This window comes from Camellia sinensis, chromosome 2 (genome assembly GCF_055761805.1).
Source record: "Camellia sinensis isolate YWXY chromosome 2, ASM5576180v1, whole genome shotgun sequence".
NCBI lineage: Eukaryota > Viridiplantae > Streptophyta > Magnoliopsida > Ericales > Theaceae > Camellia > Camellia sinensis.
The window spans coordinates 216,459,688-216,603,866 of record NC_138962.1 but is presented as its reverse complement, the minus strand read 5'-3'; the positions used below and the strand labels follow the sequence as shown (position 1 = coordinate 216,603,866).

The 144,179-nt window shown below is 36.1% G+C and overlaps 3 protein-coding genes and 2 pseudogenes across 8 annotated transcripts; 3 read left to right on the top strand and 2 right to left on the bottom strand.

Annotated features, from left to right (window-relative positions):
* The first annotated feature begins 11,123 nt into the window (after positions 1-11,123).
* LOC145819430 (uncharacterized) lies at positions 11,124-13,688 on the top strand. The gene is made up of 6 exons (XM_082913422.1): positions 11,124-11,194; positions 11,287-11,368; positions 11,458-11,547; positions 11,616-11,622; positions 12,532-12,903; positions 12,985-13,688. Exons 1-6 carry the CDS (start codon positions 11,124-11,126, stop codon positions 13,686-13,688), a joined length of 1,326 nt encoding a protein of 441 aa, XP_082769548.1.
* A 21,446-nt stretch (positions 13,689-35,134) lies between these two features.
* Positions 35,135-83,464, bottom strand: LOC114281018 (disease resistance protein SUMM2). Of its 6 annotated transcripts, XM_082916975.1 has the most exons (7): positions 83,063-83,463; positions 82,817-82,858; positions 60,163-60,219; positions 39,280-42,289; positions 37,087-37,206; positions 36,495-36,536; positions 35,135-35,402 (listed from the first exon to the last, which is right to left on the bottom strand). In XM_082916975.1, exons 3-5 carry the CDS (start codon positions 60,200-60,202, stop codon positions 37,161-37,163), a joined length of 3,096 nt encoding a protein of 1,031 aa, XP_082773101.1. In that variant the 5' UTR covers positions 60,203-60,219; positions 82,817-82,858; positions 83,063-83,463; the 3' UTR covers positions 35,135-35,402; positions 36,495-36,536; positions 37,087-37,160. The 6 variants fall into 6 exon arrangements, with proteins under 6 accessions (XP_082773101.1, XP_082773100.1, XP_028079246.1 ...); XM_082916974.1 differs by having other exon boundaries at positions 82,817-83,463; XM_028223445.2 differs by lacking the exon at positions 60,163-60,219.
* LOC114280993 (leucine-rich repeat extensin-like protein 4 pseudogene) lies at positions 66,043-74,095 on the top strand (annotated as a pseudogene).
* An 11,239-nt stretch (positions 83,465-94,703) lies between the features above and the next one.
* On the bottom strand, positions 94,704-100,108 carry LOC114281005 (disease resistance protein SUMM2-like). Its single transcript, XM_082913663.1, has 3 exons — positions 98,101-100,108; positions 96,928-96,993; positions 94,704-95,096 (listed from the first exon to the last, which is right to left on the bottom strand). The coding sequence occupies exon 1, from the start codon at positions 99,800-99,802 to the stop codon at positions 99,095-99,097; it is 708 nt and encodes a 235-aa protein (XP_082769789.1). The 5' UTR covers positions 99,803-100,108; the 3' UTR covers positions 94,704-95,096; positions 96,928-96,993; positions 98,101-99,094.
* A 28,365-nt stretch (positions 100,109-128,473) lies between these two features.
* On the top strand, positions 128,474-133,978 carry LOC114280994 (receptor-like protein kinase 7; annotated as a pseudogene).
* Positions 133,979-144,179: the final 10,201 nt, after the last annotated feature.

Sequence of the window (144,179 nt, the reverse complement as noted above, 5' to 3'; positions counted from 1 at the left end):
GGCACAACTGCATGAACTATGCATGGATAGAGCTCAAGTTGGTCAAAATAAGGACCTAAACATGCTGAGATAAGGGCTCAAATACCTAGGCATGCAAGCATACAAGCTAAGCCACAAACTAAGCAACAACGCATAACACTCAAAGGCACTTAAAGCATGATTGAGGTAGGAACATGGCAATGCTAAATGCTCTGAAATGTCACGGTAAGTGATGCCAAATCATGTACACAACACAAATGAAGCATGCAATGATGCTCAAAGCTTGAGGCAAGCAAGAGCATTTATACTACAAGTATACAAAACATGAAGCATGTGACCAAGGTGACCCAAAACAGTCCTAGAACATGTCAAAATGAGTCTAAAACATGCATGGAAAGAAGCCAAAATAGGCTAGCATGAAGGGCATAAGACATGATGCATACAAGGCAAATAAGGCGGATTACACTACACCTATTAAGACCAAGCATGGGATGACTTAATCAATAAAAATTAGAGTTATATCATGGCATAATAACCCCAAATAAGCACTGAAATGATGGCTCGCAAGTTAAGGCATGAAGGCATACACAATGGTTCATGTTAAGGCATAAAGGGGCAAACCCTCCAACGCATTGAAAGAGTGACAAATGTGAATGCATGGCCATGAAACATGGACTGAAATCACATAATAAATGATGTCAAATCATTCAAATAGTCCAAGTAATGCATGCTAGTGGACTCAATACACAAGGCTAACAAGCTAGATTGAACCATAGCTATACAAAGCAAGTCATGTATGACTAAAACAACCAAAATCAGACCTTAGAAATGGTAAAACATGAACAAAATCTTCTCGGAGCTAAGCCAAAAGCATGCTAAAATGACATGTCAAAGCATGATGCATGTTAGGCTATTTCATGGAATTACACTACAAGTGTATGGAGCGTGCAAGGGGCCAACAAACCCACCCAAAACAGAGTCATGGCATGCTAAAAAATCACCAAAAACATGTTGAAATAGAAAGAAAACAAGCTAGAATGACATGCTACTTCATGAAGAATACAAGCTAGTTTGTGTGATTTACACTACAAGTGTATTAACCATGCATGGAGTGACCAAACCAAGCAAAAACAGTGGTATGCCTCAGCAAAATAACCACAAATACAAGCTAAGATATGGCCAACAAAAGGTTAACAAAGATGCTCAAACATGAGGCATATGAAGCTAGTAAACACAATACATGGAGAGGGGATGACCCTCTCCTATTTAGGACACCAAAACCACCTTTCCACCACTGAAAATCCTCTGGATTTCAGTGGTATGGCTCGAAACAAGGCCTAACAAGGCCAAAGGGGGGGGGGGGTAAATCACCCTAAATGAAAAAGTGACCTTAAACAACTATTTTAAGCATGCAAAAACAAAACTTTTTCTAGTTAAGAGTTAATCTTAAAAAAGCATTCAAGAAGGGCTAAAAGCTTCAGCAAGAATGGGGGATTTAAGGGCTAAAGACTCACCCTTGAAGACCTCCTTTATAACTGCAACTCCAGCAAGTTTTTCAAGCTCAAGCCAACCCAAGAACACCAAAAACAACTTCAAGAAGCCTCAGCAACACAAGCAAGGTGTTTGAGTGTGTGTTTGTGTACAAAAGTGAGACAAATCTACACTTTAAGGCACGAAACAAGAGAGAAATGAAGATGTATAGATATAGATTATATGTATGGCTCAAGGAAGGTTTTCTGAACCTAGGGGAGGGAGGAGGAACCTCCTTTTATAGAAACTAAAAGGCAAAGCTTCTTGGAGAAGCTAAGCTTCAAACAAATCCCTCCATACACGTGTATGGGGGATAGCCCAAAAGCCCTCCAATTGTGCCAGCTGGAGGAAAATATCTCCAAAAAGGTGCCAAAAAGCAGCCGACCACTTGAAGTGGTCAGCTTGCTACTTAAAGTGGTTGGCCGACCACTTTAAGTGGTCTTCTAGAGCAACAACTGGTCGGCCATGGTGGGAGAGAGTCCAGGGCATGAAAGAAGACTAGTGGTGTGGTGGCCGACCAGAAAATGTGGCCCAAGGACCAAGCATGCCAGTTATCCGACCAGAAAGCTGGCTGGCAGAAGGAAAAGTGGTCTCCAAGGAGAAAAAGTGGTCTCCCACCCTTGCACCACATTCCAAACAAGGAAAACAAGGTTTGTACCAAAAACAAACCAAAATGGCTACAAGACGAGAGATCGGGAGGCAAAGCACGCGGCTGAAAGCCTCGAAAACTAGCTGACGAGCCCCAAAAGTGATATGCAACTACAAAAGTGGTCTCCTGGACCATAGTGTTCCTCTAGGCAGAGGCAACAGGGTGTGGTTCAAAAACCACGCCAAACGGAGAACGTTAAGCGGTCCCGAGACAACGCGCGCAGCCGAAGGCTCCAAAAATCAAAAACTTTTCTCAAAACAGGAAAAGTGGCCTATGACCACAAAAGTGGTCCACAACCACAAAGAGATGGTCTACAAGACCTCTCCTTCCCTCCAGGGAAGAGAAACAAAGTTCGGTCCACAAACCGAGCCGAAGCACAAAAGAGTTCAAAGGCCCGGAGGCAAGGCTCTCAGCCAAAACTCTGAAACCTCTAAACGAGCACAACATGCACTATCACCGAGTGCTCAATCGATGACGTTTGAGTCTTAAGGTTGGTCAAAAATGGGGTGTCTACAGCTGGTCAAAAACAAAAACTCAAATTTGGGGCTTTTGATCTAATCCTGCCTAAACACTTTGTTAAGGCTTCAATCAAGGTTCCAAACATCACCCAAGGGTCCTCAATTATAATATTTATTGTTCATTTGCCAACCCATCGATACCAAGAGTCCGACAACCACACAAGTTTTAAGGTGACGAGCACCACTTTACACCAATCTAATAAGTATTAAAATTCGGGTCACTACAGATCTTGTAGCTGCTTGAGTTTGGATGGTGAATAATGGAATAATTATAAGTATTAAAGATAATGAAATCAGTGCACCACTCTCTGAGTCTTTTATTCTGATCTTTGTTCACAAGAAAAAAAAAAAAAAAAAAACTGTGACAATCTAAGTGAATGTTTCTATAAATTTCAATGCTCTGAATTTTCGCTGAATTTTCTTAAAAGAAGTTGAATATTTCTATACTATCCAGATAAATTACATTTTAAAAAATTCACTCCCTACTCTTTGAAAAGAATATATATATATATATATATATTCTTCGACCATAATGCATGTTTGTTCAAAGGCAGTTCATAATTTTCTGAATTTTCTATAAATTGGTGTATTCACTGCCTACTCTTTGAAAAGAAAGAAAAAAAAATGGCTTCTTCGACCATGATGCATGTTTGTTCAAGGACTGTTTTGTATGAACTGCAAGGCCCCTTGGCACAGTAACGTAAGTTGCAGTGATTTCAAAATTTTAAATCCTCATCCATGTGCAGAAGATAAGAAGTTGAAAACTCTTGCAAAGAGGAATTTGTGGCGTTAGTGTGTGGTTGAACTTGTAGCAGCTTGCAACCACATTTATTGTAGGTACTGTATTGCTTCATTTTGAATTGCCATAATGCTTTAATTATTTTCATGATCTGAAGGAATTTAATTGGTTGCATGAATATTATATACATATGGTTTGCATAAACTCCTCATTATGGTCTTGCTTTGTAAGTTATTCATGTATAGGTATGGTTTGGCTGATGGTTGTTCATTATATATATATGTAACAACCCTCATTTCGATTTAGTCCCACCTGCATACATTTATGTATGATCTTGTTTTGATATGTGCATTTGCAAATCTTGTCTTGTTTTGCTCGAATGTTGCTTGCATGCTTTGTTCTTGCCTGGTGTGTTACCGAGGTTTTCTTGAGCCTAGACACCTTCGAAACCTTTTCCACCTAGAACTATCTTGGAACCCCATCGGTTGACCTCATCTCTACCCTGGCATGTTGGCTGAGATGTCACCATCTAGGCCGAGGTGCGCATCGCCTAGGCCGAGATGTGCATCATCTAGGCCAAGATGTTAATATCTAGGCGTGCTAGATCCTTGATCCTTGCACTAGCGATTTTGTTCCTGGAATGGAATGACCTAGACCGAGGTGTGGCATATCTAGGCCAAGGTGTGGCACAGCTTAGTCAAGTGTTGTCCTTCCAAGCCAATGTCCTTGCCACTTGCTTGCCGGAGTCTTGTTGTTAGCCGATGTCGTTACTTGTCGAAGTGCTCTTACTGTTTAGCTTGTTGAATACACCTTGTCATGGTCTTGTCTAATCAGTCAGTCACCTTTTCGAGTAGAGCCAACCAGCCGATGCCACGTGTCCCAGCAGAGGGATTAAGTCAGTGACTGTCGGGAGAAACATATCATTTTGTATCAAATCTTGCCTTTTAGAGAGAAAGACTCTAGGAAGGAGGAGGAGAAGTTTGAGCAAGAGAGAGTGAACTTCCAAGCTTGATCGTGGGAGCTTGAACCGTTAGATTCGAGTTTTGAGGTAAGAATCTTAACCTACTCTTGTTGTTCTTATTGATCATCTAGCTGCATTGCACGATCAAACCTGTTCGGCACGTCATGCATTGATTTAAAGTTGGTTTTAGAAAGAGAAAATGGGTTTCATGTGTTCTTGAAGAAAAGCCTCTTTTGATCCGAAAGTTTGCATTAAGGCTCATGTTTTTGTGTTTGTTTTGATAAGATCCTTGAGTATGGGTACCTAGGTCCATGTTTTTGAATTCATAGCATGAAATCTCAGCTTTCGTAATAGCAAGTTTTGATCTTTGCATTCATCTTCCTCATGTTCATGTTCTTCATGCTCATGTTCTTCATGTTGTCAAGAGGGAAACCCAGATTTTCCTGACTTCGCTTTTAAATGTGGCCGTCGGGGCCACACCTCGGCAAGGAGGTGTGGGACCTCGGCCTAGACCTGGTAGTTGCCCAGCGTGTTTTCCAGAAATAAGAAACAGTGTTTTGATTTGATTTGACTTAGTTTTTGAAGAATGCCGAGGTCATTTGCATGCATGCAAGACTTGTTTTGAGAAGTGCATTCAATAAACTTTTCCATGTGTTTGTAGGACTTGGACTTGCCTTGACCCCGACATTTGATGAACTATGTAAGTGGTATTTTTAATAAAGCTATATTATATGTTTTGATAAAGACTTTGCTTTGCTTTGTTTTGAAAGTATTTGTTAAGCATGAATAATTGTCCCTATTTTGTATATCAAGCATGATCTTGTTTTGATGATCTTCTCGGAAAGTCCCTTGTGCTGGAGGACTCTAAACTTTCGCAGCACATCTCGTTTGAAAGTCCCTGGTGCTGGAGGACTCTAAACTTTCGCAGCACATGTTGTCTTGAAAGTCCCTTGTGCTGGAGGACTCTAAACTTTCGCAGCACATCTTGTCTTGAAAGTTTCTTGTGCTGGAGGACTCTAAACTTGCGCAGCACTCTCGTGTTAAAAGGCTACGGGCCTTTGTAACATAGGTCCCTTGTGCTAGAGGACTCTAAACTTTTGTAACACCCTTATTTAAGATGTCTCCCTTGTTTTGTCTTGTTTTGCCACTGACGGTTTACCACGTGGATATGTTTGCCGGAATGTTATCATTTGTAATATGTTGATGCTAATAAGTATCCCTTGAAGCTTTGAAGATTTGTTAGATGGACGAGGTCCATCCCTTGTTATCTAAAGTTTTGACTTGTATTGTTTTGAAAGGACTTCGGCTATTATTCATGCGAACCCCTTTATTATTTATACCATTCACTGAGTATCCAAGCTCACCCTCTCTATATATATGTAGGTGATGAGCAAGAATGCAGTGACGCCTAGATGTGATTATGGAGCCTATTTTGGATTTTTGATTAAGTCGGCTTGACTTGTATTTACGTCGGCAGTCTTGAAAATTATGCTTCTCGACTTGTAATATTTGTATTTCGTACACGTCGGCTTGAGAAGCCTTATGATCAAGATGTGTGTTTTGTATGTATGTTATGTCGACATCGAGGATGTCGGCTATAGCGACCCCGGTTTTTTCCCATTTGATTATTGTATCCGGACTCAGGTTCCGTAGACTCTGTCATTGTATAATTGTTGTTGTTGTCCTTTATTTTCTCATTTGGAATTATAGGATGTGTTGGGCAGGTTTGTTTCAGGTTGGTTGGGTTTAGAAACCAAGTGTTGCTGTCCAGGATTTTGGTTCTTCGCTCGAGCGAGGAGTTGGTCGCTCGAGCGAGAGATGGCGTCCAGTATTGACCTGTAGCTCTGCATTCTTGGCTCGAGCGAGATTTTCTTCGCTCGAGCGAGTTAGTTTGTTCTTCGCTCGAGCAATGGTTCCTTCGCTCGAGCGTGAGTATGATTACAGACCTGAGGATTTGAGTTCTTTGCTCGATCGAGTTTTCTTTCGCTCGAGCAAGCTTTTGGGTTGTTGGCTCGAGCGTAGATTTTCTGTGTCTGGTCGCTCGAGCGACAAAGGCTTCGCTCGAGCGAGCCTGTCCAGTTTATATACACAGCAGCGGGATTTGATCAGTCCTTTTCATCTTCTTTTTTATTCCAAACCCTAGGTCCGACTTCTCTCTCTCCCTACTCACCTTCTCTCTTAGATTTGATCCACTTAGGGAGTGTTTCTACCCTAGATCCTTCATTAAAAAGATAGAGTGAGTCGAGGGCTTCCATTTAATCTGAACATTTGGCGATTTGGAGCACTTTGGTATTTGGGCACTCATCTCTGTCTTCACCATTTGGGTTGTTTTCTTTGAGGTAGGGATTTCCTACTCCATTTTATAGGTTTTGTTCTAAGTTTTGGTATTTTGATATGTTGGGGATACTATGGTAAATTCTGGGAAAAACCCTAGTTGTATTATTAAATTAATTTGTATAACTAATTCATGGAGTTGGGAAAAGATGGTTTAATTCATGGAATTGGGGAATTCATTGATTAAATGGCGTAGTTGGATAATTTGAATTATTTGTCTAATGAATTGTTGACATAGTTATTTTCAGTTTAGAAATAACTGTTTTGGGCTATCGGTGGAGGATAGTCGTGATTGTTGTAGACATTGCATGTGGATTAGGAATAACTGAAACTAATCACATTGGTTAAGTCATTAATTTTGACTATTGCATTGATGCAGAAAATACGTGTATTGATTGAGCATTGCATTTGCATACATTGTTTTGTGTGGGAGGAGATAGGGGATGTACTCCACGGTTTAGGGGAAGATAGGGGATGGACCTCTAAACCGGATTTTTGTTTGGGAGGAGATAGGGGATGGACTCCATTAGCATCACTTTTACGTGTGCTTATTTATATAGAAGTGTTTTATTGATACAGCACTAAAATGTGTATCAATCTGGAAGTATGAAGTGTTTTGAATTGAGCTTGAGTCTCATTTGTTTGTTGATATTGGAAGAATGTGAATATGATATATATAATTCACTGTTGTAAGTTCGGCCAGGTTCTGAGCCATATTGATTAAGTTGGAAAGTAAAATGTATCTTAGACAATAGTGTCATGAGGCTGTAAAATGAAGTAATTGATTATCTTGGTTAACCATCTGTTGAATGCTATTGCTTTATTCATTGCTTATATGTGGTTTAGAATATTTCTACTGGGCTGTGGCTCACCCTTTATGGGAACATCATTTTCAGGTTCAGGTGATAAACTACCTCCAAGGACTTAGCTTGGGAGGGTTTGGCTTCTGGTTTGAAGAAGACTACCTTTAGTTAATTGTCTTTATTTATTAGTACATATAAACATTCAAGCCTCGGGCTTTTCTTGTATTGAGTTAGAACTCATATTTTTGTATCCAAGTGTTGGCTTGGAAAGATGTAAGCCTGTAAGGAATTTTATTCAATGTTACATGTAATGCTTTATTTAGTAATACTCTGATGAATGAATTAATAAATTGTCTTCTTTAAATAATGCATGTCAATGATATATATAATGGGTTAATTTTGAGGGCGTTACATCGGCAATCGGGCAGACTATGTTCCTTGACCTGTAGTTCGTACATTTTGTTTGTGTCGGCTTGTGAAGCCCTTTGTTAAAATGTAAGATGTAATTTGTACTTTGCTTCATTTGTAATTAAGTTGTAACCCATATGCAGATGATTGCTATTTCATTTGACTTATGTACAGCTCTTATGGACTAATCTGTTTTGTATGAATCGCTTCCGTACTTGTTAGCCCCATGTATTTATACTCTGATTGTGTGTGAATTTTGAAAGTTGGCCTTCGGTAATCCCGGATTACTGGCCATCACGGCACCAAACTACTAGGGGCGGTTTGGAGTCGTGACAATATAGGTATGCTTTGTCTATGACATTTTCCTGTTTCTTTCCTTTTTTTCATTACCAAGTGTCTCATTTGTCTATAACATATAACAAGTTTTTCTGTATCTTCATATAGTCACTTATTAATGCTTCATAATTAATTATTGAAGCGATTAACAGTTTCAATTGTGTTTTTAATTGAATTATAAGATAGGTGATACATTTATTTTATTCCCTTCCTACAATTAAAAATAGTAGGTATGGTTTAACCAATGTGTTTTTTTAGTTTTTTTTTAGTATGTATAGTTTGTTCCATTGTTTGTTTGTTCGATTGTATTTTTTTCATTTTTTATTATGAATTTGGGATTGTTTGTTCCATTTTTTTTTTTTTGGAATGTTCCATTGTATTTTTCAATGTGTTAGGTTAGTTTTACTTGATAGTTAGTATAAATTGCTAATTAAACATATATTTTGTTTTTTGGTGGCGTACATTTATGTTTGGGCTTTCTAAATGATAATAATAAATTTAATTTCAACACTATAAAATTGAAGTCAGTTGGGGAAGAGAACAGTTCAAATTTGGACAATTGTTGTGTTCCCATTTTAATACTCTTCATGTTGCTAGGACTGATTTTAATTTTATCATTTTAATGTGATTGTTAAAATACATCATTGAACAGCCATAATTATATAACCAAACATTTTCAGCTTGAAATACAACAGTTATGGACAATATCACTATTTTCGGTCAAGTAAGTTTTTTTGTTTTTCCCTCCATATAAATTCCAATACCTCTCTTATAATGTAAGGCCTATTTATTTATTTATTTTTAATTTATCATATCTAATTTTCTTCTAATAAATGCTTTTTTTCTCATACTTTATAGGTGGATGAAGACTTACACCGAACGGTAATATCAAGAAAGAAATGATTTTTTTTCTTATTTATGTGTACAAATTTTTATTTATCACTCTAAAGTTTTTGTATATATAGATTCAATTTCTTCAAGAAAGAAATGTTAATGTTGTTGTCCGCGATGAGTGTGACCTTAATACTATCCGCATTCGTAAGGTAAGCCTATAAGTAACTTATATTCGCATGCATTTTCTTATTATTTTTAAAAAATATTTATAAATATATTCTATGTATTTTTCATGGGCAAAGGCAAAGGAAAAACACAAAGCAATATCAAAGGAGATAGAAAAGGCTATCCCTTGTGCCAAAGGAGAGGAACATGCAAATCCCGTGGTATGGTTTCTCAACATTTTTAAAAAGTTTGTTTTTCGAATATTTATTAAATTTTTTTTATATAGATTTTTTTAAGAATTGCATGGTGTCATATACTATTTTTTATGTATATTTTTATGAGTTATTGTTTTTTAAATATTTATTCAATTGTTTTGACTGATTGTGAAATATTTTTCTAAACCATGTCAAAGTAAGCATTTGTACAACATGTTAATGCATTTGTTTGAACATTAATTTGAACACATGTTGCATTTACAACATATCATAATAAATATATAATAGAAGAAAATGAAAAATGAAATGAAGTTTTTAATTATAGAATATAGATTTTTTTTTTAATTTTTATTTTAATATAACCGAAAGAACAAGAAGAAGGAAGAGGGAAGCGGAAAGTAGAAAATATTACACGCTAATATTCACATTATACGTACCCAATGATCTAATATATATCTTTTCAATGTAGGACAAAAAAGATGAGTGTAATTAGCAACAAGAGTGTGGTCTCTAAAAAAAATAATAAAGCCACGCAAAATTATATGAGGTGTATGGGAGGTTGGTTAATTTAGTAAGTTATTTTAATTTCTGGTTAGTTTAGTAGGTTAAAATAATTATGTTTAGCAAGATTGTTGAATTTTTTTATAATTAGATATGATGTATATGAGAAAAAAAATGTAAAATGATTATGAATTTGATAACTTATTTTGACTATTAATATTATTTTAATCAAAAAAAATATTTAAATACATACGACTCAAAAAAATGTTTGACGTGACATTGTTTAAATACATTATATATATATATATATATACATTGATAAATATACTAAAGTTTATATATGGCTCAACTTAACCACGTTTTAAAATTTTAAAAATGTGTTAACATACAGCGATTTTAAATTCTATACTTTTTTTAGATGGTGAAATTCTATAAAAAGTTCAAATACGAATTAATATTTTAACTTAAACTTTTAGCAATGAATTTGATAAATTACATTTTAACTTGAACGAACCTCCATCGTACGATACCTGCTGAAGTCACGGCCGGTAGTGGTGTTGCCGTAGATGGTGGTGGAAGTCTTATGTGTGGCGTTTCATATTGCAGTGAAATTATTGTCATCTTGAATTGATTTATTATAATTGATTTCTGCAGTAGTGAAATTATTATCATTTTGAATTGATTTTTTTGTAAAGGATATGATACCAATATTAATAATTTATGTTAATTGATTTTTGTAAAATAGGTGCACCAATATTATTTACACCGTGCCTTTAGGCACACGTATACACTAGATGGGTAGGGTCTTTTGGCTCAAAATGCATAGTGAGTTTGCAGTTTTGTGGGCTTAATGTGTTTTCAAATTATTTTTTTTCCTCCCTTTTTGAATTTTATCAATACACGCATTGGTTCTTATGTGACTAACAACTCAATTGAGCGAAGAATAAAAGTTAGTTAAACTTTTGAGAACAAATACATGATAAAAGGGAAGCAAAAGAGGGAATAATCTTCACATTTTGTGTACCTAATTATATAATATTCTCATTTTAGGTACACAATGATAATGTGTTTTCAAAAGCTACATTGGCTCAACGTGCACGACGAGAACGTGAAAAAAATCAAAACTCATGTTCTGCATACCAATTAGGACAATGCCTACGAAAAAACGAGAGAGATCAAATGAATGTATTGACCCAAGACAACCTTCTGTAACACCCAATTGGTAAACAACTCTGTTTAATTCTTGAAATGTATACTCTTACTATTACCACTTTATTGTACAAATTTTAATTTATTTACAATCCATTTCTGTAGGCATGCTCCTACAACCTCATGTAGAAATGTTGGTGTGGTCATCCGTGATGAGCACGACCTTAATGTTATTCGTGTTCGAGCAGTAAGTATAAAATCAAGTCAAACATTGTATGTATGTTATTTATATAAGATTTTTTAAAATCTTTTGAATATTTTATTTAAATTTGTTAGGCAAAAGAAAAAGAAATGGTCAACCCAATGTCTAAGGGAAAAGAAAAGGTGGCTCCTTCTGACAAGAGAATGACAAATGCATGTCAAGTGGTATTTATTCCTTTTAAAAAATATGAAGCAAAACTATTTGAATTTGCTGCTTTATGTTGTTTTTGTAGAATGATTGTAATATATTTTCCTGTAATTTGCCATTATTTATATGTGTTTTTCAAATTTATTTATTTTTATTTGGCATAGATACATGTGCATTTATAACGTACCATATGAAAAGAATAGGAAAAAATAAACGAAGGAATAAAGACAAACTATCTAATGAAAGAATAAACGAAGGAATAAAGACAAACGAAGGAATAAGATAGATTTTTATTTCTTCTTTATTTTTTTTTTTAATAAAAAAAAATGCATAAAGAGCAAAATAAATACAGATAACACTATTAAAGGTATAAAACAAAATTAAGAGAAACAAAATAAACAGTAAGATATTTCATGCTAAGTACAAAACATTCACATATTTTGTACCAATGACAAAATATTTTCATTTTAGGCACAAAATGATAATGTCATATCAAAATCTACATTGGCCTAACGTGCACGACGAGAGCGTGCAAAAAATGAAAAGTCATACTTTCAATGCTTGCAACGAGAACAAGAGGGATTAGAAGAATGTATTCAACCAATACAACCTTTTTTAGCACCAATTCATCGCAATCGCGCTTGTCTAGAATGGGAAACAATAACTGAAGATTCTCATTTGGCACAAAAACGAACAATGGTTGCCCATCATTCTACATGTTCGTTTTCTATGCCAAGCACATCTTTACCTCCACAAAGGAATCGGTAAACTACTATGTCTAATCTTCAAATACATACTCTTACCATTTTGTTTTATAGAATTTTATTTATACACAAATATTCGTAGGTCTACTCGTATAAATCAATTTCTTCAAGAAGATCTATGTACTGATGATGATTTAGAAGATATGCCTATGAGTACATCAATTGATGCTCGAGCACACAACGATTCTTGCCGCCATTATCTTGGCAAGATGGACATATTATGTCCTTATTGTTCAGCCTTACATTGGATAGATGAAAAATTGACCAAATCATCTATAAAGCGTCCCTTATTCGAAACTTGCTGTTTGGAAGGGAAAATTAGGCTACATTTTCTTATTACTCTCCCTTTATCACTTCAAGCATTGTATGATAGGAATAATGATCAATCAAAATCCTTTCAAAGTTATACTCGATTGTACAATGTAGCCAATGCTTTTACAAGTCTCGGTGCTACATTGGATCCTAGAGTACTCAGTGGAAGGGGTCCTACATCATTCACAATTCATGGGGAATTACGACATCGAACAGGATCACTACAACCACAACCAGGGCAAGATGCGAGTTATGCTCAACTGTATATCTATGACCCTTATTCAGCTTTAGAAATTCGTAATCGTAGAAATCCTAACTTGAGACGGGATGTGCTCAAAGCTATTTAGGATAGTTTGTTGTAAGTCAATGCATTTGTAGCTACATTTTGCCAAGCTCATGCCATTTTACATCAATTAGACGCAGCAGCACACAATCTACTTACTCATCTTCATTACAATTCAACAACTGATCGGCATCGGTATAACTTACCAACTGCAGATGAGATTGCAATTGTAATACTAGGTGATGGAACAGAGGTAAGTGGAATGAGAGATATTATCTTACATTTCCAAGGAAATAATGAGTTGATGCAAATTAATGAATGTCACCCAGCATACTTGCCGTTACATTGTGTTCTATTATTTTCATATGTTGAGCTTGGATGGGAACATGAGTTGAAATTGTGGAACGTTCAATATGACCAACCTTTAACTGATCGACTTACTCAAATGGATTTTTATAGTTATCATTTGTTTGAAGGATCCACAGAGTATTCAACTATTTCGAGAGGTGGGAATCTATTTCAAGAGTTTTTGGTAGATGCTTGGGCCACAACTGAGCAAAATCGATTGACATACTACAAGCTTAATCAAGGGAAACTTCGAGTTGAGCTTTACCAAGATTTGTCAGATATTGATCTAGATTATATGCGACCTAGTCAAATTGGTCAAAGGTTTATTTTGCTATCTTCATTTACTGATAGTCCTAGACATATGTTTGAAATCTTTCAAGATTCAATGGCTATCACACGATACAACCAACACCCATATATTTTTCTTACCATGACTTCAAATCCTAATTAGCTAGAAATTACATCAGCATTATTATCACATCAAAAACCTATTGATCGTCCTGATTTAATTGCCCGTGTTTTTTAGTTGAAGAGAAAATGTTTGATGAAGGAGATAGAAACAAATAAAGTGTTTGGAAATAAAGTTGCCCATGTTTTTATAATTGAATTTCAAAAATGAGGCCTCCCCCATATGCATGCACATTTATTTATTAAGGGTTCAGACAAAATTCGGACATGTGCTTAAGTAGACAAATTGGTCTGTGTAGAATTTCCAGACCCAAAAGATGATCCTATGCTTTTTGAAACTGTCAAATGTTGTATGGTACATGGACCGTGTGGTGCTCGAAATCCGCATGCACCATGTATGGAAAATGGTAGATGCAGTAAGAGATATCCTCGAGCTTTCATAGAAACAACAACTATGGATCAGAATGGATACCCTATCTATCGTCGTCGCAATAATGGTCAAGTACATACTATGAGGGGGCAAGAAGTTGATAACAGGGATGTCATACCATACAATGCATATCTTTCTAAACTTTTCAACTGTCATATAAATGTGGACGTTTGTGCAGGAATGAGATGTGTCAAGTATATACATAAGTACATTCATTTACAAGGGTTATGATCGTACAACGATGGTGTTGGGATCGATAAATGAGATTCAACAATATCTCGATGCAAGGTATATTGGACCTCCAGAAGTTGCTTAGCGAATATTTAGTCATCCTTTGCATGCAGAGATACCAACTATAGCGATCCCGGTTTTTCCTTCCTTATTTACTGTATTCTGGACTCGTTTCCATTGAGGATTGTTGTCATCTGTATTTCATTTCCGTCCTTTAATGCTTTGGATTGGAGTTTAGAAATGTCTTGGGCGTGTTTCGAACAGGTTGGTTGAGCTTTAGTCCCATTTCTTGTTGCCCAGATTTTTGGTGGTCCGCTCGAGCGGATCCCTTCTCGCTCGAGCGGAGTTTGCACACCTTCTGTAATACCCCTGTTCCGTAATATGCTAATTGGTCCTTAACATGATGTGATTATGTATTTTGATATGATTTTGTGTTCCACTATGTGAAAATATGTGGTTTGAAATTTTATCTGTTCATCGTAGGAATATCTGTTTGAGTAGTCTGCTTTGGAAATTTAATTGAGGGCCTTATCGGCCACGGAACCCGAAATTGATTACGCCATTGTGGTTGGCATAATTTTTAGAGCCTACGGTGAAATTTAATTGAAATTTGATTCTGGTCAATTTAAACTGATTAAATTGATAAATTAAGTACCCTATTATTTTATATTAAAATAATTGTTAGTGGGGCTTGTTGTATATTTGTATTGCACTCTCCTTTAGCTCTCTTAAAAACTCAAAATCTGAGTTAGACAATTGAGAGTGAGAGAGAGGCCGGCCATGGAGAGAAAAAGGGAGAGATTTGTGTAAGTTGGGCTCAAGACTTGGGAATTTGAAGATCTAGCTCAAGATTTGGCTAGAGCTTGAGTGTTGAAGCTCTTAGGTAAGTGAATTCATGGACTCTTACTTGTAATTTGTAAGTTCAAGGGTTGTTTGTGATCAAGAACATGTAATGAGTTGATTTTTGTTGAGTTTGAAGTCTTAGAACTCATGCATGTAAGAAATTACTTTGAATTTGCATGTTTGAGCTTGAAACACATGATTCATGTAGAGTTTTGGTTAAAGCTCATGTTGTAATCACCATTTGTACCATCTAAGTTGAGAATGATGAGCATCTCCCACATGCATGTACAAATCATGGGAGTATAAGTCTTGAATGTTTGAATTTGAGCATGTTGATGATGGGTTTGAGATATTTTGGGACATGCATGTAGATAATTCATGTAATTGAGCTTTCCTAATGTTGTAATCTTGCATTGGTAGCATGTTAGCATGTGTAAATGTGTAATTTGAACCATTGCATGCAAGAAATGTAGATGGAAAACCGATTTGGAGCTCAAGAACACGATCTGGGAAACCCAGATTTTTGAGGTCCGCTCGAGCGGGGTAATGGCCGCTCGAGCGGGAAAATCGTGCTCCCGGCATTTTTGCAGAGTTGGATATCCGCTCGAGCGGGACACTCCACGCTCGAGCGTGGATTTTTGTAGACAGGCCTTCAGCTCGAGCGCTCTATTCCACGCTCGAGCGCATCCTTCGTGCAACCAGTACTTCTGCAGGCCTTAAGGGTCCGCTTGAGCGGAGAAGTTTACGCTCGAGCGGGGACCCTGTTTCCTGGAATTTTGTTCATGCATTCTGTGATTCGTTTTCCGTTCCCTTTCACTTGTAAGCACTCTTAGGCATATGTTAAGCATTGTAAATAAGTTAATGAGATAAGAACAAAGCCTAAAGAGGAATATGTGAATTAAAGAACGGATTGAACTGTTAGTGACCCTTTTGTATTCATGAAATGTGTAGGGTCAAGTTCCAGGGCGCATCCACAAGCCGATCACTGTGAGTAATATCAATATTTGAAAACTTGTCAATGTCCAATTGTTATTCCCCTATAAATATTATGAGTTGTTAATTGGGATTGTGGACAAAAGTTTTGACATGAATGAATGGGCCAAAGGCCGTTTTGACATGAATGAATGGGCCAAAGGCCGTTTTGACATGAATGAATGGGCCAAAGGCCGTTTTGACATGAATGAATGGGCCAAAGGCCGTTTTGACATGAATGAATGGGCCGAAGGCCGTTTTGCCATGAATGGAAACCCGGATGGGCCAAAGGCCAGAATGTTTGGAACTACAGTTACTTGACTTGCATTTCGTATAGTTATATATATTTGGTTGTTAAACAAAAGTATGAATTGGGCCCAAGGCCGTTTGGAGCATGTTGTTCTACATATTGTTATGTAACTGTTGTATTTGATATTATTCACTGGGCTATCGCTCACGCTCATTCATGTATTTGTAGGTGAGCCAAGGGAAGCCCAAACCCAGCCCCAGTGAAGTCTGCTAGAAACAACAGGAGTTTTGGGAGAGTCAGCCTTGTGCCTTGCGCATGAGACCATCCTTGCCCTTTTACTATGTACCTATGTTTTGTCTTGTTGGCAAGGACCTAGTGCATGTCTGTACATAGTTTGTTATAGGTTGACCCGTTTTGGACGATCCTGTCTGTAATGAATTTTGTGAAACCGTACTTTTGATGTGAGTTATTAACGTATCTGAGTATGGTTTGTTTGATGTGCATATAAGCACGGCTCTATGGACAAAGTTTTTAATTTTGCTTCCGTCTAGCCCCCATTAACTCTGTTAAAATACGTTTCCGACAGTTTGAGGCCGTAGGTAATCTCATGATTACTGGCCGGTTACGTCCTTAACCCACGGGGGCGGGTTCGGGTCGTGACAGAGTGGTATCAGAGCACGAGTTAATAACTCACACACTTGTCCAAAAAGAGCAATAAGCGTCTAGATGAGATCTAGGATGCATTCATGTGATAAGTACGAGGTTGGAAGCATTGATTATATGCTTAAATGTTTTGTTATGAATAATTATATGTGTAAGTTGTGAACTACTTGCATTACAAATTATCTGGAAATGTGTGCTCCTTAGTGTATGTGTACTTGTGTACCTTTGGTATGGAATATAATGCAAGTTTAATCAGATGGTGAGAACCAGAAGTGATGAGTTAGAGGAATCCTCTACTGCCAGACTGGACAGAATGGAAAGACTGATTCAGGAAATGGCAGAAGCTTTGAGACAGCAACAGGAGTGGCAACAACAGTGGCAGCAACCACACCCGCCACCTCCACCTCCGGCACCACCCGTGCCAGAAAATCAAAATGATGATCGGATAATCGCTCTCACCAAGGAGTTCAAGAAAATGAAACCACCACAGTTTCATGGTGGACTGGATCCTTTGAAAGCGGAAGCTTGGGTTCTTGGGATCGAAAAACTGTTTGAAGTATTTCCGTGCTCGGATACACAGAAAGTACTTCTAGCCACTTTTATGCTAGAAGACGAAGCGAGAAGATGGTGGATGTTGATGCGAGAAAACCACAGGGATGTTGACTGGGTGAAATTTTTGGAAATCTTCTATGACAAGTACTTCCCGCAATGTGTCCGGGACAGGAAAGTGGCAGAGTTCATGGAACTCAAGTAAGACAGCATGACTGTAGCTGAGTATGAGGCCAAATTTACTGAATTGGCCAGGTTTGCACCACACGTAATTGACACTGATTATAAGAAGGCAAGGCATTTTGAAGGTGGGCTCCGAAGTGACATCCTAGAGCGAGTGAATGTCCTGAAGTTGGAGACCTACATCGGGGTGCTTGACCGGGCCATCATATCAGAGGCTAACATAGCTAGGCAAGCTAAGCCAACAATCGAATGGAAAAGCAACAAAAGACAAGGCTTCTTTTCGAAGAAGAAATTCTTGAAAAAGCAAAACACGGGCTCCTCAACTACTTCCAGTTCTTCCCGAGACGCAGCTCCCATGTGCAACACTTGTGGCAAAAAGCACCGTGGAGTCTGTTACCGTACATCAGGAGCCTGTTTTAAGTGTGGGAAACAAGGGCATATAGCCCGAGATTGTAATCAGAATAGTGGGAAGATAGCTGCTAGCTCCACTGCATCGATCCCGAAGCCGGGAAACACTTTGAGATCTGCTACTACTGGGAATACAGTGAGACAAGGGAGAGTCTTTGCACTCGTTCCGGGTGATACACGGAATGCCAATGCCGTTGTCTCAGGTACTATCTCGATATGTAATCAGGATGCTTTTGTGTTAATTGATTCTGGATCAACGCATTCATTTGTGACTTATGCATTTGCATCTAGACTGAAAAGACCCCTAGAATTGTTGCCATATTTGTTATGTGTGTCTGCTCCATCGGGGGAATCTGTGTTATGTGACTATATATATCGGTTTTGTGACATGCATATTGAGGATGCTACCCTATACGTAGATTTGTTGCCCTTAAACTTTAGACACTTCGATGTAATTTTGGGCATGGATTGGTTGACCAAATATTGTGCTACTATAGATTGTGTGACAAAGAGGGTTGTGTTTAAACCACCAGAACAGGAAGAAATTGTGTTTGTGGGAAATGGGGTAGTACCTCCACCATATTTGATATCTGCAATGAAAGCATGTAAATTGATCAGGAAGGGATGCCAGGGTTATTTGTGTTATGTATTGACTGAACAATCCGTGAATGTTGAATTGAATGATATTCCCATTGTTAGATAATTCCCAGATGTGTTTCCAAATGAATTACCAGGGGAATTGGTAGACAGGGAGATAGAGTTTACTATTGAAACTGTGCCAGGCACCCAGCCTATTTCTAAAACTCCCTACAGGATGGCTACAGCCGAAATGAAAGAATTAAAAGAACAGTTGCAAGACCTTCTTGATAAAGGGTTTATCCGGCCCAGTACTTCGCCTTGGGGCGCACCAGTGTTATTTGTAAAGAAAAAGGATGGTACCTTACACCTGTGCATTGATTACCGGGAATTGAACATGGTAACGATAAAGAACAAATATCCCTTACCCCGTATTGATGACTTATTTGATCAGTTGCAGGGATCACGGGTGTTTTCTAAGATTGATTTGAGATCTGGGTATCATCAGCTGAAGGTTAAAGCAGAGGATGTTGAGAAAACCGCATTCAGAACGAGGTATGGTCATTTTGAATTTCTTGTTATGCCATTTGGAGTGACTAATGCTCCGGCAGCGTTTATGGACCTAATGAATAGAATTTTTAAAACCTACCTTGATGAGTTTGTTGTAGTCTTCATCGATGATATTTTGATTTACTCTAAAGATAAACTTGAACATGAACATCATTTGAGGATTGTTTTACAAATACTTCGGGAAAGAAAACTATTTGCTAAGTTAAAGAAATGTGAGTTTTGGTTGGATGAGGTTATTTTCTTAGGGCACGTGGTCAACAAGGAAGGAATTTCAGTGGACCCGCAGAAAATAGAAGCAATTGTGAATTGGCCTACACCAACTAATGTGACAGAAGTTCGCAGTTTCATGGGCTTAGCTGGGTACTACAGAAGGTTTGTAAAGGACTTTTCGAAATTAGCTGTGCCTCTTACCCAATTGACACGTAAAGGACAACCATTTGAGTGGAATAGTGAAAGAGAATCAGCCTTTCATGAATTGAAGACAAGATTGACCATTGCACCAATTTTGACACTACCTTCAGGTACGGAAAATTTTGTGATTTTCAGTGACGCATCTTATAAGGGTTTGGGTTGTGTGTTAATGCAGAACGGAAAGGTTATTGCTTACGCCTCCCGACAGTTGAGGCCACATGAGAAGAATTATCCAACACATGACCTAGAATTGGCCGCAGTTGTTTTTGCTTTGAAAATCTGGCGGCATTATTTGTATGGGGCAAAGTGTGAAGTCTACACAGATCATAAAAGCCTAAAATACTTCTTCACGCAGAAAGAGTTGAATATGCGTCAGAGAAGATGGCTGGAATTGATAAAAGATTACGACCTAGAAATTCAGTATCACCCCGGAAAAGCTAATACAGTGGCTGATGCCTTGAGCAGGAAATCAACAGGGAGTATGGCTTGTTTGCTTACTGAACAAAGGGAGATTTTGCAAGACTTTGAAAAGTCTGAAATTGAAGTGGTAGTGTGTGAACAGGGCGGATTGATAGCCGCTATTACAGCCGAGCCGGCAATTGTTGATGAAATCAAGCAAAAACAGAAAGAGGATGAGTTCCTCAGAAAGGTAATTGATGAATTTGAAGTAAGCCCAAAAGCGGAGTTCGGTGTCGAGAATGGAATGTTGAAATTTCGAAACCGAATATGTGTCCCAGATATCACGGAACTAAAGAAGAGGGTCTTAGATGAAGCCCACAGATCCGTACTTGCTATGCATCCGGGTAACAATAAAATGTATCGGGATTTGAAACAAACCTATTGGTGGCCTAAAATGAAGAAAGAGATTGCAGAATATGTGTCCAAGTGCCTTCAGTGTCAGCAGGTTAAGGCTGAACATCAGAAACCAGGCGGTCTACTTCAACCTCTCCCTATTCCTGAGTGGAAGTGGGAACATGTGACTATGGATTTCGTTGTTGGCCTACCTCGGACTTCCCGAGGTATGGATTCTGTTTGGGTTGTAGTTGATAGACTGACTAAATCTGCACATTTTCTGCCTGTCAAAACTACGTTTACCGTTTATAGGTTGGCTACTATTTATGTTGATGAAATTGTCCGTTTACACGGAGTTCCAGTATCCATTGTGTCGGATAGAGATCCGAAGTTTGTATCTAGATTGTGGAAGAGTTTGCAGGAAGCTATGGGAACAGAACTAAGGTTCAGCACTGCATTCCACCCACAGACAGATGGGTAGTCAGAACGAACAATACAGACTTTGGAAGATATGCTTCGCATGTGTGCTTTGGATTTTCAGGGGAGTTGGGAAGATTACTTGCCACTTGCAGAATTTGCCTATAATAATAGCTTCCACTCCAGCATCGGTATGGCACCATACGAGGCTTTGTATGGTAGGAGGTGTAGATCACCTATTTGTTGGACAGAGGTCGGAGACAGAGCTTTGCTTGGGCCCGAAATTGTACAAGACACCTCTGAAAAGATCAAAACTATTCGGCAAAGGCTCAAAACAGCTCAAGACCGACAGAAGAATTATGCAGACGTTTGGAGAAGACCTCTTGAGTATGAGGTCGGTGACCATGTGTTCGTCCGAGTTTCTCCGATGAAAGGCCAAGTCAGGTTTGGGAAAAAGGGCAAGTTGTCGCCCCGTTACATTGGGTCGTTTCAGATTTTGGAGAGGCTTGGCCCAGTTGCTTATAGAGTTGCTTTGCCACCGGGATTCGAGCAAATCCATAACGTATTCCATGTGTCGATGTTGAGGGGTTACCTCCGAGACCCGTTGCATGTGATTGATTATCATCGGGTTGCTATTGATGAAAATATGGAATATGCTGAATGGCCGGAAAGAATTGTTGACCGACAAGTGAAAGAATTGAGAAACAGATCCATTCCAATGGTGAAAGTGGAATGGAAGGAACACTATGGGACAGATGCTACATGGGAAAAAGAGGAGGAAATGCGTCTACGCTATCCACATTTGTTTCCCGACGAAGGTAAATTAAGTTTGGAGGACCAAACTTCCTAAAGGGGGGAAGACTGTAATACCCCTGTTCTGTAATATGCTAATTGGTCCTTAACATGATGTGATTATGTATTTTGATATGATTTTGTGTTCCACTATGTGAAAATATGTGGTTTGAAATTTTATCTGTTCATCGTAGGAATATCTGTTTGAGTAGTCTGCTTTGGAAATTTAATTGAGGGCCTTATCGGCCACGGAACCCGAAATTGATTACGCCATTGTGGTTGGCATAATTTTTAGAGCCTACGGTGAAATTTAATTGAAATTTGATTCTGGTCAATTTAAACTGATTAAATTGATAAATTAAGTACCCCATTATTTTATATTAAAATAATTGTTAGTGGGGCTTGTTGTATATTTGTATTGCACTCTCCTTTAGCTCTCTTAAAAACTCAAAATCTGAGTTAGACAATTGAGAGTGAGAGAGAGGCCGGCCATGGAGAGAAAAAGGGAGAGATTTGTGTAAGTTGGGCTCAAGACTTGGGAATTTGAAGATCTAGCTCAAGATTTGGCTAGAGCTTGAGTGTTGAAGCTCTTAGGTAAGTGAATTCATGGACTCTTACTTGTAATTTGTAAGTTCAAGGGTTGTTTGTGATCAAGAACATGTAATGAGTTGATTTTTGTTGAGTTTGAAGTCTTAGAACTCATGCATGTAAGAAATTACTTTGAATTTGCATGTTTGAGCTTGAAACACATGATTCATGTAGAGTTTTGGTTAAAGCTCATGTTGTAATCACCATTTGTACCATCTAAGTTGAGAATGATGAGCATCTCCCACATGCATGTACAAATCATGGGAGTATAAGTCTTGAATGTTTGAATTTGAGCATGTTGATGATGGGTTTGAGATATTTTGGGACATGCATGTAGATAATTCATGTAATTGAGCTTTCCTAATGTTGTAATATTGCATTGGTAGCATGTTAGCATGTGTAAATGTGTAATTTGAACCATTGCATGCAAGAAATGTAGATGGAAAACCGATTTGGAGCTCAAGAACACGATCTGGGAAACCCAGATTTTTGAGGTCCGCTCGAGCAGGGTAATGGCCGCTCGAGCGGGAAAATCGTGCTCTCGGCATTTTTGCAGAGTTGGATATCCGCTCGAGCGGGACACTCCACGCTCAAGCGTGGATTTTTGTAGACAGGCCTTTAGCTCGAGCGCTCTATTCCACGCTCGAGCGCATCCTTCGTGCAACCAGTACTTCTGCAGGCCTTAAGGGTCCGCACGAGCGGAGAAGTTTACGCTCGAGCGGGGACCCTGTTTCCTGGAATTTTGTTCATGCATTCTGTGATTCGTTTTCCGTTCCCTTTCACTTGTAAGCACTCTTAGGCATATGTTAAGCATTGTAAATGAGTTAATGAGATAAGAACAAAGCCTAAAGAGGAATATGTGAATTAAAGAACGGATTGAACTGTTAGTGACCCTTTTGTATTCATGAAATGTGTAGGGTCAAGTTCCAGGGCGCATCCACAAGCCGATCACTGTGAGTAATATCAATATTTGAAAACTTGTCAATGTCCAATTGTTATTCCCCTATAAATATTATGAGTTGTTAATTGGGATTGTGGACAAAAGTTTTGACATGAATGAATGGGCCAAAGGCCGTTTTGACATGAATGAATGGGCCAAAGGCCGTTTTGACATGAATGAATGGGCCAAAGGCCGTTTTGACATGAATGAATGGGCCGAAGGCCGTTTTGCCATGAATGGAAACCCGGATGGGCCAAAGGCCAGAATGTTTGGAACTACAGTTACTTGACTTGCATTTCGTATAGTTATATATATTTGGTTGTTAAACAGAAGTATGAATTGGGCCCAAGGCCGTTTGGAGCATGTTGTTCTACATATTGTTATGTAACTGTTGTATTTGATATTATTCACTGGGCTATCGCTCACGCTCATTCATGTATTTGTAGGTGAGCCAAGGGAAGCCCAAACCCAGCCCCAGTGAAGTCTGCTAGAAACAACAGGAGTTTTGGGAGAGTCAGCCTTGTGCCTTGCGCATGAGACCATCCTTGCCCTTTTACTATGTACCTATGTTTTGTCTTGTTGGCAAGGACCTAGTGCATGTCTGTACATAGTCTATTATAGGTTGACCCGTTTTGGACGATCCTGTCTGTAATGAATTTTGTGAAACCGTACTTTTGATGTGAGTTATTAACGTATCTGAGTATGGTTTGTTTGATGTGCATATAAGCACGGCTCTATGGACAAAGTTTTTAATTTTGCTTCCGTCTGGCCCCCATTAACTCTGTTAAAATACGTTTCCGACAGTTTGAGGCCGTAGGTAATCTCATGATTACTGGCCGGTTACGTCCTTAACCCACGGGGGCGGGTTCGGGTCGTGACACCTTCAGTAGTTTGTCCGTCTGCAAAAATACTGCAGATGTGTTTTTCACGCTCGAGCGGATTTCATTATGCTCGAGCGGGTCGCACTCGAGCGGGTATCCTTGCGCTCGAGCGGGTGTTCGATGTCTATAAAAGCACGGGAAAAGTGTAATCTACGCTCGAGCGAGTAGTGTCTTGCTTTGTACCTTGGCGCTCGAGCGTCCTATTCTCCGCTCGAGCGGGTCATACGTATATTAGTTGGTAGTTGGCTCATTTTAGATCACTTTTTCAACTCTCACTCTCTCTCTTACTTTTCAAAATCTATTTTGAGAGCTTCTCTCACTACATTTCACCTTCTCTCTAGGGTTTGATCTAGTTTGAATGATCTTCTACCTTAGTGTCTTTGTAAAAAGTGTAGAGCTTGGTTTGGGTTACATTTCCATCCGAAAATCTCTTGGATTAGAGCACTTCGAGTTTTCTTCAACTTCTCTATTTGGTCTCATCTTTTGAGATAGGGATAATTACTCATATTTATGGTCTTTGACAAAAACTTGTTGTCATTTTGATGTAATGTTGAAGTTGGGTAATTGTGGGTGTTAGGGTTTGAAATATGAAAAGAGGGGTTTTGTTCTTTTGGCCAATACATGTGTATTTGGGTCCTAAAATGAGATTGTGGTTGTTTAATGATAATATTTGGACCTTTGGGTCAATATTGGAAAAATGGGAAAAATGCCATATTTGGGTTTTTATTGGGTCATTAGTGTAATTAATGACTTTCATTGTGAAATAGTGGAATTGGGAAGTTATGAGAAAGAATGGTGGAGTTGGATTGATTAATCACTCACTTTTGAAAATATTGATAATTTATCTATTGATGCATTTATTATCTGTCTAGAAATAATTGCTTTGGACTATCGGTGGAGGATAGTCGTGATTGTTGTAGACACTGTATGTTGATTAGGGAAAACTGAAACTAATCACGTTGAATATGTCATTGAATATGACGGTTAGAATAATACATTGAATCTGTGTATTGATTGATCGTGTATATGATAATTGTTTATATACATTGTTTTGTGTAGGAGGAGATAGGGGATGTACTCCACGGTTTAGGGGAAGATAGGGGATGGACTCCTAAACCGGATGTTATTTGGGAGGAGATAGGGGATAGACTCCATTGATACAGCGAATCTGTGTATCATTTATGAAGTATGGAAGTGTTTTAATATGACATTGATATAACAAATATGTGTATCTATTGTGAAGTATGGAAGTGTTTTGATATGAGTGTTATCTCATTTGAAAATGAATTGTGGGTAAAGGAAATGTCTTAATAAGAGATGTAATCTCATTTAAATTGTTTGGCCAGGTTCTGAGCCATGTTTATAAATCAAAATTGTTAAGTAAAATGACCATGGACATATTTGTCATGGGATTGAATGGTGTTGTAAGTTGTTTGACTAGTGTTAACATTTATCGAATGCTCATGTTTTAGTCATTGTTCATATTATGTTTAGCATATCTCTACTGGGCGTTGGCTCATCCTATATGGGACATCATTTTCAGGTGCAGGTAATATGCTGCCTCCAAGGACTTAGCTTGGGAGGTTTTAGAAGCTAAAGGCTTACTTTTGTAATTATTTTGTGTGTTACATGTAATTCAAGCCAAGGGCGTATTTTGTGTTTTGAGTTAGTACTCTCCTTTTTGTACCCAAGTGTTAACTTGGAAAGTTGTAAGCCCGTAGGGCATTTACTTTTGTTGTCAACATGTAATACTTTTGGATTAAATACTCTGATGAATGGAAATATGATCATTTCTTTTATGTTTATGGATGTCACGAATGTATGATTTTTGGGTTTATTTTTGAGGGCGTTACACCAATAGTTGTATGATTGGCACTTCATTTACTTGGAATGCTTCGCGTTGTTTTTAACCTAGAAGAGTCATTAGAAATGATTCAATCTAAAGCTGGTCAACAAATGTCAACTCTTACTGGCTTTTTTGTATATTGTGCTGCCAGTGAAGATGAATGTCCATTCACTTATCAAGAATTTCCACAACATTTTGTTTGGCTCAAATCGGAAAAGAGATGGAAATCAAGAGAAAGGGGATATGCAATTGGTAGAATGCACTTTGCTAGCCCTAATTGTGGTGAAAGATTTCATTTGCGTTTGTTATTAACTATTGTCAAAGGACCAAAGTCGTTTCGGTCTTTACGCACGATCAATAATGTTGTGCATGATACATTTAAATTAGCATGTGTTGAAAAGGGGCTTTCAGAAGATGATGAAGAATGGATACAATGCTTGAAAGAGGCCGCAGTTATGAAAATTGGATACCAATTAAGGAGATTGTTTAGTATTATTCTCACCCAGTGCTCTCCACTAAATCCATGTGCATTATGGAATCAATTCTCAACGCATATACGTGATGATCTTGCACATAAGATTCGTACATTGTTTGCCATTTCTAACCCAACTAAGGCTTAAATTGAAGATTATGGTCTCCACCTTTTGAATCAAATGCTTCATGAATCAAGCAAATGTTTAATTGACACTTCCCACCCATGCCACAACCTACTGAAAATTAGAGTGCAGTAATTGGTAATCGATTGATATTCAAACATCAACAACTGTAGAATGAGGCACAACAGGCAGATCCACAAATTACTATTGGTTGTCTCAACAATGGATAGCGGAATGCTTATAACACAATCACTTCTTCAATTTTTCAAAATAAAGGAACTGTTTTCTTTCTTAATAGGGTGCTGGAACAGGAAAAACATTTATGTACAATACGATTGCATTAAAATGCCGCAGCCTGGGCATATCGTTGTTATTGTGGCTTCATCTGGAATTGCATCATTGTTATTGGTAGGAGGTTGCACTGCACATTCAACATTTTTCATTCCGTTAGATGTCTTGGAAAATTTACTTTGTGGGTTTACCAAACAATCATTACAAGCCGAGTTGTTTAGAGAAACAAAACTCATAATTTGGGATGAAGTTCCTATGCAACATAGACATTGTGTTGAGACGGTTGATCATACATTGAGGGATATTCGTGATAGTGAAAAGCTATTTGGGGTTATTACTGTTGTTCTTGGTGGAGACTTTCGACAAATCTTACCAATTATACCCAAAGGAGTTCGTGAGCAAATTGTGAATGCATCATTAAGACACTATGTTATATGGAAGCATATAAATATCTTAACTTTGGATTTGAATATGCGCTTGAATCATGGAGACCATGAAAATGCTATTTTTGCAAATTTCTTGATGGATGTATCACTACTTTAACCTTTTTCTTTATTATATAGATTATTTTAAATTAATAAATTGTGTTTACACTCATATTTTTTTAATTGATTTCACTTTTTTTAGATTGGGACTAATCCTCAAGAAATCATCAACCTTCCATCAACAATACACAAATGTCAAGATTTTAATGAATTACTCTCTACAGTTTACCCACAGTTGAATATGATAGAGACGTCGACCCCAACATTTTTAACTGAACGCACCATTCTATCTGCGCGTAACGATGATGTCAGTGACATTAATACTATTGCATTGAATATCTTTCTAGGGAGATTATATACTTATTTTACAGCAGATAAAATGTCTGAAGATAATGAAATTGATCCTACCATTACAAATAGATATCCTAATGAATATTTAAATTCAATGAATCCTCCTGGGCTACCAACTTTTAAGTTAGAGTTGAAAGTGGGTTGTCCTATAATATTGTTAAGAAATATTGCACCGAAAGATGGACTATGTAATAGTACAAGATTGATGGTTACTAGGTGCGACACTTGCATAATTAAAGCTTAAATTTTAACTGGAGAAAAGTTTGGCAATTTGGCATTCATACCAAGGATATCTTTGACACCATCATCTTCAGAAATGCCTTTCCAAATGACAAGACGTCAATTTCCGGTCCGATTAGCATATGCCTTGACCATTAAGAAATCTCAAGGACAATCTGTTAAATTTGTTGGGGTTGATTTGCGCATACCAGTGTTTAGCCATGGCCAATTATATGTGGTATTGTCTAGATGTACATCCTTTGATCTAAGGATAGTTTGGATTCTACTACAAATATTGTTTATCCTGAAGTGTTGTTGTACTGTTCCATGTTCATTAAATCACGTTTTATCAAAAGGTAACCATGTAGATTTATTTCTATTGATTATATATCTTTTTTTATAAAATTTCAATTAAATAATAATTGGAAATATGGATTTTTTTAGGATTGGATCGAAAAATTATGGAGCTTAAAAGGAGAAATACAACTAGCTTGCTTTGATGGGGATGTAATAAGGTAATTTCAATCTTAAAATATTTTGATATGTACATTTCCAACAAATATACCAATCTATATTTTTTTATTTTTTTGTTTCCACAAATTACTAGATTGTTGTGCATATTCCTCATTGGGGATACATACAAGTTGATACAAAGACTTTTTCGAAAGTAATGAGGAGGAAGTTTGGGCAAACATATGTTTGAAGACATATTATTGACACATCTTCTGTAAAGCATACATATTTTGGAAAACTTTAACCCACTTTTTTTTTTATTTTTTTATTTTTTTTTTAAAGTTTTAACTCACTCTTTTGGTGTATGACAATTTAATGTTTGTTTTTCTTATGTAGTTATAATTTGATTGGCAGCAGTAGCAGTAACTGGTGTACATTTTAATTTTAACTTCTTTTAAATTACAGAGCACCAGTTGGTGTGTATTATTTGATATTTAATTTTTTTTTTATATTTGATTTGTTTGGAATTGTAGAGTACAGTTTATTAAATATATTTTTATAACTGCATTTTAATCTTAATATTATTTACACTGTGCCTTTAGGCACGGACATGCGCTAGTATATCAAAATTAAATAGTGGTGTGTAGTTAATACATTTTTTTGGAGTGAAGATATGGGGAATAGAAATGGTCATGGGAACTACCAAAACATAATGACAATCGACATTAAATATCAACATTAATGGGGGTAGAAGAGATTGAGGGTGCTTTGGTCTTTTTACCTCAAATAGGACCTAATGGAATAGTAAAAAAGAATATGGGTTGGATAGAATAAAACTCTTAGAAAGGGGATTTATCAAAAAACCTCCTAAGTTAAAACTACAAAAGATATTTGTAAAACCTTTTGTGATTCTAGATTGTAAAGAAAAAGTCATACTTATACAATTCAGTTATCATTAGAGATAAAATAATTCCAATAAGGTGAATTCACTAATCATACAACTTAGATACTCATAGAATTCATGATTCGATATCTGAACAAATTTGATAATTCAACACACAATCAAAAATTCAATGGTTTGATAAACACAAACTCAAGTTTTTGCAACTGCAGCCACAGTAACTGGTGACAAAAATCCAAAATCAAGTTTAGCTCTATGGTCAAAGAAAAAAAGAAAGTAGAGTTTGTGTGTCCATACTTAACCTTCATATCCTTAGGTCCAAATCGGAGTAAACTGGATTCATACTCTTGACAAAACACATAAATGAGCTTATAAAACATTTCGATACCAATAAAACAACCATGACAAATAGTTTTGATAATCAAAATGTTAAATGGAAATTCTCTTACTTGATCCTCATTTGCCATAAATAGAAGAAAATTATGCTCCATTTGGTTGATTGAAATGAGATGGAATGGAATGGAATGGTGATTACTATTCCTTTAAAATGGTGAAAGATGATTCTATCTTAAATGCATTTGTAATTATTTTTTTAATCTAACTAAATACGGGAATGAATATTTTGATAGAATGATCATTCGATTCCACTTCATTCTAATGAACCAAATGCAACCTAATGGCCTTAACAATCAAAATAGACTTTACAATTAGCTGAACCATCAGTGGCAAATTTTGCACCAAATCAATCAATGACGAAACAAATCCTTCACCAAATTTCAAACAGTGGTATTTTTATTCAAATTTGATAAAATTCTAAAAATAATATCAGGGATGATTTTCTTTTCTAGAAAATGGTTAAAACAAGTTTTTGGGTAAGTTTAGAATTTTTCAAAAATATTTTATCCAATAAAAAAGAGTACAAATTGGAGTGTTCTATACAAGATCAAGCTTTGAATCAAATTTTCACTCAAATTTGATGAAAAAATGAGTACAAATACCTGGGTAGCTATTGGAGAAGAAAGGCTGAAGAGAGGTTTTGGTATGGAGATCATCCCATTCCAGAGATTTCCACCATTTTCCCTCTCCATATTGCTCACCTTCCTCATTCATGTACAAAGAAATAGGCAATCTACTTAAGGGCAAGCAACTAAGTCACTACTGATATTGACAAGTATTTTGATGCAAACACATAAGAGAGGCCATTTTTAGAGCAGCTTTGAGACTAATAGTCATCAACTCTTGTCTTGTGCTTCTTCTTCTTCAAACAAACCAATCTTAATGGTCTGAATTAGAGATTGATGTTTGCAAGCTCTTTCACATAATTAATGATAACGATTCCTTGCCGTTGCCTTTTTTTGCATCAAGTCAGAAAAATAACGATACAACATTGAAATACAAAGAAAGAATGTCACGGCTCAAAGCCAACCAAGCAAGGCATGTGACACTACTATAAAAATGCTTAAAAATCACACTTAAAGAAATTAAAACATGACACTTTTAATGAAAGTGTGATTAAAAAAATCAAATTAATATTTTAATCACACTTAATTTAATTCAGTGTGATAGTATATATCTTTTATGTCACTTTTCAATTAAATGTGATTATATTTTTTTCTTCTTTTCTAGCGGCAGTAATGGCAGTGATCGGCGAGTGGTGGCGACAACTGAGGTATATTTTTCTCTCCTCTTTTCTTCTTCTCTTCTTATTCTTCATAGAAACACTGTTGTGCTTTTGATTATTGGACTGAGTTGCTTATGGTCATTGAGATTTTCCGACTCAAAGTTGCCACAAGATGAAGGTAAGAAGATTTCCTCATTTTATATTGACAGTTATTTCTGTTTAGGTGCCAAGAAAATGCTGGAAAAGTCAATCAAACTATAGAAATTTTGAGTATTTCTATGGGTTCAGTTAAAATGAGCCTGCCTTTGGTTTTTTGGGTTAGTTTTGTTTGATTTGGGGGAAAAATCAAAGAAATAGCAAACAAAGACATTTCCCCTAACTGTTCTTCTTTTTGGCCATTGGATTGCAGAACTGACTATTTATTTTTCCCATTATAGAATCCATTGAATTAAAATAGAGGGTTAGCATTGGTGTAATCACCATACAATGCTCAGGTTATTGCAATTCAAGAGAAACTTGGAACAACATAGTGACTTCTTTGTGAGTGTTCACTTAGTTGATGGGTTTCAAGGCGGTAAGGAGGATGTGATAATTATTTCAACTGTCAGAAATAATGGGAATGGGGCTATAGGTCAAAGAGTCAATGTGGCTCCCACCAGAGCAAGGTATTCTTGTGTGTGCCAAAAAATACCATTGTTCATGGTGTTGCAAGTAAAAGGCATTATTGCTTCCCTTTTATAGGTATTTCCTTTGGATAGTGGGCAATGGATCAACTTTAAGAAACAGTGGGTCAGTTTGGAAGAAACTGATCATTGATGCCAAGAACACACACAGATACACAGTAAGAAAACTAAAAAATGAGAGAAAATACACACTAATTGTAACTCGATCGTATAAGGTTTTTTTAATTTATTTTTCTTTTATCAACTACCTCCATTGCACAAGAATTTCACCAAAAACACAATTTGAAGTCTTTCTTTCCCATCTATTTCAATCAACTAGAACATTGTTGAAGATGCATGAAAATTCTAATGATTTGACAATGTAGTGGCTTTTAAAGTCTAAAATAAAATGCGTACAAAGGTCTACAACTTGATGAAAAACATCCCTATGTTATAAAACAATTTCCCCAACCTAAGACACGTTATTCCACTACTTTTGTTTCCTTTTTCCATTCTTCTGCAAACCTTAAGTTGATAAACTTTTAAACTTGGAACAAATAGTCTCTCACTAGGATATATAGTAAACTTCTAGTTCAGGTCTGAGATCTGATTTTTACATTGAAATTATGTTATTTTAACACAGTTTCTATCCCTTTTTTTTCAGTTTCTCATTTTCTTTTCTTTCTTCGCCTTTATATTTTTTTATTGATGAATTGCAAAAGATAAGAATACAACTTGCAGCTCATTCAGGTCTACGGTAGTGTCGATTCCAGTTTGAGAGCATTTTTGCAAGGAGCATCAATGGTCACAAGAAATGGATTGGAACTAATTACAAGACTGCTTCCCCATCTAATATTCCCTCTTTGTTGGAACTTTGGATTTTGTAATGGAACTAGCGAAGGAATTCTTTCATAAGGAACTGTGGGATAGTAGAAAAATAGCTTCTTAAAGCTAAAGCATTTATGCGTTTTGGGGTAGAAAAGAGTGATGTTTGTAAAGGATTTGATGCCAACTTGTAGGAGAGTAGGCTAGTCATCTTTTTACATGCATTTAGGGTGGAAGGAACCCTCTGAGGTTCACATTTTCAAACTCCTCTGAGGTTCAGTATCCGAAACGTCAAACAATCCCATATTTCTTTATAATGATATAACAACTATTTTACCCCATCAGATGGTTAGTTGTATTGAAAAACCCCAGACTAAAAATCCTTACTGGTAGGTAAGTTTTGTCACAAAATTCCTTCAATATCTTAAATTTCATAGAGACCAAATGATGGTTTGGAGTGAAGTGATGGACAATAGCAGGCTTCAACATAAGTATTTATATTTATGCCAATAACCAAAACAGGGAAACAAAAATAATTAAAGAACTAGTTACAAAAAAAATCATAAAATCTCATTAATCTACCACTCGAGGCCTACTATAGACTGGAAACCCATATTTCACCCACTTTATTGAGTGAAAACATATATCCCTTAAATGAACCAACTGAGAGTGGATAAGTTGGATGAATCAATTTATCAAAATCCACTTATGGCCCAAAGCTTAGCTATTATGAACCAACCCAACTTATTTTATGATTTTTATAAAATCAAAAAATCATGTGACATTAGACTCATATTTTTTGGATAACTTTATACAACTTGTTAGGTTTTTATTCTTGGCAACCCCGTTTGAAAAAACTCCTTTCAGTTGTATTTGTTTTCGCACTTTTATTTCAGTGAGGCTATGAGTTTATTAGATGCGAATCCAACCCGAATCGAGCCTTGCAGAGAAGTTTGTGATGTTAATGCTTTCAAGATTGCCACTTCGCTGATTATGACGGGGGTCGAGCTGCCCGGTTAGCTCGCGGGGTCGAGGGGCAGCGCCCGCGAAGCAAAATGCAAAAATGCATTCAAAGTTGCCTGTCTGCTTGAGCGGACATTCCCCCGCTCGAGCGGAGAATGCTGAGTTCCAGAAGTTTGGTGAGTCTGCAAATATACTGTGATCCATGTTTTCACGCTCGAGCGTCCATTTCCCCGCTCGAGTGTACACTCTAGTACGGAACACGTCATATAGAGTCCCCGCTTGAGCGCCAATTCCCACGCTCGAGCGGACCTCGCGATTTTAGATTGTATAAATTCGCAAGTTGCTCCAAATCTAGGATTACTCCTCCAGATCTTCTTGTTGGATATTAAGGTTTATATCTGGGGATATTTTGCTAGTTTTTTTTTCTTTGATGTTTTGATTGAGTATTCAACTCATGGTTTAAAGAAGTATACATCAAAGGATTATTTGTTTGTTCTATACAAAAGAGAGAGTTGTTCTTCGGTGGATTCTGAAGAATTCGAGCCTGAAGCTTTGGTGGATTCTGGAGTGGCTCATCATCAAGACAATTCCGAGGTGAAGACGGGGCTGAAAGAGGCACATAGAGGTTGGTTCAATTCGGGCGTAGATTCGCTAGGTAATTGAGAGTATACCTGTGTAATTCCTTTATATCTTCTTAGTGGATTGTTTTGTGGCTGGTGCCTGTGGTTTTTTATCACAATTGGAGGTGCTCCAATTGTGATTTTTTCATGTAAAATCGTTGTGTCGATTTGTCTTGATTGTTTGATTGGGATTGTTATTTACTGCTTAAAATTGATACATAATCACAAATCAACATCTAGGGGATTTCTAGATTTTTCACAACTTTTAAACTAACCCAAAAAAAAAAAAAAAAACTGTTTATAACAGAAAAAATAGGAAAAAAATTATTGTAAATATCAAAGCCCAAGCCTAGTATGTATGCATATATATATATATATATATATATTTCCACAATAAAAACGGATATTGACTTGTAATAGGTTACTCCATAAATACTGTGATATTGTGAGTTCTATTCCTATGTGAATGAGAGTAGTATATTTATGGAGTAAATTATTGAAGTATTCTATGATTTCCATCGAATTTTATTTAGAATTTTTTATTAGTTAGTGACATGAAAATTGATGAGTCCCTTTTGTGTATTATTTTATCTATGATTAGTCTTAAATTGTGATTTGTTTTGGTCAGATAAAGTTAATTGCATTTTTTTGGTGCTATGTATAGGTACACAACTGTTGGGAGAGAAATTCTACCTTAGAGAGAAGGCAGTTGAAAAGGTTCTGTTCTATATATCTTCTCTCTTCTATGGAATTGCCATTATATATTTTTAACATAAATAAATGCTAGTCTCAATTCAAATTTGTGTGATAGAGGCCTGAGTGATGGAGGCCTGATAGATTAGAAGGAGAGAGTGCCCACACTTCTGATCTCAACTCTGATTTCATTTTCTATATATATATATATAATATATATACATGTATGTATCTCAACTTTGTTTGCCCTACTGCTTTTGTTTAATTTTGGAGGAATGATTGAAATTGATTTTGGTGAGAATAAGCTGGTTGTTTTGTGTGTTAATGCTATGATTGGGTTAAATAACATAGATCACACAAAAAAAGTGATCTTTATCTGTTTTTGTAGTAGTGTGAGCATGCAGAAAAGAGATGGTGAGAAACTCAATTCACTTTCATTCCACAAAATAATCATGGCAATCAAGAGATGAAATCACAATCAGTAATCTTTAATTCCCAATACCAAAAGTTTCCACAGCAATCCACAAATTCAGTTTAGCTAGTTTAATGTTTAGAGCATGCCAAATCTAGAGTTCCATAATCTGAATATTTCAAAGATTAATTGCCTCTATCAAAGCAAATAAGAGTTCTATAATTTAATTAATGTCGCAATAAAACAATTCAAAATAACTTCTACTTTTAGCACTCTATCCCAATAATAACTTTCACCGCTTTCACCACACTATTCTTCTGAATCTGTAATCAAGAGGGAGACGATCAGTTTGATAGCTCAATAATTAACTACTGCAACAACAAACTGAATCAATTATACACAAAAAGAATAATTTCAATTAATAAAGTTAAACAACATAATTTTTTGTGATTCAGGAGTGTAAAGAAAATGTTATGTACTTCAGTTAATAGTTACATAAAATCATTTCAATAAGGTGAGTTCCATAATCATAGAATTTTACAACTCATAGGATTTATAGTTCGTTTGGATCATATAGTTTTGGTGAGAAAAGAAAATATTTGTTCATATGATTAAGTAGGTGAGAAATGGAAACAAAGTGTGAGAAATAGTGAGAAAAAGAAGTCTCTATTTTGACTATTTGATTTCTTACCAAAAGTTGTGAGATTTGGTGAGAAACTAGTGATTGGTTGTAAAATATTTACAATTACCCCTTAAAATAAAAAAGAATAAAAAGAAATCTCACTCAAATTTCTCTCACATGATTTGCTTTCTTACCAATCTATACGATAGTTAGAAAACACAACTTTTTCCTTTACTCAACTAGATGGGAGAGATCACAATAAATTTTTTTTTTCTTACCCCACAATCCAAACATGATGTTACTATTAGATATATCAACAAATTCAATAATTCAATTCAATCAATCCAAAACTCCAAGGGTTTGATAAACACAAACTCAAGTGACAAAAAAAAAAACCTCAAGTTTTAGCAAATGCAACCACAATAACGAGTGACAAAAGCCAAAATCACATTTAGCTCCATGGTAAAAAATCAAAAGAAAGTAGCTTATGTGTCAATATTTAACTTCCATTTGCTTTGGGTTCACATTGTTGTCAAACAAAATTCATATCCTTCATAAAGTACATGAATCCACAATGATCTTATAAAATATTTCTGTAGAAATAAAAAAAATAAAAACAAAAACAACTCGGGACACAAGACTCCGACTAAAATAAAATCTAAAGAGAACAATATGTATGCAACCTTAACCCCCCATCTTTGGAGAGATTGTATTTCATTACTCAATGTTTAAACATTTTCAAACCAAAATATGCACTTAAAAGAAATTCTAGATGTGGTATGAGATGACTTACCTCTAGTGAAACGAATCCACACTCGAGTTCAGGAATCGAAAGCTATAAACAAGGAATTCAATGACATTATAAAAATAATAGTGGTTCTATGTATGTAAAAATCATCATAAATAAATTACACAAAATAATTACATGTGCAGGGCCCATAAATTATTGAATCTACACTAATGTGAATGTTTTGTGTATTTTATGTGGTTGGTATCTGTGTACCTAAATTTGTTATAATAAAGTTAAGTACTCCCATACCTTATTCAAAACTGACTAGTTTTGGGGAAAATAAGTATAACGAGGGAAGAACATTGTTTCAACCTTCATATGATTGTCAAAATAAAGTATAGATCATGTTGTTCTTGGGGTATTTTGCTCTTTTTTTTTTTTGTATAAAATCAATTAATCAAAAGCCTAATAAGTGAGTGTCATCTATAACCCTAACCAAATTGGTCTAATACCAAACAACCACACTAATCCCAACAGACTCTCAAATAATTCTGTGAAATCATGAGTTCTCTTTCTCATCATTTTTTATCTTTTCTCACTAAATCACCCAATCCAAATGGAGTGGAAATGTAAAATAAGAAGGGATTTGAATTACCTTAATGATGATTTCAATATTATTCAATTTCATTTCCTTCAAGAGATTTAGTCTCTTCTTCTTCTTCAAGAGGTTTAGTCTTCTTCTTCTTCTTCTTCTTCTTCTTCTTCAGAAAAGTCCCTAAAATCGACTTATTTGATCAAAGAACATATTTATTTATTTCATTTTTGGATAAAATACAAAGAAGCATACCTTTCATCACTTTAGTCCTTTAAATTTTAATTTTGTTAATTTCTCTCTTCAAATTATCAAATTAGTCTAATTTTAAACTACTGTTTAAATCATTAACGAAATGATTATACATTTTAAATATGATATGTAAAGTATATATGTCATGTGTCAATTTGGTCCTTAAAGTTCCAATTTTGCTAATTTTGTCTCTCAATATTACAAGTTATTTTTATTTTCTCATAAATGTTTTGAGAACAAACTAACAAAATTTAAAAACTTTAAGAACCAAAGTCGTGTATATTTTATTATTATTCCATTAACTATTTAAGCTATGAGTTTAAACAAGACCAAATTAATATAAATTAAAATTTTAATAACGAAATTGAGAAAATTAAAACTTGACACAGTGACACAAAATGCATACTTAAAAGACCATAAATATAATTTATCATTTATTTTTATATTCTTGTTTGAGTATTACTATTTTGAACGCCCTTTATATAATATTTCTATTCAACTCTAAAAAAGAATGATTGAGGCTTTTTTAATTGGTTTTAGAAATTTTGAAGCGTATTTAAAATGCTTTTTCAACTTCTAGTCTTTTTGTTAAAATGTCTCTTATTGTATTTCTCTGTTCAGTGATGGTATGTGATTGCTTGTATTACTGGCACATTAATATTGATAATCCTTTTATATAAGCAAAAAGAAATTTACTTGTCACAAAAAATTATTTTTATAGATTTAGTATCCAGCAAATTGAGTTTATTATTATTTTTGTATTTAACTGTATTTTCTCACATTTCATTATAAGATTATTGAAAATTATTCCTACAAGAATCTACACAACTTTAAGTGTGTTTAATTAGAAAATCCACAAAATCTAATCTTACATAACAATGTCAGACCAGGATTCCGTCCAGTTCATAATATGGACTAGATGTGGTCACCACCATAGTTTTATTTTGATAATTCAAATTATTTATTTTGTAGGGTTCTTCGTATATACCATCTACATAAAAGAATTAGATGAATCTGATATTCATAGTCTATTTAATTTATCGGGTTTATAACTAAAAAAATGAATGATTTGTGTTTAAAAATATACTCTTTTTTTTTGGGGGGGGGGGGGAAACAAATGCTTAAATTGAATAGTCTACAATTATTGAATTAACATAATTTTTTGTGTGAATGATACGAAAAGTCTGACAAAATAAATTATTTGGATTATAAAAATGAGACCTGTAGTTAATCTCATGAGCCCAAACAATATCTTCTAATCTAAATCATGTATTGGAGGGAATCCATATCTATATGTCTGCATGTGTACACTTGAACTTTTGTGTGATGAGTGTGTCATTACATTTTCAGAAATAATATAATGGTAGATCTTTCACAAATGCAATATGATTTAATCTAACAGTGAGAAAATAATTAATGATTTATTATATATATATTTATTTATTGATAATATAATTCGGGTTGATTGGGTTGTGAAACTTAAGCCTTATTCAAATTTAATTAGGGCGTAAAATTTAGCTCAAACCTTGACCAAATTTAAAATCATAGTCTAAATTCTAAAAAATTTCAAATTAGACTAGGGTTGCTCATATTAGGCCAACTCTCGTTTTAAAAAAAGGGCAAATACATTTTGCTGTTTATATCATTTTGGTCTCTATATTTTCAATTAATTCCATTTTGACGTTTAATTTAATATTTTGTATCAATTTGGTTCAATTGATAATCTCGTTAGTGTTTTTAAAGAAAAATAATTACTGAATTGAGTAAGTTTATAATTTTGTTGTAAAAAATATGACACATGCCATTTATATGCGTATTTTTCATAAAAAAATGTTAAGAATTATAATCAATTGAAGTAAATTGAAACAAAGTCATAAATTCAAAATTAAAATCAAATCAATTGAAATTATAAAAACCAAAATAATAAAAAAAAAACTAAAATATAAGATGCATCGTAATTTTCACCCTTGAAAAAATCCAACATGAAGTTACAAACAAAATTACCTGGGAAAGAAAGGTTGAAGAGTGGTTTTCGTGAGGGGATTATCCCATTCTAGAGATTCCCACCATTCTTCTTCTCCAAAAATGCTTTGAAGAACAGGTGGTGCAGAAGCTTGCTTACCATCCTCATTCATGTGCAAAGAAATAGGCAATCTCCTTAACATGGGACAGTCCCATATATGAATTTGTTGCAGAGATTCACAGGCCATTACGCCCTTGTATATGCTCTTCAGTCTTGGTAGACTTTCTAAATGTAATATCTTTAAATTTGGGAGTGTGATTGTGTTGCCATCATCTTCACGATGCCCCCATCGATCACTCATCTCTACTTCTACTGTTATCTCCTCCACATTCTCGCATCTCATCACTTCAAGTTCCTCAAGATTTGGGAAGTTGTGCAACAACAGGGCAGAGAAAATATTCTCCATTTTCGGACATTCACAGAACTCCAATCTCTTAAGGTTAAATGAAATGTTGTGTGGTGGAACAACTCTGTCAAAGAGTATCCTAAAATTGGGTAAATTAGAAAACTTTAATTTCTCAATCATTGTTAGCGGGATATGGTAGTCTTCCGAAAAGCATGATAATGATGATGATGAAAAGATGGATTCAAGCCCATCACACTCTTCGATTGAAATTTTTTTTAAACCTCTTGCATCCCTTAATGACTGAATATCTGATAAGCTAATGTGATTGTCCCATCTTCTAATTCTCAATTCCTCTATGTCGCTGCGAAGCACTACGGCATCTACTCCATTACTAAACAAATATTTAGAGTTGTAAACACAAGTGAGTTTCTCTTTATCAACAATTCCTACCTCAAGGCTGTACCTTTCCAAACTTTTGCATTGCACAGATTTCACATACTTGGTAAGCTCTTGCGCATTGTGAAACTGAGCTTCGACAACTTTTAATTGCTTCAAGCACAACAGCTCTTCTGCCAACACATTTACTTTTGTTTCATTAATTTCAAGGTGATGGAGTTGTGTGAGTCTGCAAAAATTCCGGCAAGGAGACATACCTAGGTTGTAATTCCCCCAGAGTTTAAGCTCTCTGAGATTAACCAATTCTTCTATACCTTGGGGTACTTCTTCAATGTGACTATTAGTCAGTTTAAAATGTTCCAACGCCTTCAGTTTCTCCAATGACGGCACATATTTTATGTTGCGATCAAACCAGAGAACAAGCTTTCTGAGATTAACCAACTCTCCTATACCTTGCGGTACTTCTTTAATCTGACTATGAGTCAGTTCGAAATGTTCCAATGCCTTTAGTTTCTCCAGTGACGGCACATATTTTAGTTTATAACAATGACGTAGTAACAGTTGATGCAAATTCTCCAACATGGAGATGGAATTTGGCAGAGACTCTATGGTAGTGTAGGACAAATCCAACACCTTGAGACAAGGCATATGCAAAAAGAAAGAATCTGGAATCTGAAGTACTTTTGGCCAATTACCTTGCAATAGGAAGGTGGTGAGACGAGGGCAAATGGGTAGTTCAGAAGGAAGTTCTTCAATATCGTTCTGCATTAAGGAAACCCTCTGAAGATCCTTAGACCAATCTTTATGTGGAACTCTTTTTAATCCCTCACCAGCTCGGACCATGAATCGAGGACTAGTTGATGTAATTTTGAGAGACATGTCTCTTATCAAATCATGCATCTTCACGAATTCTCCATTTATGTTATCAGCTTTTACCAACAAGCAAGTTTTAATGAGTTTATTCAATATAGTGTGACCTTCGTCGAACATTGCTTCTCTATTGTCCATCTTACATATTAGGCCCTCAGCAATCCAATGCTCTATCAGTTCTTCCCTATGGATGTCATCGTCTTCTGGATACAATGCACAATACAAGAAACAATGTCGTTCCTGTTCATCTTTTAGCCGACTATAACTAAATTTTAGTTGCTCAAATAACCGTTCTTCTTTGTCCATGAGCTGTTGTGCATTTCTCGCATTTCTCCACTCGCGAATGTCATTCACTCCTCTCATACATCCAGCCATAATAACAATTGCAAGGGGCAGACAGGCACATTTTTTGGCAACTTCTTTTGCAATTTCTTCCACCTCGTGTGTAAGCACTGTCTGATGTTCTTTAACATTACTCATAAATAGATTCAATGCTTCCCCTTCTGTGAGAAGCTCCATTTCAACAGTTTTGCAATTCATCTTTGTACAGACTTCTAACAATCGTGTAGTCACCACTAGCTTACATCCGTTATCTTTGGTTGGTTGCGGAATACCCACCTCCGCCAGAGGAAATGCTTTCCAAAGATCGTCTAAGATGAGCAAATACCTCTTCTTTTGGAAAAGCATGTTATGTATTTCTGACGCTGTACCTAATTCATCCTCATAATCGGAAAGATCAAGATTCAGTTTCTTAGCTATCTGCCTTTGTAGATTTTTGATCTCGAATGCTTTAGATACTGTGACCCAAATAACATCATCAAAGTAATGAATTTCATCCAAAAGTTGATTATGGATGTATTTCATGATGGTTGTTTTGCCGATTCCCCCCATTCCGTGAACACCGATTTTTCTAACCGCATCATCCATCAAGAAATTCCAAACTTTCTCCTTGTTCCTTGCACTTGTGGGTTCAGCCAAAGATTCTGCATTGGGTATGGCATGTCCACAAGTTGGATCATCAATCAGCAAACCATTAGAAAATCCACCATTTTCATGCAGTTTTTCCACCTCTTGAATAGTCTCCACCACACGCTTTCCCAACTTTGCGCGTTTGAAGACATTCATCCAACTTACTTCTTGCACTTGTCTTTCCAAAGTTTGGACATCATTTGCTATCCTTCGCACATCTTCTTGCCAAAGTTCAACCTCTACCCTTCGTCTTTTCCTTGACCGCTGCACTTCATAATTCATGTCTTCATTTATGTCCTTCTCTCGGCCGTTCAATTGCTCTGTATTTCTTTTGAGTTTTTTCATGTTAGTATGAAGGTAATAGTAATATCCAAATGTTAAACCAATCTCTTCCATGGCCCAGTCTACTCCTAAAAATACATAAGAGGATTGTAGTTAACAGAAAAAATTCTAAAGAAAACTTCAATATTGATTCTAATGGCTGTTACAAAGCAATTTCAAATTTGATTTACAAAAGCAAGAGAAAGAAAACATGCTAATTTATGCAAACTGACTTCATATTCACCTCCAAATAATAGAAAGTCAGCCTTTGAATTACTGACAAACTAGTGATCGTGCTAAATAGATAGCTAGTAACAATGAACCAACATTTATGGTGTTCAAGAATTTCAGTTATGACATTGATTGTAAATTTCAAGTAAGTGGATGATTTGAAACACAAACAAGAATAAGATCCATGCCAGAGTTTATCTGCCCAAGCTTGACCCAAGTTAGGTGCGAATTGACCGAGTTGCCCAAGTTGCACATAAATTTATTAAAGTGCAGTTAATTAATTTATAAAAATTCAACTTTGTTCATATTTTTTTATTAAGGGATATTTACTAATAAATCCCATCTCACAAACAAGTACTCCAATTAGTTCCAAGTTTTTTCTATTGATCTGCTAAGTCCTATTAGTGGAGAGTTTCGTTCCGTGTGGTCCTATTGTCGATTTTGGTAGTGTTTTGGTGGATAGCTATACCTTTTTTTTATTAATGTGATAGATTTGATGCGACACTCCAATGTGTTAGGTATTAATGCGACACTCTAATGTGGCAGATATAATGTGACACTTCAAAAAAATTAAAAACTCCTCAGTGTACTTTTTCTAAATGTGACAACATGGCAAATATAACGTGACACTCTAAAAAAACTAAAAACTCATTAATGTATTTTTCTCAAATGTAACATGAGACACTCCAACGTGGTGGGTATGATATGACACCCCAAAAAAACTAAAAACTTCTTAATGTACTTTTCCTAAATGTGACGATGTAACGGATATGATGTGACGACGTAACGGATATGATGTAACAAGTATGGTATAAAAACTCTTTAGCGTACTTTTTTATAAATGTGATGGCGTGGCAAGTATGATGTGACACTCCAAAAACCTACATGTAATACTCCAAAAAACCTACAAGTGATATTCCAAAAAAACTAAAAACTCCTTAGTGTACTTTTTCCAAATGTGATAACATGGCGAGTATGATGTGACACTCTAAAAAAATTAAAAACTCATTTAGTGTACTTTTCCAAATGTGACACTTCACTGTGACGGGTATGATGTGACACTAAAAAATTTCTTAGTATATTTTTTGCAAATGTGACACTCCATTGTGGTGAGCAAATGAGTCGTTACACACCCAAAAAGACTAAATGGATCACAAGAAAAAAATATAGGACTATATGGATCACAAATTTAAAATATGGGACTTATTGGTCAATTTTCCTTTTATTAAATCATAAATAACATCAAAATAAATAATCTACATAATGCGAGAGATAAAAAAAAAATTGAAGAACCGATGTGATGTGTTTACAATTTCTTAGCCAAATTCTAACACTCTTTTAACGTCTTTTCCAAAAACAAATTGATGACCAAACTTCAAATAATAGAAAAAGAAGAGCAAGAACTATTCCATTAACAGATTAACATTTAATACTTTGTCTCTTAAAATTTTAACACAAAAGTAGTGGATCCTATAATTTGGACTAATAACTACTCATTTGGAGCACCACCTAGACATGCTTCAGGAGGATTAAATAATTTCTGAAGCTGACTATGCTGCTTCAGAAACATACGCTGAATGCTGTGGAAAACAAGGTAGAGTCAACAAATATGCAGTCCGCACATGCGATGCATATGCAACTCGAAAAAAAACTATTATTAGAATAATAACAAAGAAAAATATACATAAAACATGCGTATGCAGCTCGAAAAAAATAATATTATAAGAATAATAACAAATATATATATATATATATATATACACATACAGTATGGGTTGCTCAAGTGATAAAAGGATTTTATTAAACCTATAGTTATGGGTTCGTGACCCTTTCTCCTCTATACCTAATTTTCACAAAAAAAATATTAGACATAAACCCAAAATATGACAATAGGAGACACAAATGTGTCAACACAATACCACCAACAAACAGCATTTACTTTATAATATTGAGACAACGCAAATATTGGGGTATTTTGGAAAAATCCAAAATATGAGACACAAATGTGTCAACACCACCAGCAAACTTCACTTTACATACGTATTTTGGAAAAATTCAAAATATGAGACATAAATGTGTCAACACCAACAACAACCTTTACTTTATAATAGTACTTGCGGTCCATAAAAGTAACTCAAAAAAAAAATTAGGAATAATGATAAAGAAAAATATACATATAATATGTATTGTTCAAATAGTAGAAGCCTTCATTAAACCTATGGTCATGGGCTTGAGGCCATTCCTCATCTTTACATAATTTGTACAAAATTCACCAAATATAAGGATATTTTGGATGTCAATAACACCATTACAAAATTCACCAAATATAAGAGTATTTTGAAAACATTCGGAAAAATCCAAAATATGAGACACAAATATATCAACACCACCAACCTTCACTTTCTAAAAGTATAGGGTATTTTGGATGTCAACAACACCATTACAAAATTCACCAAATATAAGAGTATTTTGGAAAAATCCGGAAAAACCTAAAATATGAGACACAAATATGTCAACAACACCAACCTTCACTTTATAATAGTATAGAAGATAGACAGATAGGTATAGAATTATATGACTTTTCTTAGCCATCCAAAATAAATAAATAAATAAAATTCTACACACAATAATTTGATAGATAAATTTGTATGAATTAATTTTAAATTAAAAAATCAACTAAAGTGATTTACTTTGGTCACTCTAGCGAGAGAGGTCTATTTCTGAAACTGTTTATTGGCTAAAGCTTTAATCTTTTTGGGTCAAAATGACATTATTTATCCAAAGGAACAACTAGCTGTTCAAAAGCTTAATTATTTGTCTATCTGTTCAAATGCTACATATCTATTTGGGTTTGGTTTTCAAAATTTTAAATTTTTTTAGAACTAAAAATTAATTTAGTGATGAAAGGAAAAAATAAAAAGATCCAAATAGAAAGTAATATTGGGTGATAGGTCAAGGGGATAAAGTGATATTGGGTGATAATTCATAGGGGTAAAAGTGTAGTTTATCCTATTGATGAAAGGGTATTTTTAAAGGTCCAAACTTAAAAAAAAGAAAAAGAAAAAAAGAAGTAGATGAGGGAGGTTAGTTTTTAAAATTTTTAGTTGAGGGGAGTAAAGTGATAATGACAATAGTTAAACGAGATCGAGTGTAATTTACTCTAAATATTAAGGAAGACTCCGACTGATGATTGGTCATCTTATTTAGGCTAAGGGTAAGTTTGGGAAGATCCAAAAAAGTCAAAAAGTCAAAAAGTTACTCAAAAAGTTAAAAAGTTAACACTATTCACCAAAAGTCAACAATTACGGCTGCACAACTCCCAATTCAAATTTTTCCCTACAAATCAATTTTTACAATTTTTTATTACACATTTTTCAATAAAAAGTCAAAAAGTTAACCCAAACATCCATATTTTCAACCTCAATTTTTTAGTCCAAAAAGACAAAAAGTGCACTTTTTTAGTCTTCCCAAACTTGGCCTAAGTTTGGGTACTCTCAAAAAAGCCAAAAAGTCAAAAAGTTACTCAAAAAGTTAAAAAGTTAACACTATTCACCAAAAGTCAACAATTACGGCTGCACAACTCCCAATTCAAAATTTTCCCTACAAATCAATTTTTACAATTTTTTATTACACATTTTTCAATAAAAAGTCAAAAAGTTAACCCAAACATCCATATTTTCAACCTCAATTTTTTAGTCTAAAAAGACAAAAAGTGCACTTATTTAGTCTTCCCAAACTTGGCCTTAGATATCATTAGGTCTAAAAATTGAGTCTACCAAATAGACTTGTATATCATTTTTTTTTTTGAGAAATTAAATAATTATTAAAACATTACTCAATATAGGTCAATTAGCTTAATAAAAAAATTATAGAAGACTAGTTTTATTTAAACATATTATTCACTTTTCATGAACCATGTAATAATTTAAAATATTACTAATGTTCTTATACTCATAAAGTTTCACAAGAAATTCAATCAAAAATAAAAGATAATTGGCTATCTCACACGGGAAGGCCTAGAGTGTGCATCTTTTAAGGGTGCATACCATATATACCTTACTACAAATTGGAGTAATTTTATCGTAAAATTTTGTAGCATCAACAATAAAATACGTGATCTCGTCACAAATTAATTTAACAAAATGTCGTAATTCATATAACAAAAGTTTGTGATTTAGTTACGATATTTTTTATCACGCCAGTTTGTAACAAAGTTACGCATTTTATAGTTGATCTTACAAAATTTTGTGGTAAAATTACACCAATTTGTGGTGGGTGCATATGGCTACTTTTAACTAGTTTTCTACCTATGCAATGCACAGGTTTAATTAAATTTAAATTTTATGTAAATGTAATTTTGTAATATTTATACAATCATTTTTAAGTTTCAGAATGCATGCATGTTGAAAATTAAAACAATCTTATCATATAAGTTCATATCAACTTTAATCAAAATTACAAACAAATAGTAACATGTTTATATAAGAACACATCCATTTTTTTATTAATGTTATTTTATTGTTAACAATAAGTATTCAATCTTGGCATGAACTACTATAATTGATATGTGTTTCTTTTCCAAGAAGAAGAATCCAATGTGTTTACATGTCTTAGTAACTCACAATTAAATATAAACAAACTAGTGTTTCACTTGTGTTATATACAGGTTGTATTTACAATTATGTATATATGTGTGAATTGTGATTTTTAATTTTTTTTTTTTTTTGGCACACAGAAAAAAGAACATAACAAATGTAGTATATTTTTAATCAATTATTTTATGTTTTCTTTTATTTAAAATTTGAAAATAATGTATGGAAAAATTTATAACTAAATTAAGGAAAAATTTATTCCTAGTGATATTTTTTTTACTTCTATATAACTACTTAAAAAAATAAACCTCAAAAAAGTAGTCAAAATAATATCATACATTAAGTAAAAAAAAATGTGGTTAGCATTTATGCTTGCATAAATTTACTATAGTTTTAATTTCAAATTTAAAAAAAAAAAAAACTATTTTAAAAGCATTTTATTTAGCTAATACCAAATAGAATTTTTTTAGCAAAAAAGAAAGTTATAAAATTTTATTGCAAATTTTCAAATGTCTATTGTTAAATATTAAATTCTACTTGCTTTGGGAGTTTTAATTTTTGATCTTTGCTCCACATTCATCGTATTGTTTTATTTATTTTTCTTCTTCTTGCTTGATTTTCGCATGATACTTATTTCATAGTGCATCTCCGAGTGTATTAGTAGAAACATCATACACTTAAAATGCACAAAATTACAATATATAAGAAAAAAAATAATTAATTGCCCAAAACTAAAACTACTTTAAGAAAAAATAAAAAATAAAAGCAAAATTGAAATTATTTGAAATAGAAAATGATTTATTTATTTATTAATTTTTAAAAATAAACTTTTAAAGAAAACAAGGAAAACTATATCTAAAAAAAAGTATTGTGATGCCCGGGTATATAACCCACCTCATTTTCCTTTACTTGTAATTATCTTGCTTGTGTTGGGAGTGTCGGGATTCAATCTGAGGTCTTGTCGACCATTTGAGCTCACCGTTCTTGAAACTTCCCTTGGTTCCTCATCTTTATTTCACTCCAGATTTGAGTTCCACTTGTTTCGGAAAGCATGTAATCGGATCAAGGATGGCTCAGTTTAGCTAGTGCAATTTCTAAGTGGAAGGCAGGACTGCACATACGGGAGGTGAGGCCGTCGATGGTTCAACACTGCTTTAAACGCACGAGTGGAGGGTAGGTGCGGAAAGTGGGCCACACATACGGGGGAGAGTGGCGCACGTGCGGAAGGTACGTGCCGCATGTGCGGGAACGCGCAGTGTCCGAAAATTTTCTCTTTTTCATTTCTTGGGCTGAGCACCCACCTCACTTTCCTCTCATCCTTCTCTCTCCAAAACACATTTCTCCTCCTTCTCTCTACATTACTCTCACCAAATCACTTTAATCCTTCGATTTCTCCAAATCCATTAAAGCTTTGACCCTAGTTCCTTTATTAAAGTTGGAGAACTCCTCGAAGGCCACACTTTGTGCAGTGGAGATCGGATTTCAACATCGTCAAATTTGGGGGATTTCTTCTCTTTTCTTCTCCAAACCGTGAGGTAGGGATTTCTTAGAGTTACATATAAAAAATTTTGCAAGTCTGCTTATTCGGAGCTTTTTCTTGTATTTGAACTTATGATTTTGGGTTTATGTACTCCAAATGATTTTTAAAGTGGGTTTTTCTCTATATTTTCCAAATCCTTAAGAGTATGAGCAATGCGATCATGTGTGTGTGTTGCTTGGGCAAGACCCTTTCAAAAATCGAGAAAAATCAAGATTTGGTGAAACCCTAGAAATTTGGGATTTTGGAAAATGTTGAGATATTATGAACTTCATGATTTATAAAATATTATGGTGTATAAGTTGTAGAGGATTACCATGTTTGTATTTAAATGAGGGAATTCTTGGAAAGATAAGAAATGTTTGATTTTAGAAGTTTGATATATAGTATATCATTGAATTGTCTTGAAGTGACCAAATTGAAATGGTTGATTAACATGTAGAGGATGCATGTAAATGGTATTGTTATTTACCTCTTGATGGATTTATTATGAAATTTCCTTGTGATGAGGTATGGAAATTTTGATCACAATGGAAGATTGTGTGGTGAAAATTGAGATTGGAATTATTCAAGTACATTGTTACCATCCCATTTCATATAGCATTTCTGGTTTAGACCCGACCCATTTTGTATTTTGGACTCAGGTTTCATAGCCTCGTATGGTTGTTCATGTCTTTTCCCTCTCATTATTCCTTAAATTTGGTTATGGAATGGTATTGGCCTTGTTTGGAACAGGTTGGTTGCTTGATTTTCAAACCTTTGTTGCCTAGATTTTTGCTCCTTCGCTTGAGTGACACTTCTTGAGCTCAAGCCGGCTTTGCAAACTCTCGGTATTTTTGCAGACCTGCAAAATACTGGAAGAGTGTATTCTACGCTCGAGTGGGTGGGCGCTCGAGCGGCCAATCTTGAGCTCGAGCAATGTCCTTCATCTACAAAACTTCTGAAAGTGTGTATTCTGTGCTCAAGCGTCACTTCTTGCGCTCAAGTGGAACAATGTGTCTGGCGCTCGAGCATCACTTCTTGCACTCGAGCGGATTACGTGTATATCAATTCGTGAAGACAACTTTTTACTTCACTTTTTCATTCCTCTCTCTTTCTAAAACTTTCCAAAACCTAGATCTTGAGTCTCTCTCTCTCTCGAAAAGACTCTTTCTCTCTCTTTACATTTTCACCTAGTTCTAGTGATATCTCTACCCACCTACCTTTGTTAAAAAGTTAGAGCATCTCAAGGGCTACATTTTGATCCAATTAAAGCTTAGTTTCGGCATCCTTGAAGTTTCTCCATATCTCCCTTTGGTCTTCTAAGCTTGAGGTAGGGATTTTCTACACCTTCTTGTGGGTTTTAACTTAGTTATTGATTGTTGTGTAACAATGGTGAGTTTTGGGAGTATTTTGGACAAACCTAGGGTTTGGGATGAAAAATCAAAAGAAGGGTTTCTAGTGAATGTGATATAAATAGTATGGAGTTTGAAAATGAGGTTATATTGTGTCACAATTGTTGATTTTGGCATTTGGGTTGACATTTAGGAAAGAGGGAAGTTAACCTAAAATGGTTCAAGTATTTATTTTGTATAAATAAATGAAATTGGTATTATAAATATGAAATTGGATGAATGTTGATGTAAATGGTGGAGTTTGATATGCATTGTCTCACACCTTTTTGGAAATTTGAATAAACTATTTGTCTTGAGATTGAATATTTATTTAGAAATATCTGTATTGCGCTATCGGTAGAGGATAGTTATGATTGTTATAGAAAGTGCATGAGGATTATGTGAATTAAAACTAATCTCCTGTGGCTTGTCATTGAATGTGGCTATGTTTTAAATACATTGTATATATGTATGATTGATTGGGAGGAGAAATGGGATGTACTCCATGTTTGGGAGGAGATAGAAGATGGACTCCATTGAATTAAGTTGGCCCGTGTGTCCTGGGTGAAAGTCCCGAAACCGCGCGTATACATGGATGCCGATCTCGCAGATGAAATTTCCGTAAAATGACAAATTGGAGTGTTTGTGTGACAATTGTGTTAATTTGGGAGCCACTGAGTTGTAGTCGCAGATGGGTCGTCTGAAAGATAATGAAACTGGCTCATGAATTGAGATGAAAAGAATTAACTTGAATTGACGAGAAGGAAAAAGGGATTGAGATGTGAATTTTGGCACTTTATGATTATATAGAAAATGAGTGTTTTATCACTGGCCTTGTAAATGCACATTTTACTTATACCTTCATTAAAACTCATATATTGTGTTAAATTGTTCCTACTGGACTTTGGCTCACCCTATTTGGGAAAAATCATTTTCAGGTGTTGATGATATGCCTCTGCCAAGGCAATAGCTCGGAAGGAGTTTGGAGCACGAGCTTCACTTTTTGTACTTATTTGTATAGCTAAGGGCTTAATTGTATAGAGTTAGACTCTCTGTTGGTGTAACCAAGTAATGACCTGGAAAGTTGTAAGCCTTCAGGACATATAATTATCTGTTTAACTTTTATTCCTCTTTACTACTTGTAACACATGCTGCAGATTCAAGATGAACTATTTATGAATGTTTATCACATGTGTCACTTTTGTATAACGATTCAGGTTAATGGAAGTTTATTGTTTTGGCTAAGTTGTCTTATGGATATGGTGTTGGGTGAAATTATTGTAATTATTTTCGGGGCTTTACATTTCATTTATTATCATTGATTTTGAATTGCAATTGAAAACTATTGTTTTGAGAATGGAATTGTTTTGTGAAACAAAATCATTTTGATTTGTTTTGGGTAAATACGTTGGTAAGTCCGGATTAAGGTGTAGTTTGGTATCGATTAAGTTGGCCTAAGTGTCCATGGTGAAAAACCGAAAACACGCGCGAGTGAGGTACCATGTACCTTCCAGTGAGAGACTGGTAAAGTGGATATTTGTAGTGCTTGTTATGCCTACTTGCAAACACCAACCTAGGGATTACCTAAATTGTATTTACCACCCCTATGAAAATTACATTGAATATGTTAGATCATTCTGTTATCAAATTGGCATTATGCACAAGATTTTCCAAAAGGCAAAAGTATGTATTTTGAGCATGACATGGCATCTGCATTCATCTCATGAAATTACATAAAAATGTATATACTTTGTTAAGAATTTCCTACTGGACTTAGTGCTTGCCCTAGTGGATTTTGTGTAGGGAAAGATGTGGTGTTTCTGCCAAGTTGAAGGCGTGGAAATGTTTTGAGGGCATATGGCTCTTTTCTTTTGTTGTTAAGCCAAGGGCCTTACATGTATGGGTTCCGACAATCATTTTTGTGTAACCAAGCATAAGCCTTGGAATTTGTAGCCCATGACGGCATTACTTGTATTTAAGCTGTGGTGCCACATCCTATAGATTCATGTTTTAGAAATGTTGAATGTATAATTGCATGTGGAAATGCTTTTATAAATCTCCAGTATGTAATGAACATGAGGCTTAGAGATTTAATGATGATGAGACTACATATGCACTTCATGAGCATATTTTGAAGTGGGAATTATTGAGTTGGAAGACGATCTTGAGGGTAGGTAATTTAACTTCTTCTTGTGCTAAATATTTGGGGGCGTTACAACTTGGTATCAGAGCTACCAGATTTGAATACTTGGGGCTCGCGAGAAGTGGTTGTTTTTCCACAATGGGTTCATTTCGCTAAACTAGAAGATGTTCCATGCTTTAAGTGTTATGTGATAATATGTTTATATCACTAAATGGGTATGAGATTGAGCCTTTAGGATGTTGTTTGCACCTATTAAATTCCTTGAAATCTTATTAGAAGGGCACTTAATCAACGTTCATTTTGATAAGAACTCTCGGTGTTTTGCGGGACAAATTTCATCGTAAGGGAGTAATCCGTATGTGTTTATGTGACTAATGTGTTTACGTGGAGTGAAACTAAGTGTTTATATGAAGTGAAAACTTACGAAATTATTGTGATGTGACGTGTGAGATGAAGTTGCGAGCATATACGTGTTATTGTGGTAAGTTATTTATTGTTGCCCTTATTTAGGATGTCAGAAGAAGGTCGTGCATGTAGTGGTAGAGACGGGAGGCGTGGTAGGCCTCGCTAAGTTGTTCATGAGGTTCCGGTGCAAGAGGAAGGGTTCGGCCAAGCTAATGTGGCCGAGCAAGCAGGCCAAGCAAAGGGGGTAAGCAAGAGTCCCCGAGCAAGCGAGTCAAGCCGCCATGGGTGCCTTAGCCAGAGAGATGGCAGAGGCCTTGAGGGGATCGATGAACATGTTGAGGGCAGAGAATCAAGCCTGAGAAAATACCGTAAAGACTAGAGCGGCTTTCCTTACTCTGAAATTTTTGCGGGCTAAACTGGATGAGTTTCATGGGGGTCCAGAGCCCAAGAAAGCAGATGAGTGGCTCCAGCAAACAGTGAAGACATTTGAGATACTTCACATTGATGATAGTGAACTGATGGTGGCTCTAGCGAGTTACTATCTTAAAGGGAATGTGGGCCAATGGTTGAAATAAACCAAATATAGAGTGGGACCGACATGGGAAGCTTTTGTTACCGTTTTCCAAGACAAATACCTACCTCCCACTGCTAGGGAGAGACTGAGGAAAGAATTTAAAAACCTCAAACAACTAAACCTATCCGTGGCCGAGTTTGAAGCGACCTTTACTAGTTTATCCCGGTTTGTACTGGAGTTGGTGGCAACGGAGGAACGTCGTTGCAGAGAATTTGAGAAGAGGTTGAGAATGAAGATTTTATTTAAAATTTTCAAAACATGATCCGGAACTATGACCGTCTTGTGGAGGCGACGGCACATGTAGAGATTATAGTGTAGGCCGAGGAGAAGAGGCTTCAGGCTTTGAGGCCAAGAGTCGCAGGGGGACTCTAGATTTAGCAAGAAAGACAGGGGCTCTGCTTTATCCTAGTCCCAACCATAGCAGACTAGGTCTACTTTTCCATTGCCTAGTGCTGGCCTGGGAAAGAATGCTCCACGTAGTTTCTCATTTTTCAAGTGTAGCTAGTATCACAAAGCCAACGCATGCCTAGAGAAAAGGGGAGGACAGCAGATGTTACCACCACCACCACCTAACCGATCTCAGAGTCAGTCCCAAAGTAGGGGACAAGGGCCTACATGTTTTCAGTGCGGTCAATCGAGGCACATGAGGAGAGCTTGCCTGCAGTTGAGAGACGCATCTGGCGCATCAGGGTCGAGGCAAACTCAGAGCCACCAGCATGCTCATTCATTTCAGCCCACTCGAGCTAATCAGGTGGCCACCTTGGCTCAATCAGTACAGCAGGCCTGTGCTCAGAGAGATGAGCAGGTTGATTAGAGGCTACAGGGCGCGTGTATGCTGTTACAGCGTTGGAGCAGTTGCCAGGGTCCTCTGTTGTGAGAGGTAATTTTGCTGTGTTCAATTCGTTGGCTTGATTGATGCAGGTGCGTCACATTCATTTATATCTATTGCTTTTACTTCTGCATTGGGGTTAAAGGTTAATCAGTTGGAGTCTTCGTTGTAGGTTAAGTCACCAATTGAGGGTAGAGTAGCATTGAGGAAAATGTGCCGCTTTTGCGAGATTGAGGTCGCAAATCGTTGACTCTCTTTTGACTTTATCATCTTAAACATGCATACTTTTGATATTATTTTGGGCATGGATTGGTTGGCACACTTCCAGACTACTATAGATTGTCAGTGCCACCCCGTGTTCGTATGTACACCTACCGGGGATTGTTTCCATTTTCTGTGTGATTGGGGTGATGGTTCGATTCCTTTGTTGTTTGACCTTAAGGGTCAAGGAGGACTTAGTTTCTTTTTTGCCTTTTCCTTAGCCAGTGAGGGTAGCATGTTTCGGAATGATTTGCCAAGGGTAGTTTGTGAATACTCTGATGTTTTCCCTGAAGATCTTACCGGGTTACCATCTCATCGGGAGATTGAATTCTCCATTGACTTAGTGCATGGCACAACACCAATTTCCATGGCACCTTAGAGATTTGCATCCGTCGAGTTGCATGAGCTAAAGATCCAACTCCAAGAACTTTTAGACAACGGCTTCATTCGCCCTATTACATCACATTGGGAAGCACCAGCTCCATTTGCAAAGAAAAAGAATGGGTCCTTGTGGTTATGTATTGATTACCGCAAACTAAATAGAGTTACTATCAAGAACAAGTACCCTTTTACCCAGAATAGATGACCTATTTGACCAACTTAAGGGGTCTCGTTGTTTTTCAAAGATAGATTTGAGGTCAGGGTACCATCAGTTGAGGGTTAGAGAGGAGGACATCCAGAAAATGACATTTCGCACACGTTATGGCCACTATGAATTTTTAGTAATGCCTTTCGGTTTAACCAATGCATCAGCTTCCTTTATGGACTTGATGAATCGAGTCTTTTGAGAATTTCTAGACTGTTTTGTAGTCGTCTTTGTGGACAACATCTTGATTTATTCATCCTCTAAGGAGGAACATGAGGAACACTTGTGGATAGTCCTTGATTTGCTTAGAATGCACCAATTGTATGCTAAATTTGAGAAATATGAATTTTGGTTGACGGAGGTAAAATTTTTGGGGCATGTTGTGTCGGGAGAAGGGATAACGGTGGATTCTTCTAAAATAGAGGCTGTACAAGATTGGGAACAACCTAAGAATGCATTTGAAATCCGGAGTTTCCTAGGGTTAGCCGAGTATTATCGTCGTTTTGTAAGAGACTTCTCTAGACTAGCCGCACCTTTGACTTGATTGACGAAGAAGGGTAAAATTTGTGTGGAATGAGACTTATGAGAAGTCATCCCAAGAACTAAAAACTAGGTTGACTACCGCACCAGTTTTAATAATTCTCGAAAGGGGTTTAGGCTATACCGTTTATTATGATGCATCCCGAGATAGACTTGGTTGTGTGTTGATGCAAGAAAAGAAGGTTATGGCTTATGGTTCACAACAATTGAAAACTCATGAATAAAACTACCCCACCCATGACTTAGAACTAACGGTGGTAATTTTTGCATTGAATATTTGGAGACATTATTTGTATGGTAAGAAGTTTGATGTTTTCTCCGATCATAAGAGCCTAAAATATTTGTTTTCCCAAAAAGATTTGAATTCACACTAATAGAGGTGTATGGAATTTATGGAGGATTATGACTTTGAATTGCACTATCATCCAGGAAAGGCCAATGTTGTGGTCGACGCCTTGAGCCAAAAATCTGTGAGCAGTGTGGCAAGTATGGCCATTCGAGAATGGGATATGTTGGGGCGATATTGGTGAGTTTGATTTACATTTTGACGAGTCTAGTGAGGGTGCTACCTTATGTACTTTAATTGCACAACCCACCTTGATTAGTAAAGTCATAGAGGCACAATAGGGTGACCTTAAAGTAGAGGCAATCTGTGAGAGAATCTCCAACAAGAAAGAAGAAAAGGGTTTGAACATCCACACGGACTTGAGTGTGAGGTACTTAGATCATTTGTTTGTGTCGGAATCTTATAGAGAGGAGATACTCGGAGAATTTCATCACTCGCGCCTTGCAGTACATCTAGGAGGCACAAAAATGTATCATGATCTTAGCCGTCAGTTTTGGTAGAGGAGTAAGAAGCATGATGTCACTTTATTTGTTTCAAAATGCCTTACTTGTCAACAATTGAAAGTTGAGCACCAAAAGCTAGCGGGTTTGCTACAACCCTTACCGGTAGTCAAGTGGAAATGGGAGCATGTTACCATGGATTTTATAGTTGGGCTTCCTAGAACACAACGGGACAATGATGCTTTGGGTGGTTATTGACAGATTGACTAAGTCTACACACTTTATTCCTATGCGCACTGGCGACTCAGTTGATTATTTTGGCAAAGTTGTACATTAGAGATAGAGTCCGACTTCATGGGGTTCCGATCACCATAGTCTCGGATAGAGACCATCGTTTCACCGCCCGGTTGTGGCAAAGCCTTCAAGAGGCACTGGGAGCTAAGTTGACCTTTAACACAGCTTACCATCCTCAAATCGACGGCAGTCGGAGCGCACTATCCAGATTTTTGAGAACATGCTTAGAGCTTGTGTCCTTGATTTTAAGGGGTCATGGGAGAGGCACCTACCATTGATTGAGTTCGCCTATAACAATAGTTATCATGCAAGTATTGGGATGGCACCGTTTGAGGCCTTGTATAGCTAGCCTTGTAGATCACTAGTTTATTGGACCGAAGTAGGTGATGCACCATTGTTGGGTCCGGAGTTAGTTCAAGAGACAACCGAGAAAGTTGCTCTAATTCGAAAGAGGTTAGTTACGGCTCAAAGCCAACAGAAGAGTTATGCTGATAAAAGAAGGCGACCTCTATCCTTCGAAGTTGGTGACCATGTATTTCTTAAGATTTCGCTGAAACAGGGTTTGATGAGCTTTGGGAATAGTGGAAAATTGTCTCCAAGGTTTATTGGACCTTTTGAGATTTTAGAGCGAAATAGGGAAGTGGCATACCATTTGGCTTTACCACCATAACTTTCGGGAGTTCATGACGTGTTCCATATATCTATGCTTAGGAAGTATGAACCCGACCCTTCTCATGTACTTGATTGGGTTGACTTGGAGGTAGATGATAATGCCTCATACGAAGAATGACCGGTCCAAATATTAGATACCCGAGAACAAGTGTTAAGGGGTAAGACTATACCATTAGTGAAGGTGTTGTGGAGACACCATCGGGTTAAGGAAGCAACGTGGGAATGGGAGGAAGAATTCCGCTCCAAGTATTCGGATTTATTTGAGAACGCTTAATTTGTTGTAAATTATAAAATTCTCTTGGTATTTGGAATGAAGTATTTAAATTGCTAACTACTTGTCATTGTGATTGTTGTTGTTTTTAAGCATGAGAATTGTTGTAAAATTTTCACAATTGTTGTTAACCTCATGCTTGTGATTATCGTATTAGTTGTGGTTGGCATTGTGTCTATGGCCCCGAGAAACTATGATTTTAGTAATGGAATGTTAAGATTGAAACCTCCATACGATTGTTGAATCGTTATTGTAAGAGTTGGCCATGGTGTTGCTGACTACCCATGGTTAGAATTGTTGTGATTTTAGAATATGGAGTTTGCTATTTAAATTCCATGTTATTGGTTATAATAGTGATTGTTGAGTAAATTCTAGGATGAATATTGTCATTTGTTATACCATCGGGTTCCTTTGCCGTTGTTTGGGTTATTGAGGCTTTGGAGTTTCTTTTTGAGTGGTCTCTAAATTTCGGGGATGAAATTTCCTAAGGTGGGGAGGTTGTGATTATCTTGCTTTCCTTTAATTGTGATTACCCGGGCTATAACCCACCCCGTTTTCCTTTAATTGTGATTGTATTGCTTGTGTTTGGGGTGTTGAGATTCAATCTGAAGTCTTGTTGACCGTTTGAGTTCATCATTTTTGAAACTTCCCTTGGATCCTCATCTTTATTTCACTCCGGAGTTGAGTTCCGCTTGTTGTGGAAAGCATGTGATTGGATCAAGGGTGTCTCGGTTCAGCTAGTGCAATTTCTGGGTAGAAGGCAGGACCGCACATGCAGGGGCTTGGGTCGCATGTGCGGAAGTGAGGCCGCACGTGTGGTGAGGTGAGGCCGTCGATGGTTCAACACTGCTTTAAATGCACGAGCGCTGGGCAGGTGCGGAAAGTGGGCCGCAAGTGCAGGGATAGTAGCGCACGTGCGGAATGTACGTGCCCAAAAATTTTCTCTTTTTCTTTTCTTGGGCTGAGCGCCCACCTCACTTTTCTCTCATCCCTCTCTCTCTAAAACACATTTCTCCTCCTTCTCTCTACATTACTCACACCAAATCACGTTAATCCTTTGATATCTCCAAATCCATTAGAGCTTTGACCCTAGTTCCTTCATTAAAGTTGGAGAACTCCTCGAGAGCCACGTTTTGTGCAGTGGAGATTGGATTTCAACATTGTCAAATTTGGGGGTTTTCTTCTCTTTTCTTCTCCAAACCTTGAGGTAGGGATTTCTTAGAGTTATATATATATATATATATATATTTGCAAGTTTATACTTATGTGGAGCCTTTCCTTGTATTTGAACTTATGATTTTGGGTTTATGTACTCCAAATGATTTTTAAAGTGGGTTTTTCTCTATATTTTCCAAATCTTTAAGAGTATAAGCAATGGGGTCATGTATGTGTGTTGCTTGGGCAAGACCCTTTCAAAAATGGGGAAAAATCAAGTTTCGGTGAAACCTAGAAATTGGGGATTTTGGAAAATGTTGAGATATTATGAAATTCATGATTTATAAAGTATTACGATGTATAAATTGTTGAGGATTACCGTGTTTGTATTTAAATAAGGGAAATCTTGGAAAGATAAGAAATGTTTGATTTTGAAAGTCTGATACCATGTATATAATTGAATTGTCTTGAAGTGAAGTGAATAATTTGAAATGGTTGATTAACATGTGGAGGATGCATGTAAATGGTATTGTTATTTACCTCTTGATGGATTTAATATGAAATTACCTTGTGAAGAGGTATGGAAATTTTGATCACAATGGAAGATTGTGTGGTGGAAATTAAGATGGAATTATTCAAGTACATTGTTACATATTGCATTACCATCCCATTTCATTTATTATCATTGATTTCAAATTGCAATTGAAAACTATTGTTTTGAGAAAGGAATTATTTTGTGAAACAAGATCATTTTGATTTGTTTTGGGTAAACACGTTGGTAAGTTCGGATAGATGGTGTAGTTCGGTATTGGTTAAGTTGGCCTGAGTGTCCATGGTGAAAGATTTTCCAAAAGGCAAAAGTATGTATTTTGAGCATGACATGGCATTTGCATTTGCATTTGCATTTATCTCATAAGATTATGTAAAAATGTATATACTTTGTTAAGAATTTGCTACTGAGCTTAGTGTTCACCCTAGTGGATTTTGTGCAGGGAAAGATGTGGTGTTTCCGCTGAGTTAAAGGCGTGGAAATGTTTTGAGGGCATATGGCTCTTTTCTTTTATTGTTATTTTGACAAGCCAGGGCTTTACATGTATGGGTTCCGATAACCATTTTTGTGTAACCGGGCATAAGTCTTGCAATTTGTAGCCCATTAGGGCATTACTTGTATTTAAGTTGTGGTGCCACATGCTATAGATTCATGTTTTAGAAATGTTGAATGTATAATTGCATATGGAATCGCTTTTATAAATCTATGGTATGTAATGAACACGGGGCTTAGAGATTTAATGATGACGTTCGTGATGAGACTACATATGTACTTCATGAGCATATTTTCAAGTGGGGGTTATTGAGTTGGAAGACGATTTTTAGGGTAGGTAATTTAATTTATTGTGCTAAATATTTGTGAGCGTTACAAGTACAGAAATCAAACATAAAATATAATATAAAAAAAATAATTATAGGGTTTTGAAGAGACTCGCGAACAAATTTTGTAAAATCTTGTCTATTCATATACTTTTTATGTATGTTTTTTGTACTTCTAATCTCAAGAATGACATTGAAATAGTTTGTACTTCTTGCATTAGGTTCATCTAATAGCTTTAGCAGACACAGATGTAATAAATTTCATAACACAAAACACAAATAATTGTGAGACAAAGTATCTAAAAAAAAATGAAAGTAACGTTCAATGATAATATAGAAGCACACCTGAGGTTTTAATTGGAGGTATAACTAGATAAATCGCCATAGAAGGAGAAGACGAACCTTTATTTTACATCACAACAATTACATAACTCAATATATAATTTTAATATCTCTCATTCTTCCACACATCCAATTCTTTATCAATATTAGAATGAATGCATGAACCAAAAAAAGGGAACATTTGAGAAGACAAAGAGATGAGATTTGAAACCTTTCAATTGCTGAATTCTATTAATTAATAGTTATTAAGCTTCAATGGTTGGGTTTCTAATATTTGTTAACCATTAAAGCTTAGTTCTTTGGTTTCATCTTTATTCACTTGATAATTTGAGAGTGGATACATGTCAAGTCATTATACAAACACTTGGCACATTTTTTTAGCATTATTAATGAAATGCACAATATAATTTTTTTTTCTATTTTTTTCGCAATTGCAACTTATTATTTTTTAATAAGATTTTATATTTGATATACAAATTAAATAATATACAAATATATCTATATATTATATAAGGAAAAGGGGTTTTTAGGGAGAAGTCTTTTAGGAGTTCCAAACCCTCATTCTAAAATTATTGAATTTTCTTAATTTTAAACAATTAAGAAAATTTCCAATAGCTTGCTTCCATTTACCTTTTATTTTACAATCCCATATCAGGAAAAAAAAAGAAAAAGTGACATGTTTCACTTACATAAAGTGAATCTTATACTCCCATTTATATAAGAAAAATTAGATTTTTAGTGAGAAGCCTCATGATGAATATCTCATACTAATTTTTTTGATTTTCTTAATTTTAAATAATTAAGAAATCTTAATTGGCTTGTTTCAATTTAACTTTTATTTTACAATCCCACATAGAGGTTTTGATTTTAAAAATAATTTTGTATGAGGTTTTGAAATTCACATAATATCTCTCCTTAAAAGTATTCTTTTGTAAAATATATAGATATATTGATAATCTCAACGTCACTCTTCCTGCTCCTTAATACAAAAATTATGAGATAATTATGATAATTTTAAATTTGTATTTAAAACTTATAAATCATGGGATAGATTATCATAATTTTAAATTTATATTGTGTCAATTTTAAATTTAAATTAATAGATTGCTTTCTATATTTAGTGACAGTTTAAATTTTAATAAAATAAAATTTAAAAGTTTTAATTAATTAATTTTTGTGTAAGCTGGTTGGTCTTTTGACCTAACTGGCTAAGCTAATTTGTTTTTGGTTTGAATGATTTGCTAATTTAATCGTGATTTTAGCGGTTTTACCAAAATATATTGGTTAGATTTGTTTGATTCGAAATAAACTGAACAACTGAGATTGCTTGATTAGAAATAAATTTCTCGTCCAAACAATTGTTAATTTTTATTTTACAATCCTACATCGGGAAAAGAAAGAAAAAGTGAGTTATTTCATTTATATAAAGTAAATCTTATGAAGGGGGTTTTGAGGGAGAAGCCTTCTAGAAGCTCCGAACTCTCATTTTAAAATTATTGAATTTTCTTAATTTTAAACAATTAAGAAAATTCTCATTGGCTACCTTCCATTTACCTTTTATTTTATAATCTCACATCGAAAAAAAAAAAGTGAATTGTTTCACTTACATAAAGTGAATCTTATGCTCCCATTTATATAAATTATTGAATTTTCTTAATTTTAAACAATTAAGAAAATCTCCATTGGCTAACTTCTATTTAACATTTATTTTACAATTTTACACCAGGAAAAGAAGGAAAAAGTGAATTTTTCACTTACATAAAGTGAATCTTATGCTCCCATTTATATAAGCAAAAGGAGATTCTTAGTGAGAAACCCTATGATCAATATCTCATACCATTTTTTTTTTTTTTTGATATTTTTAATTTTAAACAATTAAGAAAATCGTCATTGGTTAGCTTCCATTTAACTTTTATTTTACAATCCCACATAGAGGTTTTGATTTTAAAAATAATTTTTTTTGAGATTTTGAAAATCTTATAATATTTAATTTTAAAATAACTAGAATCTCACATCGAAAAAAGAAAGAAAAAGTGAGTTGTTTTACTTATATAAAGTGAATCTTATACTCCCATTTAATATTGTAGTATTATGCATATTTCAGTTCAAGATGGTTTAAATTTTAAAATAAAATTAAAAAGTTTTAGTTAATTAATTTTGTTGTAAATTGATTGGTCTTTTGACTTAGCCGATTAGACTTAATCGTTTCGATTTGACTGATTCACTGGTTTTATCGCGATTTTAGCTGTTTTATCAAAATATATTGCCTAGATTTGTTTAATTTGAAATAAACTAAGATTGACCTTATTAAAAATTGAACAACTAAGATTGGTTGATTAGAAATGAACTTCCCATCCAAACAATTGTTAACTTTTATTTTACAATCCCACATCAGGAAAAGTAAGAAAAAATGAGTTGTTTCACTATATAAATCTTATGCTCCCATTTAATATTGTAGTGTAGTGTATGTTTCAGTTCGAGGCAGTTTAAATTTTAAAATTAAAATAAAATTTAAAAGTTTTAATTAATTAATTTTTGTATAAGTTGATTGGTCCTTTGACCTAGCCGATAGGGTGAATCGTTTTCAGTTTGACTGATTCGCTAGTTTAACAGCGATTTTAGCGGTTTTATCAAAATATATTGATTAGATTTGTTTGATTCGAAATAAATTAAAGATTGACCTAATTAAAGATTAACCGGCTAAGATTGCTTGATTCGAAATAAACTTCTCGCCCAAACAATCGTTAACTTTTATTTTACACAATTCTACGTTGACAAAAGAAGGAAAACGTGAGTTATTTAACTTATCTACATATTATATAAGGAAAATGGGGTTTTTAGAGAGAAGATTCCTAGGAGCTTCCTCATTAAAAAAATTCTCATTGGCTAGTTTTCATTTAACTTTTATTTTACAATTTACATTGGAAAATTTAGCGATCCCAGTTTTCCCTGTTGTTGTTTAACTATAATCCGGACTTGGTTTCGTAGATTTGTTGTTGTCCTATTCTCATTGCAGGCCTTTACTCTTTGTATTTGAGTCTTGGGTTGTGTTAGGCAGGTTTGAAACAGGTTGGTTGAACTTAGAAACCTAGAGTTGATGCCCAGAATTTGGCCTTCACGCTCGAGCGGGGATTTTGACGCTCAAGCGGGCCCTTCGTCGTTGCTTCTCCGCTCGAGCTGGCGTTTTGACACTCGAGCGTGGATTCCCATCTCCCAGTATTTTCCTCTGCAGGTCTTCGTGCGCTCGAACGGGAGTTTTGACGCTCGAGCGTAAAACTTTGATTTTTGTTCGTCCGCTCGAGCGGGGAGTTTGACGCTCGAGCGGGGACCTAGTCTGCAAAACTCCTGGAAGTGTGCAATCTACGCCCGAGCGGCTCTTTCTGCGCTCGAGCGTGAGTCTGTGTCTGACGCTCGAGCGGGGGTTTCCACGCTCGAGCGGGGAGTTGATTATATCAGTCCGTGAAATCACTTTTTGAATCACTTTTTCACACCCGTTTCTCTCTTACTTTTCCAAAAAAAGCCATTTGAGAGCTCCTCTCTCTAAAACCATAACTTCTCTCTAAGTATTGATCTAGCTAGGGTGTTTTCCTCACCTTTGGTCTTTACAAAAGTTGGGTTGATCGTCGAGGGCTTTCCTTTGATCCGAAAATTTCAAGTTTTGGAGCACGTTGAGTTCCGTCATCTTCTTCCCTTTAGCCCCGAATTTGAGGTAGGGATTCCTACTCACTATTATGGCCTTCAACATAGATTATTGGTAGTTTGATAAAGTGTTGAAGTTGGTTGATTTTGGGACTTAGGGTTTCATAATAGTATAAACAAGGGTTTGTTATTTTGATTCTTAAACATGTATTTTGGGTCTCAAAATGATGATTTGAGTGTTGGTTGTTGATATTTGAACCTATGGTTAATATTGAGAGTTGGGGGAGAAAGCCCTAATTTGTGTATTGATTAATTGATATAATTAAATTTGGGAAAGTTATGGATTTGTGAAATTGAAGTGAATATAATGAAATTGGCTCATTATTAGATGGACTAGTGGAGTTGGATTTATTCATCGCTCATTTGTGAAAATGTTGATAATTTTATCTGTTGGAGCTTTTATTATCTGTTTAGAAATAATTGTTTGGGCTACCGGTGGAGGGTAGTTTCGATTGTTGTAGACAATGCATGAGGATTAGGCAAACTAAAACTAATCGAATGGACGTGTCATAGAGTGTGACTGTTGAATGAATACATTAACTTTATGTATTGATTGATTATGTATACTACCAATGTGTATATATATATATATATATATATATGTTGTTTTGTGTGAACGGTTTATTGGAAGAAAGGGGCTGGACCTCTAAACCAAACGGTTTATTGGAAGAAAGGGGCTGGACCTCTAAACCGGAATTTGATACAGCTCATATGCTTATCTATTGAAGTGTTGATACAGCTCATATGCTTATCTATTGAAGTGTTGATATAGCTCATATGCTTATCTGTTGAATTGTTGATATAGCTCATATGCTTATCTGTTGAATTGTTGATATAGCTCATATGCTTATCTGTTGAATTGTTGATATAGCTCATATGCTTATCTGTTGATTTGTTTGTATTGCTCATATGCATATCTAATGGGAAATGGGAAATATTTGACATGAGTTACTGTCTCATCTAGACTGTTGGCTAGGTTCTGAGCCGTAGTTGAATTGTAAATTGGATAAGAAATGGATAATGAAATGAGACATGAATGCAGTGGTCTTGTAACGAAAGTGGAGTGTGAATTGATTGGTGTGAGTTAAACGTTTATCAATTGCTAAAGTCTTAGTTATTGCTCATACTGTGTTTAGCATATCTCTACTGGGCGTTGGCTCACCCTATATGGGATATCATTTTCAGGTACAAGTAGCATGCCACCTCCAAGGCCATAGCTTGGATGGAGATGAGAGTTGAAGACTCCTTTTTTTATTCTTTTGTTTGTATTAAACACGTGTACCAAGCCTTGGGCTTTCCTTGTATAGAGTTAGTACTTGTTTTGTAATCAAGTGTTGACTTGGAAAGCTATAAGCCCTTAGGGCATTTACTTTTGTTGTTAACATGCAATATTGTTGTAAGAACTACTCTGATGAATGGAAATGTGTTGATTTCTCTTATCTCATTGCATGTCTAGAGTGTTGGGTTTTGTGTACTATTATGAGGCCGTTACAACTTGGTATCAGAGCTTACCGGGTTCGAATACTTTGGGTACGTGGGAAGTGATTAGTATCACAATGGGTTTGTCTTGCTTGGTTAGAGACTTAGATGTAGTGTTATGTGATTATGTGATAACATGTTTATGTGACTACTTGGGTATGGGATTTAATTTCTAGGATGTTGATTGAATCATTGGGTTTCTAGGAGTCTTGTTGGAAGAGCACTTGATCAATGCTGTTTCTAACCGAAACTCTAGTAACGCCTTGGGACTATCATCATCCAGAAATGAAATTCGTAAGTGCTTATGTGTTTATGTGCTTACGTGGAATGAATTACAGCTGTCCATCGTGTTAGGACGCTAGTGAAATAGTTTTGGCACCTTTGTTGTTGTGCTAATATCTTTGTTGCTTTTACTAGGATGCCTAGACGAGGGAGTTTTGATTTCCCTCCTTCCACACGGGAAGAATTGCGGAAACATTTTGTGGAGTTACGCCAAGGTACCACACCTTTGGTGCAATTTGAAGCATGGTTTGCCAATCTGTCAAGGTTTGCCCCGGAATTGGTGAAGACGGAGGAATTACGTTGTTCAGAGTTTGAGAGTAGGCTGTGCGATAGCATCCGGGAAAAGATCGCGGGGTCTTGGCATAGGAGTTACAGTGTGCTTGTTAGGGCTGCGACTCATGTTGAGGTAGCGGTGCTAGGGAGATGGGTGTTGGCCGGGCTAGGGAGGAAGTCATTGCAGAGACTCCTGCGGTTTATAGGTACTCCAGGCCTGGTAAGACGTGGAGGCGAAAGTATGCTCAGTCCCGGGTTAAGTCCTTCTCTTCGTCAGGGATTTCAGACTCTTTTGTTGAGAGGTCCAGAGAGGTTCAGGCATCAAACCAGCCTCAAAATAGGGAGTTTGTTAGTTGTTTCAAATGTGGTCAGTTGGGCCACAAGTATTCGGTTTGCCCACAGAGGAAGAGGGCAGGGCTGGCAGTCCGACCAGTAGTTGCACCGCCTGAATCTTTTAGCCAGCCAAATTTTAGGCCGATCGAATGCCCAGTGGGGAAGCAGCTATTGGGCCCTCCATCAGCTCAGGCTTTGAACCAGCCTCGTGCTAGTGAGCCGCCTACTTGTTGGATGTGTAATCAGCCAGGTCATTTCAGCCGTTTCTGTACTCAGCCAGGGGCTACTTTGGGGGTTTTACAACCTAGTCGGGTCCAGCCTTATTTGACTGGACAGGGGCAATACCGTTTTGGAGAACAAACAGGCCAGATTTCGAGGGCCTCGGGAGAGTCGAGTTCCCATGCCCCAGTTGGGGAAGTCCGCAGTTGTTCCAGGTGTGGCCGGCTGGGGCACACCAGTAGTTCTTGTCCGTGGTTCGTAAGCTCGTAGGTCATCTTGGGGTGGAAATGACCAATTTTTGCGGTCCAGCGAGGGACGGTAGTGGTGGTAATACCGATAGGGTGGTTTTGTTTTGACTAATCCACTTTGTAATCGGTGAATTATCGTTTTGTAATCATTGGATTCTGTTGTGTAACCAATGTGTTTTGGAAATGTTGGAACATCAAGGCTGTTTGTTTCTATATATATATGTTTATATAGCTATGTGTATCAGTACTCATCTATTTTCCTGAAATGGGCAGATTAGAGCATGTAGTGACTCTAAAAGTTTTATTGACGTAATGGGTTGTTGTGAGACCATAAAATTCTCGGTAATAATGCATTCATATGCATGTGATATAGTTTGGGAAAAATGAGGGCTGATGAGCCATGTTTTCAAATTTGAAAGGATTACGGAGAGATGCGTATCCCAATCAGGATTACTAGGAGGCGAGAACAGTATACTTGTCGGGTGTTCAAAATTTCATTAGTGTTATCTAATCGATCTTATGTGCGTGAAAATGATGTTGATCCACTGTCGCGGGAATTCCTCGAGGGGATGGGAAGTGTGTGATTAATACTAGGTGTAGCATGTATTTAACATGGGGTCTTACGAGGGCATAGTGCATAATCTTGTTAGGATTAGACTTGTACCTTCGTGGTAGGTAATGTTGCCGAATTGGCATATGTATTGGTTGGTTGTTTCGATTAAAGGAGTGTTGGCCCCTATAGGAGGGTATGGTTATTAGCATCGTGGAGTGATGTGTTGTAAGCAGCTGGTGCTATATCTCGGGTCATAGTATGTAGGTGTTTCCTAAGTTTTTCGAGCTCCTTTATTAGGATAAAATGTGATAGGTTTGTACCTTAACACTGGTTAGGTCGAAGATGCTATCGTAAGGGTTGATCGGGTGTAAAGCCTGTGGTTAGGGTGTGACCCATGAATAGAGTCACAATGGTATGGTGTCTGCAAATGGAGATGTGGGTTAATAGCAAGGAGGGTGAGGACCTTTACTCTGCTGGATAGTCAGGATGGTGAGTTTTTGAAAGCCTTGTCGGCGTCATGTTTTGGTGTCGGGGTTTGATGCAAGACAGTTGTTCAGTTATAGTAATGGCGGGTGGTTGGGCACGTAGACCTAGTGTCTTGGTTGTGCTCTCAGGATGAGTGATAAATAGGAAGTGGAATAAAGGGTGGACCCTATGGGTCATTGTCGGACGAAGATGTTAGGTTTGATTGTGTTTAGTACGAACGGTTACTTAGTAGTGTAAATGTCGTGGTGTGGCAAACCCTGTCAATTAGCTCTGTGCGAGGAAAAAGGGTAAGCAAACTCTGTTACTACAAATTCAGTCGAGGTGGTGGGTGAAATCCCTAGATGAGGAAGTTTTGCATAATACGATGCGTGTTAGTGTATGGTTCACATGTCGTTAGTAGATGATGTATAGAAGAAGATTAATCTTAAGGAATCCCAGGTGAATGCCTCGGTGAGGCTTTAATATGGTTACTGATGGGAGTGTGGTTTGAAGTTTGAAATTTGGTTTGAGGTTTGGTAAAGCTAGGTCACTTTGGCATAAGTGTCCGTCGTTCAGTTTGGATAGTGGTAATACGAGTAAGGGGGTGAAAGTGTGTGGAGTAAGTGTGGCACACTGTTAGAGTCGTTTCGACTTATTCAGTCTTGTCTGTGCGGTGTAAGGCGTGGGGTGTATAAAGTTATCCCTTTTGTTGCGGCGTTGTTGGGAACTTCTAACGTTTAGGAGTCCCTATTGGGATAATATATATATTTTTTTGGGAATTGCGTCATTATCGTGAGTATGGCGGGTTTTGTGGGTGATTATGTTGTAATTCGCTTGAGGGAAATTGAGCACTCTTTGTGAACTAAAATGATCTTGAATCGAAATGTGGGTTTGCGATCCTTACTTTCGGAAAATAATTGGAGGAAAATCTCTAAGTTCGGCTGTGGCTAGTTGTGTGTCTGGGACAAGACCTTGAAATTTTTTGGGGGTATTAATGTGCTGTAATGTGGTTCCTTACCCTTGCTTCGTCTTGCGTTCCTGTTTTGTGGAAGTCGACTAGAAACTTCGTGCACAAACGTTTCTCATGTTTCCTGCGTTGGGGTGGTGAGTACTAAATACTGATGAAAGTACTGTCGATAGTCGAGGCGCCGTGGAGGTCTCAGAACACTGTAGTGGTTGCGTGTGGCTTACTATTATCATTGTTGTCGGGTCTTGGGGAATGGGACCCTTCCATTAATAGAGGTGTTGTGGGAACATAACGGGATTGGGAAAACCACTTGGGTGAGTAAATTTTAGATCCGAGAGATATATTCGGATCTATTTGTGGATGTTTGAGCATGTGTTATAGTTTTGTTGTGTTGTTAGGCTTTAAGAGCATTGAATATGCCTTAAGTTGAAAAACATTGCATACGTTGAATGTGTTATAGAACTAGAGAATATATCATGAACATTGACGATGATATGAACTTGTGAACCATGTATTTTGGGAATTCTTAGATCTGAAGAAATACATGTTATAGCAAATATTGTAAATTGCTTCTTGAATAGAGATAAAGTGACCAGTAATGGGTCAGGTTGTTGAACATTGAATTGTAAAATTGTTGAGGAATTTCAATGGGGAGTCCTTGGCAAACAAATAGTAGGTGGTCACGTGTTTTGAGTAACACCGTGCTTATGAAAAATGTTTACAAAACTTTTAAATTTCGCATGGAAAGTGCAAGATTTATTTCGGAATACTAACATGGAAAATTTAAACATCTTTCAGAAATGTCTCATGAAACAAAAAAAAAATGATTCTTCTTTTATCTATGCAAACGACTTACTTCGGTCGTGTTGTTGGGAATTATGCATGTTGAGTAGTGACTTAGCTTGGGGTGCTAGTCGATGGGTGGTGAATTGTTTCGGGGAAGGTTTGGTTTTGTTAAGGCCTTCATGCCTATAGGGTTGTCGTTTAGAACGTGTTCCCTTGGTTAGTCTCTTCCTTAGTAAGAATAAATCGAAGGTTTGTTGTGAGAGTAATTTCTTTCCTTGGGGCTCGGTTATTGAGTGCTATGTGATCCATTGGCCTTGTGTTTTGGCGTTTCCCTAATTTCGGGGACGAAATTCTTTAAGGGGGGAGGTTATAGCGATCCCGGTTTTCCCTGTTGTTGTTTAACTATAATCCGGACTTGGTTCCGTAGATTTGTTGTTGTCATATTCTCATTGCAGGCCTTTACTCTTTGTATTCGAGTCTTGGGTTGTGTTGGGCAGGTTTGAAACAGGTTGGTTGAACTTAGAAACCTAGAGTTGATGCCCAGAATTTGGCCTTCACGCTGGAGCGGGGATTTTGACGCTCGAGCGGGCCCTTCGTCGTTGCTTCTCCGCTCGAGCTGGCGTTTTGACGCTCGAGCATGGATTCCCATCTCCCAATATTTTCCTCTGCAGGTCTTCGTGCGCTCGAGAGGGAGTTTTGACGCTCGAGTGTGAAACTTTGATTTTTGTTCGTCCGCTCGAGTGGGGAGTTTGACGCTCGAGCGGGGACCTAGTCTGCAAAACTCCTGGAAGTGTGCAATCTACTCCCGAGCGGCTCTTTCCACGCTCGAGCGTGAGTCTGTGTCTGACGCTCGAGCGGGGGTTTCCACGCTCGAGCGGGGAGTTGATTATATCAGTCCGTGAAATCACTTTTTGAATCACTTTTTCACACCCGTTTCTCTCTCTTACTTTTCCAAAAAAAGCCATTTGAGAGCTCCTCTCTCTAAAACCATAACTTCTCTCTAAGTATTGATCTAGCTAGGGTGTTTTCCTCACCTTTGGTCTTTACAAAAGTTGGGTTGATCGTCGAGGGCTTTCCTTTGATCCGAAAATTTCAAGTTTTGGAGCACGTTGAGTTCCGTCATCTTCTTCCCTTTAGCCCCGAATTTGAGGTAGGGATTCCTACTCACTATTATGGCCTTCGACATAGATTATTGGTAGTTTGATAAAGTGTTGAAGTTGGTTGATTTTGGGACTTAGGGTTTCATAATGGTATAAACAAGGGTTTGTTATTTTGATTCTTAAACATGTATTTTGGGTCTCAAAATGATGATTTGAGTGTTGGTTGTTGATATTTGAACCTATGGTTAATATTGAGAGTTGGGGGAGAAAGCCCTAATTTGTGTATTGATTAATTGATATAATTAAATTTGGGAAAGTTATGGATTTGTGAAATTGAAGTGAATATAATGAAATTGGCTCATTATTAGATGGACTAGTGAAGTTGGATTTATTCATCGCTCATTTGTGAAAATGTTGATAATTTTATCTGTTGGAGCTTTTATTATCTGTTTAGAAATAATTGTTTGGGCTACCGGTGGAGGGTAGTTTCGATTGTTGTAGACAATGCATGAGGATTAGGCAAACTAAAACTAATCGAATGGACGTGTCATAGAGTGTGACTGTTGAATGAATACATTAACTTGATGTATTGATTGATTATGTATACTACCAATGTGTATATATATATATATGTTGTTTTGTGTGAACGGTTTATTGGAAGAAAGGGGCTGGACCTCTAAATCAAACGATTTATTGGAAGAAATGGGCTGGACCTCTAAACCAAACGGTTTATTGGAAGAAAGGGGCTGGACCTCTAAACCGGAATTTGATACAACTCATATGCTTATCTATTGAAGTGTTGATACAGCTCATATGCTTATCTATTGAAGTGTTGATATAGCTCATATGCTTATCTGTTGAATTGTTGATATAGCTCATATGCTTATCTGTTGAATTGTTGATATAGCTCATATGCTTATCTGTTGAATTGTTAATATAACTCATATGCTTATCTGTTGATTTGTTGGTATTGCTCATATGCATATCTAATGGGAAATGGGAAATTTTTACATGAGTTACTGTCTCATCTAGGCTGTTGGCTAGGTTCTGAGCCGTAGTTGAATTGTAAATTGGATAAGAAATGGATAATGAAATGAGACATGAATGCAGTGGTCTTGTAATTAAAGTGGAGTGTGAATTGATTGGTGTGAGTTAAACGTTTATCAATTGCTAAAGTCTTAGTTATTGCTCATACTGTGTTTAGCATATCTCTACTGGGCGTTGGCTCACCCTATATGGGACATCATTTTCAAGTACAGGTAGCATGCCACCTCCAAGGCCATAGCTTGGATGGAGATGAGAGTTGAAGACTCCTTTTTTGATTCTTTTGTTTGTATTAAACACGCGTACCAAGCCTTGGGCTTTCCTTGTATAGAGTTAGTACTTTTTTTGTAATCAAGTGTTGACTTGGAAAGCTATAAGCCCTTAGGGCATTTACTTTTGTTGTTAACATGCAATATTGTTGTAAGAACTACTCTGATGAATAGAAATGTGTTGATTTCTCTTATCTCATTGCATGTCTAGAGTGTTGGGTTTTGTGTACTATTTTGAGGGCGTTACAGAAAAAAAAGGAAAAAATAATTGTTTCACTTACATAAAGTGAATCTTATGCTCCCATTTATATTAATTATTGAATTTTCTTAATTTTAAACAATTAAGAAAATTCTCATTGGCTAGCTTCCATTTAACTTTTATTTTACAACCCACAGTGGGAAAAAAAGGAAAAAATGAATTGTTTCACTTATATAAAGTGAATCTTATGCTCTTATTTATATAAATTATTGAATTTTCTTAATTTTAAACAATTAAGAAAATTCTCATTAGCTAGCTTCCATTTAACTTTTATTTTACAATCTACATTGGAAAAAAAAAGGAAAAAGTGAATTGTTTCACTTATATAAAGTGAATCTTATGCTCTTATTTATATAAATTATTGAATTTTCATAATTTTAAACAATTAAGAAAATTCTCATTGGCTAGCTTCCATTTAACTTTTATTTTACAATCCCACATCAGAAAAAGAAGGAAAAAGTGAATTATTTCACTTACATAAAGTGAATCTTATGCTCCCATTTATATAAATTATTGAATTTTCTTAATTTCAAACAATTAAGAAAATTCTCATTGGCTAGCTTCTATTAAATTTTTATTTTACAATCTCACATTGAGAAAAAAAGAAAAGAAAAAGTGAATTGTTTCACTTACATAAAGTGAATCTTATACTCCCATTTATATAAGCAAAATGAGATTTTTAGTGAGAAGCCTTATGATCAATATCTCATACTAATTTTTTTAATTTTCTTAATTTTAAACTAATTTTAAACAATTAAGGAAATCCTGATTGACTAGCTTCCATTTAACTTTTATTTTACAATCCCACATAGAGATTTTGATTTTGATTTTAAAAATAATTTTGTAAGAAATTTTGAAACTCATAATATCTCTCCTTAAAAGTATTCTTTTGTAAAATATATGGATATATTGATAATCTTAATATCACTCTTACTGCTCCTTAATATAAAAATTATAAGATAATTATGATAATTTTTAATTTGTCTTTAAAACCTATAAATTATGGGATAGATTATTATAATTTTAAATTTATATTATGTCAATTTTAAATTTAAATTAATAGATTGCTTTTCATATTTAGTGACAGTTTAAACTTTAATAAAATAAAATTTAAAAGTTTTAATTAATTAATTTTGGGCAAAATTACACTAATTGTCCCTGTATTTTACCTCTTGTGTCACTTTGGTCTCTGTGTTTTCAATTGGCTTGATTTTAACCTTTCATTTTTAATTTCGTTTCATTTTGGTCCAATTGTTAATACCGGTTAAAATTATTGAAGGAAAACAAACAGGTGAAGGGCAATATGGACATTTCACTACGCTTTGCTTGTTTCACCCTCTTCTTCCTCTTGGACTCTCTTCAACAATCATCTACCACCATTACCTTCCTCCACCACCAAAATCGTCCATAGCCAAGACAACTTTTGTAATACATAGACGAGTTCGGAGACAGAGCCGAGTTTGTGACCGTTAGTCCATCTCTGGTCTTCCCAAACCCTCGTCTCCGAACAGCCTACATTGCTCTCCAAGCTTGGAAAGAAGCTATATTCTCCAACCCCCAAAACCTCACAGCCGATTGAATCGGATCTGATGTTTGCAACAACACTAGAGTTTTCTGCGCTCGAGCGCCGGACAACTCCTCAATCTTGACCGTCGCCGACATTGATCTCTACCACAGCGACACCACTGGGTACCTCCCGAAGGAGCTCAGACTCCTCACAAATCTCGCATTGTTTCACATCAACTCGAATTGGTTCTGCGGCACAATCCCTCACAAGTTCAAGAACTTGAAACTCATCTTCGAGCTCGTTCTCAGCAACAACAGGTTCGCCGAAAAATTCCTTCGAGTGGTTTTGAAATTGCCGAGTCTGAAGTTCTTAGATCTTCGTTTCAACGAGTTTGAAGGCAATGTCCCGAAAGAACTTTTCGACAAAGATTTGGATGCGATTTTTGAAAGATAAACTTTACAATGGCTAAGTGATTGGTGATCCCGTGAGGGTATTTATCACGCAAGACGGAATAATTCGGAAGCAAAGATGGGTCTTGATATGCTGGTTTTCCAATGGATTTGAATATTTAAAATAAAAACATTCTACCAATGTATTTATAACCACAATGGCACGCATTTGCTAAAGGTCACAACCTTTGGAAACAATGCACCCATTGTGTTCAAATTTGACTTACCAAATCATTCTGTTTTCTTGTGGGAAGAGATACACCTGCCAATTGGAAATGATCAAGTATGGAGAGGCACACCATATTATGATGTGGTCACATTTAATCTAACAATTTTCATTAACCATAATCGATTCCAATTCGAGTTGCCGAACAATTTCGGGAACTCGCCGGTGTCGGTGATAGTAGTGGCGAACAACAAGTTTCACAAATGTGTGCCGGCGAGTTTAGGGAACATGTCGAAGACGTTGAATGAGATAATACTAATGCAGAATGGGTTGAGGTCGTGTTTGCCGGTGGAGATTGGGTTGTTGAAGGAGTTGACTGTGTTTGATGTGGGTTTTAACGAGTTGATGAGGAATTTGCGAGAGACGATTGGGGGGATGGTGAAGTTGGAGCAGTGGCGGTGGTGGAGTGAGATTGATGATAGACGGTGGAGGAGGAGGAAAAAAAAAAAAAAAAAGGTGTTGTAGAGATGGAATAGGGTTTTGTAGAGATGGAATAGGAATGGTTAGGATTGAAATGTCTGTTTTGCCCCCTCAAAGATGATCACATGTGCGCATAATTATTTTCTGGTAAATTTTTTAACAGAGATTATTGATTGGACCAAAATGAAACGAAATTAAAAATGAAAGGTTAAAATCGAGCCAATTGAAAACACATGAACCAAAATGACACATGAGGTAAAATACAGGGACTATTAATGTAATTTGCCCATTAATTTTTGTGTAAGCTGGGTTGGTCTTTTGACCTAACTAATTAAACTAAACCATTTTTTGTTTGAATGATTTGTTGGTTTAACCGTGATTTTAGCGGTTTTACATGTTACGATAATTCTTCCTTACTCATTAAATTTTTAAAATTTCTTTAGTAATTATTTCCCTTTCAAAAACCAATATGACAATTTTTTAAAAATTCATATATTTTTATACTAAAATAGTGAAATATTAGAACTATGTCATTTTTTTATAACAAAGCATAATTTTAATTATTAATTGTCAATACAACAATTTTAATCTATCTATACTGTATGTTATTGTAGTGACCTTCATCCTCGTCTTAGTCATGTTCATGTGCATCTTCATGTTTTGTTTTGTTAAGCTTGCACTTGTGGTTTTGACTTGTTTTGCCTAAAGTAAGGGTTCCATCTTGTTTTGTACCTATGTGTTTTGACTTGAGTATTGTTTGTACGTCTTGTCCCTTGCTTGGTGTGTGCAGCCGAGGTCATCTTAAGCGTAGGTCACACCTTTGGACCTTTTACACCTAGGACCATCTTGGAACTACCTTGGCTGACCTCCACCTTCACCCTGGCATATTGGCCGAGATGTCGTCATCTAGGCCGAGGTGTGCATCACCTAGGCCGAGATGTTATCATCTAGACATCCTAAATCTTTGATCCTTGCACCCGGTGATCTTGTTCCTGGATTGGTATGACCTAGACCGAGGTGTGGCACATCTAGGCCGAGGTGTGGCACAGCTAGGCCAAGTGTTAACCTTTCTAGCCGAGATCATTGAGACCTTACTTGCCGAAGTCTTGTCCTAATCCGAGGTCCTTACCTGCCGGAGTGCCTATGTCACCTTACTTGTTGAACACCCTTTATCATGCTCTTGTCTTGTCATTCAGTCACCTTTTTTAGGAAACCCAATCCAGTAGTGCCACGTGCCCCAGCAGAGGGTTAAGTCAACCGGCAGTGGAAGAAAACATATCATTGTGTGTCATATTTTGCATGGTAGAGAGAGAAGCTCTAGGAAGAAGAGGAAGAAGTTCTTAGAGTGAGAATAGATTTCCAAGCTTGATCTTTAGAGTTTGAACCGTTGGATTCATGTTTTGAGGTTAGATTCTTGTTCTGCTCTTGTTGTTCTTTATGTTCATCCAACTACATTGTATGATCTAGCATGATTCATGAGCCATGCATTGCTTTGAAATTCGGTTTTAGGAAGAGAAAATGATGTTCTTGTGTTCTTGAAATAAAATCATGTTTTGATCCGAAAGTTTGTAACAAGATCCATGTTTTTGTGTTTGTTTTCATAATATCTTCAAGTATGGGTGCCAGGTCCATCTTTTCGAACTCATCTCATGAAATCTCAGATTTTGAATAAAGAAGTTATGATTTTAGCATTCATGTTCTTCATGTTCTTGTCCTTCATGTTCTTCAAAGGGAAACCCAGGTTTTCCCGACTTCATTTCCTCGAATGTGGTCATTAGGGCCATACCTCGGCAAAGGGGTGTGAGACCTCAGCCAAGACCTGGTTGGTACCCAGCATGTTTTCCCCGAGACGAAAGACAGTGTTTTAACTTCCAGCATGTTTTGCTTTGACTTGACCTAGTTTTGAAAGAAATGCCGAGATCCTTTCCTGCCATGTAAAGCTTGTTCTAAGGGTGCATTTCATATCCATCTTGAGCATCTCTTCTTGTCTTCTTGAAATGCATTCAATGGAATTTATTATGTGCTTGTAGGCCTTGGATCCTTGCTTGTAATCCCCTCACCCGAAGAGCTATGTGAGTGGTATTTTTAATAAAGTTACGTTATAAAGTTTTGATAAAGCCTTGATTCGTTTCGGAAAAGTATTTGATCAAGCTTGAATGATTGTCCCTAGTTTTGTATCTAGCATTATATTGTTTGGATGACATTCTGGGAAAGTCCTTAGTGCCAGGGGACTATAATGCAACTGCACCCTTGTTTTGAAAGTCCTTAGTGCCAGGGGACTATAATGCAACTTAGTGCCAGGGGACTATAATGCGACTGCACCCTCGTTTTGCCACTACGGTTTTTTGCGTGGGTTTGTTTGTCCGGAATGTCATCCCTTGTACTATATTGATGCTAGTAAGCATCCCTTGAAGCTTTGAAAGATTTGACAGATGGATTTGGTTCATCCTTTGATTTTGTACAAGATATGCTATGTATTATTTGATAAAGATCTTGATTATCAGTCATGCAAACCTTTATTTTTAATATCATTCACTGGGTATCCAAGCTCACCCTCTCCTTATATATATGTAGGTGACGAGCAAGAAGGCGGTGACGCCTAGATGTGTTTTGCATGATGTTTGGATTCATACTTTTGCTAGCATCTTGAAGATTATGCTTCTTGGCTTTGTATTTCACCCCTTTTGTATATGTCGGCTTGAGAAGCCTTTTGATCAAGATGTAATATGTACTTTATTTTTATCTGTATTCAAGTTCTAGACCATGTTAAGGTGTATGTCATTCATTTAATCTATGCACAGCTCTTATGGACTAATTAGATTGAAATTTATTGCTTTCGCATATGTAAGCCCCATATGTATACTTTGTTTGTGTGTGAATCCTTGTAAGTTAGCCTTTGGTAATCTTGGATTACTGGTCATCACGGCACCGTTCTACTAGGGGCAGAATGGGGTCGTGACAGTTATAGTAAATGAACATTTGAAACAAAACTCTTAAACTTATATATAAAATTTCATTTATGAGAGGCAAAATATTAAAAATTAAATATAATTATCGTATTTTGAATAAATAATATTTTATTTTATCCCGTGCATAACACAGCTGATATGCTAGTTATTAAATATACAAATTGCAACCTGTATATTTAATATACAAATTATTTTTTTTAGCTTTTTTATAAAAATAATTTAATAATCTCATCACTAACCATAGTATCCAGGTGAAGTTGAAAAGTGTAGCAGTAGGTATGAGATAAGTCAAAAAGGCTTGTGGGTTGAAAGAAATCAATAAATGCTGAGTTTTTTTCTTTTAAATAAAAAAATTAAAAAATTAAGATTGGGATATTGAAGCACTCACAAGGCTTGTGGGTAAAAAATCTCATTTTTCTTATATAATATATATCTATATATAGATAATGAGATTACATAACACAACATGTTTGTTTGGAGGGATTGAAGTGTGGGATTGGACTAATAGTCTATCTGGACTAATAGTCCATTATTTGTTTCAAATTTTTTGCTCCGAACTATTAATTCCAAATTTGTTGGACTATTGCATTCCATGGGAGGGGGCACAAATCATGGGATAACTCATCCCATGGGATTAGGTTGCCAAATTACATTGTTGACCTTCTAGTATTAAATATCTTTTTCCTCATGGTATTAATTATACTTAAAAAAGTAGTCTCAATTTAAAAATAAAATAATTTTATTTAATTTTATTGTTGATTTATTTATTTAATTTTTTATAGATATTTTATTGATGTTTTATTTTAAAATTTTGTTGATATTTTATTTAATTTCATTATTTAAATTTTAATAGATGTTTTATTTAATTTCATTATTTAATTATTATTATTTTTAAAAATAAAATTTTTTAAAATTTTAATTAAAAAAATAGCACATATTTTTATTGATATTTTATTTATTTTATTTATTTATTTTTAAAAAATTATTTAATTGTATAAAAAATAAAATAAAATAAATTTTTATTTAATCTAACTAAAAATAATTAAAATATTAAAGACATGTTTAATATTGCTATTAGTTAGTAAATAATTGAAAATGATAAAATAGTCATTTGAGCATTTATCCTTCTCCATCATATCCCAAACAAACATAGGATTCATATCTTATCCAACCAAATAGTCCTTTCCTGACATCTAATCACACGACTAAACAAACATCGGATACATATCCTATCCAACCAAATAGTCCCAGGATTATGAATCCTAAGATTACAATCAGATGGATTTCAATCCTCCCTTATTCAGTTCGTCCAATCAAACATGTATAAAGATACTATCTTACATCACCGTCATAAAATATATCTTGCACCAGAATTCAGTTATGGTCCACTTAATATGTTATGAAATTAGGATGTATATTTTAAGAACAAATACAATACCAAAAAGCTCTTTGAGGAATGTAGTTTAATAAGGGACAAAATTTAACTACATTAGTAATGTACCGCGTCAAAGAAAAAAAAAAAGAATAAAAAGTCTTGTGTGATGTAATAGACTTCAAATTTGGAATAATAAAAATTTTCAACTACCAATCATTTGCAATTTTTGTTTAAGGAGGCTCAATAATTTCTTTTTTGATGAGCAATAGAAACTATATATGTATTTTGAATATTTGACTTATATATGTAAATAATGATAGAATTGTAATTCATGAAAAAAAACAATTGTTACTAAATAATAATTTTAAAAAAATATAAGCTTCTACTCAAGGAATATGAGCTTGTACTCGAGGAATGTATCTACACCACAAGTTTGTACCGAGATTTATAATCGAATTTTGATTTTTTTTTCCTTGAACAAAAAATAATTGAAAAAAGAAAATAATCAAGCAAACGAAAGAGGAAACATCATTGTCTATGGCCCATTCATTTTGTTACTCAAGATGACAAATAAAAATTTTCATCTTTACCAAGAGACATAAAAATTAGCTAACCGTTCAATAGCCATAGAAAATGATTGAAAGAGCTGCAATTCGAGATAATCTTGATAGATAGCAACAATGAAAAAAGCAACTAATAAATGCACATTATCTATGGTACATGAAATACCACTTGATTTATAAAATGCTCAGAAATATAGAAAATTATTAGGTACTTCTGGAATACCACGTGTCCATATTTATTCACCAATCATCATTCATCATGTCCCTTCATATTCCTCAATCACCCAACACAAAGTTTCCCAAATCATGGGCAAAATTACAAAGGAGTCCTCTTTGGAAAATGTGTGGCCTATTTAATCCCACAACCTTTTGTTTATACCCAAAAGTCTTGTAACGTTTTTCTTCTTCTCTGCCTCTTTTTTTTTTTCTTTTTCTTTTTTCCTGATTTCCAACGATTGTCGACGGACAACCACGTTCTCTTTCTCTTTTTTATATAGTCACCGGTAACCGATGACTACCATCAATTGGGATTCATCAGCAACCACCGACCATCAACTCCTTACTTCACCCTTATCGACGGTGAAGAAGATATGTTTTCGAAGAAGAATGTGAGTAGATCTACTCAGATCTGATGTAGATCTATATCAGATCCGAGTAGATCTATATCAAATTCGGCTAGATCTAAACAAAAAATAGTTGTCGGAGTACAATCATCTCTCTATATCTGTCTCTCTCCTTCAATCTCTTAATTTTTCTACATTTTCTCTGCTATACACTTCTTTTTTCCTGTTTTAATGGAGAAAATTTTTAAGTTCTGAACAAGTTGTTTTTGAGTTTTAGTTACAAGCGGTGAAAACTATAAAATTTTACAGTTTTAATTTTTTTGGTATTGGAATGAATCATGATTTAAAACTGTAAAATTTTATAGTTTCATAACATTTTTTAGAACTGTAAAATTTTACAGTTTCATAACATGTTTTTCAGTTTGATTAATAAGGATAAATGCTTAATAGATTTTTTCTTTGAAACTGTAACATTATACAGGTGCAAAGCTTATTTTTTAGTTTGATCAATATTAGAGATTATTTGCTTAAACCTCACAAAAATTAAAAAATAACATATGTTTTTTTTTCTCATTGTTACTGTTTTTTGTCATTACATTTTTTTCTTCTTTTAGTTTATCATTATTTAGCACATTTCGTTATTTTTTTTGTTCTAATTTCTTCATTTATTCTTTTTTTTCCGGCAATATTCTGAACATTCTGGTGAGTCTCCAACGATGTTCTTAACGTCCAGCGAACATTCTGGACATTCCGGCGACTTCCATTGACGTTCAGAACACTTCGGTGAACTTTCGGCGATACTCTGGTGACTTCCCGGTGATGTTGAATATTCTGGCGAATCTCCGGTGACCATCTGACGGAAGTCCGACGGTAATGGGATGTAGCAGTGTCTATAATTTTTTTTTTTAAAAAAATTGGATTTTTTGATAACAATTAAAAATATATAGGACTAATTAGTGCAAGTGCTTTGTTTTGGGATTAGATGGGTTTTGAACTTTGTGTATGAGAGTTATTGGTAAGTTCCCCAAATCATACTACCCCACATCCTTCACCAATTATAATACTATAGAGTACCACGTGGCTGTGTTCCGAAAGTACCCAATAATCATCCAATATAATATACTCCTTTAGTCTTCCATATTTAAAGGATATAAATAGGGTTTATTAGAGACTCTTCACCTTTTCCATTTTCACATTAAAAAGAAAAAGAAAAGGAAATCAATGCTCAGATAGAAAGAAGAACCAAATCTAAAAGACAAAAAACTAAAGGAAATGCATAAAATACAACACAAATAAAAATAATAGTAATATGTGCTATTCTTAGCTAGACACATGGTGCATTTCTAGACTATAGTTCTGAAATGCACAACTTTACTTATATACTATATGATGTCCCCTGTTGGCACATTTATGAGTTATGAACTATGAAGTACGAATACTTCTAAAAAGGAGACATATTTGTATTGGATATTAATACTTCCGAATACGTAGCAAATACTTATTAAAAGTATTAGTTACTTCTTAATTAATTTTTCATTAATTCTGACGCATCGGATACTTATTTTTTAAGCATCGGATACTCCAAGTCGTATTATCTGTTTTACAAAATTAGAATTGTAACGTTTCTTACATAACATTATATACCTTAATTGTGAGGATAAATAAAATAATATTTTTCCAATACTTTGCTTAGTTCTTTGATAAGAAGGATATAATGTGTTATAAGTAATAGAATTTATCAAATTGGCATATTCTTATTGTATTAATCATGTCCCATATAATTACATAAAAAGTAAAATTTAACAAGTGAATATAATAATAATAATAGAATTAAATATTAATAAATAAATAAGTAAACTTACTTGCAACATTTTTTTACTATGTAAAAGGGAAAAACATATGGACAAATTCATGTAGATTGTTCTATAATTGCGATATAAACATATTGAACTTAATATTGAAGCAAAATATCTATAAAGCCTATTGAAATTGAAGAAATAAATTAGCTAATAAGTTAAATTAATTCTTCATTCTTAAATATTAATATTTTACATTATAAAATTACAGTATAGTTTTTAACATGCTTGAGCTTGTGTAGTTCACTACTAATAATTGAAAAAACAATTTTTTTACAAACGTATCTTAACCGTATCTGTATCCTACTTTTATAAGTTTTGTCGTATTTCATATCTGTATTGTATTCTATCCATATCCGTATTCATATATGTGCTTCGTAAGTCACGAATTTTGAAGAACCTATTTTTGTGACTCCATGCTAAACTAACCAGTCAAAATAAATTACAAGGATTAAAAATAGAATTGGTAGGATCGGATTTGAATCGAGATTCCATGATTCTATGAGATCCAACTATTAGGGTCGAAAGATCCTAGTTGTAAATTTTTTTTTACACTATGCAAATCTATTGTATCCAAATGGATCGTAAAATTATAAGATTATAAGATTCGGATATAGATTCAGATAAGCATGGATAAAGGAGGGGAAGAAACATAAGATGAACAAAAAGGCATAACAGTAAATGTGCATATACTACTACACTAAAGATATATATCCTTGAAAAAATAAATTATATATATATTTAGCACTTTACCTTTCAAGCAAGAAAGAAACCAAGATGCTTTGCTAGAAGAATCTAAAAGAAAAGAGAAAAAATAAGCAAAGAACAATGATAGAGACCTGGTTAAATTCTTAAAAATCACCTAATTAAGCTGTTAAAATGCTTATAAAACTTCAAGCACAGCACAGACCAGGGGGAAAAAAAAATTGAAATCATACAGACAAGATCTCACACAATGACAATTGTACAGTGATAAAATAAAAACTATAGTTTTCATACCTTGTTGCAAAAAATCAAAAAGCAGATCAAGTCCGTAACTTCTTCTGAGTGGTTTGGAAATATTAAATGGAGAAAGAACTGGGAAGACTTTTGTGATGAGTTTTGTAGTGAGAACAATAATTATGAGGAAGGAATTGGGAAGGAGAGATTATTCATTCGTGGCCCCAAAGGCACCACGTCACTCCCACCACGTGGTGCCACAAACCTATCAAACGTTTAGCCTACAACTATTACAATTTTGTTGAAATGTCTGAATGGAGTATTGTTTCATTTCAGATTATGTTTTACTAATTTTCTGATTTCATTGTGGCTTGAGTTTCATTTTCATTTCTAACAATTAAGTTGGAATTGTCAAGGTGAGAATTAACTACCTATACCCATTGCAGATCTGAACAAGTGAGGTCATTTTCTTGAATTAAATCACAAAGGAGACATTTGGCCTGACTTTTTTAGGTGGATGTGTTTGTAGTGAAGCCACTAGATGACATGATTGAATCAGTTGAAAGAAAATTTGAATCAATGTCTGTGAAGTAAAGGAAACCAATTGAAATATGCTGGGTTAATTTTTAATTTTCTTTTTTGGGTAAATTACATTGACCCCCCGAGGTTTGGTCCAATTACATTCCACTCCTCGACGTTCTGGAAATTATATTTACACTCCTGTGGTTAATAGTCTCATTTCGCAAACCCTCCTACTTATATAAAAGGCAATAACTCTTAATAAAAAAACAGAGAAAATTACATTGAAAAAAAAAAGTAAAGCAAAGGAAAAGGGGAAAAAAAAAACAGAGGAAGTAAAGTAAAGCATGAAAAGAGAGAGTGTATGAGTTTAATATTTTCATTTCGTCTAAATAATTACAATGACAGGGGATTAGTGTAATTTTTCAATCGTCAGGGGGTGATATGTATTAGATCCAAACCTCAGGGGGTGTAAGTGTAATTTACGCTTCTTTTTTTTTGTTGAAAATATGATGGTAATAATTACCATGTGATAAGTTGTAGCACCACAAAAAACCTTCTTTGCCCATGTAATTTCATTAATTTTAGTGAACCTTCATAATTTTTTTTTTCTTTTTTTGTGTCGTAGAAATTGTAAAGGTATAATAGATAAGATAATATCTTTTAGTTTACATATTAGGCGTTTTAACTAGTGCCCAACGACGTAACGGCGTTTGATGGAGTGCATAGTGGCTAAAGCTCAAAAATCATTCTTTGATCATGTAATTCATAGTTTTGGTTGGTAGTATAATGGATTGACTTCATTGAATTCTACTTCTTTTTTTCTTTTTTTTTTTGGCAAATTATGATAATAATTTCTATATTTTGGTCTTTATGTCATTTTGGTCCCTGTAATTTCAATTGTCTCAGTTTTGATCATGAATTTATGACTTTGTTTTAATTTGGTCCAATTAATTACAACTCTTAATATTTTTTTTATGAAGGATAAATTACAATCACCTCCCCTAAGATTTTTGACAGTTACACTGGCCTTCCTTACTTTTTTTTTTTTTTTTGAAATTACATTAACCTCCCTATTGCCCCATTCCGTTAGTTTGACCAGCATTTATGTTATTCATGAATTCCATTTTTTAACAAAAATAAAAAACACATTACAGAGAGAGAGAGAGTGAGCTCATGTCTCAACTGAAACTTGAACTCCTACACCTCTCCATTGTAGGAGAAAGAAGGCATAAATGGCTTCCAGACTAAAGAAGTATAAAAACTTACTGATGCATTCTCTAGCTTGGTAATATATACAAGACAATGTTTTACTTCTTAGTTTGTAAAACTGAAGGGAGATAAATTGCTTTCTATTTTATGAATGAGATCAACCATGAACTATTATAGGCCATGGTCCTCTGTGTACTCCAAAAAAAAATAAAAATAATAAAAATCACGACTATGGACATGTGTCAATACAAGCTTGGCTCACTTTCTAACATCTTTAAAAAAAATTTAAAAATTTAAAAATTTTAAAAATAAAAAACACACACACACAAGATTGAGGACCAAACTTCAAATAATAGCGCAACAAAAAAAAAAAAAAAAGAAAAATGAAAAATGAAGCTTAGAAACTGATTTTGATAAAGCTTGGAAACTAAACTAAGAAGATAAAGAGTTAGAGACCAATCAATAATAAAATTCTTCACAAACGCCAGAAACTGCTCTCTCTCTCTCTCTCTCTCTCTCTCCAAATTCACTCGGTTTTGGAGTATTGAGATTATTTATGAAGATTCAAATTGATAGTGGAATTGTAAGAAACGAACGACAACAATTTCAAAGCTTGAATCGTGGGAATTTCATATTCAATTCTGATATCCCAAACGCACAAACTAATCTACTAATGAAACAAAAGCAGATATCAAATCCATTTCAAATCCTTAGTCTATCTGCTAATTGAGAAGTTAGATTGTGAAACTATAAAACTCTGCTAGCAGTGTAGACAGGGCCTTTTCTTCAAACCTAGGGCTCATGAGGATTGAGAGAGGTAAGTTGTTCTTGCACACTAGACAAGTAGAGAAACAGACGATGCCGGAGACGGTTGGGAATGTCAGGTCAGGTCAACCGTCCACGTCGGGTGAGGTGAGGCCCACCCAAATTGATCACGCTGGAGCCCAACAACGACAAAAACTCGCAAAATCAAAAAAAAAAGTTGAGACAAGCTATTGAATCCGAATTTTCGGTAATGCAATAGGTATAGTTAAAGTTTTAAAAAACGACCGTAATGTAACCGTAACGATTGTGGTTGTGTTAACATATAATATACATATAATATATACCCCCACTACCATGTATAGCTGTAAAAGACCTTGCATCTGTAAAGGCCACAATGTGTACCTGTAAAGAAGAGAACTTTCACTTTAGCTTTAGCTTCTCTCAATGTAAATTACCAGGCATCCGATTCTAATTGTCTCCCTCTCCTCTCTATAAAGAGAGGGAGCTTGCTCTCTTGTAAGATACAGAAACATAATATAACAACACCAACTTTCAGTCCCTCTCTGTTCTCTCCCTCGTTACCAACCTTACATGGTATCAGAGCCTAGAAACACAATTCTGGCATCCCTCAATTTTGGTTCTTAGTTCCGTACACAGTGGACTATACCAAACAGCTCGGAATTTCCTTACGATCCCAACGGCACCAAGCCCATCACCAGACAAGCCCTCACGCGCTCTCACGCGCCGCTTCTTCTCTCGGCGCATCTCTGCTTCCGTTGCCACTCTCACACGCGCTGCCACGCGCCTTCCACCCTGCCCTGTCGTGCGCCGCACCTGCTACCATGCACCAGCGTGCGCCGTTCGTCTACCGTGAGCCGCGCGTGCGCCGTTCTGCTATTGTGCACCCGCGTGCGCCATTCTGCTAACATACGCTACCAGTCCCCTCTGCTACCGTGCACCGCACGCCCTTCCTGCTAACGTGCGCCACTGACCTCATTTTCCACCCTGCTGACATCATCCCTGCACAGCCCACCTTTCCTAGCTATTTTCGACCTTCCGGACTCACTGGTACACTCTGTTTTACCTAATTTTGCTCCTACAGGTCTCTCCCTATCCATTTAGCCCTACTCCACTATTATTATGGATCGTCCTGATGCCTCCCATCCCATTTCCGTTATTTTGGATGGTTCCAACTATGTTCTATGGGCCCAAGCCATGTCTTCCTTCCTCAAAGGAAAGAAGCTCTGGCGAATTATCACCGGGGACATGACCCAACCGGTCAAAGACACTGCTGAAACTACTATTTCCCCTGCTACTCCTACATATGAAGATCGCCTTGAGGAATGGGACAGTAAGAATTACCAAATCATTACCTGGTTTCGGAATACCTCTGTTACCTCTATCAGTCTTCAGTTTGGTCGCTTTCAGCTTGACTCTGTCACCACTCCTGCCAAAGACATCTGGGATTTTTTGAAAGAACGATACCAGACTGCTGGTCTTGCTCATCAATATCAACTTCAGAGCCAACTTCATCGGATGCGCCAAGAATCTAGTCAGTCCATCAATGACTTCCTCTCTCAAATGTACTCCGTTTGGGACCAGCTTGCTCTTTCTGAACCAACTTGGCCTCACCGAGAAGATGCTGTTTTATTTACTGCTTATCGTAATCAGCAAAGGTTGGTGCACTTTCTCATGGCTCTCACTTCATCTTTTGAGCCTGTACGTGCCTCTCTTCTTCATCGCCATCCCTTGCCCACTCTGGAACAAGCTATTTCTGAGTTGCTATCAGAAGAGACTCGTCTTGGTACTCTCCAAACTCATCATGTGGACTCTGTTCTTGCCACTCCCCCGTACCGGCCATCATTCCCCCAGCGGACCACTGCCTGTCTCTACTGTCAGAATCGGGGCCTTCCTTCCACACATCTCCTGGTCAATTGCCCAGTCAGAACCTGCCGATATTGCAACAAACTTAGTCCTGGTCATCTGCAACAGGATTGTCTTCGCCATCCATCCCGCTCATCCTCCAACAACCACTCTTCTCGCGGTGGTTCTTCTCGGGGGAGCTTTCATCATTCCAGGAACCAATCTCATCCTGGGAATCAGTCTCCTCACACCGCCACTACTGCTGCTGCCGCTGAGGGTTTTTCCGAGTCTCTGGCTCCGTCTACCCCTCTCTTTTCTCCAACGGATGTCGAGGCCATGTTCAAACACCTTCTCTCCCCTTCTGGTACACCTCCTCCTACTGCTTTGTCTGTAATTCCAGGTAACTCTTCTTGGTATTTTGATTCTGCCTGTTGTAATCATATGACCTCCAGTTCAACTATATTTTCTTCCATCTCTTCCTCTCCTCATATTCCCTCAATTCAAACTGCTGATGGTTCTCTCATGACTGTCCGTCATCTTGGTACTGTTTCCACATCTTCCTTAACTTTACCTCAAGTTTATCATATCCCTGCTCTCACTTTAAACCTTATCTCTATTGGTCAATTATGTGAACTTGGTCTAACTGTCACCTTTTCTGCTACTCATTGTTTGGTGCAAGACCCTCAGACGAGGCAGACTATTGGGATCGGCCGTAAGCATGGACGTCTTTATGAGCTCATTCACCTTCATGTTCCTGCCTCTCCTCAGATCGCTGCTCCTGCCTCGGCTTCCTCATTATCTCCTTTTCACCTTTGGCATTGTCGCTTAGGACATATTTCTATTACTCGCTTAAAGTCTTTGGTTTCTAGTGGACAATTGGGTCATGTAATTCCAGATACTTTTGATTGTATACCCTGTCAACTTGCCAAACAACCTGCTTTATCATTCAATAAAAGTACTTATGTTTCCTGTGCACCTTTTGATCTTATACATTCGGATATTTGGGGCCCTTCCCCTACCACTACTATGGGGGGATCTCGTTATTTTGTTGTTTTCATTGATGATTTTTCACGGTTTACCTGGATTTTTCTCATGAAAACTCGGTCTGACCTCAAAACTCTTTATTATCGATTTGCCCAAATGATTCACACCCAATTTTCCAAAACCATCAAACTTTTTCGCTCCGACAATGCTATGGAATATCGGGATTCAGATTTCCTTTCTTTTCTTCAGAGTCATGGTACACTGCCTCATCGTTCCTGTGCTGGCACGTCCCAACAAAATGGCCGTGCTGAACGGAAACATAGGCATATTCTTGACACTACTCGCGCTCTCCTTCTTTCTTCTTCCTGCCCTGAAAACTTTTGGGGGGAAGCTGCCCTCACTGCTGTCTACACTATCAATTGTGCTCCTTCCCCTGTCATCCATAATCAAACTCCATTTGAACGTCTGCATGGCACTCCCCCTCCCTATGCTAATCTTCGGGTTTTTGGCTCTGCCTACTTTGTTCTCCTTCAATCTCATGAACGCACCAAGCTTGAACCGCATTCTCGTCTTTGTTGCTTTCTTGGGTATGGAATTGAACATAAAGGCTTTCGCTGTTGGGACCCTCTCTCTAAACGTCTTCGTATCTCCCGCCATGTAGTTTTTTGGGAGCACCAAATGTTTTCCTCCCTATCCTCATTTCACTTACCTACACTTTCCACTAATGTACTGTTTACTAATCCTTCCATCGATCTCTTCTCTGATGATTTTGATACAGGTCCCTCCGTCATTGAGACGCCCTTGCTCACTCCTGCTCCCGACCAGACTGCTCTCCCTGAAGGTCCACCTCTCCCTGCACCACCTCCTTCTCCATTGGTTCTTCCTCTCACCGATCCTCCTACGAGTCGACCACACCGGGTAACTCAACCTCCTATCCACCTTCGTGATTATATTGTTGGGTCTGTTGCCTTTTCTACTTATGAACCTACCTCCTATCGTGAGGCTTGTACTAATCCTCTTTGGCAGCAAGCTATGACTGATGAACTTCAGGCTTTGGACAAAACTCATACTTGGGATCTTGTTGACCTTCCTCCTGGCAAAACTGCGATTGGTTGCAAATGGGTTTACAAAATCAAGACTCATTCTGATGGCTCGATTGAACGCTACAAAGCTCGTCTTGTTGCCAAGGGTTTCAACCAGGAATATGGGATTGATTATGAGGAAACCTTCTCTCCTGTTGCTCGGCTTACCTCTGTTCGCAGTTTACTGGCTGTTACTGCTGCTCGCCACTGGGAGCTTTTTCAAATGGATGTCAAAAATGTCTTCCTCAATGGTAATCTTCTTGAGGAGGTCTACATGCAACCTCCCCCTGGGTCTACTTTTCCCCCTCATAAGGTTTGCAAACTACAGCGTGCCCTCTATCGCCTCAAGCAAGCACCCCGTGCCTGGTTTGCTAAGTTCAGTTCTACCATTCATGACTTCGGGTTCACCTCTAGCTCCTATGACTCTGCTCTTTTTATACGGACTACTCCTCATGGTACCACTCTTCTCCTTCTGTATGTGGATGATATGATTATCACTGGTAATGATGCAGCTGGTATTCTCCACCTCAAACGCTTTCTCCACCGTCAGTTTGAGATGAAGGACCTTGGTACTCTCAACTACTTTTTAGGCCTTGAAGTCTCTCATGATTTTACTGGCTCTTACTTATCTCAGGCCAAATATGCATCTGATCTTCTGGCTCGTGCTGGTCTTACTGATTGCAAAACTACATCTACTCCAGTTGATCCTCAGATTCGTCTCACTCCTCTCGACGGGGCTCTCCTCCCTGATGCTACTCTCTATCGTCAGCTCGTCGGCAGTCTTGTCTATCTCACAGTGACTCGTCCTGACATTGCCTATGCTGTTCACATTGTTAGTCAGTACATGTCGGCTCCTCGCACTCCCCACTATACTGCTCTACTTCACATCCTTCGGTACATCAAAGGCACCCTGTTCCATGGCCTTTACTACTCTGCTTCCTCATCTCTGGAATTGCGTGCCTTCTCTGATGCTGATTGGGCTGGGGATCCTACGGATCGACGCTCCACCACGGGCTTCTGTTTCTTCTTAGGGGATTCTCTTCTTACTTGGCGTAGCAAAAAACAATCCCTCACTGCCCGTTCTAGCACCGAAGCTGAATACCGAGCCCTTGCCGATACTACTCAGGAACTTCTCTGGCTTCGCTGGCTCCTCACTGATATGGGTATTTCCTCTTCTGGCGCTACCGCTCTTTATTGTGACAATCAGAGTGCCATTCAGATTGCTCACAATGATGTTTTCCATGATCGCACCAAGCATATTGAGATTGATTGCCATTTCATTCGACAACATGTTACACGTGGTACTGTTCATCTTCTCCCAATTGCTTCTGCCGATCAACCTGCTGATATCTTCACCAAGGCTCATTCTCCTGGGCGCTTCCGTGATCTTGTTTCCAAACTCAACTTGGTCGATGCCTACCCTCCTTGAGTTTGCGGGGGGCTGTGTTGACATATAATATACATATAATATACACCCCCACTACCATGTATAGCTGTAAAAGACCTTGCATCTGTAAAGGCCACAATGTGTAGCTGTAAAGAAGAGAACTTTCACTTTAGCTTTAGCTTCTCTCAATGTAAATTACCAGGCATCCGATTCTAATTGTCTCCCTCTCCTCTCTATAAAGAGAGGGAGCTTGCTCTCTTGTAAGATACAGAAACATAATATAACAACACCAACTTTCAGTCCCTCTCTGTTCTCTTCCTCGTTACCAACCTTACAGTGGTAATTATCGTTATTGTTATGACCGTTATAGCAGTGTAATGAAAATTCATATGTAACGGTTGTTTCAGTATTACGTAACAACCGTAACGGTCCATTACACACCATTATATCCTTTAACAAAATTCTGAATATTTCATTTTCCCATCCCAAAAAAGAGCTTACAAAAAAAGAACAAATATTCAAGTGATCTAAATCCAAACAAAAAATTTTATATGAGTTTTTTTTTCTTTTTAATTTTTATTTCATTACATTAGCATGTAAAATAAAAATATATATATAAACAGTGGTTATATTTATTTTTATAATGATTTTATTTAATATTTAATTGTAAATATTTTTTATTTTGTTACTGTAATGTGTTGTTTAAAAAATATCTTTAAAAAAATAAATAAAATCAGTAGCTTAAAAATAATTTTTGTTTATGGCACAATTTTTATTTTATAATCATTTCATTTAATACTTAATTGTAAACAAGTTTATTTAGTTAGGTATAAATTGTTGTCTAAAAAAATGTCCCAAAAATAATTTTTATTTATGGTATAATTTTTATTTTTACAATCATTTTATGTAATAATTGTAATAATTTTTATTTAGTTAGTTCAGGTATTGGTCAAAAATCATTTGTAGACATTTAAAATCAATTATTCTTAAAGTCATTAATTATTGAAATAAAATGTAAAAAACTCTTCTTATAGTGATTCGGAAATATGAAATATATTGGATCATACTTAAAAATCAAAAAAAATTGATCAAAATCTATTTTAAATCCCAATAAATATGATTCTGAAAAAAAAAAAATATGCGTATCGATAAATTTTTTTCAAGTTGTGCAAAAAATTTAAAAAATCACAACTTTAATTACACTATAACCTTTACATCCGACAACCGCACCACTGTAATTGTTACAGTGACCGTAATCCCTTTTCAAGACCTTGGGTATAATGTATTTTGCAGTGTGTCAAAAAAACATTTTTCTTTCCATAGTTGATCTGAAAAGTCAAAAAAAGAGGTCTTGATGATTTGGGAATACATATAAAATTAACTTAGTGGTCCTTACACGCACACGCGGTGCGTGTGTAACTTGAAAAAATGTTATGTTATAGGAATAATGACAAATGAAAATGCATATATAGTGTGTTGCATGGTTTTAAAAACTGAATCAAATTAGCCTATTCGATCGGTTAAACCGTCGATCAGTCGGGATTCTGGTCCAGATATACCATTTGAATCAGCAGAATACTAACATATTTAGAGAGAATCGGTAAAGCCGACAGTTGAACTGCCAAACTAAATGACCTGGGTATGGTTCATCGGGTTGATGATATATATTTTTTTTTAATTTATTCTTTCTTTCTTTCTTATTTTATATTATATATGAAAATTTTGATTTGAAACTCTCTTTCAACCGTCTCCTCTTGTAAGGAATCTCATTAAGAGTTTGAAATTATTATGAAAAGTCTCTACTTATTTATAAGAAAAAAATTCTTTCAAAAAAACTCAAGAAACTCATGTGGGATTCAATTAAATTATTTCAATCAAATTTGTTGGAGAGAGACTTGAAATTTTGATTACCCTTCAAAAGTTTGCTCTTTTTTCAATCAAATTATTTGAATTAAAATCATATGGAGGGAATATTGAATATTTAGTTTGCTTTCAAAATTAAAATTAATAATATTTTAAAATATATTTTTATATTTTTTAGTAAAAAAAATTAGGAGAAATATTTAAGATAATTTAACATTTTCATTTTTTTAATTTATAATTCTATTACTTATATTTTTATTTAAATATAATTTTTAATATATTTATAACATCACGATTTGATTCTAATTCAATTTGACGGTTGAACCGATGACTTATACACTCGATCTCTTTTCTAGTTCGTTTACCAGTCTAGTTTTTAAAACATTGTTGTGTTGCTCAACTGATAATAATTTTTGGATAAATTGCAAATACAACTCCTGAGGTTTGCTTAAAATACGAATTGTCCCCTGTGGTTTGGAAAATTACAAATACCTCCCTGTCAGAATTTTTTATTTAACAGAATTAATTGAAAAAGTGAAATTTCTAATTGTTCACCTATACAATAATAAAATTATTTGAATTATTAATTGAAATAAAAATGTAACATTATTAAAAACTGTTAATTAACTTCTTGATTTATTAATAAAAGGACTTATTTGTTGTAAAATTAGAAACCTTAGGGGGCATAATATAATTTCTAAAATCATAGAGATTAACTTGTAATTTAAGTAAACCTCAAGAGTGTGTTTATAATTTACCCATAATGTTTCTACGTACATAACATTGTTGGAAAACAAATCCCTGAAAAATTTAGGCCATTTGGACCCATTATATTTCCATTCCGTAAAAAATTAAGGGTAAATTACACTGACACCACTAATATTTCTTTTTAATACAGATTTCTCCTCACATTTGAAAAATTACATTTACCTCCTTGTCAGATTAAAATGACATATTTACTTCTTAGCCCTTATACATATAAAATAATACAAATATTTTGTTCATATCATTTTAAGGGAAATAACAATTATCTACTTTGGTTTAACTCACACAAAAAATTGAGTTTTTTTATTTTTATTTTTCATGTTTTTTTTTTATTTTTACTGAATTTTTAAAATATTTTAAGCATTTTTATTTTTATTTTTATTTTTTAGATACACCTAATCTAAATGTACTTAAGAAGTATAATATTTTGTGATTTTTTTTAATTTACCAAATACAAAAAATATATATATATAAAAATATAAGAATTCAATACATTATCTTATTTTGTATTTAACAGATTTTTTTAAAAGTTGTTTGTACAAATTTTATACTTTTTAAATATATATCTAGATTAAATTGATCTAACCTAGATATAATGATAGAAATAAAAATGAAAAATGATATTCATATATAAAAATTTATACAAAAAATATCATGAAAATGTTGTGATAGTGATATTATTGTAAATATAAATTATGTTTTGTGGTGTTTTGTTTTAAAGTGAAAGGTCACCATTAAGTTATATCATTGTGTTCGAAAATTCTATATAAAATTTATGTTTGTATATCATCACTCAATAAGAATATATTTGTATAAAATTTAATAATGAAAAGTTGTAGAATGTAGTTATGATAATGGAAAGAAGAAATAACAGGAAAAATGACAAGATGGTCATTTAAAAAAATTTAAGACATGACATCAACAATTCATGGAACAATTTGTAATGAGATTTCAAATCTCAAGGAGAAAAATATAATTTTTCAAATGTGAAATTTTTTTTATATTAAACAGAAATATCAAGGAGAGTGTCAATGTAATTTACCCAAAAATTTAATGTTAATATTTGGGTGTTGTGACTATTTGCTTCTAATCCCCGGAAGAACTTGAGCTTGCAAGCTTTTTGGTGCCAAATAATTAAAGATAATGGCTCCACTGTTGCCACTCCATCAAATTAGAAAGTAACAAATACAATATTGATAATAACTAAGGTAATTACACAGTTGATCCTCTAATTTTAGTGAAATTTTATTTTAGCGCTTGGAATAAATAAATTATACCGTCAATCCTTTGAATTTTAAACGAAAAAAACATTATGGGCAAAACTAGCCAAGCTAGGCACCTGACAATGCCACACGCCTATAAGACTTCACCCTGTGAGTATGCAGGGCGGTTGAGATGAGAAATCCAATCTCATTCCACAATAATCCTGGCAATCAAGAGATAAAACCTCAGTAATACTTTAATCAACAATACCAAAAGTCTCAACAACAATCCACATATTCAGTTTAGTTGGAGTTCATATATTGTCACCATCAAAGTAAACTAGAGTTCTATAATTTAAGTGAAAGGTAATGTCTCAGCAAAATAATTCAAAATAACTCTACTCTTAGCACTTTATCCCAAAAATGATTTGCACAATACCATTCCTCTGGACCTGTAATAAAAAAGAAGAGAATCAATTTGATAGCTCAATGAATATATGAAAAATAAAAGTTTCGTAAGAATTTTTTTAGGTCAATTGATAGGAGATTATTTAAAAATTTGGAAAGACATTCAGATTATCATAGTCCAACAATCATAGAAGCTCAACAATCAACTTAACAAACAGCCCCATAGTAAAAAAGAGATAAACAACACAACAAATAGCCCAATAAAGAAACCCCATAATTGAGGAGATTCTTAATCTTTGCCTTTAGCAAGGATTGACACCCTGGCCTCTAAAATAAGATTATATAATGGTGATAAATTGAGTTAGCTTAGTTGGTTCAATAAGTAAAGTTGAACGACAAAGATTTTTCATAAATCTTCTGTGATTCAAGAGTGTAAAGAAATAGTCCTGCAATTCAGTTAACATTAAAGAAACAATAATTCCAATAAGGTGAGTTCAATAATCATACAGTTTATGAACTCATAGGATTCACCATTCGATATCTCATAAAAATCGATAATTAAATACAATCCAAAACTCAATGGTTTGATAAACACAAGCTCAAGTTTTTGCAACTGCAACCACAACAGTAACCAGTGACAAAAGCCGAAACCACTATGGTCAAAGACCAAAAGCATTAAAGAAAGTAGTTTTTGTGTCAATAATTAATCCAAATCATAGTCAATTCATACTCTTGACAAAATACATGAATCCACAGAGCTTATTGTTGTGAAACAGTATTGTGATCAGACTCTGAAAATCATAAACCAACAAGCAGAATTTAAATAGTAGGCAAGGCACGTCCTTGACGTTACCTATAAGATAGTGACTTCCCTCCATGATACAGTTCCTACTAGTATGAAGACCGTTTCTAAGGTTGTATTCCTTAGACATCTTACAACCAAAAGCTTAACCCAGAAATCAGAATAAAAAAGAGAACAAAAGCAGAGATTACATAAGCAATTGTATGCCTAGGGAATCACTATAAAGGGTTCAAATATACACAATCTACAGAAGGACACAACCCTTCTTATAGACACAGAAACAATGCGAAATTTAAACTCACATAGAACCATTAAACAGTTAGAGAAAAACTTAAACCGTTTTGGACCAAATGGCTATCATACTGATTGTCTATTTGAATTTTTAATTCTTTTATTTTCTTTCTTTCTACACATATATATCAAAAACAACTAGAGGCTACATATCATGGATATCCTCAAAAAATGGTCTTCAATGGAAGCTTGAAGAAATATGAAATGCTCTCCCCTATTTATTGAAGAAGAGTTCAACAATAAATGCCCAAAACTCCCATGTGGGAACCAAGCAAAAAATTTGAATCTTAGTGTTTGGAAGGATAGTGAAATATTGAAAAAGTTTTGGATACCAATAGGGTACCAAGTGGCACTACCCTTCCACCAATCACAAATATATATGCCCCCTATTGTTCTCCAAACGCCCAACATAGGGCTCCCTATTCTACTACCATTCACCAATCATAATAGTGGAAGGTACCACATGGATATACCTTATCCACATACAAAAATCACTTAGAAATATTGGATTCCTTCCAAAAGTGTGGAGTTAATATTGTTATTAGTAAATGACTACTAACATACAACACTTCCAAAACATTTCAATAACAATAAATCAATTATCACAAATTGTTTTGATAATCTCAAAGTTAATTGAAATTCTCTTACTTGATCCTCATTTAGCATAAACAAAAGCAAACATTAAAATTTTCATTTTTATAAGAACCAAGAGGGATTTCATTACTCAATGTCAGACATTTTCCAAATGGAACAGGCAGTTGACGAACTATGAGGTCACTTACCCCCTTTACTGCAGTGAAATGAATCCAAACCTGTAAGCCAAAGAGTTCACAAAATTCTTCACAAACCTGTAGAAAAAAAATCCGGAATAATTAAAAAAAAAAAACAGTTCTATGAACTCAAAAGCCACCATTAAAAAAAGGAAAATAAACATAGAACACTGTATTTTTTATGGTTGAATTCAGTGTACCCAACTTTTCTCTTATAAATTAAGTACTCCCCATATCTCAATCAAAACTAGCTAATATTTAATTCACTGGTTAAACCCTTAACCTTAATTATCTAGTTTCAGGGAAAATATGCATAAAAAGGGAAGAATTAATGAGCTTTTCTTCCTAATCTAATCAATTAACTAGCACATACCAATAGAGGCTACAATTTGACCTTGGGTGAACCAACTGCTTAGGCTAACAAGTCTCTAACATCTCTAAGTAGAACTTCATACATGAGAAGATCTTACGCTGTCTTGCTTCAGGCCGTCATTTATGAAACTAGATTATAAAATGTATTCGAATTTTAATTTCTCACATTTCATTGTAAGATCATTTGAAATTATTTTCTATAACAATCTGTAGAAATTTACATGTATTCGATTAACAACTAACAAAATTGAATATGAAATTCAAGAACTTCTACATCTTATGTAACAATAGTTCATGTGTGTGCATGTGTACACTTGATTTCTGTGTCTGCAAGTGTTTTGAAATTGAAGTTTAGTATTTACATCATTACAATTTCAAAGGTAATATACTAGTAGAACTTTTATAATAAAATCAACTTTTAAGAAAGATTTGTTTCAGTATTTTCAATTGTTTTTAGGGTCATGCCGAAGAAATATTATTATTATTTTTTTAAAATATAAATTTGAAAATAAGGTGAAAGTAATGATTTTTTTCATAAACCTTAACTCTGTATCATAAACATAAAAACTCACCCACATTGATAACTAGTAAACCTAGTATGTGTCTACTAGTTGTATTTTACCATATCCAAAATATTTATGTGAATAACAATGTTAAATTCCAATACACAAATATTTGAAACTTCGGTGACATGAATTTTGGTGTCAGACGTGTTGTGACTTCACTACATTTAGGGCTAATTGAAAAATTTGTAAGTATTTACTCGAATGCACTTTGCCGTGTTTTTAATCTGACACACTATTACGACATTACCTTGAATTCGAAAGAACAAAGGCTGTAGAGTGGTTTTGGTGTGGGGATCATCCCATTCCAAAGATTCCCACCATTCTTCCTCTCCTCCAATGGACCGAAGAGCAGGTGGTGCTGATACTTGCTCACTATCCATGTGCAAAGAAAGAGGCAGTCTCCTTACCATGGGACACTTGCTTATATAAACATGTCTCAAAGATTCACAAACCATTATGCCCTTACATATGCTCTTGGTCTTGGTAGATTTTCTAGTTTTAAAATCTTGAAATTTGGGAGTATGACTGTGTTACTATCGTCTTGATGATTGCCCCAGTCACTCATCTCTGCTTCCACCATTATGTCCTCCACATTCTCACAATCACACACTACAAGTTCCTCAAAGTTTGGAAATTTCTGCAAAAACTTTGCAGGGAAAATAATCTTGATTCTAGGACATCTATAGAAGTACAATTCCTTAAGGTTAAAGGAAATGTTGCATGGTGGAATAACTCCATCAAAGAGCACCCTAAGATTGGGTAAATCACTAAACCATAATTCCTCAACCCTTCTTAGCGGGGTGTGGTAGCCTTCTGAGAAGGATGATAATGAAAAGATGGATTCTATCCCATTACAGTCTCGGATTTCACATATTCTTAAATCTCTTGCATCCCTCAACAACTGAATATCCATCAAGCTAATCAAATAGTGACATCTTCTAATCTCGAGGATCTCTTTGTTGCAGGGGAGCACTAGAAGATCTACTCCAGTACTTCTTAAAAGTTTAGAGTCATAGGTACAAATTTCTTTCGATTCAGCAAAGTAGTCTTCTTGTATGTCATCTCGGTCATTTTTATAAACATTTCCCACCATAACGTGGTAGTTTTCCAAACTTTGGCACTGCTGAGATGTCACAAAACTGGTAAGCTCTTGCACATTGTGAAACTGAGCTCCAAGAACTTTTAATTGCGTCAAGCACAACAGCTCTTCTGCCGACACATATACTTTTGTTCTGTTAATTCTAAGGCATTGGAGTTGTGAAAGTCTGCATAACTCCCAAGAAGAAAACATATGTAGCCTGGGAGAGATCAAGATTCCTGAGATTACTCAATTCTTCTAAACCTTGTGGTACTTCTTCAATCTGACTTTCAGTCAGTTTCAACTCTTTCAATGCCTTTAGTTTCTCCAGTGATGGCACATACTCTAGTTGCCAACAATACTCTAGAGGAAATGTTTCCCATAGATCGTCTAAGATGAGCACATGCCTCTTCTTTTGGGAAAGCATTGTATATATTTCTGATGCTCTTCTTGTTTCATCTGCATAATTTGAAAGATCAAGATCCAGGGCTTCAATTATCTGCCTCTGTAGATTTCTAACATTGAATGCTTTAGATACTGTTACCCAAATAACATCACCGACGTTACAAGTTTCATTCAAGAATCGATTGTTGATGTGATGCATGATGGTTGTTTTGCCAACTTCCCCCATTCCGTAAATGCCAATCCTTCTAACCTCATCATCCATCAGGTATTCCCAAACTTTCTCCATGTTCCTTGCACTCGTGATTTCACCAAGAGATCCAGTAGTTGGTATCAACTGTGCACAACTTGGAAATGCATCAATCAACAAATCATTAGAAAATCTGCCCTTTTCTTGCACCTCTGCCACTTCCTTAATCTTCTCCACAAAAAGCTTTCCAACCGTACGCGCACGAAGACATTCTTCCATCCGACTATTTCTTGCTCTTGTATTTGCAATGTTTGGACATCACCTCTTATCCTTTGCACATCTTTTTGCCAAACTTCAACTTCTTTTCTTTCGCCTTTTCCTTGACCGCTGCTCTGCAATGCTCACTTCTTTATTTATGTCATTCTCTTGACTGCTTAAGTATTCTGTCTTTCGTTTGAGATTTTTCATGTTAGCATCAAGGCAATTGATATATCCAATCCATTTTTGAGTTGCTTCCCACGTACTCTTCCCAATTTCAAAGATTGGATGTAAGAATTCCATGGTGTGGTCAGTTCCTGCAAATACTGAAGAGGACTGTTTTTAACTTCAATATCAATTCTGACAGTTGTTAGAAAGCAATTTGAAATCTGATTTACAAAAGCAAGAGAGAGAGGAAATTATGCTAATATATGCAAATTGTCTCCATATTCACCTCAAAACAATAGAAAATCAGTCTTGAATTACTGACAAAAGAGTGATTGTGCTAAATATATATTAGTAACAATGAACCAGCATTTATGTTGTTCAAGAATTGCTGCTCTGGTGTTGTTTGTAAATTTCGGATAGGCGGGTGATCTAAAACACAAACAAGAATTGATGACTGAGTTTGGAATCATTAGACCCCTAAACCCATAAAACCTCTAAAAGGAAGCTGATTTTATTTATTCTTGTGTATTGATAACAGATTTTAATGTTACTACTAGCTGCATTTTACTACAAGTGAGTGTAAATGAATTGTGAAATATCCTGGAAAACTAGCAATTTTGCAAATTATTTTATTTTATTTTTTTTTATTTTTTTTTTTTGAGATAAATTTTGCCGAAAGGAGTTCCCTAACAAGTAGCACAGCACACTATTTTTAGAGCTTCAATTTTCAGAGATAAAAATAAGTTTCTAAATACAGAATTAAACTTGTCTCAATTATTTGCCTAAAAAAAATCACAAAGCAACATTCTCCTAGAACATGAATTGAAACAATTCAGTTTTTTATTAAAAAATACACACACACATAAGGATGGCAAAATACCCCGATCCGTCGGGTCCACGACTCTCCCCGACCCTAATGGGATGGGTTCGGGGGTGGTTGAATAGAGTAGGGTCGGATTTGGGGAAACCTTTGAACAACCCGATTGCGTTTGGGTCATGGGCGAGGGAGAGAATTTTTTAACCCGAACCCTACCCTACCCGACACACACATATATATAGTATATGTAGTGTGCTCATACCAGAACTAAAACTAGAACTCTGCACCCTCTCTATTTTAGGAGAAAGAAGGCACAAGTAACTTGAAGACTAAGAAGAACAACAGCTTACTGTTAATACATATGCTTTACTTCTTAGTTTGGAAAATTAAAGGAAGAGCAATTATTTGCTATTTTGTAGATCAGGTCAACAATCAACTATAATGGACCAGGGTCCTCTGTCTACTCAGCAAAAACAAACCCAAATTCCTGTCCATCTCTCAATACACTCCCAACCATTGGATCATGTAGAAATCTCAACACACCTAAATTTTGAGGCATGATCCAATGGTGAGATCAGAAAATTTGTGTAATTCCCATAGGAGCATTGTTTGAATTTTAGGAGCATCTCCAATCCTTAACCTTTTTTTCATCAAATTTAAATTTTGATGAAAAAGTGCTAAAATATCTATCTCCAAGCCATTCATCAAATGTTATCAAATCAAGGGAAAATCATTTTTTTCATCAAATTGAGAATTTATCAAATCCTTCGTCAAATTAGAATTTGATGAAAATTTAAAAAGATGAAGCATTTGAGATGATTTTTTTAAAATCAAATTTGATGAAAATATAAATTTGAGATAAGAAGGGAATTTAGCATTTTACTAAAATTTGGAATCTTTTCATCAAATTTGAAAAGACCAAGCTTTTTACTAAAAATGAAAAAATTGATGAAGGGTTTGGAGATACTCTTACCGTTTGGTTGATGGACTTGGGTAGAAATTTGAAAAGGAAAAGAAAAAAGGCAGGTGAAATGTAAATAAAATATAGTTAGATTTCATACACTTTTTTCGTTTTCCTTTTCAAATTCTTACCCAAATGCATGAACCAAACACAGGCTACGCTACGGACTTGATTGGGTGAGAAAACCTAATTTAACAGCAAATATGTTTGAAGATCATGACGAGACCTTGTATCAAATACAAGCTTGGCTTGTAAGATCTTTTCCCCAAAAACCGTTATTGAGGGTCAAACTTCAAATAATAGCAAAAGAAAAAGTCTGAATCCAAAAAAAAGAAAAAAAAAAATTGAAAAGCAAGAGCAATGAAGGAAAACTGAGCCTCAGGAATCAGAGAACTTGACCTAATGATGGGTTGAGAGAGTGATGATAGAGCTGATAAAGAAGCTCTGGAAACCAAACAAAGAAGATGATGAAAATGGATTTTACAGACTAACAGAGAGTTTCCTTTTGCCATTGACAGCCTAGATTGAAGTGCAGAGTCAAACCAAAGTGAATAAAATATACATATTCAAAATTACTGATTCTGGATTAGCGGGAAGCGATCTCTCCATACATGATGCATGTTAAGTGTCAAAACCACCGACCCGATTATATTTGTCCCAATTTAATTTTAATAAAAAAAAAATTATGAAAGCATTGACAAAATATGATAAATACATAGAAAAATGCTTGGGAGCACTAATTAGTGCTCCCACTAATTAGGTGGCAGTGGGTCCCGCCGTTAATGATGTGATGTTTTGGTCTTGAAGTTGTATTTTTTTTTTATTTTTTTAATGCATTAGTGCTATTAGTGGTGGTGTTTTTAGTGGGATGAATCATTGTTGTAAATACATAAGTATGTAGATTAAAAATGTCAAAATTATGATAAAATATGAAATGATATCATTAAAGTAGTTAAATCTAAAGTTAAGAATTCACACGGAAAATCTGAAAAAAAAAAAAAAAAAAAAAAAAAAAAAAAAAAAAAACGCCCTGTTATCCACCTCACACCCGTTAGCTACATTGCGTTGGGCAGTTAGCACCATTTTGTCTTTTATTTTATTTTTGGATAAATTATAAATATATTTATTTAAAAATTTGATTAAAATATAAATTATTTAGGTCAAGTTTGGGAAGACTAAAAAAGTGTACTTTTTGTCTTTTTGGACTAAAAAATTGAGGTTGAAAATATGAATGTTTGGGTTAACTTTTTGACTTTTTATTGAAAAATGTGTAATAAAAAATTATAAAAATTGATTTGTAGAGAAAAATTTGAATTAGGAGTTGTGCAGCCGTAATTGTTGACTTTTGGTAAATAGTGTTAACTTTTTAACTTTTTGAGTAATTTTTTGACTTTTTGGCTTTTTTAGAAGTACCCAAACTTGGCCTAGTATTTTAAAAAATTATAAATGCCCCTTATTATTATTTGGGACACTTACCAATAAGTCATATATACAAAATTCAAAATTTATCTAATTCCAAAACATAACACTTGCACCAATTAATTTTATATATTTTTAATTATTACCAAAAAAAAAAATTATATATAAATCTAAAATATTGCTACATCCCACCACCACCAGACTTTCGTTAGACGGTCATCGGAGACTCGCTAAAATGTTTCACATCACCGGGAAATCGCCGGAATATCGTCGGAGTATCGCTAAAATATTCTGAACGTCACTGAAAGTTGCCGGAATGTCTAGAATGTTCACTAGACGTCAAGAAACATTGCCGGAGACTCACCGAAATGTCCAGAATATTGCCAAAAAAAAAAAAAAGAATAAACGGATAAATTACAGTGAAGAAACATAGCAAAATGTGTTAAATATTGATAAACTAAAAAAAAAAAAAACCATAACAACAAACAATAATAATGGCAAAAAATATATATTATTTTTCAATTTTTATAGGATTTAAGCAAATAATCTCCAATATTGATCAAATTGAAAAGTAAGTTTTGAAACTGTAAAATCTTACACTTTCAAAATATGAATCTATTAAACATTTATCCTTATTGATCAAACTGGAAAACATGTTATGAAATTGTAAAATTTTACAGTTCTAAAGAATATTATGAAACTGCAAAGTTCTACAGTTTTAAAGCATGATTCATTTCAGCACAAAAAAAAACTACAACTCTAAATTTTACAATTTTCACCGTTTGTAACGAAAACTCGAAAAAAAAACTTGTTCATATTTTGAAAATTTTCTTCACTAAAATAGAAAAGTAGAAGTGTATAGCAGAAAAAAGGTAGAAAAATTAAAAGATCGAAGGAAAGAAACAAATATAAAGAAAAGATTATACTCCGGCAACTATTTTCGATTTAGATCTAGTTGGATCTCATGTAAATCTACATCAGATTTGAGTAGATCTATTCATCTTCTTCACTAGAAACTCGTCTCCTTCGCAGTTGGTGAGGGTGAAATGAGGAGTCAATAGTCGGTGGTTGCCAATGAACCCCAATCAATGCTAGTTGTCGGTCGTCGGTGACTATGAGCTTGTTTGGGATGTGAGTTGACTTTTTGACTTTTTGACTTTTTGACTTTTTTGGTATGGGGCTAAAAAGTCTCGTTTGAGATAAGTTTTTTGACTTTTTGACTTTTGTAAGAGAAAAAACGAAATGATTATAAGTTGGATATGACATTTTGTCCTATTTTGCTAAAAAAAACCCATATATTAGAAAGAAAGAGAAGAAATAAGGCGTAGTTGCTGGTCACTGAAAATCAAGAAGAGAAAGAGACAAAGATAAAGAAGAACAAATGTATAAAAAAGAATGAAGAAGAAAAATACATAATGGACTTTTGAGAGTATCCAAAACGTTGTGGGACTAAATAGACTTCTCTTTTAAATAAGACTTCCAGGTAATTTGCTCAATTTTTTACTTAACAGAATTAACTAAAAAACAAACCCTAATCTTTAACTACTCTCCTATACAATAATAAAAGTGTCTGAATTATTAATTGAAACAAAATTTTGATATTATTAAAAACTGTTAATTGACTTTATAATTTATTAATAAAATGAGCCATTTGTTATGAAATTAGATATTTCCAATGACGAAATATAATTCCCAGAACTACATGAAACAATTCATATTTTAAGCAAATTTTAAGGAGCATATTTGTAATTTGTCTTTTTTGTTTTTTTTTTATTTCTTGTTTCTTCTTTGGCTTTCTGAACTTTTTAAAATTGTGAAATATTACAGAAGTTTCTAATAATAATAAATAAATAAAATGTAAATTACAAATTTGGAGAAAACACAAGTGTTGGAAATGGTTATAAAATTCTGGATAAAACCAGAATTTTTTCCTAAGTTCGGTCTATTTTTTAGGTGGGCCCCGAGTGTCGATTTACTCGGGTCAAAGTGGTAACGCGTTCTATGCCGCGTTGTGATTCACGTGGTATATTTGGTTGCTCAAAACCATTACCGAGTGAATGGGAAATTGAAGCCAAAGTGTGCTCCATGGAAATGGAGTTTTGGTGGAAATTCCTTAAGGTTGTAAATTGGCTTGTCCCACATTGATTTGGTGGGAAGTTTTGAAAAGGTTTATAAGGCTTAGGGTGGGATACTTGGGGTGTGCCCCAAGGGGTACCCAAGTGTTTTAGAGGGAGAGGTTATGGGCTAGACCCATTGGACCCAAAAATCACCACACACGCGCGCCGCCGCCGCCGTCCGTCCGGGCCGGGCTTGGCCACGGGTGCGTGGTTGGGTTGGGCTTCTAATCTTTTTTGGGCCAAAAACATTTGAATTTAATTTTATTTTTATTAAAATAAAATCCAAAATTCAAATTAAATTGGTTTGGATTTTTTGTTCATCCAAACAGGGCCCTTCCCGGTTTCGAACAGAAATAAACTGTTTTGGAATTAGTGCACACCCAAACAGGGCCCTTCCCGTAATTGCTATCTGTTTGAATTGTTGAATCTGTTTGAAATTCAAAACCCAACAGGTATCATACCTGTTCAATTCAAAACCAAGAGCCACATACCTGTTCAATTCAAAACCAAGAGCCACCTTCACATCTATAAATAGGACCACCCTCATTTGATGTTTTCAATTCAGAAATTTCGTATTTCACTTCTGCTATTTATATTCTTCATCTTGCTGCATTTTATTTCCGAAAGAAAGAGTGTAAACACTTAGTGTGTTCGTAAGGCAAACAATTTGTAGTGCTGCTATTGTTTGCAGTAAGATCATTTCATCCTGGGAGATAGACGTCCAAATTCTGAAAGCACCGTGGAGAGGACGAATCTGTCTTAAGGACACAGTGTCAAACACTGGACTTGATCAGAAAATAATTCAAAGAAATTAAATCAAGTAAGTTATTTAATTTATTTTCAGTGTTGTTTTTATTTATTTAAATCAGATTTTAATTTTGTTTTTTGTAACAAAATAAAATCTGTTTTTATTTATTTATTTTTATTTCGAGTTTGATTTTTGTAATCAAACAAATTCTCTCCTTTTCTTTATTTCTTTTAAATTCTATTTGTTGTTGTGTACACAATAGAATTAAATCTTTTAAATACAGTGAAGATTGTCCTACAACAAGTAGCTTCACTGCTTGTACATAATTATACCGATTGTTCTTTTAATAAATCTAAAAATACTAAAACCAATATAAATAATGTGGAGACATGAGGATAAGCAAAGAAAAAATATACATTCCAGTATAAAACAGATGATAACATTAACTTTTTTTATATTTTAATAATCGGGTGTCTAAACTAACTTATACGCACCTCGACCTTGGAAATTCATAGGTTTTACCATTCAAAATTTGAACAAATTTGACAATTCAATACAAACAATCCAAACCTCAACGGTATGATAAACACAAAATCAAATTTTGCAACTGCAGCCACAGTAACCAAAGCCAAAACCAAAAAAAGTAACAAAAGTGCATCAATACTTAACCTCCATTTGCTTGGGTCCAAATCATAGTCAATTGGATTCATACTCTTGATAATATATATATATATATATATATATATATATTTATATATATACATGGATTCACATTGAGCATATAAAACATTTCAATGACACTAAAATAATGATCACAAATAGTTTTGATAATCTCAAAGTTAATGGCAATTCTCTTACTTGATCCTCATTTAGCATAAATACAAGAAAATATTAAAAATTCAGCCAAGAGGGGATTTCATAAATCAATGTTTAAGGCATTTTTTGAATGAAATTTTGCAGTTTATGGCAGTGACACGATCCAAACTCATAAGCCAAAGAGTTCACAAAATTCTCTAGAACTGTAGACAATTAGGTATCCAAAAAAATTATTAAAACAACAACTCTATGTTTTTTTCATAAACCAACCACAAAAAAATACAACACACAGTATTTTTTGTGGTTAAAATAAATGAGCCTCACTTCCTATGATTATTAAAATAAAAAAGTTATCGATCATGTTAGTAGGGTGTTAATTTCTCATCTTCAAGTTTAGGAGTTATTTTTATCTTTTTTCATAATTCAAAACTCCATATGTGGTTGTCATGAAACTATATCAATATGATTTCTAAAGAGATCAAGAAAAAAGTTAAAACATCAAGCTTAATTTTGTTATCAAAATCAGCAGTGGTGCCACATGAGTTTCGGGGTCACAAAGCACAAATAATTGAAGTAGATGTGTCATGGCTTCTTCTACATCTAGGGCTAATTGAAAATTTTATCAGTATTTTTACTTGAATACAGTTTGCCTTATTTTTAATCTGAATGTGAGAATGAAGGCAGAAGAGTGGTTTTGGAGTGAGCATCCCATTGTAGAGATTCCCACCATTTTCCCCTTCCACAAATGTCCTCAAGAGCAGGTGGTGCCAATGATTGCCATTGTCTTTGCATTCTGACATTATCCTCATCATCTCATCCAAAGTAGTTGTGTCCTGAGCCATTGCTGCTGAAACTTCTTCATAAATTCTCCCTAACCTACGAGTGGCTGGATTAGGGATCCAATTGACGTTAACTGACTGTGCTTTAGAAGGGTGCCCAATCTGAAGAACGTAAAAGGGCCATCTTAGAACAAGCCTGGATCATTAGTGGTACCACAATCTGCATTCATCAAAGTACAATTAACACATGCGTAGGGACCCCTGTTCTAGAAGGAAATGTTCTACAGAGGCTGGGAAGTCTCATTGAGCATCCCTCAGGCTAGGGTTTCAGTGCATACCATCAATAATTTTGATTTACGGTTTTTAATTTGTGTTTAGGGAAATGATTGACAGGTATACACCTACACTACACCCTTTTAATATACCTCAAACGGTACTTCGCTAGAGAGTCGATGGAGTTGCCACTATAAGTAAAAGTGTCCAAAAAACTGTTTTTATTTATGTTTTGATTTTTTGATTGTTATTTTGAAAAATTATTGGGAATCGCCACTTGGTTTTTATTTAGGGTGTCACCAACAATAACACAAAAAATAATGGAATGAAAATAAAGCCCTATTTTACTTAACGATCACCCAGACCAGAGGACTAAATTTGGGAGCTATAGTTCGAGATGGGAAGTTGTGAGACAGCCATCCTGCCTTTAAGGGGTTGGCTTCTACTTGACATTGTTGGTATATTTCATTAAATTTATTAGGCCTCTAGGCGCATGAATGACAGTTGTAAAAGAAGATGAAATAATTAGGTAGTTAGGATGAGGATAGGAATTATTCAAACCAAATACTAAACAATATCCTAATTAACATAAACATGTAAGCAAATGAGAAAATAAACCAAAAGGAAATCCAAATTATAGCAAGTGAAAAAGATTAATAAAATATTATGGTTTCAAAAGATCCATATCAACATGTGATATGCTTTTGAATGACCATAAACCTTATATCATAAACATGTAAAAGTTACGATAAGATCATGATATTAGGGATGAAACAAATAAAAGGCTATGTTACTGTCACGCCCCAAGCTCTGTGACAACGCCGCACACTCATATAAGTGAGCTTGCAAGGCTAAGAATCCAATCACATAACCCACAAAATAAAATACTCAAATTAAATCCTTAATTGTCATAATGCCAGAATCCATAAAAATAAATAGTTCTCATATGAAAATGTCCACCAAATCACTAATTTAATCTACTAACAAAACAATAATCCAAGTACTTAAATCATGGTCGTACTCTCGGCACTCCCACATGTAAAAAAAAAGATCCCGCGCAGCTCTACTCTTCTGAATCTGAAAAAAAATAAGGGTAAGCTAGATAGCCTAGTACATAACCAACCATCACTGCTAGCTGGATCAAGTATATAAAAATAAGTAAATAAATCGATAACCAATAAATATAATTTTTTTTCTACAGTTCAATAAATGAACAATTATTTGTAAGGTGGTTTCATAGCTAAAAATAAACAATGTACAATACATTTTAAATGAAAAGCCAACAAGATAATTCAAAGTAATTCGTTGTTCAAATCGATGGTTCGATATTCAGATGGTTCAATGATTTGATTCACAAAACCCATGTCTTAATGACTACGGTCACTCAGCCCGTGACAAGGCCCAGAACCACACATAGGCCGGTGGTAAAGCCCCAAAAGAAACTAGTTTCTGTGCCAATAAATAACCCCCATTGGCTAGGGTCCAAATCATAGTCAGACTAGAGTGATGTTCAAAATTCAAACAATACACAACTTTTAAATAAAACATTCGATATTTTCAGAATAAACGTTTAGTACAATTTTCAGAATAGTTTCACCAAATATTCAAATAATTTTCATAATAATATTCGATGTTGTTTTATACTTGACCCATATTTTATTTTAAGAGAACATAAAGGCTATAAATAAATATTTATGATTTTAAACGATTCGATAGGAATAAAAATGAACCAACAGTGATAGAGGGTTACTTACCTCAAACAGCTAAAATAATATTTCCCAAGCTAATCTCAAATTACCAAGATCCACCTCAATCTCACAAACCTAATAAAATATTACACCGCATAAACAATTATTATGTGCACCCATCTATCTCTTCTTGTAACAACAATAAAATAAATTAACCCAATTGCCTATTAAGAACTCCCACAATTTAGCATCAAAACAAAGCCATCACGGTTTCGGAAATTCTCAACCCATATTATTCTATTGTTGTTTATATACACGTAAAAAGTTGTAATTGCTTGTAGTCAATCGTGTATCCCACAAATACACCACCATTAAACTTAACCCATCACATATCAATCTCAAAATATGAACCACCCAAATGGGATGCAAAATACACTCTAAAATTGAGCAAAATTGAGACCCCCAACATAGACTACATCAATATATCTATTTAATCATATATGCCCATAAAATCATCTATTGATATATTAACACTAAAATCATAGATAGGAATACAATAAAATAAATCTTACCTAAGTGATGAATAAAGCAAAACTACCACTCTTATAAATCCTCCCTCTTCCTTGGTTTAGGTTTCTTTTCTTTAATTTTAAACTTTTCCAAACCCTTGCTTGCTGCCTTCACCTTTAACTCTTCCAAACCCTTTCTGCAGCACAAGCCTCTCTTCTCTTTTTCTTTTCTTTTTTTCTTTTACCTTCCCAAACCCTAGCCGCCTATGGAGCAATTCATAGCCTCTGTTTTGTTTGTTTTCCATGACTTAAAGCCACAATAGGTGGGCTTATTAACCTAATTTCTCAAAGTTACAAAATTACCCATCTAAGTAATAGGAAATATAATGCCATCTCATAACTAATTCTTTGATATTAATAAATGACTCATATAAGTTAATTTAATTACTAATCTATCCAATAAAATAATAATATTTAAAACTTGGGTTTTACATCTTTCCCTCCTTAAAAGAAATTTCGTCCTCGAAATTTGACATACCTGAAGTCTCAAAAAGTTGTGGATACTTTCGTTTCGTTTCATCCTCGAGTTCCCAAGTTACTTCTCTTTCAGAGTGATTACTCCATTGAACCTTAACATAGTGGCTGACTCGACACCTCAAAACCTTTTCCTTCCTATCAACAATTCGTATAGGGTGTTCCTCATATGTCAAGTCCTCCTTAAACTGCAACGGTGCATGATCAATCACATGACTAGGATCCGGTATATACTTCCTTAACATTGAGACATGAAAAACATTATGAACTCCAGCTAGTGAAGGTGGTAGGGCAAGTCTGTAAGCTACCTCACCAATTCGATCTAAAACCTCAAATGGTCCAACAAATCTAGGACTCAATTTACCACGAACACCAAACCTCATTACTCTTTTCATAGGAGACACCTTTAGGAACACATGGTCTCTAACCCCAAACACCAAATTGCATCTCCTGTTATCTGCATAACTTTTCTGTCTACTCTGTGCAGTGCGAAGTGGCTCTTTAATAATATTGATCTTGTTCAATGTTTGTTGCACAATCTCAGGCCCTAACAACTTCCTTTCGCCCACATCATCCCAACAAATAAGTGATCTACACTTTCGTTCATATAAAGCCTCATATAGTGCCATCTGAATGCTCGCATGATAACTATTATTATAAGAGAATTCCACTAAGGTCAAATGCTCATCCCAAGAACGTCTAAGATCAATAATGCAGGCCTTCAACATGTCTTCAAGAGTCTGAATAGTTCTCTTTGACTGTCCATCAGTTTGAGGATGAAAGGCCATGCTAAAATTCAAACTAGTACCCAAAGCTGTATGCAAACTCCTCCAAAACATAGATACAAATCTGCTATCTCTATCAGACACTATGGTCATCGAAATACCATGCAACTTCACAATCTCCTTGATATACAATTTTGCAAACCTCTCTAAGGAGAACCCTACCTTAAAAGCTTGAAAGTGAGTGGATTTGGTCAATTTGGGTCCTAGGCAACCTTGTCACAAAATCCATAGTAATATGTTCCCACTTCTACTCGGGAATAGGAAAAGGTTTTAACTTAACTGCAGGTCTCTGATGTTCAACTTTCACTTGTTGACATACCAAACATTGAACAACATACTGAGCAATTTCCCTGAACTGTGAGCTTCTCTCAGGATTTCTCTCTTGAGCTCTAAATCATTAGGCAGACACAACCTCCCTCCAAATCTCAAGGTTCCATTTTTATGCATACAAAATTCCATCTGTAGCCCTATTTCCATTTCAGCCTTAAGTTTTTGCAACTGAGGATCTCTTCCCTGAGCATCTTTAATTCTATCAATCAATGTGGGTTGAACTCTAAGGTTTGCCAACTGCACTCCATGGCTATGCCATCTAATCTCAATATTTAACCTCTGCAAGTCCTCCAAGATATTCTTTTGGTCAGTGATCAAGGTAGCCAAATTACTCGGGGTCTTTCTACTCAAGGCATCCGCCACTGCATTGGCTTTTCCTGGATGATAATTGATAGTCAAATCATAGTTCTTTAATAGCTCCAACCATCCTCTTTGCCTCATATTCAATTCTTTTTTAGTGAAAATATGCTTCAAACTTTTATGATCAGTGAATATCTCACATTTCACCCCATACAGGTAGTGCCTCTAGATTTTCAATGCAAACACCACGGCAACCAACTCCAAATCATGAGTAGGATAATTCTACTCATATGGCTTCAACTGCCTAGACGCATATGCCATTACCTTATCATTCTGCATCAGGACACAACCCAAGCACATCTTCGATTAAAACCTTCATCTCCGGACGGAACTATAAGTACTGGAGCACATACCAATCGACTCTTTAGATCTTGGAAACTCTTCTCACAATCATCAGACCACTCAAATTTAACCCCTTTTTGTGTTAAACGAGTCAAAGGCATAGAAATTTGGGAAAATCTCTCAACAAACCTTCTATAATAACCTGCTAAACCCAAGAAGTTACAAATTTCAGTAACACTAGTAGGCCTATTCCACTCTACCACTGCCTCCACTTTCTTGGGGTCAACAGACACCCCATCTCTAGATATCACATGACCCAAAAATGATACACTCTCCAGCCAAAATTCACACTTCTTTAATTTAGCAAATAATTTCTTCTCCCTTAATATCTGCAACACTATTCTCAGATGTTCTTTGTGCTGCCCTTTACTCTTCGAGTACACAAGAATGTCATAAATAAAAATTACCATAAACTGATCTAAGAAGGGTTGAAATACTCTGTTCATTAAATCCATAAAAGCTGCAGGCGCATTGGTAAACCCAAACGACATTACTAAAAATTCATAATGCCCATATCTAGTTCAGAAGGCTGTCTTAGGTATATCTTCCGCCTTAACCTTCAACTGGTGATAGCCGGAACGAAGGTCAATCCTAGAAAAGACTTGTGCTCCTTGCAACTGATCAAATAGGTCACCTATCCTAGGCAAAGAATATTTATTTCGGATTGTCACCTTGTTCAACTCTCGATAATCAATGCAAAGGCGAAAACTACCATCCTTCTTTTTCACAAATAAAACGGGCGCACCCCAAGAAGAAACACTAGGCCTAATAAAGCCCTTATCTAGTAACTCTTGTAACTGTTCGTTCAACTCTTTCAACTCTGCTGGGGCCATCCGATACGGAGCCCTAGAGATAGGACTCGTGCCAGGTATCAATTCAATGGCAAACTCAATCTCTCTATCTAGTGGCAACCCCGGTAACTATTCAGGAAAAACATCAGGAAATTCCTTCACAACTAGAATATCCTCTAACTTCAATTCAGTCTCATGAATATCTCTCACAGAAGCTAAATAACCCTCGCAACCATTCCTCAACAATCGTCTAGCTTGCAAAGTTGAGATTACCAAAAGAGGAGTGTTAACTCCACTACCCACAAAACAAAATTCTAGTTGATCAGGAAACTGAAATACTACCCTTTTGCCTCGACAATCAACAAAAGCATAATTGGTTACCAACCAATCCATTCCAAGAATTATGTCAAAGTCCCGCATATCTAAAACAATCAAGTCTACAAGCAATCTTCTACTATCTATACTAACCACACGAGATTTGCCAATGTCTCCTCATGTTCCATTGCAACCTATATGCATCAATAATAAAACCTCATCTTATTCTATTCTCAAGTCCCTATAACATGTAAATAAAATTAACATTATATCAAATTATAAACGTTCCCAATACTACATCTACCCAATCTCACCACTATTTTATACCAGCCTTTAAAATTATAACCTGGCTCTGATACCATAAAATTGTCACGCCCCAAGCTCTGTGACAACGCCGCACACTCATATAAGTGAGCTTGCAAGGCTAAGAATCCAATCACATAACCCACAAAATAAAATACTCAAATTAAATCCTTAATTGTCATAATGCCAGAATCCATAAAAATAAATAGTTCTCATATGAAAATGTCCACCAAATCACTAATTTAATCTACTAACAAAACAATAATCCAAGTACTTAAATCATGGTCGTACTCTCGGCACTCCCACATGTAAAAAAAAAGATCCCGCGCAGCTCTACTCTTCTGAATCTGAAAAAAAATAAGGGTAAGCTAGATAGCCTAGTACATAACCAACCATCACTGCTAGCTGGATCAAGTATATAAAAATAAGTAAATAAATCGATAACCAATAAATATAATTTTTTTTCTACAGTTCAATAAATGAACAATTATTTGTAAGGTGGTTTCATAGCTAAAAATAAACAATGTACAATACATTTTAAATGAAAAGCCAACAAGATAATTCAAAGTAATTCGTTGTTCAAATCGATGGTTCGATATTCAGATGGTTCAATGATTTGATTCACAAAACCCATGTCTTAATGACTACGGTCACTTAGCCCGTGACAAGGCCCAGAACCACACATAGGCCGGTGGTAAAGCCCCAAAAGAAACTAGTTTCTGTGCCAATAAATAACCCCCATTGGCTAGGGTCCAAATCATAGTCAGACTAGAGTGATGTTCAAAATTCAAACAATACACAACTTTTAAATAAAACATTCGATATTTTCAGAATAAACGTTTAGTACAATTTTCAGAATAGTTTCACCAAATATTCAAATAATTTTCATAATAATATTCGATGTTGTTTTATACTTGACCCATATTTTATTTTAAGAGAACATAAAGGCTATAAATAAATATTTATGATTTTAAACGATTCGATAGGAATAAAAATGAACCAACAGTGATAGAGGGTTACTTACCTCAAACAGCTAAAATAATATTTCCCAAGCTAATCTCAAATTACCAAGATCCACCTCAATCTCACAAACCTAATAAAATATTACACCGCATAAACAATTATTATGTGCACCCATCTATCTCTTCTTGTAACAACAATAAAATAAATTAACCCAATTGCCTATTAAGAACTCCCACAATTTAGCATCAAAACAAAGCCATCACGGTTTCGGAAATTCTCAACCCATATTATTCTATTGTTGTTTATATACACGTAAAAAGTTGTAATTGCTTGTAGTCAATCGTGTATCCCACAAATACACCACCATTAAACTTAACCCATCACATATCAATCTCAAAATATGAACCACCCAAATGGGATGCAAAATACACTCTAAAATTGAGCAAAATTGAGACCCCCAACATAGACTACATCAATATATCTATTTAATCATATATGCCCATAAAATCATCTATTGATATATTAACACTAAAATCATAGATAGGAATACAATAAAATAAATCTTACCTAAGTGATGAATAAAGCAAAACTACCACTCTTATAAATCCTCCCTCTTCCTTGGTTTAGGTTTCTTTTCTTTAATTTTAAACTTTTCCAAACCCTTGCTTGCTGCCTTCACCTTTAACTCTTCCAAACCCTTTCTGCAGCACAAGCCTCTCTTCTCTTTTTCTTTTCTTTTTTTCTTTTACCTTCCCAAACCCTAGCCGCCTATGGAGCAATTCATAGCCTCTGTTTTGTTTGTTTTCCATGACTTAAAGCCACAATAGGTGGGCTTATTAACCTAATTTCTCAAAGTTACAAAATTACCCATCTAAGTAATAGGAAATATAATGCCATCTCATAACTAATTCTTTGATATTAATAAATGACTCATATAAGTTAATTTAATTACTAATCTATCCAATAAAATAATAATATTTAAAACTTGGGTTTTACATCTTTCCCTCCTTAAAAGAAATTTCGTCCTCGAAATTTGACATACCTGAAGTCTCAAAAAGTTGTGGATACTTTCGTTTCGTTTCATCCTCGAGTTCCCAAGTTACTTCTCTTTCAGAGTGATTACTCCATTGAACCTTAACATAGTGGCTGACTCGACACCTCAAAACCTTTTCCTTCCTATCAACAATTCGTATAGGGTGTTCCTCATATGTTAAGTCCTCCTTAAACTGCAACGGTGCATGATCAATCACATGACTAGGATCCGGTATATACTTCCTTAACATTGAGACATGAAAAACATTATGAACTCCAGCTAGTGAAGGTGGTAGGGCAAGTCTGTAAGCTACCTCACCAATTCGATCTAAAACCTCAAATGGTCCAACAAATCTAGGACTCAATTTACCACGAACACCAAACCTCATTACTCTTTTCATAGGAGACACCTTTAGGAACACATGGTCTCTAACCCCAAACACCAAATTGCATCTCCTGTTATCTGCATAACTTTTCTGTCTACTCTGTGCAGTGCGAAGTGGCTCTTTAATAATATTGATCTTGTTCAATGTTTGTTGCACAATCTCAGGCCCTAACAACTTCCTTTCGCCCACATCATCCCAACAAATAAGTGATCTACACTTTCGTTCATATAAAGCCTCATATAGTGCCATCTGAATGCTCGCATGATAACTATTATTATAAGAGAATTCCACTAAGGTCAAATGCTCATCCCAAGAACGTCTAAGATCAATAATGCAGGCCTTCAACATGTCTTCAAGAGTCTGAATAGTTCTCTTTGACTGTCCATCAGTTTGAGGATGAAAGGCCATGCTAAAATTCAAACTAGTACCCAAAGCTGTATGCAAACTCCTCCAAAACATAGATACAAATCTGCTATCTCTATCAGACACTATGGTCATCGAAATACCATGCAACTTCACAATCTCCTTGATATACAATTTTGCAAACCTCTCTAAGGAGAACCCTACCTTAAAAGCTTGAAAGTGAGTGGATTTGGTCAATTTGGGTCCTAGGCAACCTTGTCACAAAATCCATAGTAATATGTTCCCACTTCTACTCGGGAATAGGAAAAGGTTTTAACTTAACTGCAGGTCTCTGATGTTCAACTTTCACTTGTTGACATACCAAACATTGAACAACATACTGAGCAATTTCCCTGAACTGTGAGCTTCTCTCAGGATTTCTCTCTTGAGCTCTAAATCATTAGGCAGACACAACCTCCCTCCAAATCTCAAGGTTCCATTTTTATGCATACAAAATTCCATCTGTAGCCCTATTTCCATTTCAGCCTTAAGTTTTTGCAACTGAGGATCTCTTCCCTGAGCATCTTTAATTCTATCAATCAATGTGGGTTGAACTCTAAGGTTTGCCAACTGCACTCCATGGCTATGCCATCTAATCTCAATATTTAACCTCTGCAAGTCCTCCAAGATATTCTTTTGGTCAGTGATCAAGGTAGCCAAATTACTTGGGGTCTTTCTACTCAAGGCATCCGCCACTGCATTGGCTTTTCCTGGATGATAATTGATAGTCAAATCATAGTTCTTTAATAGCTCCAACCATCCTCTTTGCCTCATATTCAATTCTTTTTTAGTGAAAATATGCTTCAAACTTTTATGATCAGTGAATATCTCACATTTCACCCCATACAGGTAGTGCCTCTAGATTTTCAATGCAAACACCACGGCAACCAACTCCAAATCATGAGTAGGATAATTCTACTCATATGGCTTCAACTGCCTAGACGCATATGCCATTACCTTATCATTCTGCATCAGGACACAACCCAAGCACATCTTCGATTAAAACCTTCATCTCCGGACGGAACTATAAGTACTGGAGCACATACCAATCGACTCTTTAGATCTTGGAAACTCTTCTCACAATCATCAGACCACTCAAATTTAACCCCTTTTTGTGTTAAACGAGTCAAAGGCATAGAAATTTGGGAAAATCTCTCAACAAACCTTCTATAATAACCTGCTAAACCCAAGAAGCTACAAATTTCAGTAACACTAGTAGGCCTATTCCACTCTACCACTGCCTCCACTTTCTTGGGGTCAACAGACACCCCATCTCTAGATATCACATGACCCAAAAATGATACACTCTCCAGCCAAAATTCACACTTCTTTAATTTAGCAAATAATTTCTTCTCCCTTAATATCTGCAACACTATTCTCAGATGTTCTTTGTGCTGCCCTTTACTCTTCGAGTACACAAGAATGTCATAAATAAAAATTACCATAAACTGATCTAAGAAGGGTTGAAATACTCTGTTCATTAAATCCATAAAAGCTGCAGGCGCATTGGTAAACCCAAACGACATTACTAAAAATTCATAATGCCCATATCTAGTTCAGAAGGCTGTCTTAGGTATATCTTCCGCCTTAACCTTCAACTGGTGATAGCCGGAACGAAGGTCAATCCTAGAAAAGACTTGTGCTCCTTGCAACTGATCAAATAGGTCACCTATCCTAGGCAAAGAATATTTATTTCGGATTGTCACCTTGTTCAACTCTCGATAATCAATGCAAAGGCGAAAACTACCATCCTTCTTTTTCACAAATAAAACGGGCGCACCCCAAGAAGAAACACTAGGCCTAATAAAGCCCTTATCTAGTAACTCTTGTAACTGTTCGTTCAACTCTTTCAACTCTGCTGGGGCCATCCGATACGGAGCCCTAGAGATAGGACTCGTGCCAGGTATCAATTCAATGGCAAACTCAATCTCTCTATCTAGTGGCAACCCCGGTAACTATTCAGGAAAAACATCAGGAAATTCCTTCACAACTAGAATATCCTCTAACTTCAATTCAGTCTCATGAATATCTCTCACAGAAGCTAAATAACCCTCGCAACCATTCCTCAACAATCGTCTAGCTTGCAAAGTTGAGATTACCAAAAGAGGAGTGTTAACTCCACTACCCACAAAACAAAATTCTAGTTGATCAGGAAACTGAAATACTACCCTTTTGCCTCGACAATCAACAAAAGCATAATTGGTTACCAACCAATCCATTCCAAGAATTATGTCAAAGTCCCGCATATCTAAAACAATCAAGTCTACAAGCAATCTTCTACTATCTATACTAACCACACGAGATTTGCCAATGTCTCCTCATGTTCCATTGCAACCTATATGCATCAATAATAAAACCTCATCTTATTCTATTCTCAAGTCCCTATAACATGTAAATAAAATTAACATTATATCAAATTATAAACGTTCCCAATACTACATCTACCCAATCTCACCACTATTTTATACCAGCCTTTAAAATTATAACCTGGCTCTGATACCATAAAATTGTCACGCCCCAAGCTCTGTGACAACGCCGCACACTCATATAAGTGAGCTTGCAAGGCTAAGAATCCAATCACATAACCCACAAAATAAAATACTCAAATTAAATCCTTAATTGTCATAATGCCAGAATCCATAAAAATAAATAGTTCTCATATGAAAATGTCCACCAAATCACTAATTTAATCTACTAACAAAACAATAATCCAAGTACTTAAATCATGGTCGTACTCTCGGCACTCCCACATGTAAAAAAAAAGATCCCGCGCAGCTCTACTCTTCTGAATCTGAAAAAAAATAAGGGTAAGCTAGATAGCCTAGTACATAACCAACCATCACTGCTAGCTGGATCAAGTATATAAAAATAAGTAAATAAATCGATAACCAATAAATATAATTTTTTTTCTACAGTTCAATAAATGAACAATTATTTGTAAGGTGGTTTCATAGCTAAAAATAAACAATGTACAATACATTTTAAATGAAAAGCCAACAAGATAATTCAAAGTAATTCGTTGTTCAAATCGATGGTTCGATATTCAGATGGTTCAATGATTTGATTCACAAAACCCATGTCTTAATGACTACGGTCACTTAGCCCGTGACAAGGCCCAGAACCACACATAGGCCGGTGGTAAAGCCCCAAAAGAAACTAGTTTCTGTGCCAATAAATAACCCCCATTGGCTAGGGTCCAAATCATAGTCAAACTAGAGTGATGTTCAAAATTCAAACAATACACAACTTTTAAATAAAACATTCGATATTTTCAGAATAAACGTTTAGTACAATTTTCAGAATAGTTTCACCAAATATTCAAATAATTTTCATAATAATATTCGATGTTGTTTTATACTTGACCCATATTTTATTTTAAGAGAACATAAAGGCTATAAATAAATATTTATGATTTTAAACGATTCGATAGGAATAAAAATGAACCAACAGTGATAGAGGGTTACTTACCTCAAACAGCTAAAATAATATTTCCCAAGCTAATCTCAAATTACCAAGATCCACCTCAATCTCACAAACCTAATAAAATATTACACCGCATAAACAATTATTATGTGCACCCATCTATCTCTTCTTGTAACAACAATAAAATAAATTAACCCAATTGCCTATTAAGAACTCCCACAATTTAGCATCAAAACAAAGCCATCACGGTTTCGGAAATTCTCAACCCATATTATTCTATTGTTGTTTATATACACGTAAAAAGTTGTAATTGCTTGTAGTCAATCGTGTATCCCACAAATACACCACCATTAAACTTAACCCATCACATATCAATCTCAAAATATGAACCACCCAAATGGGATGCAAAATACACTCTAAAATTGAGCAAAATTGAGACCCCCAACATAGACTACATCAATATATCTATTTAATCATATATGCCCATAAAATCATCTATTGATATATTAACACTAAAATCATAGATAGGAATACAATAAAATAAATCTTACCTAAGTGATGAATAAAGCAAAACTACCACTCTTATAAATCCTCCCTCTTCCTTGGTTTAGGTTTCTTTTCTTTAATTTTAAACTTTTCCAAACCCTTGCTTGCTGCCTTCACCTTTAACTCTTCCAAACCCTTTCTGCAGCACAAGCCTCTCTTCTCTTTTTCTTTTCTTTTTTTCTTTTACCTTCCCAAACCCTAGCCGCCTATGGAGCAATTCATAGCCTCTGTTTTGTTTGTTTTCCATGACTTAAAGCCACAATAGGTGGGCTTATTAACCTAATTTCTCAAAGTTACAAAATTACCCATCTAAGTAATAGGAAATATAATGCCATCTCATAACTAATTCTTTGATATTAATAAATGACTCATATAAGTTAATTTAATTACTAATCTATCCAATAAAATAATAATATTTAAAACTTGGGTTTTACATCTTTCCCTCCTTAAAAGAAATTTCGTCCTCGAAATTTGACATACCTGAAGTCTCAAAAAGTTGTGGATACTTTCGTTTCGTTTCATCCTCGAGTTCCCAAGTTACTTCTCTTTCAGAGTGATTACTCCATTGAACCTTAACATAGTGGCTGACTCGACACCTCAAAACCTTTTCCTTCCTATCAACAATTCGTATAGGGTGTTCCTCATATGTCAAGTCCTCCTTAAACTGCAACGGTGCATGATCAATCACATGACTAGGATCCGGTATATACTTCCTTAACATTGAGACATGAAAAACATTATGAACTCCAGCTAGTGAAGGTGGTAGGGCAAGTCTGTAAGCTACCTCACCAATTCGATCTAAAACCTCAAATGGTCCAACAAATCTAGGACTCAATTTACCACGAACACCAAACCTCATTACTCTTTTCATAGGAGACACCTTTAGGAACACATGGTCTCTAACCCCAAACACCAAATTGCATCTCCTGTTATCTGCATAACTTTTCTGTCTACTCTGTGCAGTGCGAAGTGGCTCTTTAATAATATTGATCTTGTTCAATGTTTGTTGCACAATCTCAGGCCCTAACAACTTCCTTTCGCCCACATCATCCCAACAAATAAGTGATCTACACTTTCGTTCATATAAAGCCTCATATAGTGCCATCTGAATGCTCGCATGATAACTATTATTATAAGAGAATTCCACTAAGGTCAAATGCTCATCCCAAGAACGTCTAAGATCAATAATGCAGGCCTTCAACATGTCTTCAAGAGTCTGAATAGTTCTCTTTGACTGTCCATCAGTTTGAGGATGAAAGGCCATGCTAAAATTCAAACTAGTACCCAAAGCTGTATGCAAACTCCTCCAAAACATAGATACAAATCTGCTATCTCTATCAGACACTATGGTCATCGAAATACCATGCAACTTCACAATCTCCTTGATATACAATTTTGCAAACCTCTCTAAGGAGAACCCTACCTTAAAAGCTTGAAAGTGAGTGGATTTGGTCAATTTGGGTCCTAGGCAACCTTGTCACAAAATCCATAGTAATATGTTCCCACTTCTACTCGGGAATAGGAAAAGGTTTTAACTTAACTGCAGGTCTCTGATGTTCAACTTTCACTTGTTGACATACCAAACATTGAACAACATACTGAGCAATTTCCCTGAACTGTGAGCTTCTCTCAGGATTTCTCTCTTGAGCTCTAAATCATTAGGCAGACACAACCTCCCTCCAAATCTCAAGGTTCCATTTTTATGCATACAAAATTCCATCTGTAGCCCTATTTCCATTTCAGCCTTAAGTTTTTGCAACTGAGGATCTCTTCCCTGAGCATCTTTAATTCTATCAATCAATGTGGGTTGAACTCTAAGGTTTGCCAACTGCACTCCATGGCTATGCCATCTAATCTCAATATTTAACCTCTGCAAGTCCTCCAAGATATTCTTTTGGTCAGTGATCAAGGTAGCCAAATTACTCGGGGTCTTTCTACTCAAGGCATCCGCCACTGCATTGGCTTTTCCTGGATGATAATTGATAGTCAAATCATAGTTCTTTAATAGCTCCAACCATCCTCTTTGCCTCATATTCAATTCTTTTTTAGTGAAAATATGCTTCAAACTTTTATGATCAGTGAATATCTCACATTTCACCCCATACAGGTAGTGCCTCTAGATTTTCAATGCAAACACCACGGCAACCAACTCCAAATCATGAGTAGGATAATTCTACTCATATGGCTTCAACTGCCTAGACGCATATGCCATTACCTTATCATTCTGCATCAGGACACAACCCAAGCACATCTTCGATTAAAACCTTCATCTCCGGACGGAACTATAAGTACTGGAGCACATACCAATCGACTCTTTAGATCTTGGAAACTCTTCTCACAATCATCAGACCACTCAAATTTAACCCCTTTTTGTGTTAAACGAGTCAAAGGCATAGAAATTTGGGAAAATCTCTCAACAAACCTTCTATAATAACCTGCTAAACCCAAGAAGCTACAAATTTCAGTAACACTAGTAGGCCTATTCCACTCTACCACTGCCTCCACTTTCTTGGGGTCAACAGACACCCCATCTCTAGATATCACATGACCCAAAAATGATACACTCTCCAGCCAAAATTCACACTTCTTTAATTTAGCAAATAATTTCTTCTCCCTTAATATCTGCAACACTATTCTCAGATGTTCTTTGTGCTGCCCTTTACTCTTCGAGTACACAAGAATGTCATAAATAAAAATTACCATAAACTGATCTAAGAAGGGTTGAAATACTCTGTTCATTAAATCCATAAAAGCTGCAGGCGCATTGGTAAACCCAAACGACATTACTAAAAATTCATAATGCCCATATCTAGTTCAGAAGGCTGTCTTAGGTATATCTTCCGCCTTAACCTTCAACTGGTGATAGCCGGAACGAAGGTCAATCCTAGAAAAGACTTGTGCTCCTTGCAACTGATCAAATAGGTCACCTATCCTAGGCAAAGAATATTTATTTCGGATTGTCACCTTGTTCAACTCTCGATAATCAATGCAAAGGCGAAAACTACCATCCTTCTTTTTCACAAATAAAACGGGCGCACCCCAAGAAGAAACACTAGGCCTAATAAAGCCCTTATCTAGTAACTCTTGTAACTGTTCGTTCAACTCTTTCAACTCTGCTGGGGCCATCCGATACGGAGCCCTAGAGATAGGACTCGTGCCAGGTATCAATTCAATGGCAAACTCAATCTCTCTATCTAGTGGCAACCCCGGTAACTATTCAGGAAAAACATCAGGAAATTCCTTCACAACTAGAATATCCTCTAACTTCAATTCAGTCTCATGAATATCTCTCACAGAAGCTAAATAACCCTCGCAACCATTCCTCAACAATCGTCTAGCTTGCAAAGTTGAGATTACCAAAAGAGGAGTGTTAACTCCACTACCCACAAAACAAAATTCTAGTTGATCAGGAAACTGAAATACTACCCTTTTGCCTCGACAATCAACAAAAGCATAATTGGTTACCAACCAATCCATTCCAAGAATTATGTCAAAGTCCCGCATATCTAAAACAATCAAGTCTACAAGCAATCTTCTACTATCTATACTAACCACACGAGATTTGCCAATGTCTCCTCATGTTCCATTGCAACCTATATGCATCAATAATAAAACCTCATCTTATTCTATTCTCAAGTCCCTATAACATGTAAATAAAATTAACATTATATCAAATTATAAACGTTCCCAATACTACATCTACCCAATCTCACCACTATTTTATACCAGCCTTTAAAATTATAACCTGGCTCTGATACCATAAAATTGTCACGCCCCAAGCTCTGTGACAACGCCGCACACTCATATAAGTGAGCTTGCAAGGCTAAGAATCCAATCACATAACCCACAAAATAAAATACTCAAATTAAATCCTTAATTGTCATAATGCCAGAATCCATAAAAATAAATAGTTCTCATATGAAAATGTCCACCAAATCACTAATTTAATCTACTAACAAAACAATAATCCAAGTACTTAAATCATGGTCGTACTCTCGGCACTCCCACATGTAAAAAAAAAGATCCCGCGCAGCTCTACTCTTCTGAATCTGAAAAAAAATAAGGGTAAGCTAGATAGCCTAGTACATAACCAACCATCACTGCTAGCTGGATCAAGTATATAAAAATAAGTAAATAAATCGATAACCAATAAATATAATTTTTTTTCTACAGTTCAATAAATGAACAATTATTTGTAAGGTGGTTTCATAGCTAAAAATAAACAATGTACAATACATTTTAAATGAAAAGCCAACAAGATAATTCAAAGTAATTCGTTGTTCAAATCGATGGTTCGATATTCAGATGGTTCAATGATTTGATTCACAAAACCCATGTCTTAATGACTACGGTCACTTAGCCCGTGACAAAGCCCAGAACCACACATAGGCCGGTGGTAAAGCCCCAAAAGAAACTAGTTTCTGTGCCAATAAATAACCCCCATTGGCTAGGGTCCAAATCATAGTCAGACTAGAGTGATGTTCAAAATTCAAACAATACACAACTTTTAAATAAAACATTCGATATTTTCAGAATAAACGTTTAGTACAATTTTCAGAATAGTTTCACCAAATATTCAAATAATTTTCATAATAATATTCGATGTTGTTTTATACTTGACCCATATTTTATTTTAAGAGAACATAAAGGCTATAAATAAATATTTATGATTTTAAACGATTCGATAGGAATAAAAATGAACCAACAGTGATAGAGGGTTACTTACCTCAAACAGCTAAAATAATATTTCCCAAGCTAATCTCAAATTACCAAGATCCACCTCAATCTCACAAACCTAATAAAATATTACACCGCATAAACAATTATTATGTGCACCCATCTATCTCTTCTTGTAACAACAATAAAATAAATTAACCCAATTGCCTATTAAGAACTCCCACAATTTAGCATCAAAACAAAGCCATCACGGTTTCGGAAATTCTCAACCCATATTATTCTATTGTTGTTTATATACACGTAAAAAGTTGTAATTGCTTGTAGTCAATCGTGTATCCCACAAATACACCACCATTAAACTTAACCCATCACATATCAATCTCAAAATATGAACCACCCAAATGGGATGCAAAATACACTCTAAAATTGAGCAAAATTGAGACCCCCAACATAGACTACATCAATATATCTATTTAATCATATATGCCCATAAAATCATCTATTGATATATTAACACTAAAATCATAGATAGGAATACAATAAAATAAATCTTACCTAAGTGATGAATAAAGCAAAACTACCACTCTTATAAATCCTCCCTCTTCCTTGGTTTAGGTTTCTTTTCTTTAATTTTAAACTTTTCCAAACCCTTGCTTGCTGCCTTCACCTTTAACTCTTCCAAACCCTTTCTGCAGCACAAGCCTCTCTTCTCTTTTTCTTTTCTTTTTTTCTTTTACCTTCCCAAACCCTAGCCGCCTATGGAGCAATTCATAGCCTCTGTTTTGTTTGTTTTCCATGACTTAAAGCCACAATAGGTGGGCTTATTAACCTAATTTCTCAAAGTTACAAAATTACCCATCTAAGTAATAGGAAATATAATGCCATCTCATAACTAATTCTTTGATATTAATAAATGACTCATATAAGTTAATTTAATTACTAATCTATCCAATAAAATAATAATATTTAAAACTTGGGTTTTACAGTTACCATCCCACTTAAGAATGAAGAGATCATACCAAAGCTTAAAGAGAAAAAGAAGTGGGAGAGAAACACTAATACTGTGTTTGGTTGGCGGATTTGGAGAGGGATTTCGAAAGGGAAATGGAAAAGGTAGGTGAAATGTGAATAAATCATGCCTATATTTCACATAGTTTCATACACCTTTTCCCTTTCCCTTTCCAAATCCCTCCCCAAATCCCTCAACCAAACACACCATAAATCAAACATTGATATATAATACTTAAAGCATAAAAAAACATAAAACTAAACCTACTATAAAACTTAACATAAAAACTAAACTACATCTAACATATGGAAGAAAAATTAAATTAACCTAGGAGGAAATAAATATGAAGACTAACATTGAAAAGGGGAGAACAGCCGCCGAACCACTTGGGCTGCCATTGGACTCTTGAACTCTTGAACTTCACAAACTTGCTTGAAGCTTGTCTTCACGCGGAATCACCAAGACTTGGAAGGAAGACCCAAAACTTTTAGACTAGAAGATCTTACAGAACACAACGTATATATATATTTTGGTTTGTGTACCCAACTTTTTTTTCTTATAAATATAGGTACTCCCATTCCTCATTCAAAACTAGCCATAATTAATTCATCAGTTTAGCCTTTAACTAGTTTCCAAAAAATAAGTTTGACACGGGAAGAATAAACGAGTCACGCTTCATATGATTATTAAAACAAACCAGTATAGATGATGTTGGTATAATGCAATCACAAGACTAATCTAATCAATTTTAGTCAGTAGCATATACCAATGGAGGCCAGACTATGCTCTTGGTGGACCAACTACCTAGTCTAACAACAAGGCCTCTAACGTCTCTTGCACATTCTGAAATCAGGTCTGTGCAACAACCTTCAATTGCCATCAACCAACAAATATTGATAGCATATTTTGGTATAACTTTTATGGGCACTTTTAGTTGCAACCCCACAAAATAAGCTAGCAAGTTCTGATACTTCAACTGATGTGTACGTCAGCATTAATTTATGCATATTGCAACCAACTCCAAACACAGGCTTTCAATTTGTCTATATTCATATCTAAGTTGCTTTAAAAGCTTTGGTGCAGAATCAGGTTTGATGATGGAAGCAAATACATGGTAATTCAAATGACAGCAAACAAATAAACAAATGCTCACAACTTAAAGTAATTTTTGGGTAAAAATTAAATAAACTATAATGGGGCATAGGGCTTTATTTACCGAGCATCACAACAAAACACAAATAAATGGAGCATAGGGATTTATTTAGGCTATGCTTTAACAAATGGAGTACATAATTTTTCCATGAGAACTTTTTGAGTATTGGATCTTGGAGATTGGGCGGTTGAAATGAAGCATCACTGAGACACTAAGGGCATGGAAGGGAAAATATATTTGATTCTGAGACATGCAAGGAAGTCCAATTTCTTAAGGTTAAATGAAATGTTTAGTGGAACAACTGTGTCAAGAGTACCCTAAAATTGGGTAAGTCCGTAATTTCGCAACTGTTCTTAGTGGGATTTGGTAGTCTTCTAAGAAGGATGATGATAAAAAGATGGATTCAAGCCCATCACAGTCTTCAATTAGAAATCTTCTTAAATCTCTCACATCCCTCAACAATTGAATATCTGATAAGCTAATGTGATAGTCCCATCTTCCAATGTTCAAGTACTCTATGTTGCTGGGGGGCGTTACGTGACCTACACCGGTACTTCTAAAATATTTAGAGTTGTAGATACAAACTTTGGTTGCTTCAGGACAGTATTTCTCTTGTTCATCATCTTGGTTCTTTTTTATCAACAATTCCCACCACAAGGTTGTAGTTTTCCAAACTTTGACATTGTAGAGATGTCACATAATAAGTAAGCTCTTGAACACTGTGAAACTGAACTTTAAGAACTTTTAATTGTGTCAAGCCTAACAGCTTTTTTGATGACACTTCTACTTTTGTTCTCTTAATTCTAAGGCATTGGAGCTGTGAGAGTCTGTGTAACTTCCAGCAAGGAAACGTACGTAGGCTGTAGTTTCAGGAGAGGTTGAGATTTCTGAGACTAGTCAATTCTTCTATACCTTGGGGTATTTCTTCAATCTAACTTTCAGTCAGTTTTAACTCTTTCAATGCCTTTAGTTTCTCCAGTGAAGGAACATAATTTAGTTGCTGACAATTCTCTACTACCAGTGCATAAAAATTCTCCAACTTAGAGATGGACTCTGGCAGAGATTGTATGGCGGTGAAAGACAACTCCAATACCTTGAGACGCTGCATATGAGTGAAGAAAGAATTTGGAATCCGTAATACTTAAGGTGGAGGGCTGAGGGCAAATAGAATCAATTTTCTGGTGGAATTCCGGCAACAATTGGCTATTTGAAGTGAGCAATTTTCATTTAGAAAACAACTTGTCTTCTGGTACTATTCCAGAGTCTTTAGGTTCGTGTGTTTCTCTAAGTGACATAAACCTCAGCCGGAAATTCATTTTCCGGCAAGATTCCGGTGAGTATTGGTTCTTTAAGGAGCCTAAACTCCTTAAATCTGTCGCACAACAAACTTTCCAGGGAAATTCCAGTGAGTTTGTCTTTGCTAAAACTTAGCATTCTTGATTTGTCAAACATTAAGTTGATGGGTCGTATACCAGATTCTTTATCAATTGAAGCATTTGTTGGTGGCTTTGCCGGAAACCCGGGACTATGTGGTGAGAATATGAGGAATCTTCGGCCATGCTTGTCAGATTTTGGCAAGTCCAGCAATGTTCGGACGGTTATATCTTGCATTGTAGCTGGGGCAATTGTCTTGTTTGTGTCACTTGCATGTTTCATGTATGTTAAGTATAAATATAAGATGGAAAATCAGGACTGTCCGATCAAACGATACAGTTCTTTGGATATGAAACAATTCCATCTATTGAGCTTCACTGAAGAAGAAGTCATGAATGCAATCAAAAAGGAAAATTTGATTGGCAAAGGTGGGTCAGGAAATGTGTACAAAGTCATGCCAGGGAATGGCAAACAATTGGCTGTTAAACATATTTGGAAGTCAGATTCCGGTGACCGGAGAAGCTGCCGGAGCAGCTCAGCGGTGATTCCTAAGGGAAATCTCTGGTCGCTGGAATATGATGCCGAGGTGGCCACATTGAGCTCGATTAGGCATTTGAATGTAGTGAAATTGTACGGTTGCATCACAAGCGAGGAGTGGAATTTACTGGTTTACGAGTACCTGCCCAATGGGAGTTTGTGGGATAGGTTGCACACGTGTCAGAAGATCGAGATGGATTGGGAGGTGCGATATGAGATCGCGGTGAGGGACGCCAAAGGGCTTGAGTACTTGCATAATGGGAGCGATACGAGATCTCGGTGGGGCTGCCAAAGGGCTTGAGTACTTGCATCATGGGTGTGATAGGCCGGTGATTCACCAGGATGTGAAAACAAGCAACATCTTGTTGGATAAGCAATTAAAGCCCAAGATTGCAGATTTTCGCCTAGCAAAAGTTGAGCAGCCAAATGGAGTTTGGGATTCTACCTACATTATTGCAGGGACTCATGGTTACATAGCTCCAGGTTAGCTTTTATTTCCATGTACATGCTATTTTCAGTGACAAGGTTTAGTTGCTGTTGTGAATGTCTCATACTTTACCAGGTTCATGCATATGACCTGTTAGCTGTTGGGATCTGGGATCCCGCCCAAGACCTTATAGAAATCATTGCAAGCAGAAAAACACACCCATGCACAAGGAGACACAATATTTTACGTGGTTCGGCCCAATGCCTACGTCCACGGGAGAGTAACCGGTTATCACTATACCAATGAGGAGATTACAGAAAGATTACAATAGAGGAGGAGCTCACACTCTCCTCACTCAGCCACTCACCCGTCTCCCTCGCTCACACCGAGGGAGACGGTCTCTCCACCTCACATCTCTCGCACTCTTTGGTTCACGGTTTTCTTCCTCACTCTCTTACTCACACTTTGGCCTCTCCTCTCAACCTCCATTTATAGGTGAGGGAGTAGGTGGGAGAGCCTTTGGGTAGCCTCCATGTTTGACCCTTGACATGGTTGGTGGCCACCAAGCTTGACTTGGTTGGTTGCCTTCCATTGTTGACCAACCAACTTGGATGATCACCTTTTTCACACATGGGTGAATTCAACAAATCACCCCCTCAACCCATGTGAGGTGATCCATTGCATACACTGCTGCTAATCTTGTCACGCCCAAATTCAACAAAGTCTGCATCTCTTCACTGAGACGCTGCATCCCCTGAAGCTAGAGATAAAACACCAGAGATACAAGAGGAGGAGGGAATCCGACATCCTCAACTCAACTCACACCACTCTCTGATTTGGAGAGAGCCACTGCTCCTATCTCCCACAGATCTCTTCCATGCTTCCTGTCTCGAATGTCTATACCTGCTATGCTTGAACTTGCGCAACCAAGATATCCGACACCCCCTGATTGGATGTCCTGCACCCCCTGCTGGGATGCCCTTGACTGTCATGCATTACCTCGCAGGACCAGTCATTGGAGCAATAGAAAACTCGTTGTTTATCTCATCAACGTCCTCTGTCTTCTTTGCTCGGAGCTTTTCCTCTGAACTTTCAGCCTTTGCCCTCTGCACTTCTGAACAACCTCCTGGCGTTTCCACATACGCTTGTTGTCTGTGCCTTTGCAATCCCTGATTTGCTGTCCAGTAGATTGATGGTTGACAGTAGCTCCATCTGTCAAAGCATCGTCAGCTATGCAATTCCTTGCATAGTGCCCGTACCCATGGCTTCTGGTCTCCTTGCGTCGAGCTCGCCTGAGAGATCCGCATCAACTCTATCATCCGCTGCCATGGAACTAAAGAAACCACCATAGAGAAATAAGACTTGTCACTCCTTGGCACGCACTCTTGCATTTTACCTGTCTCAATTTCTCTGTCTGGAAGTTCCTGTGAACTGTCAACAACCCGCTGCTGCACACTCTTCTCGCGCCTCTGTACGACACTCTAGCGTACCCTTGCACTGTTGCACGTCTGCAATTGTACTTCTGCGCTTAGTATGCTCCTCTGCATCTATTGTTCTACATGTCCACATACCATTAGTACCTTCTCGTATACAGTAGCTCCAACAGCCACAGTATTTCCCTGAGCCTGTACTGGTTGCCAAATCATCTATCCGTCGATGAATGGTCTTCTCTTTTGATTGAACCAGATCCTCCAATCACCTCAACAACCAGGAAAGTTCCCAGGAAAGACTGGTGGGGTCACAACCGGTCCCACTTAAGAACCAGTCTCCTTAGACAGTGTCTTTTTGACAGAACTTTCCTAGACCTTTGAGATAATCATGTCTGCAATCCTCTGATCGCCCCTGACCAATCCTGATCTCCCTCGATCTGCCATTTGATCAAGCCTGATCTCCTCTGGTCTTCAATGATCTATCTCAATCTGTATCTGGTTGTCCAATCTGGTCAGAATCTGCCCATTCTAACCTCTTCAGTGAATCCGCAGCGTTCCACAATATCCGGCAACCTTCCTTCGAGTATTGAAGATAACAAACTCCCATGTTTTGACAATCTTTCAAAACCGTTCAAAATTTCACTATTCTGACCTTGCGGTTGCGTCCGGAGCGGTCCGTTTAGCTAGGACCAACCTTCGCTGCATTTCCGGGGACCTCACTGAAAACTATCCCCGAAAGCTGGGCCACACCACAATTTTCTGAAAATTCTGGGCCAAATTGCAATTTTCAGAAGTTCAGGGAATATTCCGTGTACCAACAGAATATTCCGTCCACTGCCCCTGACGCCGTCTGCCACTTTAATCTGCCTTCTTTTTACAGAAACTCCATCTCCAAAATCTGACCGTACGGATGTGTCCGGAATACTCCAAATAGTCGGAAACCACTATTGGATCACCAAAAACGGACTCCAAATGGCTTCGATCTAGCCAAAACATTTTGTACGCCTCAGATCTGCGGCTGTACCTTCGCCGCGAAACACAGGATTCTTCCTCCTGCGGATGACGTGGCAGCTGACGTGGCTGATGACGTGGCACGCGCGTGCCATACACGCGCCTCCCCCACTCGTCTTCTTCCTTCATCCGCGCGTGGAGCGCGTGCCTGCGACTGGGCCGACGCGCCGGCTGCCTTCACGGCGCGTGGCGGCGCGTGCCGAGATTGGGCCTCACGCGCCTTCTTCAGGAGGCGCGTGAGGGCGCGTGGAAGCTCCTCTGGGTGTCTGCTTTATATGGTTGGACTCCTCTTCTCGAGCCCTTTCTCCTGGTATGCTCAAAACCTGATTTTGAGCAACTTGATTTCTGGGCAGTTTCAAACAACACGCTGTTTTTGTTCCGAAACGCCACCGACGAGGCTCTGATACCACTTGTTGGGATCTGGGATCCCGCCCAAGACCTTATAGAAATCATTGCAAGCAGAAAAACACACCCATGCACAAGGAGACACAATATTTTACGTGGTTCGGCCCAATGCCTACGTCCACGGGAGAGTAACCGGTTATCACTATACCAATGAGGAGATTACAGAAAGATTACAATAGAGGAGGAGCTCACACTCTCCTCACTCAGCCACTCACCCGTCTCCCTCGCTCACACCGAGGGAGACGGTCTCTCCACCTCACATCTCTCGCACTCTTTGGTTCACGGTTTTCTTCCTCACTCTCTTACTCACACTTTGGCCTCTCCTCTCAACCTCCATTTATAGGTGAGGGAGTAGGTGGGAGAGCCTTTGGGTAGCCTCCATGTTTGACCCTTGACATGGTTGGTGGCCACCAAGCTTGACTTGGTTGGTTGCCTTCCATTGTTGACCAACCAACTTGGATGATCACCTTTTTCACACATGGGTGAATTCAACATTAGCAACCTGGTCAAACTCAGTTCTTGTTGTATTCAAATTTTAATATATATATATTATAGGTTATTTCGGGGAATAGGGTTACGTGAGTAGAGCGAACTCTTGTTATAGACAACTTAGAAAGAGACAGCTGCTTCTTGTATTTCTCCTATTTTAATAGCCAGAACCTTTTGTCATTCTTCGCCCATGGACAAGCGACATATATCTTGTATTCTTGTGTAATTACTCTGTTTTACTTTCTCATTTTTGTTTGTTCTATCATAATAGTTGCATTCTTACTTTCCACAAGTGCTTTAGTGTTTTGAAATCACAATAGGTGGTTCTAAATATTCTTTACTTGTTGCAATGAAACTGATTGTTGTGCCTTGTTTTGGTTTTGAAGAATACGTATACACAAGCAAGGTGAATGAGAAGAGTGATGTATATAGCTTTGGGGTGGTGCTGATGGAACTAGTGACAGGAAAGAGGCCTGTCGAGCCAGAGTTCGAAGAGAACAAAGACATAGTCCAGTGGGTGTGCGGAGAGATGAGAAGCAAAGGCAGTTCAATTCATTTGGTGGACGCAGCCATCTCAGAGGCCATGTAGGAAGACGCTGCCAGGGTGTTGAGAATTGCAGTTCACTACACGATGAAGACTTCGGCACTGAGGCCTTCCATGAGAATGGTAGTGCAAATGTTGGAAGAGGCCGAGCCTTGTAATTTAATAGGCTTAATTGCCTGTAAAGACGGTGAAAACAGTAAGAGCTGATGAGTTGGAGCACAATAGCAAGTTCAATGATGGAGATTCAGTTGGAAGAGTAGGTCTTAATCTGGTGACTAGCAAGTCTCTTAGTGGTTATAGCACAGTAGACAATTCAAGTGAAGATCAGAGTTAACATTGCAGGCCTCAATTTGTTGCCAGTAAATCAACAAGTCTATTAGCTTATATGATTAGATTGCAATGTTTATTTGGTAAGAAACTCAAATGCCAAGCTTGCTAGTTTAGCTCTTTTTAGCCTGTAAGAGAGTGAGGCAGAGAGAGACGTATGTAATGATATGAGATAACTTAATATCATTTTTATTCCACTCGTAGGTGATGAACCACTTAATATAAATGGAATAATTTGAGTTTTTTCTTTTGAAAACAAGGAAAACATTTATATTAAAACAACAATAACATACGGAAACAAGACTCCAAAGGGCCGTACAAACCAAACAACAAAACGAAAAGAAAAAAACAAACAAAAAAAAACCAACAAATTTGCCAAAAAAAACTAGTTACGACCCAAGAAAAACTACCAATCTTCTCAAAGATGTGGTCTAGAAAGCAAGATTTGCTTGAAAGCCCGTTGTCCCCGTCGACGTCGTCCCCGTCGCCGCTGCCCAACTCCGTCGCCGCTGTCGCCGTACTTTGGACAATGCCAGAAGCTAGAGTTGAGGAAGAAGTATACCCACAATGATATGGGAGAAAGCTTAAGAGAGGAGGGAACTATTGTGAGTGTCGAAAATCAGGGAAGAAAACTCTCAAACTCTTGTTTCAGACATAAAAAGTTCAGATCTACACTCTAAAACTATAGATCTATACTCTAAGAGTGTAGATCTACACTTTAGAAGGGTAAAAGGAGTTGTTGGAGCACCGTTGGAATTTTTTATTTTATTTTATAATTTGAGTTGATTATGCTCCATTGTATTGCTTCATTTGTCAAGTAATGGGAAATAATTTTTTTAAAAAAATGAGACCTCAGTGCCACCAGTGTATAGGGAAGGCAAAATGTACACAACCTTACCTAACATGATTGAGTCGTATTTATTACACATGAAGCCCTTCTCCCTTTATGAGCAAATTGATTATGCAATAATGAGAAAGAGGGGATCAGAGCCCATTGGCTTTGATTCTTTTTTCTGTGTTATCCTTTCTCTTCAAAGTACAAGTCTTGTACTTCAAGATTGGTAGAAGAACCAAAAGAATAGGGTTCTTTAATTGTGAAGCTAGGACTGTGGTTTTGTCCAAGGAAATTCGTCCATGTTACCTGTTTCATCATGACTGACTTGAAAAATAAATCTAATTGGGCTTTTGGTTACCAAGCTAAATCATGACATAAAGAATGTTGTGAAAACCAATTGCCTTTTAGAAGAATTGAATCTTCTAATATCATCTTATTTCTTTTAATTGCAGAAGCATTCTGATAAGTGTGCACACAACAGTCCTCAAGTGCATGGGGGTGGCTTTTATTTTTTGTCACCCATTTAAATAAATAAAAAAATGTCTACATATTTTGTCAAATTTTCATTAATTATATCAATAGACTAATTCATTTACACTTTAATTAAGCAATTTTGTTTTAGCTTTATCTTCTTTCAAGTTAATTACATGCATAGTGAGCTTACTTCATGAAGTTTAAAGCTATTGTGTCTAAAGTTAGGATAACGGTATCATGATTCAAACACCATAAAAAAAAAAAAAAAATAATGTTCGAGGGGGCAAAAACACGGAGTACATAACTTCATAAAACTGAAATGATTTAGACTTAAAAGAGTGAAACAATTTATTGCATGTCTTTGTCACACACAAATACATTAGTTACCTCAACTATTACAAAGTTGCAGAGCATTGTGTATGAAATAGAAAGTAAATAAATTTAAACAAGCAAATATAATTCAATAAAAAATTGAACAAGAAGAAGATAATAACACTTCGGCAAAGCCACTTTCCTTGCACAACACTTGGGTACATGGATGTTGTGAAAATTTGGCTCCTTTGGAATCATTAAAGGCCTTTTTCCCCGTGACAATGACCTGGATGCAGAAGAAGTAGCAGCTTTATTTGCATGGCTAATATCACTATGGCTTGGCTCTCCTGCTTCCTCGGACCTTAAAGTTGTTGATGATATATCCTTTACCACAGTGAGTTGTTTACCACAAGCCATTGCCTTCTTCGTTGAAGCAACCCTGAAAAAGTGTATAGCTAAATCAGTCTTATGGAGAATTTTTCATAAATTAAGGATGAGATAACACTGAACCAAGAGTAGTACTCACCCTTTGGGACTAATAAACTGTTTATGCTGTGAAGATGACTTTGTCTTTCGTAAGCTGTTTTCTGATTTTTGACTAGTAACATCCCTGCCATATTCAAGTCTGGAGGTTATTAGTTTAGGTTTTTGTTGTGTTGATTTGGAACATCTCTGTGGGGTTATAGTAGCTATCTTTGGATATGCTTGTCCTTCTGAAGCTGTTCGACTCTGTTTCTGCAAATTACAAGATGAAGAATTTTTTTAAGAAATCTCAAACTTTTGAACCTTACAATAACAACGGCGAGGAATTTAAAAGTGTATAAATAAGTAAACAATTGAAAATGAAGATGACTTACGGGTTCATCCTTTTGATAATTTTTCTGTAATTCATTTCCACTGCTTTCATTTGTATCGTGATTGCACTTTCTTTGCTCGAGGCACTTCTCATTTCTCTGAGATCAAATGCAAAATATCTGGCTTCAGTATTATTCATTCATGATAAATACAAGAAATAATCCCCACAAGAAAATGCTCACTTGGATTTCATTCCCATGCTTTTTGTGCAAACTTCTACTTAGGAGCGTAAAAGCTGCTATAATTTCCTTATGAGGAACTAGTGCTTGCATTTTCCTCTCCAAGTTTGCTTCCTTAAGAATTCCTCTCTCCTAAAAAATCATCAGTTCTATTAGATGTGACAAGCAAGAACATATTTTTTTGTACATAATTAATTTGGGAAAGACACGGCTTACATCAGTCCTTAGAGCCTGAAAGGCTTGGGATTTGTGGGTTTTGGTTTTTTTATACTTCACCCCTTGAGCACCAGTGGTATCTACAATGAGCCCTTCTTTCAAATTTTTGTCCTGTGTTTGGTTAACCTACAATAATTTCAAAAGTATAATCAAAATAATGAGATGATGCAACCATCTAATATGAAACAGAAAATTATATGTGATAAAGTTCCTGTTATTCTAAAACACAAGAGAAAAAGAAATAGGACCTTTTTAGTAAATTCATTTGTCTCCTGCTTGCGAAATATTTTGCTTCCAGAACTAGATTCACACCTATTACCATCAGAGGCCAAAGCATTTTCTTTGTCATCGCTGTCCACGGCTTCACCTTCATGTCCTATTTCTCATAAATTTTCAGATTCGGTGTTGTGGTCTTCTAGGCTTTCTCTCTTCTCTGAACTTGCTTTTGTTTTTCATTCCTTGTCAATTCATTCACTGATCTCATTGTCGCCTTCAAAGTTTTCTTCAAATTTGGGGAAATAATTTTCTTCCAAACTGTTCGCCCAACCCTTGGAACATATTACAGCCCCAAGTGGCGAAAAGCCGACATCGAGGTGCCAAACCTTCCCATCGATGTGAGCTCTTGGGGAAGATTAGCCTGTTATCCCTAGAGTAACTTTTATCTGTTGAGCGACGGCCCTTCCACTCGGCATCATCGAATCACTACGGCCGACTTTCGTCCCTGCTCAACGAGTGGGTCTTGCAGTCAAGTTCCCATCTGCCTTTGCACTTGAGAACCAATCTCCGTCCGGCTTGAGGAAACCTTTTCACGCTTCCGTTACCTTTTGGGAGGCCTACGCCCCATAGAAACTATCTACCTGAGACTGTCCCTTGGCCCGTAGGTCCTGACACAAGGTTAGAATTCTAGCTCTTCTTCAGAGTTTGATGAGGTGTTCATTTCGCCTCTTGAGGCATCTAACAAAACCATGTATGAATTCTTTGTTAGTGGCACTACCCCTAAGCAAGTAACGGCTTCTTCTCGAGTAGAATTTGTGGTATCCAAATTTCCTGATGTTTTCTCAGTTGACAACCATTCCTCACATATATTTCCTTCAGTAATCCTTGAACTACCTAATACCGAGCTATCCCTTGATTTCATGTCAATCTCCATACCGCTTGAGTCATTTTCAACTGATTCTGTGGGCATAGAGTTGCAAGGTTTATTTCCCTTCTCGATACATCTTAAAGATCTATTTCCCTTCTCTTCACAATTTGGAGGCCTAAACAATTCCTTGGCCTTGCTTTTGTCCTTGTAGGCACTTAGTTTTCTTCTTGAAGGATTCAAAAGCAATGATTTGTCAAGATTGTGTTTAATGTCCTTTGATGACTTGTTAGAATACCCGAATATACGCTTCCTTTGATTGCTTATCTCAAGCCTCTTTATCCCTTCACAAATCTTTGTTAAAGGAGTACGCAATTCCGATGAAGTTTTTGTGAGAATAATATTAGTATTATATATATTATGTGAATATTGTTTCCTATTAGAATTGGTTTAGGGTTTATTCTTGTTTCCTATTTAGGATTAGGTCTAGAATTGCTATATATATCAGATGTACACATTGTATTCATACACAAGTTGAATATATAGAAAGCTATTCAGAAATCTTACATGGTATCAAAGCCACGTCTGAAACCCTAAGTCTGGCCGGCGTCCACGCCTGTTGTTCGAAGTTGTCACCTGTTGTTCGAAGTCATCTCAGTTCTATGGTCTTCTTCACAATCGCGACTTAGGGTTCGTGGGTCTCTCTGGTTCATGGGTCACGATCATCTTCAGTCGTCATCAGCAACTTGCGATCAGCTTCAGCCTCCTGCTTCGTCGCGACTCAGTTCTGGTACTTTTGGTTCGCGAACTCAGTCCCTCTGGTTCGCAAACGTCTCAATTCTGAGGAATCTGAATCCCAGATTGAAGAAAGAGAAATTGAGAAGGAACAGGCAGCACCAATACAGAGAAAAAAGATAAGGAAGATGACCGTCTCCCCTTTTGATTTGGTCGAAGACCTTATTCATGAGGTAGCTGCCAAGGCAGTGGAGCAAGAACATTCCAAGGCCATAATTGTTTTTGAGAGAGCTGAGAAGAGACGGCAACAACAATTCTTAAGAGATGAAGCTACTGCTGCTGATGCAATCCAAAGGAAAACTGCAAGAAGGCAATATATTGCTGAGCATTATTCCCTTCGTAGCTCTCATATTGTTGTTATCACTTCTAAAACAAGTAACTTCTTTCACGCCTCTACTATTTTTCCCTTGTCAGATTTTAGGTACTGAGGCTTGACATTACTTTGTACTTATTCTTTTGTAGCAACAACTACTGAGCCTGTTCTTCCAATAAGGACTACCTCAGTTTCAGTTGAAGTGGAACAAACTCAAGATGTGGAGAACATTCAAATAATTCTGCCACTTCCAGGCCCTATATTTTTTATACCATTACTAAGGCCAAGTATTCCTGCATCACTTTCTTTTGACTTAACTCTATATCTTCCTTACTTATCTTTTGACCTATCTCAATTTAATTCTCTTTCGAGCCTTGCTTTTCCTTCTCCTCCTAAGGAAGCTCCAGCTATTACCTTCTCTTCGATGGTAGCTGATTCTCCTAAAGAGGGTGCTGGCAGCTCTCCAACTCACAGTTTATTACTTTTGCCTAGTTCCAGCCCTTCTTCCCTTGATTTATTGGTGGCTAGAACCATAGAGACTGCTGAAGATGCTCCACCCATTTCTCCTGTCTCTATGCAGTCCTTTGTGCCTTCCACCAAAGCCCTTTCTGCCCCCTTCATGTCCACAGACGAGGTAGACATTTTTGAAGCAAAACTAGCTAGTCTCTTCGACATGCCTTCTACCTCTCCAATGGCTAGTGATGAGACTGAGCCGTTAGTTTTGGCTGATTCTTTACTAGAAATTTTTGAGAGCTCTTCCTCCAGTAGTAAGCCTTTTTTACCTTTGATAGACTTGGATAACTGCTTGAAGCTATTGACATCCTTTTCAAGGATTCCCTTTAAGGCCTTAGAGAGACCTATAATAAGAAATGGCTTCCTTCAGTGCTGCAAGATTGTTGAGCAATCTGGCATGACTGTCTCAAGTCATTTATCTCAGGCAGCAGCCACTATTGACTTCTATATCAACATTTGCCATGCTGCCAAGGCTGCAGAGGAGAAATTGGTTGAAGATCAGAGCTTTGTTTCTACAGTGCATACTGAGGTATCAGAAGAAGAAATAGTTACTCTCTTTCTTCTTTGTGAGAGTGTCTCTTGCTCTTGAGCTTCTTCTTCTTCTTCTTCTGCCAATTGAACTTCAGGTGTTTCCTTGACAGGATCAGGCAAGAGTTTCCTTTTCTTCTTTTGCTGTTTGCTCCTGAGGAGATGTAAAGCTTGGGTCTTCTGAGGAGAATCTCCTTGTGAAGCACCCGCACCACCTTCACAAAAGAAGAACAAAGGATAAGGCTAAGAAGCAATATAAAAAAATAAAAAAAAAATACAAAAGGAGAAGAGACAAGGGTATCTACCTTTCTTAGAAGCAACCCGAGTAACTCTAGGAGGAGTGGAAGCAGCAGGAGTAGACTGTGTGGTGGCAGGCATAGGAACTAAAGTGGTAAGAGCAGTGGAAGAAGTGGCAACTCCAGCTCCTTTGGGTTTGGATTGGGGCACATCTAGCACCATTAATAAGTCTTGAGGAGCAATGGCCAAGTATACTTCCATGTTGGTCACCCACCAGTTTTGGTACCTTTTCAATGGGTTTTCTTGAGGAATGAAAGGGTCGTATTCAAAATCGATCAAGTCCTGTATAAACTTAGAAGTTGCCTCTTCTAGTCTGGACTTTCGAACCTTTAAATCCCTGCTAGTAAGACTCAGATTGGTGTTACTGCAGAGAGGTATTGGGACCCCTTGTGAGAAGCCAAATTGTCTAGCATATTGAGCAGGATAATAAGGCTCAGCAATGTATTTGTAGGCTCTGGGGTTCATAGTCCCAATAAATAACTCTTTGGGGATCAGAATAGAAGCCCATATATCTTTATAAGGAGGTGAAGCACAAAGCCTATCACTTAGAAAATTCTTCAACCAAGATGGGCCAATAATAATGGGTTTGAAGGGACGAAAGTTGTAAGAATGAAGGGAAGTTGGAAGTTGGTGGAAGAAAGAGAAGTAAAAAGTAAAGGTAAAAGGATAAAGTGAAGGATTGGCTAGCCTCATGCCATGAGTAGGAGGGTTTGTCTCAAAAAATTTAAGGCATTTAGACTATAGCTCAGCAAAATAAGCAAAAAGCCAAAGCTAAAGTATCCAAAATAGACCTCCTTGATTGGTATCTAAAGGTTTCTCACAGAAAAGAGAACAAGCTCTATATACATGACCTAGAACATATGGGCTAAGGCCACCTTTTTCTGTAGGACAAGAGCTTGGCAAGAGGGGCAAATTCAGGCATAATTCTTTGAGAAGAAGTGCAAAAAAGAAATTTACAAAGCCAATATAATATGAAAGAAAAGAATTCCCTATCAGTTCGGCCTTGACAAAGTCACTGTAGGATGAGTTAAGGGAGGGGAGGGAAAAGGAGACTGGTGAGTCAGGATAATCTAGACCAATGGGGGTACCAATGGGAGACAATCCTAGTAGATGAAAAATATCAAGAACAGTAGGGGACATCATCCCACATCTGAATTGAAAAAAATTAAAAACAGAATTCCAGAAGCAAAGGGCAGCAGAAATTAGGAAAGGGTGCTCTGAGATGGTAAACCTAGATAGTCGAAGGGCATCGAGAAGGCAAAGCTCTTGAAGGTCCAAAGTCCTAGCAGGGACAACCCGATTGTACCATTCTTGCCACTCCGATCTCACCGTGGGCCAGCATCGGTGGGGATGGTTCATCCTCCAGGTACCCCAGTCAAGACCACCTTCGTAAAGAAGACAGTGGTCTTCTAGACGTGGATATAACACTAGAAGCTCAGTAAGAATCTCCTTGAAGATGGGCCCAAACACATAGTCCTATTGCTCATGACGTCGAGGGATGAAGATGCGTCCATTGATGGCGCTTTTCTCACCGGCCTTGTACTTTTCACATTTTGCCTCAATGATCCTTTTTAGGGTTACAGACGGGCTCGTGCGCTCTACAACTGGTACTTTCAATGAAGAAGAAGCCGTTGATTGAAAGCTTTCTCAGAGGATGAAGTTGGGAAAGGGAGTAGAGAGTTAGTAGAGATAAAGGGTTTGTGTGTTAGACGAGCGAGTGATTTCAAAACACAAAATAAAAGGGTTTTAATAAAACCTTTGTGTTTGAAAAATGTATCGCGTAATTCGTTAAATATTAAAAGTACAGATACGAAGAGTTTCCTTCAATATTGATACTTTTGGAGAGAAAAACACATCCCAGATGTTGATACCAGCTTCGAAGTAAAATATTTGGCTTCGAAACCAGATTTAGGCGCCAAAAGTCAAATAACAACGGCTTCGAAGCAGAGAAGCTGACTTCGAAACGCATTCTATACCTAAGGATGTAAGAACGCTCAAGTATTTGTTCGCGTAATTCGTTAAGTACTAAAAGTACAAATACGAAGAATTTCCTTGAATATTGATATTTTTGGAGGGAAAGAAAACACATTCCAGATATTGATGCCAGCTTCGAAGTAAAATATTTGACTTCGAAACCAGATTTTGGCGACAAAAGTCAAATAACAAACGGCTTCGAAACAGAGAAATCAACTTCGAAGCACAATCCATACCTAAGGATATAAGAATGCTCAAGTATTTATTTACTTCAAAGGGATTAAAAACCTGTTTTAGATTTCTTAAATGAGAGTAATGTCCTTCTAAGCAAAACTTGAGACACCTTAAAGATGGGAGTTGGTGTTCAAAACATCTAAACCATTAGTTGGTTTATATATATATACAGAAAGAGATTGTCTTTTTGAACTAAAACAGTGCAGCCCTCAAAAGGAGCTTCCATATTTTTGAAAGTATGGACTGTTGTTCGAAGGAAAGAAAGTCAATTTAAAATTGATTGATCATGCTAACCATGACCATATGTTTGGTTATGATTAAAACAAGCTTTAAGGGGTAAGATTGTTAAAATTCGAAGCACTGATCCTAAATGAAAATCAGCAAAACTGTCAACTTTATTCCATAAATTGAAAAAGTTCATATTGGTGTTTTAGTGTTTCATTTAAAACAATTGAGTCCAAATTCGAAGGATAAGATTGTTCAGTTCGAAGCTCTAAATTTGCTTTTAAAGACGAACGGAGACAAGATCAAACAAAGGCCAAACAAAGAAAAGTCTTAGTTGTATTAAAGCAAAAGCAATTACATTGAACGGCCCTCTTTGGGTACAAATTCAAGCTCATAAAAGTAGGGAATGGAATAAATAACAAGATTGTGAAATTTGGTCCAACTATGATCAATAAATTTCTGTTCTTTCTTTATTCTATCCTCTATTTCTTCTAGGATTGGCTGCATAAGTTAATGTGCTCTCACTTCATAAAAGAGCTCTTCAGCCTTTATTTCGAATGTTGTTTCTCTCAATCCTGATCGTACACTGTGCCATCACTTGCAGTTAGGCTTCTCTCCTAAATTTGAATTTAAATGTGAGTAACCGTTGAAGCCACATCACCTTGCATCTCTTTGTTGATCCACTACTACTCAGATCTCGTAATAACCAATACTAACTGCCACGTGTACGATCAGGATCGAAGACTTGAATAGTCTTCCTGTACTACCCTTATTCTGTCATGCGTCAAATTGTAATTGGCTTGTACAAAATATGTAGCCAACATTACCCCCCGCACTAATATACCTAATATACCTAATATAAGGATAGACCATTGAGCTTCGCGCATAGGAAGGGAACTCTAAAGGGTTAGTAAACTCGACAAAGTGATGGTTGATTCGCTCCCTTAAATCACAGGTCTCAAGTTTTGACCAGCTTGTCCAGCTAGAAGTCCCAGAGGAAGAAGAAGCTACAGTCTTATCCCATGCAGAGGGTTGTGAAAAAGAACTTCCCATGTCCATATTTGCGACTTTCTGAATCAAAGGATTGAGAGCAGTTTGTTCATAGTCCAAGGGTGAGTCAGAAGAAGAACTTCCCATGTCCATATTTGTAAGTTTCTGAATCAAAGGATTAAGGGCAATGTGTTCGTAGTCCAAGGGTTGATAATTTGCAAAGGCATCCTGGACCTGAATATAGAAAGGTGGGTAAAATTGGCTAATTAATGCATGGAGGTTCTTTCGAGGAGGAACATCATCATCAGATGACTCTTCATGTGCTCGATCAATGGAGGAGAAAGTTTATTCAGCCATAGGAAGTGTACCAGTCTGTTCGAATACTAA

Excerpts from the sequence above, each read along its gene's own strand:
- LOC145819430 (XM_082913422.1), top strand. The coding sequence starts at position 11,124 with ATGCCTACGAAAAAACGAGAGAGATCAAATGAATGTATTGACCCAAGA. Across the intron at positions 11,195-11,286 it reads CCTTCTGTAACACCCAATTG|GCATGCTCCTACAACCTCAT; the intron begins GTAAACAACTCT and ends CCATTTCTGTAG. Across the intron at positions 11,369-11,457 it reads ATGTTATTCGTGTTCGAGCA|GCAAAAGAAAAAGAAATGGT; the intron begins GTAAGTATAAAA and ends TAAATTTGTTAG.
- LOC114281018 (XM_082916974.1), bottom strand. The coding sequence starts at position 60,202 with ATGGCGATTTATCTAGTTATACCTCCAATTAAAACCTCAG. Across the intron at positions 42,290-60,162 it reads ACCTCCAATTAAAACCTCAG|GAGTAGACTGGGCCATGGAA; the intron begins GTGTGCTTCTAT and ends ATGTATTTTTAG. Across the intron at positions 37,207-39,279 it reads CTTCAACCTTTCTTTCCCAG|GGACTTTTCTGAAGAAGAAG; the intron begins GTAATTTTGTTT and ends AGTCGATTTTAG.
- LOC114281005 (XM_082913663.1), bottom strand. The coding sequence starts at position 99,802 with ATGGAAGAATGTCTTCGTGCGCGTACGGTTGGAAAGCTTTTTGTGGAG.